This window comes from Falco rusticolus, chromosome 13 (genome assembly GCF_015220075.1).
Source record: "Falco rusticolus isolate bFalRus1 chromosome 13, bFalRus1.pri, whole genome shotgun sequence".
Taxonomy (NCBI): domain Eukaryota; kingdom Metazoa; phylum Chordata; class Aves; order Falconiformes; family Falconidae; genus Falco; species Falco rusticolus.
Window position 1 is genome coordinate 3024546 of NC_051199.1, and position 143263 is coordinate 3167808.

A 143263-nucleotide genomic window follows, 5' to 3' on the forward strand; every position below is an offset into this window, starting at 1 on the left:
CCCGTTATCTACTTTGACCCTCAGCAGGAGCCATGGTGTTTGGGGATCACCGTTCCACCCGGCTTCAGAATGCGGCCAGAGAAGCAGAGCCAAGAGCAAGTGTGGCAGCAGAGCGGTGCGGTGGGGCTTCACATCGCAGCCGAGCAGGAGGCGATTCATGCAAGTCCATCTTGGCACAGCACCCCCTGCACCTTACTCTGCTTATAAAACACTCCGAAGGCCAGTCAAAATCCGTTGCTATAGGATGTTGTTTTCCTTTCAGAAAAACGTTTTCAAGGTCTTCCCCTTGCATCCACACAGCACAGAATTACCTCCCAGAAGCTGTGGGTGGACGCTCACACAGATTGTGGCAAGCCATAGCAGGGAGCTACCTCCCCACTTTGGGGGCCAAGCAAAGAACCCATGCTAATGAGGACAGGTTGATCAGGGGGCAAATATGTGCTGCCCAACAACTTTGTTTTATTGAGCTTCGTTTTATTGAGCTTCCTTCATCCCTCATCTATCAAGCACGCTGCAGAGTCTCTATGGCAAAGGGGTTTAATTAAAAGAATACGGATTGTGAAGCTTTTCTGTTTTTAATGGGGAAGAAATGAGTGCTGCTCACACTGGACAGGTCGCGGGAGGTGGAGCATCCCCAATCCATGCGAGGAGGCACCAAGGAGAGGCGACTCCTGCAGCAAGTGAACACAGGAGGACTTGCAGCTGCAAGGCAGGCTCAGGGACAGTGGCTGCCCGCAGCACAGGTTAAGCACTGGCAAGATGATACACCAAGAGGAACACAGAAGCACACTTTTGTCTATTTTTTAAGCCACAGCAAAGGGTAGGGAGGGCTCTCCTGAATGTCAATGTCAGGGGAGCTTGCCTGCCAATACAACGGTTGGTTCTGACCTATTGACATTTCCACAGGCCTGAGATTCGGATGCAGGGGCTGTCGCTTTAAATTTGAATTGCCTGATTTTTCCATCACAACAGCCTGATGGTTTTTTGCTCGTGAAGAATAAATATTTACAAACTTTAACTCTAGCCAAAAAAAAGCATTCTGTTCCAGAATTTTCTTGGGTTTTTGTTCTGTTTTTAAATGGTTTTAGAAATCGTTGCTCAACACTTTAAATTCTTGTATTAAAACAAGCGACACAGTAAAAAGATATATGCATGAGGGGATGGACCACAGAAGCTCACTGTCCACCTTCAATGGTTTTCAGCAACACGTTGGAAAATGTCTGAGAGCATTTACAGGAAAGGCAATGGATAAGAGCACAGCAAGTCCAGACAAGGACAGGTCACCCATCTGCAGGAAACACGTGTTCTTGGTAAACTAATGGTGGTTCAACAACTTCATGCAAGCAAATGTGAGGTCGTAAACAAATTAAAAAGAAAAAAAAAAAAAGATTGAAGACAAATACCCACTCAATGAGACAGCACATCTCCTCCAGCCAGAGAAGCTGACTCCACACTACTTAGACATCTAGAGAGCTGCAAACAAAAACCAAGCCCAGGAAAAGGCAACCTGCTCACCATTTAACAAGTGTTTGTCATCCCGAAGTACTTGACAAGCCACACGTATGGAACATCATCTCCAAGTGCAATGCACTTCACTGGGATGTTGGGGAGGGTTTAGCGAGCCCCGTTTGGGGCAGTGAGCAAAGGTCAGGGTAGACACCTGACTAAACACAAGCTTCCAGCACTGAGATGAGGCTAACCACACTTCCCTCTGCTCGGTGGAGTATAAAGGGAGTTGTATTTCACATTGCTATTGTGCTGGCAAGAACATTGTGTCCAGTTTTTGCATTCACGCTTCCAAAAAAAAGTGTCAGAAGTGGAGAGTTCAGATAATAGCTACGATAATAATTTAGGGTGTGAAGAACCAGCCTTAAGGTGAGAACCTTAAGGAGTTCAGTCAATTTATTTTCCTAAGAAGGTTAAAAAGCAACTTGACTCAGGTCCATGCATTCCTGCACAAAACAATTTCTGATATTAGTGGCTCTTTAATGTTGCCAACTGCAATCCAACAGCTGGAGGATGGAGCTTGAAAGGTCCAAAACCAGACCTTAGATGAAAATTGTGGCCACATGGGTCCGTGAGATTTAGATGTCTTTCCAGAAAAGATGATCACACTCAATTACAAGTGGTTGTCCATCGACCAAAATCTGGGGGTCGCATCCTCCTGCCTGAGTTATGCTGAAGCCAAAGCAGCTCTCCCTGATTTCCCCAGAGCCCCATCCCTCACCCTTCGCAACTCCAGAGGTGATGGTGGAGACCATTTCAGACCCTACACAGGTTGCATAAAGCAGGGTGAGAAGGTCACCAGCCCACACAGCTGCAGGAGTCTCTGCTTTTTGGACGTTTGCTGCAGGAACACCTGCAGGCAAGCAAGGGCACGGGCATGGCTGAACCGCGGTGGGAAGCAAAGGGAAACCCAGCAGGGGAGATGATCTCCAGTGCATCTGCATTAGGGTCACTGCCAGAAGGGAGCAGCCAGCATGGGCAACCTGGCAGCTCCTGTGGACAGAGAGATGGAGAGACCAAGCTGGGAGCAATGAGATAAATACTGGAGATAGATGATGCATTGCATACCCCACACACAATATATAGCTGCTCGACTCTATTAGGTAGATGGATGGCAGGGAATTTAAGAAGAGAAATAGATTTTTTTTCACTAAGCTAATTAGCTAAAAAGGCTTGTCTGGAAACACGGGCCCCATTGTGTCTGAAGTCTGCTGACACACAGCTCAGAGCAACATTTTTCTTCCCTGTTATTACTCTGCCTCCCGGCACATCCCTCACAGGCACATAAAGGGGGATGGTGATCCCTGCAGCCAACCACTGGCACCCAAGCCACCCAACAAGACGCTCAAGTGACACAGTTAACACATCTGCATATGTGTGTGTATACATATATAGTGTGTATAGCAACTTGCATGTATGTGCAAGCATCTACATATATACAAGCATACATTACTTATAAATACATTAGATTCATGTATATATTAGTATATAAAAAAAAATTAAAAACCCTGAAAGAACAAAGTTTGCAATCAGAACCAGTTTGCTGCTTCACATTAACCTACTGCTTAATTTAAAAGCAAAACGGGGGGTACATGATGAAACAGAAAGGCTGTAGATTTGAAAGAAATAAAAGAAAAATATGCCTTGACCCAGCACAGTCACTTCTGGAATCCACTGCCCCAGGAAGTCACGGAGACACACACCAGTGGAACAGACATTTTAAAGGACTGGATAATTTTATGAGCATTAATAACATTTGCAGCTATGCAAGCTAATAAAATGTTACAAGGGTAATCAAACTTCATGCTTCAACGTGTAAGTTGATCACCTGTGAGCACTGGGAAGGAATTTCCTCTCTGGTGCTATTGCACTGAGCAAGTAGACAGCACTTTTTTTAAAAAGTGGGGGGGGTGCTTTTTAAAAAAAAACAAAAAAACCTAGAAAAAATCAGTGCCAGTGCTGCTGCCGCTATGTCTGTGATTTGGTTTTCTCCTTCTGCAGGAGCTGGCACCCACCAGAGACTAAGCTCACCACATCAATTAGGATTTTGCTGTCAACTTCCTAAGGTTTCCTGGTGCAGTTTTGGGACAACATATCTGACACTATCCAAAAATGATACCACTTTACTCTTGGAGGGTTGTTCCTATATGCTGGCAGCAGGCTTACCCCAAGCTGAACCTGTCATTCCAGGACCATGGATCCCACATTTACTCTTTACTGCATCCATACTACACAAGTTGCGTTGGCCAACAAAGCACTGGCTCTTCCATTAAAGTTGCTCTGAGCCTGTCTCTGAAGGTGGGCTCCAGGTAAACTTGGCAACTTTTGAGCCATCTTTACCAATTCAGAACTACCCAATATGTTATTTATAACATCTGAGAAGCAACCTCGGGATTGCCAGTGTCTGCTAGGCTCAGAAGTTAGTGCCCTCGTATTAATGAGCTGACAGAAAACGCTGCCATCTGCTGCCACAGGCTTTGCAAAAAAAAAACCCCAAAAAACAACACAACAAAACAAAAAAAAACCCATCCCCCCAAAAAAAAACCCCAGGCTTTGCTCCTGTGCCTACCCTTCTGTTCCAGGGAATCCAGATACAGTTCAGCCAGTGAGGGAGGAGGCTGAAAGGAGGATGGGATGTAGCAGAAGTGTCAAAATAATCCTTCCACTTAAAAATAACCAGCACAGGGGTTTACAGATAGAAGTCCAAAGGGCTGAAGAGGACTACTGTATGCTGTCAGGCACTTGGTGAGAAAACAACAAAAGGATGGTGATGCTAGCAATCAAGCAAGAGACCTGTTCCAGGAGCCTTGCATCTCCAAAACAAAAAGAGCTGGACTACACTGGCAAAATATCTGCGCCAGCCTCTTGACCAGCTTGCCATGGTCAGACCACAGCAGGTTCTGGTGTGCTCTACTGTGAAGTATGGTCCTTGGGAATGCAGGATTACAGCCCCCTACTGTACCCTCTCCACCCCTCCATCCATCCATTGTTGTTAAAAGCCACACATCACCATGGTAACAGAATATCAACCTGAATTGTTCACTAAATCTGAGCAGCCTATGCCCAGGCCTGGCTTCAATGCTTGTGTTCCACCTGCCCTTGTGGGCCCCTTTTCCTAGGTCTAAGAGCCAGGGGTCTTCCCTTTCCTTTGTTGGAAGAGGCAAAACACACTTCCCCAGGAGAGGAGGAAAAAACATCTCACTGGAATGAAGAGGTACATCACTTACCACTGGAATCTTTTTTATCCACAGATTCCTCATTTGAGCAGAAGGTATGTTCCAACGAGAACCATGAAGATCCACCAACCAGACTGGCCATGCACGAGTCTTGGCCCATATTTCCTCTCCTTCCTGTTTGTCCTGGTAGAACATCAGTTCAATAATCCTTTGGGAGAGAGGAGGCGAAGGATGCGAGGATTACCCGCGTCAGCCACCCTTTCATCCCCTAACAATCATTCTTACCCTGATGGTGACCTCCAGGCCACAGCAGCCATATATTTCTGAATACACAGCATCTGAGAGCTACAGTTGCTGCCCTTCAAAGACCCTTCCAAATTAAGCCCCCTCCTCAGCAACGGCAGTGGCTGGCCCAGAACACGATACACCCTGAGGAAGCTGTAACTTTCCCCATCACGACAGGAAGGCACTTTAAATCACAATTAGAAGAGCACTGTCATCAGAGACCGGAGCTGACACCGCGTGTGATGTCACGCGCATGAACCCCAGCACGGTGACAACAGCCATGGGCCCAGATAGATTTTAAAATTATAGGCAATAAAGTATGACATCATGATGACATCATGGAAGGGGAAATTTAATTCCCAGCTCAGAGGCTATCAGTTACTGTTCTATTCTAAAAGCTGTCATTATCTGCATGAGCAATGAGCAGAATCAATCATTTCCACGGGTCTTTATGGCCACCATAAATTTTGAACACTTATGTCTCAGCCACCTTCCCGTATACATACGAGCCCATCTGTCAGCTCCCGCAACGCTCCCTCAACATCCCGGCGCTACAAAACCCACAAGCACATTTCAGGCGTAGTCACGGCAAATAAAAGAAATTCACGGCCGGTATGAGATCACACACATTTGGCTTTGGGGTGTTCGCGTACCTGTCAGCTCTGCACGTGGTTTCCTTCGCCGCTGTGCTGACACAGATGGGTACACTGTAGACTAACCCTCTGACACGTGTGTGACCTTTAAAAGTCATTTTAAAATCTGTTTTGACAAGCACTCTAAGAGAGATGCTTCAAGAAGATCGCACACTGCAGGCTGCCCATCTCACCCCCTCTCTGCTGAGGCACATAGTGTATGTTAATCAAGTATTGTTTTCTCATACAGATAAAGCATGCAGCACAACAGGTTACATCAGAGGCAAACGTGAATGTGCTCTGCCAGTGAAGTTGAAGCAGGTGGAATATTTTGGGATGGTTTTATGAGCACAAGATACTAATTTGGCTACTCTCACAAATATGATCTGGCTTGTGTGGTCTTACAGACAGTTAACTCGGTCTTCATAAGACCTCCAGCAGTGATAATGATGGATTTTTCATAAGACTCTTGATAGCAGAGAGATGCCCCTTGTCTCTGCTTTTTTTTTTTTTTTTTTTCTCTTTTTTTGGTGTATTTTACCTGGTCCTGCAAAAAAATAAAGCAGTGACACAACCTGATAGCTATCTCATAGAGTATCAAAGTATATCAGAGACCTCTTGACCGTGTTATTTCCAGTCATAAGCCAGGAAACTTCCCTATCGCAACGAGCTGCCATTTCCAATTCCTTGACCACCGTAGCATTAGATGAGGCCAAGCAGTCTGTTCTTTACCAGCTACCTTGAAAATATGGAAACATCCTTCTGTTTGCTCCCATCGCTGCAAGATACAATTCCCCATACATACTAAAATAGCAGGACTGACTCATTTTTATCAATTGCAACTGCACTTGTCCTGCTAACTTCTTACAGAACTCATGCAGAAAACTCATCACATACAAAAACGATCACACTGTGTTATCAGTGTGATGGGGAAATGATTGCCAGCTGCTTGGGACCTTCTAGGTACCCTTGACTCATTCTCAAAATCCCTGGCCAGGATGCTTAATGGTGGTGCCTTTAAGGGAGTTCAGCTGATAGGCATCAAGCATGGTACCAAGTTTTGACACATTTTTAACTGTTTGTTGATGTACTGAATAACCTTGTTGATGCATAATCCCTAGGGGAAAAAAAAAAAAGAAAAAAAATCACAGCGATAGTTGGGCACAAAATATTCAACTTCTGCTAAGGGAAACCTCAGTAGCAGTATCGGCTGGATCACAACTCAGCACAGAGTTTGCCTCACTTTCAAGATATTTCATAAGATAGTCTTTACACAATCTGAATTCATTACTTCTGCAGAAAGATCAAGGATAACACTGAGTTTTGGAGATGAAAGAACTTTGCAAGTCACCTCTTTTCTCACAGGCAAGGGATAACCCAAAGAACAAAGCAACCTCATTTAAGAAGGGCTGTTGGACAAGTTGCTTTTGATGGAATTTGGGGGAGGCTGTTGATATTCAGGGAGGGCAAGGAGCTGCTAAAATTCCTCATGTAAGAGCCCGCTTCAATTCTCAGGTCTTGCAGTCACAAAAATCACTGTATCATTTCAGATCTGCACCTCTGATTACTTGTAGGCTTTCTGAAAGTGTGACTTCTCACTAATATCCAGCTTCAAGAAGGATTTTAAAAATCCAGTGAGTTTTTCTTAACCCAATTTCCATGGTCCTCATCGGTAGCACCCGATGGACAGATAATTTGAGGTGACTTATGAGACAGCGGCCTGCATGCAACGCTCACCACGCTCACCACGGCTAATACACTGTACAGCTGCACATACGCCAACCAAGAGGTATGAAAATATGCAAAAGATTGACTATATTACCTGAAAGTTGCTGTGTAGATGTAACTCACGAGTTAAACATCCAGAGCTTATGCGACCATAGGGCTAGCAATTACTGAATTCGTTACTGCTTCAGCTATCATGACAGGCATTGAAATAAATCTCATCTATATGACACACAGTCATCTAAAAAACACTTTTTTTTCTATTTAGAAATTCTTCTAGGATGTCAATGTGCTACACATGGCTCCGTTTTGAGACCTGTCCAGACTGGAGGTCAGGCAAGATATACAAGCCTTTCAGTCTGCCAACTTTCATACTTGTTAAGATCAAGTCTGAATTCTGAACATTTTCTATACGGTGCCTCCATGAATGAGATTAAGGAAGGCCTCTTGCTGTTAAATGTTGGCTGAGTGCATCCAGCACACGTGCTCGGTTGCTGCTGCAACCTTTTGAAGCAGGGCGAGCATCTCCCTGACCGCCACAGCAACCAAGCGAGCAGAATACGTGCAGGGAACGGGTAAGACAAATCAAATTTCCTTCCCTGGCTTCAGGGATTCAAAACCACTTCTCACATCACCCTAAAGGCTGGGTTCATCACTGCTGTGCTCCAAGTTTTGTATTTGCCTCCGTGGGTTAGGTTCGGGATCTTTCTTTGGAGCCTGAACCAGACCCAGATGTTTCTCCTCCCTCTTCAGGCATCCCCACCCACCCACTGGTACCCTGCATCCCCCTTCCTTTAACACACTGACCCAGTCACACCACACCAGAAGACAGGGTGGGCTGAGGAGTCTCTTAGTTGTTCTGGTCCGGGGATGCCAGCCCTCCCAGGTGCAAGGTCTGAGCAACAGGTGACTGATGTCAAAACCCACCAGCATCTCCCTCGAGAGGTCCTGCCTCCTAGTTCAGGGTAGTTGCATTCCTGGCCCTAAGGCAATGGCTTCACCTCATCACTCTCTCCTTAAATACTTAGGAAGGGGACATTATGGCAGATGCTGTAACTGGGACTCATCACATCTACCCACTGAGCAGTGAAGAAAACCACCTGTTATGTTCCTCTATTTAAGTATCACACTACTGCAAATTACAGCTCAATTAGTCTCTCCTGGAATCCATCACACATCTCCATAAGAACACAGGCCCAGCTACTGCGCTATCCAGGCAAGTTGAGGAAGTAAACAGAAAAGCCTAATTGGGAAAGGGGGGAGATGCTATTTCCTGATGTTAAAAATATCTGACACTTCCAGGAAATAATGGTATAAATAGAAAATGAAGCCATTCCTCCTCCAAAAATATTTCATAATTACATGTCATAAAAATAATTAGGTTATGGTGAATTAGTACAAATGTTTACAACAAAATTGCCATGCAAAACATTATGGGTAATAACATGCTAATTGCTGTAGAAGCAAAAGCTGATTATGTTTCAGCAATATTAAAAGTTGCCAACTCGGCGCTTCTATCCAAGCTTCAATATCTCTCGGCGGTATCTAGGGACACAAGGAGAACTGGTGACGAGCGAGGGAGGTGGCAGGTAGGCAGGCTCGTGCCCTGCTCTGCCAAACGCTTCCCTTGTTGAGCAGCAATTCCTAGAAAGCTCATGACGGATAACACATGGCACGAGCAGAGGATGCCTGCATCAGCCCTCGCTCCCTGGGTACGACTCAGGGAACGCGGAACGATGGGAGCACCCGGCGTAGGTTGCAGCACGGTCACCTCTCCATCTGCTGCGAGGAGATTACCCAGGCTGGGGGCTGCCCAAGCCGGTCAGAAGGAGCTGAGCTAGCTTCTGTGGCACCAGCTCTGATCCAGAGCAGCACAGTCATTCCTGCGGTTGTTAGCTTTGAGCCGGTTCCATGCAGACACCATCTGAGCATCTGCTCTGCTCCATGCCGACAGCTCTGCCCGAAGGCAGGCAGCCAGCCTGTGGCCAGCACGGCACCAGCGCCAGCTTCCTACAATCCCCTTAGCCCGGGCAACACCGTGCTGCAGGACAGTGCTGAGGCGGAGCTGACATGGCCCTGAGGTCCCTGCAGGGTGGATTACTCGGTCTCTACACCACCTTTTCCAGCCCGTCGCACTCCACTGCCCAACACATCCCAGCTCTCCCCGTTGCTTCAGGTGTGGGGCACGTGCCTCCTGCTCCAGCCAAGAGCTGCCACACCACCAGCCCAGAAGGCACCAGGTCCATGCCGCAGCATACGCCAGAGGATGGTCTTAGCCCCTGGCTGATGCCAGGACAACACACCCCTTGCTCTGTCCGCTCCTGTTTCTGCTGCCCAGCACTATGGGGCCCAGGAGGGTACCGTGTTCCTATTTTGAAGCAATCCTACAGCTGAGCATGAGCAGAGGAACGTGCACGGATCTGCACCGTGAGCAACGTTTCACACTGAAGTGCCCTCTGCTCGATGGAGCATGCTGGTCACTTACTCAGGTGCATGTCTGGAGTCTTTGGACATGACAACAAGCCTACAACCTGAAGCATTCTTCCTCCTACTTTTGGGAAGAGCAGGGATTGCCACAGGCTTGCTCCCAACAACCACCACATGCCAAGGCTGGGAGGTTGATGGCTCCTTCTCCCAGATGCTCTTGTGCTGGCCACACCACAGCAATGCCCTTGGTCACCACTGGGCAGCCAGAGGGTGGCCTCTGCCCATCAAGGGGTCAGGAGCTGCTTTTTCAGCCCACCATGCATTGCCTCCAAACTCCCACCCCACCGGGCTCCTGTGCTACAGGACCACAGGTCTCCAAGAGATGAGCTACATGTGCTAGCAGGCTGCGACAGGGGTTGCAGTAGCAGCAGCCACTGCCTGAAGATGTGGGATTTTGTACTTGCATAGATGTCCCCCTGAGAGGGGACCTCTCTGGAGCCCACATCTCCAACCTGCTGCTCAACTAACTCATGGGCCCGCTGCTTTTTGCAGTGGATTCCCTTGATCCAAAATGTCTCAGAAGAATTGGGCTCTACATATTTCTAGAGAATGGGCAGACATCTTTCACACATCCAAATAAATTTCTCTGGTTCCTTGTGGGCACGTTTGCTTGTCACCAGATGTGGCTAACTGCTATCTCAAAGGGAGCACTAGGTGAAGTTTGGACATACTAGTTGAAGGTGTGAATTTGAAGCGGATTACTTCAAAGTTAGCAGATCCCTACGGGGTGCTCTCATTCAGAATTGAAGTGACATTAATTGGGTTTACCAAACTCATTTCCAAAGCAAATTACGATAAACCGGATTACATTTGAATGGAGGCATTCACATAAAAATTTAACACAGTTTAACTAATCCTCTTTAAGAGCAAATTTGGCTTAAACCTTCTAAGTGCCCCATATTCCAGTTTCTCCTGAAGGGGAGGTGCTGAGTTTTACCTTTGAAAACTTCATCTTTGTCCCTTTCTTTTTATTTTTAAGGTTGGAAATAAGGGGCTTTCCAAAAGGCAGAAATTCCTCATCGCCCTTTTACCAGTGCCCAGAGCCAAGGCAATTCTCAGACCAGTACAGAGAGATGACCTGAGTAAATGGTGCCAAGAGCAGGTGAAGCCCATCTCTTTTAAGGGGCTGTGGAGCAGCCTGACACCTGCCCCAAATCCGGCACATCTCCGCAGACCTCAGCAATGCCCCTCGCATTGATGTCGCTAAAGCACCTCCTCATCCCAGCCTCCCAAGTTTGCAAATACTGAATGAAAGCAGCCGTGGAAATTAATTTTTTTTCTTTTTTTTTTTTTTTTGTTTCTTTTCTTTTTTTAAACAAAGCATCGTTTCAGATGTTAATTCTGACGCTGGCTAATGAGAGGCTTTGCTGTGAATAGACTCTGCAAGCGGCTCAAAGCCCGGCCTCTCCCTCCCGCTCAGCTTTTGGTGTTAAAAGTAGTGTTTCGTGGTGCTGGAGCACTACCATCTGCTGTGCCCCGTTCATTATGCACCAAGTCATACCGGGCAGCTCCCGGCAGAAAGCGAAGACGGAGGTAAACTAGTATTTGAAAACAAAGGAGGGCTCTCTCCATCCTAATTAGCGGCAGGTTGCAGAGTGCAGCAGCGGAAGGCGAAGGTCACTTCCCACAAGGCTCTGCTCAGGATGCCAAAACACCCACTTAATTCAAGCAGCTCAGCGGGCAGAGTCAGACCAGAGCAATTACGCTCCCTGGATTTCCCTAAGGAAGGTTTTAACAATGCAACTCTTAGAAAAAAGATGACTGCAGGAGCTCTTTATTCTGCCACCTTGGAGCAGGAGGAAGCGCAGTCTACCCTGCTACCGACTCCGGAATGGCTGTCTCTTTGTGCCCCAGCACTTGGAGGCAAGCTTGGAGGGGTTTGGTTGGGTATTTTTTTTTCCCTCCCTTAAGAAATGAATGAGAGCAAATTTTAACATTTAAAAAACAAAGACCAAAAAAACCCACAGACATGAAGTCCCTTTGTAGTAGGTCGAATTCCCCCTGAGCACTCCAGGTTTCCTTCCAGATGCTGCCAGTGAGAATTAACCTTTAAAGGAACCATCTAAGCATGAAATCTGGGAGCCTTCTTAGAAGCAGCAGCTCCTCTGCTGGGATACTCTGCTGGGCTCAGCCCAAGAATTCGGCTGCTCTGTTAAATGATGCACCACACCCCAGCCTCCTCACACAGACAGCATTTCCAAAAGGTCAAAGCATCGTTTTTAACCTCAGCTGATTCTTCCTCCTTGGACACACCCTGGGTGATGTTCATCCGCATCTGCCCTCCTGCTCGTACCTCTCACCGCTCCACGAGGCAGCAACTCTCCCTTCAAAAGGATCTGCACAGCCCTTGACGCCTTCTGCCAATGGCAGGAGCATTTTCCAGGGGTGCTGCATAGGATCCCCACTTCCCTCATCCCTTCCAAAGGCTCCAGAAAGGGGAATTTATGATAATTTTAGTGGGGAGGGATGACTGATGTATTTATTTATTTATTTATTTGTTTACTTTTACCCCGATAGACAGGAGATGCAGACACCATCTGGATCCCTCCTCAAAGACTTCAAATACAAAATGCTGTCCAGACCCTTCTCCAGTGGTCCAGCTAAGAGCAGGTGGTCACCACCACACGCTACAAGGGTCCACCCCAGCCTGTTCTCGGCTGGGAAGCTGCTTCAGACAGCAGCTGTGCAGGAGGCAGCGCAGCCATCGGTCTAACGCAGTTTCCTTTAAAGCGCTTGTAAAATACTTTTCAGAAGACAGCCTGCGGCTCGTTCCCTGGCCACACCACATGGTGTCCAGCAACCATCGCCCAGCGCCACCGAGTCCCACAGACCTGCCGCTTTCCGAGCCCGCGTCACAGCTGATGTGCTGCACAGAGCCACCCTCCACAGTCTGCCAAGGACCTGGGCAAAATCCTGCAGATGCGGTTCCCTCTGATTCCCTCTCCCAGCTACACCAGCAGTAACTAATGCTCAGCACTGGTGTTACAGGGGTTTCCAGCTGTTCACAAGCAGCCCATTAACGGGCCAGCAGTGCTTGAGAAGGCTCTAGTGTGAGCACCACAGCTCTGCCCGCTGTTCCCAGCAAACAGAACTGGCTGCATGTTTGCCCTGGCACAGAGCTGGGGACACCGCACCAATGGCATGTTGTATAGTCTCAGCTGCATGCCACTCCTGTTTGGTGACAGGCTGTAAAACCTTCATCTAGCGACATGGTTAGTGGTGGACTTGGAAGTCCTGGGTTAACGGTTGGACTCAATCTCCTAAACGATTGTAGGAGATTCTATCCTGGCACGCCTCTTGGCGTCAGATTGACTTTGCAGATCTGGGTGGCTGGAGCTGAAAAGCAGTTTTCTTCTTGCTCGGGAGGTGTTTGCCAGGTCCCTTCTGAGAGTGCTAAGAGGCAGTTTTAAGTGCAGGTTCAGCCAGGCCTGCCAGAAACAATGATGCTCTAGGGGGTGTGTGGCAGGGGGGAGGTTGCCACCAAGGACATACAGCTCTCCTCCAGGCTGGTAGCCCCATCATGCACACTACAACGCTGAAGCATCCCATTTGCTCTCAGTCACCCCTGCCCGCAGCGCTGGCCACTGCTCTGCTGATGGATCCCATCAAGACGTCAGCTGCTGCCTCTTTTTCTATTGCTCAGGTTTGCTCTGCAAACATTTACTGAGGGATAAAACCTACAGTCACGTGAAAGCAATACAGGGCATCGGCACCAGCGCCATACCACCCCAGCACCCAGGGTAAACACACCGTTACCTCCCAGGTCTCTGTCAGTCCCGGTGGCAGTTAGCTACAGTCAAGCAACCAACACTCACAACAACCAAAACTGCAGCAAGGGCACCCACGTGCTCAGCTGTTTGCTTTTTTTCTGCTTCAAACGTAAACTCACAAAAGCAGTAAGTACCTCACAACTAGCAATTCAACAAAGTTAGCTCTCTCCAGCCTTTTTTCTCCTGACACTCATTGCCTGCAGAGCCGGAGTGAAGAGCTGTTTACCTCTTCTCTTGTCCTCCTCCACATCTCCATAGCCTCTGTTCCGATGAAGTTTTGCTGCTCCCTTTTTCCGTGCGGAGTGATTCTTTGCCCATTTTGTTCCCGGTCCCACGTGTTGTTGGGAGACCATTCAAGAGACAAGAAGCTGCTCTGCTCACCAAACATCCTCTAAGCATTTGACGGGGCATCTGCTGAGCACAACAGCCAGTCCCAACACAACTCATGCTATCGTTTCCAAGAAGTACACCTCTCACACCTACCAGGCTTAAGGAGAGGGTGAAAATGGAGCAGTGCAGCCCAGCTCCCTCCCTTTGCATACTACCAGAGCCAGGGAAGGTCCCAGGAGAACTTCTTCCAAGGACAGAGGATGCTGGCAGGAGATGAGCATCAGCAAGAAGAAATGAGTGCCGGAGCATGGTGGCACGGCTGCGGCATGGAGCCAGTGCCACCGCTCCCAGGGATGCCTCCTGCTCCACAGGTGCCAAAAACAACCTGGGACTGCAACCTGCTCTCCCTATGGAAAACGCTCTGCCTGCCATCTCCAAGCCCACAGGTGGGAGGAGACCCTTGTCTTCAGTGCTCTGCTGACCAGCACAACTCTCCATCCTGACGGACCCTCAGGAACGCCCCTTCTCTGCCACCCACTCTCCCCCCTGCAGCAATTAAACCTTCACTGCCTTGGCCGGGCATGATAAATGGTGTTTATTGGGATCACTTTCCTGGATGCCAAACATAAAACAAAATGCCAATCGATACAGCTGCCTCACCCGATGGTTTTATTTCTCTTATTCCCCCACTCCTCCTTTTAGTTTTGCTGTGCACTGGAGCTTTTGGTGGGGCTTGCACTGTGGTGATAAACCAACAGATCCTCCTCAACCCACAGTCCATGGCCAACAACAAGAATTCACCTTCTCTCTCTCTCTTTTTCCTGTTTTCTTTTCCTTCTTTCTTTTTTTTTAAAAAAACAACAAAACAAAACAACAAAAAAACCCCCACAAACTCTCCCTCTATCAATATTCGATGAGGGTAATTTCAAAGACTTGTTTAGTATGATCTCCACATAAGGAGTCCTTCGAAGTGTTTATCACGTTTGAGGTATAATTACATTCAAATCCTGAGACACAGTTGCCAGGGTTACAGCTGCTGGTGGTTCCTCCAGCTTTTGTGTATCTGGGGTTTCTCACCGCCCCCTGTGCACACACGCACACCCCACGCTCTCTGCTCCTTTTTCTGCTGAGGTAGGAGAGGATGATGGGCAGGTGACAGAGCAGCATTGGCCGGGGCAAGTCACACTGAGCATCTCCCAGCCTGAAGGAGAAGTCAGCATCACCACGCGGGGCGGATGGAGTGCAGGATTTTGATGCTGCCCTGGGGGGTTCTGGGTGGAGGGAGAGCTGAGCACAGGGCTGAACGTTACTTACAAAAATATGGTAGTAAGAACCTCAGTGGCTGTAGGAGCTCCATGGATGGAGAGACAGCAATGTCTTTCCTTCATCCCTTGAATCCCAAGTCAAAAGGAAATCTAAAGAGTGAAGATTTGAATTGCCAGGGGCAGAGGGTTGCATAATCCCGAGGGAGAGGTCCAAGAGAGGCGGGCGCTGCTGCCAGGCCAGCCTGCAATCTGGCCTCCTTGTGCTGTCGGCCTTCCCCACCACGAGGGACAGGACGACCATGCAGCCCTGCCACGAGCTCCTCTGCTCTACCCAGGCCAGGAGAAGCCTCCCGAGAGGCACTTGATGCCCAAGGACACCAGCTCTGCAGGCACCAAGAGGACACAAACTCCACCTAAGACATTCTTGCAAGAATTCCTGGCATCAGCCCATATATGCTTAAAGCACATATAAACGTTACGGGCTGTCTGCTGGAGACCTGGGCTCGCGTCACTGGCCGTGCGGAAAGGGGAAGGGGCTGCCAGCTCAGGCTCCCTGCCATCAGCTTGGCAGAAGCCCAGCGACAGTGGGGTGGTGTGCCTGAAGCCATCTGCGACCACCGGAGCTGGGAGCAGCCCCAGCCCCACTCTTAGTCAGCGGCATGGACCTACTGAAGTGCCCCACGACCCTACAATACTGCAAGTTTCCAGCAAGCTGGGAAGAGAAATCAAAACCTGAGCATTTCCACTGCAACGCTCTGTCCCCTTCCTGCTGCACCAGCTACGCGGGGATCTATAGGTCAAGGGCCGTGCTCAACGAGGCATTAATAACTACCATCAGGGATGGGGCAACCCAAGGAGAAGCCGTTCCCCCCTCCTGCCCGAGCTCTGGTGCTGGACAGAGGCTGCCCAGCCACGTTATCTCCCTTCACTGGCCCCAAGACAGGCAGAAACTCAGCTCATACCTTGCATTTCCTGGACAGTGTCAGTAAATGCTATTTTACCCATACAGCAAGGAACTGGAATTGAATTGCCTTTGTTCTAGTTCCAATTTTAAATAATATGAACCTTTGTACAATAGGCAGTGTTATCACTAATCCCCATAGTTGAGCCTGAAATAAGCTTACAAACCACGCGGCAGTCACTGTGGGAAGAACAATTATTCTAACAAAGGATGGAGACGGGGGAAATAACCATGAGCTCCTTGGGTTATAGGGAGGGTGAACACAAACGCTGTCAATTCACAATAAATAAATAATAAAATTTAAAAAACAAAACCAAACAAAAAAAAATAATAATCCACCCAACAAAAAAACCAAACAACTGCAGTGTGAAGGACTGGTAAAATATTTACAAATATTTCAATAATAGAAAAAGCTACCTGCTACAGTCAATAGGTTGTAAAACAAATTCAGAGGGAAGCTATTGTTTACCCCTAAATCAGCTCTAATGCACTAGCAAATGCGATTATCAGCATTCTGTGGGGAACGGCAGCATCAGCATTCATTACAGGTGTGCTCAGTAAAGGCTCTTTTGGCCACAGGTTCATTTGTAATTATTAAAATGCATCTTGTTAGCCTGCACTGAGCATGCAGCAAGTTCCAAATGTCTGGGCACCAGCATGCAGTATTTGCTTTAGTTTATTATGTGTGTTTTATGTATTATTTTACTGTGTCAGTGCCACAGTGCAAATTAAAACCCTCATCTCAAACGCACCAAATGGAATATAGCTTAGCATTTTATGTTACCCGTGTACTTGGAGTTGGCACATTCTTTGTTCGTAGGGGAAAGATTTTACATCAAGGACAAGCAACCAGAAAGCTGGCAGCCATGGTGGCCATTCTCACTGCCAGGCGTGGGGAAGGGACTAACACAGTGCCTGGACGTACACCAAGGGGGAAAGCGGTAATATAGGAACAGGGAAGCCCTGTTACCTCCCTAAGGGCACAAACCAGACCACTGCGGGGCCACCCTGAGCAGCGGTGTTATTCCAGATGACAGCAAATACAGAGAACTGCTAGAAAACCAGGAAGGGAAAGAAACCACAAGAGAGTTTGCAGCATGCCTCATCTCACTTACCCAAGAGAAAAATGAGGGCAAAACCATGCGAGAAATCCTGGAGCCACTGTGCTTAGGCTGGAGCCTTTTGAGGAGAGGAGCTCTCACCTGGACACAGCTGCAAGGAAGGCTTGGGGCTGATGATTAAAGGGACCAGTGCAGAGGGATACTGGAGTCACTGGGATCTGAACACCTCACCCAAAATGCAGGTTACCATTCCTAAAGCAGAGGACCAGGAGGAGATGTGGTCCTAAGTATTTTCAGATATTGGGGAGGGCGGATGAAGACATTGGGGTGAAGGTCCAGAGCAGTGTAAAGAGCACGGCTTCATGGCCTCGCCTCAAAGCACGGTGGTACAAGGGACACCACTTACCAGAGGAAGGAAGCGGGAACGAGCTGACCACCGAGCATGTCTGAGCATTCAAATTACAAGCAGAGCTTGTAAGGAACAGGATCTGACATTTAATACCTCTGTTTGTAAAGTGCTTGACATTCACGATAACAGGAGTGGCACAGATAGGCAGCAAGGACTTCTGCCTTCCTGGGAAAGCACACGCGTTGCTAAAACAACCTGGCTTTCCCCCTTTGCTAGCTGGGTCCCCGGGAGATACGAGCGCCAGGAGCTGTGTGTCTTACACGAGCAGCTGTGGCCTCCCGGGGCCGGAGTGCCTTCAGACTCCAGGAAAAGTCACCTTATCCCCTGGTGCCTTGGCTTTCCTGCCCAGAAGATGGATTGTCTATTCTGCTTGCAGGCTCTGCAGGACACATACCACGCTTGTGGAGCCCACAGCCCAAAAGAGGCAGGTTTTGATCTTATCTGGGGCCCTGAGGAGCCATTATATGAAAAATAAAGTTCAACACTCGTTTCTCTCTTGGAAAGCTGTGCATTACAGCAGACTGGATGGAAATAACTTATTTTAAAAGGTGCCTTACCTGACAGCAGTTCAGAAATTGAAGTGGCAGAGGGGGAAGGAAGCAATTAGCAGTTAGCGTTGCCATCAAGCCTATGCTCGGCAGAAGTTACATCCCTGGAACCAGATTCAGTGCAGGACTCGGCTTGGAGCAATGTCGCTGCCACCACTGGTGTGGGCACCTTGGTCCCTAGCAAGGAATCCCAAAGTCCTGGCGGCCTGTCTGGTCCCCAAGGGGATCTCTGTTTGAAAGACAAGATGAACCCAGCGAGCAAAATAAACTCACAGTGGGAAGAAAGAAGATGGAGTAATAGCACAGACCATCTGTTAGGTTTAGTATCACTAGTGCTAACTCTCAGCTTCCCAACCCATCTGATCCCAAGTGTTCCTGCAGGGTTTTCACCCTGGACAGACACTGCCCTGCGAGCTGGCTCATCCTTCCCCATCCCCTTCCCCCAGTACAGCTCTCTGTGCCTCCAGGGGCTCTGCTGAGATGTGGCTGGTGAGCAGACAAGCCCCCAGGGTGGTCCCAGGCTTCACAGGGCAGGTCCTGGCAAAGCTGGGGTCACAAGAGTTCGTACTGGCACATAACAGTATCAGCACCACACGTGGATAGGAACTTACTGGTGCCACGGTGTAATGTACTGCCCAGCGAGGAGAAAGGATGCGATGGGGAGAAAGGCGGTGATGGGGAAGGCAGCAGAGCCCAAGGGCTCTGGAGCACACAGCAGAACCTTGCTGTCTAGCCCATCCATCCAGCCGTATCTTCTCTTAATTACATTAAAATAACACTCTCCCACCTCATTTTTTATTATTAGAAATGAACAGATTTAAAGCTTTTCCCCTCAAATTATGGTTCACCTGAGTAGATAATTAAGAGACTATAAAGGAGATACATTTTTATGTGTAATTACGCCTACTTCTGCTGCTGTATCGGGGCTTCAAAAATATTTGCAAAACAACTCAAAACTTTTATTTTGTCAGTGCAATAATTGCTGCTTGTCATGGCTATCGTATGGGTGTCTCTGCTCTAATGAGAGCAGCGTCTCGCAGGCAGCTTTGCTGAAAGAGGGAGGGCGGGTGCTGGAGCTATGAAGCATCACGGGTGCGCTGCTGGCGGAACAGCTGCGCACGGTGTGACACCAAGACAGCACAGCCGCGGGCTGGCCCGGAGCTCACCCGGAGCCAAGGCTCCGCCGGGTCCAGCTTCAGAAAGGAGAAGGATATTTGTTCGCATTTTATGGGGAGACAGGAGGCTGGAGTGGGGAGGATGCTCAGACTCTTCCCCTGAACAGTACAAGGTTTGCTCCCCATTCATCATGTTAGTGGGCACACACGGGGCTGGATCTCCTCCACACACTGCTGGATGCATCTGGTTTTGTTTGGCATACTGGAGGCTCAGTACAGAACCACAGACTGGTTTGAGTTGGAAGGGACCTTTAAAGGTCATCTAGTCCATCCCCCCTGCAATGAGCAGGGACATCTTCAACTGGACCAGGTTGCTCAGAGCCCCATCCAACCTGGCCTTGAATGTTTCTGGGGATGAAGCATCTACCACCCCTCTGGGCAACTTCTTCCAGTGTTTTACCACCTTCAGTGAAAATTTTCTTCCTTCTATGTAGTCTGAATCTTCCTTCTTTTAGTTTCAAACCGTTATCCCTTGTCCTATTGCTACAAGCCCTGCTAAAAGGCTCAGTAATACCAGTGTGGGACCCAGCTGCCACCTCCCTGGGCAGGCTCGTACCCCAGGCACATGGGGACGAGGGGCAAGTCACCCACCACATGCAGGAGGCTCCTGCAGAGGAGCCGAATCTGCCCCTGTGCGGGCTGGCAGCACCCACCGTGCATGCAGCAGCAGAGCTGCGCTCACACTGCTGGCGAGAACAGGCTGGAGATGGGTGTTTGCTGCTCCTTGAGAGGCTTCCTTGGGTTTGGGGGATGCAGCCACCTCTTCCAGCAAAGAAGGGTCTCAGTTGCTGACAACTCGGCCTGTGGTGACCCTGTGGAGGCCAGCAGCTCCCTGCCAGCACCCTGCAGGCTGACACCCCCGCAGCACAGCGTGCCTGGGCTCATTAGCTTGGGCTCGGAGGCGACCTTGCTGTCACTTGGGCTGATTAGCACAGCCCAGGGCTGCGTGAGCAGCTTCAGCGCTCCCAGCCCCGAGCTGGATCCTGGCTATCGCATGCATCGCACCTCGGTTAATAAATCCTCCCCAAGCTAAAAAACAGTGCTGACCTGACATCTCCTGCCCTGGTACGCACTGCTTCTCTCCACATCCCTGGTCAAGTCAGTTGGGGCTTACCAGGAGGGAAAATCTAAAAGAAAAGGGCCCAGCAGGCAGCCCTTGCACAAGGAAACAAGAGCTGAGCACAGCAGAAAGATGCTGACTCAGCACAGTGTGAGGCCACCTGAAGAGCAAGGGAACATGGATAGCTGGGGAAGGCAAGGAGCCCAAGGGCAGCAGGAGCACTGAAGGGCACAGCGCCCGGGAAAGAGGTCCCACAGAGCAACAGATAAGGCTTGTGGCCCCTGATGCAATTCAGAAAGCAGAGAAGAACAGGGAGCAGGCTAGGACGGGATGCTGCTGCACTCCAGGCAGCTCCCGGTGCACCCCAGGCGAGCCCTGGGCTGTGGTTACAGCTACAGACAAACCTGAGCTTCGTGCCTGTGCTGGGCACAGCAGGTCCGAGACAAACAACCTTTTGGGTTTCTCCCTGACTTGTCCTGGGGAAACAAAAAACTCCCACAGTGGTGGATGAAGCTACTGAAGTGGTTTTATGCTTCACCTGGTTACACTTGGGATAAGAACTTGCGTCCATGCGCTGCCCGGTGACCCTCACCCATCAACACAGGAGCTGCGTTAAGAACAGGCTCGGCCACCTCCCAGCAGAAGCCCCCGTTGGACACGAAGCTGGGGAGCCATTGCAGACCTGGTCGGCGTGCCACGTGCACCCTCTTCTGCAGCTTTAAGGCAGATGGGCTTCCGCGAGTGCACGGGCAGCAGTCTCGTGGTGGAGTCACCACACATGATATTGCACCTGTACGTTTGCAGAGCCAAGCAGTCAAATAAATGCTAAATACAGGAGGGAAGGTGGGTCTGCCGGGAGGAAGGTTCCGCTGGGATGAAGGCTGAGTGGGGACCACCAGGACGGGGGCCAGCTCTTGGGTGAGCATCATCCACCCTCCTGCTGGGACACCCGGCACCGGCTGAGTGCCCACAGCCGCTGCAGGCAGGGTGCCCTGAACACGCCTGGTGCCAAACACCACCAGCCCACGGCACAGTGGCGCTCCTGGCCTCCCAGGGTGCTTACTTGGCTTTGAAGTTCCCAGATCTGCGCTCAAACTCACTGTGCATAACGAAGATATAATACCCCATCTCCCTCATAAGGGCATCGGGAAATAAATTCATTAGTGTTTATAAAGAACTAAGAAACTCTGATTAGAGAGCCATGGAAAAAGCCCACAAGGGAAATGAATAATTCGGTGTACAGCACTGTGCTGGGAAGGCGCGCGGTAAATAATGCATGGGCTGCGCGTGGCGCCGGGAGATAAAAGGCTTGGGAGCAGCTCCAGCGCCGTGTGCCGAGTGCGGCAGAGGTCCAGGGAGGGCAAAACATCCTCTCAGCTGGGGAAATGGATGACCACCTCGTCATGCCTGGATGGGAGGGGTCTCAAGCCAGGCAGCACCAGTACTTTGGGGTTCTGGGGAGCCCAGCTTTGCGCTTTCCACGTTCCTTCAGCGCCGGCTGGCTGGGGAGTGGGCAGCAGCCTGTGCCACGCAGGGTGCAGCAGCACGACAGGCTCCTCGCTGAGCCGCTGGGCCCCTGCCTTTAGCCCGCCTGCCTGTGGTAACCAGAAATAAGGGCTGCCCGTGCTGCTCCTAGGCCAGCTGGGCTGAGGCTAACCCCTTCCCCAGCCCCACCTGCACTGCTGCTTTGCTGCCAGGCCGGGCGGAGGGGGGCTAGCAAGGCAGCACCAGCATCCCCAGAAGGTCTGCAGGGACAGTCCCCAAGGATGGGGTGACAGCAGAGAGATGATTTCCCACTCAGGTTAACGCCAGCACCCTGGTGCACCTCATAGCAGAAAGCACTGCACACTCTTCCAGAGCCAGGCGGGTGCGAGAGGTGCTGCCAAAGGGCTGGTCCTGCAGGGAAGCATCCTGCATCCTCTCCCTTGCTGAGGGTGGGGGCAGAGGAGCCCAGCTCGCAGCAGAGGAGCAGCTCAAAGCTGCCTTCCCTCCTGCCCAAATCACAGGAGGTGGACCCCTTTGCTCAGTTAGCTTGGTGAGAGCATGTTAATGGGGGCTTCATGCAAAATGCCCAGAGAAATCCACTGCGGAGGAGAGGTGTTGCAAGCCGAAGCTGTTGCTATCGATTTGCTCATCTCCTTGCTCGTCATGCCCAAGGGTGCCACATAGATGATGCTGTGGGCAATCCCTGCGCAGAGATGCGCAGATGTCCTCATGCCAGCGCGTGAGCAGAAACAATTGCATCAAGGAGTTGCCCAACCAGCTCTGGAACGGAGCTGGGGGTTTCAATTCCTGGCGCTGGCGCTGGCTTTTGGGTGGCCATGCAGTTTTAATCAAGGTGGTAACTGGAAACCAGCTAAAAGCAATTAAATGGAGTAAATCCTGCCCTGTCCTGAGCACCTTGGGGCACAGGGAGGATGTGAGCTGTGCATGTGTGTGGCTGTGCACGCACACACACGTCGGTGCATGTCACTTAGGTGTATGTGGTGTGACCTGATAAACAAGCAATTTGGCTGGCAACAGGAGGTGGCTTTCTCAAAAGCATCCCTGAAAACCTCTCCCACAGGGTCTGGAGGAGATTTCAACACAGCAGCAGCCTCAGCCCTGCTCCATCCGAGTCCTCCTGGCTCCATCCTCCAGGAAAAACCCAGCACTTTTAACAGGCGTGTGGCATCTCCAGTAATTCCAGCAGATGATGTCATTTAACACGGGTTGGCACATAACTTCATAATCGGACCATATTGCTCCAATTACAATTTAGCCTATAGTCCTCTTGGGCTTGTCTTTTATTTGTCTTTCATTGCCAAGCGCAGGATGGAGGGGAGGTGGGAGAGGACTGGGAACCTGTGTGCCTCAGACCTCCCCCTCCTTCACTGCCACGTCTCTGCGCAGCCGATACCTTCCTGGCCAGGGCTGTCCTCAGCCCAGAGCTCTCCCTTGTTTGCAGGGAGCAGCTTGCCCCTCAGCGATGGAGTAAGAGCAAGTGTCTTCCACCAGACCCCCCAGTTGAACCCCGCTGGGGGCAGCCCTCCCCATTGCACCCCACGGAGCATCGTGCCTCCCGTGTCGAGAGCAGTCCCGGCTCAGTTTTCTGCTTGCAGTGGTGTAAATCAGGAGTTACTCTACTGACGGTGATTGAGTTAGGCTGGCATCAAGCTGGTGTGTCAGAGTATCAGGTATATTGAAATTTCTGGGAGCTGCTGCAGAGTAATTGGAGCCAACATGCTGCTTCCATTTTTCAAACCTGAGAGCCATGAAGGAAAGATTTTTCATTTTAAGAGTTAGTCTCTGCTTCGGCTGTGACAGCCGCCTGTGTCTATATTCAAAGCTCAGGGAAAGTTTTTTTGGACTCTGTGGGGCCTGGGTAAAAGACATCTCATTCCAGCTGGGATGCAGGTGAAACTGGTGGCTGGGAAAAGGGACAGAGGGGCCAGAGCCCGCAGCTGTATGCACCGGTCCGAGGGAGGTGAGGGTCCGTCTGGCCGGCCCCAGGCCAGGATGCTGCCGGCCAGCACAGGACCAGCCCCAAGCCGGGCTCTGCTGAGCGGCTCCGGGCTCCGGCAGCGACCCCGCGCAGCTGCCGCCCTTCCGAGCCCATTAAAGCATCAAACTGTCAGCAGGGCTCCTCCAGACCCTATTAAAAGGCTATTCCCAGGCAAGCTGCTTTGGGAATGTTAAGCACAGGCTGTAAATGTCTTTAGGTTATTTAAGGGGAAAACCTCGGGGCGACCTGTCTAAGGGATACACTTCCCTGCGCCCCAAATCCCAGGGGGGTCAAGCAACATGAATGTTCATTTAAAGCACACCAGTAGCCCATTAAATCAAGTATCTACTCAACTTAATACACACAAACAATTTCAGCTCTGCCCTCCATCAGCCGCTGCCTGTTTGCATCTTGCATGTCCGAAGACCTGCCAGGAGGCTGGATTTTTATGGCAGAGGCACTTCTGGTTTCATTTGTCAAGATGGGCTTGGAAAAAAAAAAAAAAATAAAAATTCCCCAAAACATCCAAAACCCCAGTTACTCTGGAGTTGCCATTCTTCCCCTGCGTACAGCGTGAGGCAAAGCTCACTGTGCGTGTGAGCCCAGGGCAGCAGAGTCCTGCCTGCAGGGACCTGGAGCCGTCACTGCGAGCACGTGGAACTCACTTGCTCAAAACCCCCTAAAGTACCCCCCTCCCCCCAGCAATTAATGGCCCTGGAGACCAGCAAGAAGTCAGAGACCTCCCGACAGCAGGCGTGAGAAAGCCCCGCATCAGCAATACGGCTGATCTGAGATGACAGGGCAGCAGGGCGCGGGGGGACGTGCCAGCCCCAGCTGCGGTGGAACCAGCGGCCGCCTCCCTCCCTGTAAGATCACCCCAACAGCACGGGCCATGGGAAGCCCGCACCCCCATCTCCAAAGCCCTCTCAGCAGCAGCTCCGCTTTCTGAACCCCAGACACCTGGGGTCGTTGCGTATTTCTAGACCTATCCCTTTACAAAACGTTCCCGTTTTAGCCCTCGCCGCCAGCCGGACACTGCTCCCTGGGGTCACCCAGCGCCAGCGGGGTCAGCTGCCCTCAGGTGGCATCACCTGGATGGGCTGTGGGGTCCCCGCTGGATAAAATGCCCGAGTGTAGCTGATGCAAAAGGAAGAATCCATTGTCATGCCATCATTTACAGTAATCCTTCAGGCAACCAGGTTCAAGCTGAGCACGGCCTCTCAACGGACAGGCTCCAGCAAGACAGGGGAAGCCAGGAGCCGCCACGCTCCCCCAGTGCAGACGGCATTTTCATCCCAGTCAGTGCTTCCAGCGTGGCTTCTCTGAGCGATTGCACATGAGGGCTTTGAAACGTACTTCGTGGAAAAACCCGTGCCAAGAAAATTCCTTCTCCTGGCTTTCCGCAGCAAGCAAACTCTGATAGGGATCGCCGAGAATAAAGTCACTTCATTTACAAACCAGAGAGCCAAATCTGATAGACATCAAAATTCGAGGTAAGTCAAGGAGCGATGGAGCACTGCCAGTTCCCCAAATGAATATTCATGGCAAATATTCACCCAGCTCCAAGCTGAAGAGAAACCGGCAGCAGAAAGGCTACCCCTGGGAAGAGGAAGGAGAGGGATCGGGCTTATTTCATCATTTTTATTGAGTGCAATTTTCTCTTTAGTACAATATTCTCTGAAAGTTACTGTTACAAACTCTGACAATTTCAACACAATCAACAAATTGGTGGAAGGCTGGGGAGGGGTGGGGGGAGGAGGGCAAAAAAAATTACAAGGGTTGAAATCTTTTACAGACATCTCACTGGTTATGTACAGGACAGGGTACGGCTGGCTGGCCCAGGGCACGCCGCGGCTCGGGGGGGACAGGGCTGCCGGGGCACTGTGGACACCTCCCAGATCAGCATCATCTCATGGTGGCAGGGAGGTGGGGGGAGCGGTCCCTGGGGACCGGTGTCAATCCCCTCTCTGGTGCTGCTGCCCGGCTGCAATGCTGGACTCAACGCCCCTGCAAGGCAAGAGGGAGGGAAACAAAAAGCGGGTGAGAATAAACACGTCCTGTGCCGGGAGATGGTGCACCTCCCCAAAAACACAGGCTGCTCCTTCGCAGCTGGGACCCGCCACAACCCGGCCGGTGAGTTCTGCACCCAGCGAAACCCAAAGACTTCTCACGACAGATACAGCCTCTCTAAAAAAAAAAAAACCCAAACCAAAACTAAAAACCAACCCACAAAAAGCAGCGATTAATTAATATGCTGTCAGAAAAGTGATGATTTCACTGAAAGCTCTCAATTTTTCCTCAGGGGAAAAAAAAAAGAATGGAAGAGACGTGTTTCTTTGTGAAGCCGAGATGCTTCAGAGAGCAGAGGCTGAGACTTGACTTTGGGGGTGGGAGAGTTACCATGTCCCCCAGCAGTGAAGATGTTCCCCATGCCCCACCCTGCAATATGAGCATCCCCCCGGTCTAAAGCGAAAGCAAACTACCAGGCACCATGAAATCACTTTTTCCAATGTAAAACAAAAAAATAGCCATTTTTCGCTGCTGCTGGGGGGGAAGCCAGAAGCTCTCCGAACCAGAAGAGCAGCCCCAGGAGCGCCTCCTTCTCTCCCTGCAACCAAGAAGTGCCGCGCAGCAGCAAAATCCCATTATTTAGCCATTTCATAGAGGCAAAGATGCTTTTAATATACAATTGCACCTTGGAAACATAAAGGTGCCACATTAAATAACAAAGCAATTGACCGCTGTGTCCCTTTGCTGGGCCACCAATAACTGGGGCTCACTGGTGTTAATTATTGCTGGGCGTCTCTCTGCCTCTCCAAATACACCAATGCTTTCAAAAAACAACTCCAGCTGTGTCTGACATTTCAGTCCTATTAAAATTCATCATTCTCCTGAATGAAAATAGTTTTTTTAGCAAACCCAGGTAGTAATGAAACTTTTATTTAGTAATTTAGTGTTTGGCAGAAAAAGGGGCAGGGGAGAAAGAATAAGAGAAATTGAGATTATCTTAAAAACAAAAAAAAAAAAAAAAAAAGAAAAAAGAGCTTCAACTGGGGGAAAAGATATCACTGTGCATTTCTTATGCACTGGGGTCCATTTTCAGTGCCTCGCTTGGAGACTGGGTCTCACAGCTCCCATTAATGTTAATGGGAGCAGAACAGCTAAACGGCTGGAAAAAAAATCGACAACAGAAGTTCCAATAATGTTTTACAAAAGGCAGCAGATGCAGGGCACAGCAGACGACGCTGAACACGCTGCTGAGCCGGGCAGGTCCTCGGGGACCGGCGTAAATCAAGGTGGTTGCACCCAGGTCGGTGGGGTGACGGTGATTTATATCAGCTGCAGGTTTGGCCACATTAAAGCTGAAGCCGAGCGATGGCTCCGGCCGCGGGCGCTGCTCCCGGCTCTGCCACCGCCTTCCCCCGTGGCCTTTCCCAGCTCATTCAGCCACAGCCACCCAACCCGCCCGGCTGCAGCGGGGCCAGGAAGGGTTTGGGGGTTTGCAATGCCCTGGGGAGCCTGCGCCTTCCCTGGCAGGGTGGCTGGTGGGGCAGCTCTGCCACGGCGCCTGCAGCTCACCCCTTCGTCCTGGCAAAAATGATCTGGGAGCAGCTACCGATGATTTGGGCCGATCCCAAAGGATCGACTCCAAAGGACCTGAGGGACAGGTCATGAGCAGCTGGGGGAGGACAGGGAGGGGGCAGCACGGTCCAGCATCCCCCAGGTATGCAGCCACCGAATCACCCCCCACACTGCACACCCTCCTCCCCGTGCTTCAGCATGGGAGCCCCTGCAAAGCAGCGTGGCATGGAGGGCGTTGATCTCAGCCTGTAAGTGTTGGTGTCACACAAACAGCAATAAAAAGGCCACGTTCCTGAGATGAGAAGGCATCCCATAAGGGAAGGTGTTATCAGCACCAGCGCGGCCGTAGGGGAGCAAACGGTGTGGTTGGGGTGCAGGCAGCGTGCTGGCCTTGGGGCGCTCTCCCCTTCCACTCCCATGGGAATGGGGCAGCCTGGGCAGAACCGCAAATACCCGAAGCGATCAAAGGATGGATAGCACTGCAAACCCAGCTGCGTTCCCGAGCGCTGCCGTGGAAAAGGGGAGCAGCAGGTGGGAGCGGGAACGGGATGGAGGCACGCGCAGAGCTGCCCCCAGCTCTGGGAGCGCCCCAAAGCCATCCCCGTATCACCAAAGGCTCCTGCACGGCCTCCCCGTGCATGGCCCAGCCGCTGCCCTCACCCAGCCCTTCTGCAAAGGGGAGTCACACCTCACCACCGCTCCCCTGGGACAGCGGGGCAGGGGTCTCCCAGGGCCCCGTCCCCATCCACGCACCACCACGGTCGGGACACAGCGCTGCTGCCTGGGCACTAACCCCAGCCTGAAGGCGGGAGGCTGAGCCCCCGACTGCCAGCAGCCTCTGGCTGTGGACCTCCCCCCCCCCCCCCCCAAATATTTAGGCTGGGGAATCTGGAAGAAGTTCACCCAAAGTGTGGTGGGGAAAAATAAACAAACTGAAGTGGGCACATTTGGCAGCCACCTGTCCATGAAGCCCCCGCAAGGCCCCAGCCCACGTTTCTGACGCGAGGCTCACCTTGCTCCTTAGACAGCACTTGGCATGGTCTGCACCTCCCACCGTCAGCCCCGCTTGGTGCTAATTAGCATTGATAATTGCACTGATGGCAACCGTAATTTTCCTGCCCTCCCTCCCCTACCTTCACGCTAGGGTTCAATTGCCTAATGAGACCCCTGAGGATAATCATCAAGAGAGGAGCAGGTTCACCCGCACTGCAACGTCAGCTCCTGGGCACCATGTGGGGCTGGGAGAGCAGAGAAAGGAAAGCCACAGCTGGGGCTGGTGGACGGGGAAAGCTGCTGAGCCTTGTTTACTTGGGGACACAGAGAAAAGTTCACTCCAATTAATTTTTTTAAGTGGATAGGCATTAATCCCCTACACTTATCTAGAATTAACGCAGCCTTAAGTAGATTTTTGCCTAATCCACTTCCACATCTGCCCCAAAAGGGCACATCTGTTTTGGGAACAAACGGAGTTCAGCTAATCCACTTAAAATTCAGGCGGCTGGTTTGTTCAGATTAACCTCCCCCAGCACCTCCCCTCCAGAGATGGGCCAGGAGCCCTCAGCACCATCCTGCCTCTGCCACCAGCAGGGCCACCCCATCCACGGTCACCTCGCCCAGCAATGCAGCTGGCTTCCCCGCCGCTTGCTGTCTGTGTGTCAGGGTCTGCCGGGACCCGGTGACACCCCTCAACCAGCCGCTGCAGCAGGGGACGGGCAGCCAAGGGCTTCATGGCGTTTTAAATGCCAGCGGCCAGAGGAAGGAGAGCAGAAGTAGCGGAGAAGCTCAGACACTGATGGGGAGGGAGCGGGCAGCTCTGCCTAGGCTGGAGGGATGTTCACGATGCTGTTCCATGGAGGACAGCCAGAGAAAGTGGATGGATGGCCCTGGGACACCGTCCCCAGAGCAGCTCTGACAATCCAGAAAGGCCCAGATGAAGGGCACCATGGTCACCATAGGCAGATGTGCTCTCCTCCCCAGCACCGATCTACTTCTTTGACATGAGCCAAGAGATGAGATTTAATGCCTTGGATACTTACAGTCCCCAAAGGCAGTGCCTGGTTCCCACCTCACATCCCCTTCCACCATAAAAAGCAGACGAGGCCCTCTCCTGACCAGAGCAGCCATGCCCGCTCTCCTTTCCATGCCCAATCCTGGGATAGCAACACAGCCCATCAGGGTCCAACGACATGGACACGAGCCAGGGGACCTCCCTGAGACACAGATGCAGAACCAAAGCCCAAGGGCATAAAAATGGGAGAGCGCAACATGACAGCAGCTCTCACACCTCCCAGAGACAGGGTCTGGAGGAGGCTGAGCTCAGCTGGGACAGGCACAGCCATTCCCCCTGGGCAGGAGGGTTAGACTAGATGACCTTGACAGGTCCCTTCCAACCTAAACTAATCCTATGGAAAACATAAGCTAGAACAGGAGCAATGGAGAAACCACCGATGGGATGAAACAACTCGCTACGGGGGTCCCATCGGTGTGGACTTTGCTTCTCCTCTGTCATCGCTCAAGAAGTTTCTGGCTGTTCCAAAATTGAGAGGAGACTCACTGGGAAGTACCAGAGGTCTCCTTCAGGCTCTTTGAAAATAATCTGGAAGGCACCCAAGCTGTAATTAGATCAGCATTCACCCTGGCAGGATCTTTCATAGAAGAGGCACCAAAGGAGATGATGACACAGGCATTAAACAACCCCCTGCAGCTCCCCATGCAGAGGGGACGTTACGGGAGCAGGAGACACACAGCACCTGGATGAGTGCACAGGCGGGATGTGAAACCCCGGCCCCAACCACCCCCATTTCCATCTGCACTTTAACAAGGACAGGTGGCCTTGGAGCGATGTTAATGCTTCCGAGAGCTTGAAAATCTGCCACAGGGTCTGTAAATCCATTCCTCATCTAAGAAACTGATTGATCCTTTCTTTTTTTTTTTTTTGAAGTCAAATTCAATGTTTAGGTGCAATGATTTCCAAGTGAACAGAGAGTGGCTCAAATGTATCGGCAGCTTTTATGGATCAAAGGCAAAAGCCTTAATTCAGACCCTAACGAAAGCAAATGTATCTATCCCCATCACAAAACAAAGGTGGTGGTGATGCAAAAATAAACCTTCATAGGTGATGCCCAATGACCTACTCTGGGCCATGGGCCAGCTGTGATGCTCGCCTGGCTCCCACAAGGATGTCCTCGGATGGCAGGCAGGGATGCAGGCAGGGATGCAGGCAGGGATGCAACAGCTTTATCGACAAGACCTCTGCAAACCAGCCCCAAAACAACCCTTCCCTCGCTCCGAATCAAACAGCCCGGAGCAGCATCCTCCACACCAGCTCATCGGGAAGACGCCATCGCCCTGCAGAAGAGCAGAAAGCAGAAGAGGAGAGATCCCGCGGGGCTCGGGCTTGTGTGCAGGGAGTTCCTGGAGCAGAGGGAGGAGAAGGGAAGGGGGACGGGGGGTCGACAGCCCTGTTTTCTCCTAGGGGAAGGAGCACTACAAGCACCAAAAGCTGACAGGCTCAGAAATAATGGTCTGTCGGTCTTATTTAAAAACCAGCTGCCTGCTGTTTTCATCGCAAGCCCTGCTCTGACTTGCAGCAACATTTAAAATTAAATATACATAAGTGCTTTCAAAGAACTGTTAATTCGAAGGTCATTAAATGGCGTAAAATACACTCCTTTTTTTTTTCCTAGAAAGAGGCACATAATAATGCTATTAATACGTTCTGCTCTTCCACATTCAAAAGCTCCCTCTTGCCTTGGATGTGCGAGTGGCTGAGTTCACCTTCGCTTGCAGTGGCACAACATCTCATTTTAATTACTGCTATTGAGAAAGCTGCTGCTGCTGCCGCCTCCTCCATCGTGCATGGCACAGCCCGCCAGGGATGGGGCTGTATAAAAGACAGGGCAAAGCCCAGGGGGAAACAATACAGCTGAATTGCCAAGGGGGATTTTGGTGGGGGGATGAGGGGAGCAACACAGCAGGGCTGGCACCGGAGGACGGACGCAGGAGGGGGCAATGTGAGGCCAGCTGGCAACACCCAGTCCAGACGTGACCATCTCACCCATCGGTTCTCACACCAAGACCATGGCCCAAGCTTAGAGAAGGGTTTTTGTAGCAAAAATCCCTTTTTTGATGTAACGCTACATGCAAAAAAGACAAAGCTGACAGAGACACAAAAAAAAAAAACCTAAAAAGGACACAAAAGGGCTGAGGTTTTTGCAGTTGCCATAGAAACGTAGAGAAGCTGACAACTGCAAAACGCTTCCCTGAAAGGATGGGATCAGGGTGAGCGTGAGGTGGGCTCACTCAGAGGTGACCTGGGCGAGCGGCCACATCTCCGTGCAGTGCAGAGATGGGATGCAGCCAGAGGAGCAAGGAGTCACAGCCGTGTTTCCACTAGCAGAGGTGGCCAGGGGCCAGGATCCGTCCCGGTGGGGTCCCCCAGCAAAGGGCACCTCCCAGAACTAGTACATGGCAGATGAACCCACCAGAACCCTGTATGATGGATGAAACCCAGCCTGGAGGAAAGGTCTGTGGGGTGCGTTCACTTTGATCAGAAATGCCTATTTCTTCTTTTTATTTCTGTGCAAATCAAAACTTTGGGGGAGGGGGGGAGGGTGTTAAAGAAATTTTTGAGCTATCCCTTTCCCTTTGGGATTGAAGAAAGGAACTCCAACACCAACCACAGCACTGATCAGGTGTGAAACGGGAGCTTCCATTTTTAGACCACAGTTAGCGACTTCATTTTTCTTCTTTTTTTTCACTGGTTCTTTCCCACATTTGGCAGAGCCCCTCAGTGTTGGCAAAGCACCTAACGGATCCAAACCTGCATCACTCCTCAGTCCACAGAAACACAGCAGTAGCTGTAAGAGACAGCCTCCTGCCTCAGGTCCCACCGCTGCCTGCAGCTTCACACCCCGTCTCTGCACAGGGCAAAGCCAGAGCATCTCGACCACTTCTCCATGACATCACTAATGCAGGAGACTTCTTAAATGACCTGGACAGTGCAGTCACACAGCTATTGCCAAGGGCCCAGGAGTCTCCTGTTGATGCAGAGAAGCAAATATTGGCAGACAGCCTTGACTTAATCAGCACCTCTTCGATGGTGCCCTGCACCTCCTACTCCAGCAAAAGCCTCCTCCTTGGCATCTGAGAAAGGAAAAGAAGGGCCAGTCCAAAGACACACAACTCCGCTGTCATGGCCAGACAGGGATGACGCTGTCACTCCTGGACAGTAAAGTTTCCCAGGTTGTGAAACACCTTTTCCTTGAAAGAGCAAGCTCTAAAGAAGTAAAATGGTCTGTTAGAAGTGTTCTGAATTTTTTATGTTTGGGGTTTTTTTTTTTCCAGAAAAAGCAAAAATCAAACATTACTGTTTTGCACTTTCCCCTTTGTTTTCCATCAGATAGAAAACTGACAGCTTTTGGTGAAATCTTCCCTTTGGGATGAAATGCCTTTTACTGAAAGGCAGGAGAGGAGGTGGCCCTCCCTCAGGTATCATCTTGATGGGGACCTCCTTGGCCAGCTCATCACCCAGGGGAGCTGTTTGCACCACCTTCAGTCTCCTTGTTCAGCCCTGAGCACCATCAGCCTGCTGCTGGGCTCTCGCATGACCCTGGAGGGGATGTCTCCAGGTCCCTGAGCCACTGCTGGTGGACTCACCCTGCTGACCCAGCACAAGGCAGAGATACCACCTTTGCGGAGAGAACGGGTTAGAAGAAGTGGGATATGGAAATCACTTGCCACGCCACAGCACAGGAGGCATCAGATGTTGGCCAGCTGGGAAAAAGCATCAAGGTGGAAAGACCAACAGCCCTGGTATTGCCAATGGGCACTGGTGCGGCCACATGTCACCTCTTGAGGGGACTTGCCACCCTGACCTCCTGCTGATCTCCCTATGGGTGAGATTCGGGTGGTGCACGAAACTTCTCTGGGGCTGAGAGTGGTCTGGAAGGCATCACCTCCAAGGATGATGGCATCAGCATCTTCACCCAGCCCACGGAGCATGGGAGAGACTGCATGAGGCTAGACCCGACACAGCCCTCAACTCACACCGCAGCCCCGTTTTTCCTTGCCTTCCAGCCAAAAAGAAGAGTGGGCGAGTGCCGGGCTGAGTTAGCCATCATCAGGGTGTAACGAGGGTTTGGAAGGCATCCCACAAGTTTTAAGAGGTCAGGGTGAACCCTCCCATTCCCTGCGCTGTGCAAACACCGTGCCACTCCGCCTCTCCCTGCTCCATCGGCAGCAGTCCTGGGGCCCAGATGTGTTTCCTTCCCACACCGACGCCTGCAGCGCAACTGTCTCCCCAGCCAGAAACCTGCCTGCAGCCACCCTCCCATGCACATGGGAGCAGCGGCACTTCGTCCACAGCTGTGTGGCAGCATGAGCAAGCTGAGGGCCAGGGAAGTGATGAGCATCGTCCATCCCGGGAAACTGAACCAAGACGTAAAGGAGGACTCTGTATCTCCAAAAGCATCTGAGCACCTGGACAACATGGTTTATTCACTCATGGGTACCCAGTCTGCTGGGTTGGATGGGCAAGACTGAACACTTCATATTAAAGATTTTATGTTTAAAAAGGTGCCATCGCATCGTCCTTCCAGCCCCGGGTGCTGAGCAGAGAGGATGCTGAGCGGGGCTGCAGGACCAGCTGCCTCACAGGTGCTTGCGCGACCAGGCGACACGCAGCAGGGGAGTCATAAAGGTGGAGTTTTGATATTTAGCCTGTGTCGCTCTCATTCGTTTCTTTAAATGCCTTTAGCTTCCTTCTAATAAAAAAGAAATCATAAAAAAACCCACAAAGGATCCTTCACTGCCGGCGAATATCAATGTGGTGAGGCGGCATATTAGTATGCACGGCACCCACTCCATCTGCATGTTGTATTCGGTGTGACAACATCCTGGAATACAGATTTGGGCCATGAGTATCCCAAGAGGTATTAGCGATCGTCTATCAGACAGGATGAGGAGCAGTCCCTGCTGTTGTAAACAAGGGGTGTTTTTCTCTGCCTCTTTCTCTGGGGAAAGTTCAGTGATTTGAAACAAGCTCATTCCTGCATCTTGTTACTTCCTCTTCTCCAGCAGAGCAGTGGGTCATCTTCCTTAGACAACTCAAAGAAATAAAATTGGAGGTGTCAAGAACACCCCATCACCAGTCCTTCATCTACTGGTGGTGTCAACTGCCATCCTCCCAAAACAAGCACTGCTCCCCTGGGACACACGGGGGTCCCCCGAGCCAGAGAGCACCCCCAGGGCCCCAGCACGGGGGACAATGCTCACACCCAGAACATGAGGACAGGCACTGGTAGCAGGCAGAGGAAGGGCTTGTTCCTTTGTGTTCGGTGGCAGCAAACAAATCTGGTGAGGCATCTCTGTGGCATAGATGGACGTAGGGCAATCCGATGGTGCAGACGGATGTGGAGCAATCCCATGGTGTGGATGGATGTGGAGCATCCCCACGGCACAGCTGGACTTGGGGCATCCCTGGGGCATCCCCACGGTGGGGATGGATGTGTGAGGACGGAGAGTTTCTCGACACGTATGAGCCACCACACCACTAAATTACGGCAAGAACTGGCAGCCCTTGAGGCACGGCTGGGCAGCCCGCCCGCACCACCGCTCCCCCTGCCACATGGGTGCTGCCTGCTGCCAGCACGGTGCCTGCAAGAGCACGGTGATGGATCATTACAACTCACACACAATCATCTAAGTAAAAGCCTTATTAAGAGTTCATTCATTTGATAAACTCTCAGTGCGATCCACAGAGGGATGTTAGATTGCCCAGTCTTACAATATTCTGTGTAAACACTGACACGCGTCTAGTGATTTTAACTAGATCAATTTGCAAAGGAGACCAATGGTGAAACAAAAAACAAATAAACAAACAAACAAATTAAACAGGGAAACAATCACGGGGAGAGGCTTTAAGAAAGCGAGCAGAAAAATACCGAGAAGGACGGACGGATGGACAGAAAGGCACACGAGACAAATGGACCTACCTCTGAAGCCATGAAAACTAAGTCTGTAAATCAATATCAAAATCCTCAGGTCCACAAGATGGGGGGAAAAAAAGTTCTCCATAGCCATCTTCTGCGCATCGCCGAGGCTCTGGAGGCCTTAGCAGTCTGTTTCCCAGAGCATCTCTCCTCCTTCTCCAGCAGACACCAACCCAGTCACAACCAGGCGGCGGCTCCTCTGGTCCCATCCTGTCCCTGCCGCGCTGGCCGGCCCTTGGCATCCTCTCATCCCTGCTTGCAGGAGGCTGAGCACTTGCTATGCCGCCGGGTAATTCCCTGCTACCTCCCGCTCCTGGGGGCTGTGGGTACAATCCCACGCCCCCACCCCGGGCTGGGAACCGGCCGGCTGCTGGCCACAGGGTCAGCGGTGATCTTCGGTTATGGACAAGCAGTGAGTCCACGGTAGGTTGACAACGTACACACGCGCACGAGCGCACACACACACGGGAACACCTCTTTCTGTTTTCCAGGATGGATTATTATTTTTTTTTAATCCTTTTTTTTCCTTTTTGCAAAAAAAATGCAAGCAAAAGAGAAAAAAAACCCAAAAAAACCAAAACCAAACCAAGGTTTTCTATTGAAGGTACATCTCTTCTTCAATATGAAGACATTAACTGGACTGAGTCGGAACCCCCATGCAGTGGTCAGCGAAGTCCTTTGGTAGTTGCCGGAGTGGCACCCGGGTAGGATGGCAGGGAGCTGCGGAGACGTCTGAGGACACTTCCACCCGGTTCATGAGCAGAGAGGGGAGCGAGGTGAGCAGGGAGAGCCAGGGCAGGGAGGGAGGGTGAAAGAAGAAAAGGAAGGTGGTTTGTCCGGACGGGATGCTCCATCTCATGCCTCTCCCTTCCCCAACAGCCCCTTCCTCCTTCTCAGTTTTGACCACTGCTCAGTGGTGGTGGGATTGGAGTCTGGTCTCTAGGGTTTGGGTTTGCTTCCCCAACACACATTGGTTTGTCTTCATTGTTTTTTGTGTTGGGTTTTTTTGTTTGTTTTGTTTTTTAAATATATGATTTGTACATATTTATATGTATTTATACGCTGTTCCCCATGACATTGGTAAGTGTGCTTCTGTTGGTGAGGAACGGAAGTCACCAGTTAGAGATGAGTCCCAGGAACATCCTTCGTCTGCGGTCACAGTCCCCGGGCAGCGGCAGCACCTCTCCAAATGCTCCCTGCAGCGCCCGTCAGTTCCTCCCCTCCCACATCTGCCCCTCTGCTGCATGCCCTCCCCATCCCCTCCCCGTTGAACAAGGGATGTCATGCCATCGAGGTCGGAGATTGACTCATCTGTACTCGCATGGACTGGACGCTGTTCAGGATCTTCTTCTGGTGCCCGGCCAAAGTCACCCCTATTCTCAGGAGGTCTCTGGAAAGCAGACAGATGGAGGAGTATCAATGGGCAGCTGAGGGCTTTACATCTGTTTTGCTGTCTTGAAGCGAGATGAGGGATGTAAGCTCAGCTGCTCCACACCTTCCAGCAGAGGAACAGCCACAGAGCCCAAGCTCAGCCCTGTGAGCATCACTGGGGGCGAGCTGGGACCCCGATCAGCGAGACACCCACACGCTAACCCCTGGATGGCAAACGCAGCCACCTCCAGACTCAGTTGCTTCTGCTGACCAGTGTGATGGATGCTCACACCCTTCCTTTGTGCCTTGAACTGACCTTCCCACCTCCCTGCAACCCCAACCCGTCCCAGGCAGCACCCAGCTTTTGGGCAGCCCTGGCACGGCACCCAACTCACTCGGATGTCATCTGGGCAACCAGCTGCAGGGAGGTGAAGCCAGCGGTCAGGAAGCTGTCCCGGTACTGGCTCATCTTCACAGCGCTCAGCCAGTCATCTACTGAGGTAAAGGCAGTGAAGTCGGGGATGGAGCGGTCGAGGAGGGGCTGAGAAGGCCTGCAACAGGACACACCGCTGGGGACAAGCCTCGCCGGTGCCAAGGGGCTGCCACACGTGAGCCCAGCTGGTGCACTGACGCGCTCCCCCACCCACCCCTCCATGCCCCTGAGCTCCCCTCGGCACTGCCTTGCTCCCAGCACATGCCTGAGACATGGAAGGCCACAAGGAAGGCCCGTCCCATGGGAACACCGCTCTGCCAAGCAGCGCTTTGCAACCCCGCACATTGTAATCCAGCCGCGGGAGCCACAGGGACGGAGGCACTGGCAGAGCAGACACTGAGCCTGTACCGTCACACACCATAAAGAATCAATAGCAAAGAATTATTGCTGTTGCTTGACTGAAAACTACATGTTCTTTGTCTGACTGTCAGGCAGAGCAAAGACAGAACCCCACACCCCCCCCCCGGCACCTGGCAAATGATTTATGAATTCCTGTCCCTCCCCCGGCAGCACACGCTGCTCAGGGAGCCTTTCGCTGCGGCTTGGGATGCTGACACAAGAGCATCCTCCGCGTGCTGGGAGACTCACACAGCGGTGATGGTAGCCACAGTTTTGAGGCTCGCCGGATTGCGGATCATTTTATCGAGGGTGTTGACTATCTCGGTGAAGCGCGGTCGGGTGTTGCGGTCCTTCTGCCAGCAGTCCAGCATCAGCTGGTGCAGGGCGGCGGGACAGTCCATGGGCGGCGGGAGCCGGTAATCCTGCTCGATGGCATTGATGACCTGCAGAGCAGCAGGGGAGAAAGCAGCACGTGAGGACAAGGGACTCGGGGAGCTCGTGGAGGGAAAACCACAGCCACGGCAGGGGGTGAGCCCCCCCACTGCTCCTCTCTCCGAGCCGAGCTGCCTGTGTGGGCAGAGGTGCTGCAGGCAGCCCTGCCGCAGGCCGGGAAGGCAGCTGCCAGCCCATTTGATCATCAGCAAAGGGAGCAGGAGGAGATGCTCCCAGCTCTGTCGGAGCCGGGGCTCTCGGAGGTTAATCTCCACTCTGATGCTCTGCGCACTGCAGTTCCTCCCGGCGGAGAGCTGCCACTCATTATCTCGGCAGATCGCATCGGAGTACAGCAGTCCAACTACCAAAGCTCTTTCCCCGCTTGTAAACCCTCTGAACATTTTCAAAGGCCCTGCAGCTTGTTGAAGTCCAATTACCAGCCCACTGGCTTTTCTTCCCAATTTCCCTCCTTGCATCCTCTCACTCGCCAGCCTGATTCATCTCCAAAACGGAGCACTGCCGAGGCTCTGGGGAGGAGCAGACAGCCCTTCAGGCAGGGCTTTCTTTGGGGAACAGGCCCCCCCCACCGCCCCAGAGCTGTGTGGATGACCCCTAGTGCTTACGTCTTGGTTGGACATGTCCCAGTAGGGCCTCTCCCCAAACGACATCACCTCCCACATGACGATGCCATAGCTCCAGACGTCGCTGGCCGAGGTGAACTTGCGGTAGGCGATGGCCTCCGGCGCCGTCCATCTGACCGGGATCTTCCCCCCCTAGGGAAAATGGGAGAGCAGCTGAGAAACGGCTCCCTTGGCAGAGGAGCCTGGACACCCGCGACCCAGGGCTGGAGCCATCCCACACAGCACTGGTCCCTGGGGACCCCGCTGAGGAGTGGGCCGGCAGTACCCGATGGGAAGAGGAGGCAGGAGCCAAAACCACCTCCACAAACGTGTCTTGTACCTGCACAAAGGGCTTAGCTAAACAAAAGGGTTTACCCCACTCAGGTGGCACCTCCCCACTCTGGCCGCTCTGCAAGAGCCGGCACATGGGTGTCCTGTCCCCAGGTCCCTTCCCAGGGAGACATCAGGTGATAAGGACTATGTAGGACTGCCACTAGTGCTCATCTCAGGTAAGCAGCCACAGGTATCCCCATCCCTTGACCTTCAATGGAAACGAGGTCTAACCAAAGAGCATCCTCTAAGCATCACCTGGGCTTCCACAGCTGCTGGATGGTCCTTCCAGCTCCACTTTTGGAGTGGGATGCAAAAAGCAAAACACCTTTAAGCCCCAAAGGAGACTTGGAAAGCACTGGCATAGGAAAGTGCCTCTGGCAGAGAGCCTCACATTTCTCCCAGAAGCTCAGAATCAGGCTCAGCATCTCAAGCCATCCCATCAAGCCAGGGCAGGTCCCAGCTCCTGGCGAGACAGGAAGGGCTGGAGGCCATGCCAAGGGGGCAGGGATGCTGCAGAGAGGCAGCATGCACAGAGGGACTGCTCCTTGGGCAAGCACGCTGAAATAACAGCAAAAAAAGCCACGGGATGAAGGAAAACCACAGACATGCACGGTATTTACTTGGGGCAGAATTGCACTGTAAATCATTTAGCGCAATTGTTTTCCGTAGCCTTCCCAATGAAGCGTCAGATGCTCTTGAAGGATGAATGGCAAAAAACTTGATTTGAATAACTACAAATGAAGAAATTAACTGCTAGGTTGTTTTTCCTGCCTTTTCCCCAGAGCTAAAAACCTGCTGTGGGAGGCAGTGTGATGTAATCGCAGGCACAGCATCACTTCCCAGCTGCTGGGGAGATCTATTATGGCCTAAATTAAATAAAAACACAGATGAAATAATCTCTTTTATCTCTAAAGGTGGGAGAAAGGCTACTTCATGCCTCATCCCAGCAGCTACTGCTGGGGGTCTTTGAACAAAAAATAAATAATGGGTGTCTGCTCAAAGGCCAGTGCCTGCAGGACAGGGCTGGGCAGGGAGCAGGGCAGGTCTAGCGTGGGGGAAATGTCCCACAAGCTGGGGGGCAAGAGCAAGGGGCTGCAGCTGGGCCAAACCCCAAAGTCAGCCTTAAAGGCGTGTCCATGGGTTTTGCATTTTGGAGGCTGGAGACAGCCCCAGTGCCTGGGCACAGCTCAGCAGCCCAAGAAACTGCTTCTGCAGGAGTCAGTGCAGCCTTGTGCTTGCACCCAGCGCATGATCTTTTAATTAATCAATGCAATGAGGCCAACGGGTTGCTCATCGCCTTCTCCTCTGATCATCCTTAACACCACCAAGGGTCTTGCGAGCCCACTGGCATGAGGATGGCCACGGTGGGGAGCCAGGGGTCCCCTGGGGTGGCAGGGAGCGAGGGGAGAGCAGGCTGCCATTACCTATGAATGAGTTAATTAAGGACGAGAAGGGTGGCTGGGGAACAGCGGAGCTCCCATTAGGCTTGCCTCTTTAGTTAATGCCTGGAACAAGTTTCCAGCAGAGAAAGGCAGACCAGACCTAGAGCGCTGGGGGGAGTTAAAACACCATCGCTGTGCTGGCAGCAGATGCTGTGATCTCCCTGTCTCTCCAGGGACTCCTCTGTGCACCCGCCCTCCACGAAGGAGAGGGAAGAGGCTTATCTGGAAACCACCGAGGGAAGAAAGGTGCTTGAGGGAGGAGAGAGGCAGAAAACTCATAAAAGGGAGGAAGAGAAAGGAGTAAAAAAAGGACGATGGGTGGGAACCACAGCCAGAGTCTCTGGGCCATGAGCCTATGTGGTGGGAACCCTCCTGAGATGCTCCCACCCATGGTAGAAGCTCCGGGGCATACGTCCAGCGCCCTTCTCCCACATCTAGCTGGCAGCAGGGGATGCTGAGCAAGACAAAAACTTGTGAGAGGTACATACCAAGGAGCTGGTGTAGGTGGGGTCAGACGTATCGTCCTGCAAATAGCGTGAGAGGCCAAAGTCGGACACTTTGCACACCAGGTTGCTGTTGACCAGGATGTTCCTGGCAGCCAGATCTCGGTGCACGTAATTCATCTCTGCAAGGTACTTCATCCCAGCAGCAATTCCTCTGAGCATCCCCACCAGCTGGATCACTGTGAACTGCCCATCGTTTTGCTGTGATCAGAAAGAGCAGGCAACAGGGTGAGTGTTCAGAGCCCACCATGGCACCAGAGCCGCTTACCCCCAACCCTGGGAGGATGCTGGACCTCCCCAGAGGACTACCCAGCTGCCCTGCCCTGCCGGCTTAAAGCAGAGGTATGCCAGCACCAGAACACACGTGTTTCGGGGGCGTACAGCACACTGCAACCAGCTCCCAAGCTACAGAAACAGGCTTGGATGCCAACATCTCATTCCCAAATCCCACAGCCGAACAGCAGCCCACAGGGCCCCAGATCGTCTTACCCGCAGGAAAGAGTCCAAGGCCCCATTCTCCATGAACTCTGTGATGATCATGACCGGTCGGCTTTTGGTCACCACCCCTTCCAGCCGAATGATGTTGGGGTGGTCAAACTGCCCCATAATGCTGGCCTCGCTCAGGAAATCCCGGCGCTGCTTCTCGGAGTAGCCAGCTTTGAGCGTTTTGATGGCCACGTAGATCTCCCGCTTGCCAGGCAACTTCAGGCGCCCTTTATATACTTCTCCAAACTCCCCTGCAAGTGGAAAACCATCCGCTACCACCTCCTCCTCCACATGAAACATTGCAAAGAGTAATGGTACCCTGAGCGGCTTCATCTCCATCCGGCTAAGAAATGTCAGCCAGTTAACCCTCCAACAACGTTCTCCTCTACAAATCTACCTGCTTGTCCTCTTTAGAAGGGGCAAAGTCTGCTACTGATGCCATGTTTAGGCTTGCAACCTTCTCCAAGGTGACAGAGCCCAGCACCTACAGAAGCAGAGGCTGGGGCCGCTCTTGCAAACCCCCGCAAGAAGGATTTGCTGAGCAAAAGCATCAGCATTGAAGAACTAGCTCAAATAGAGGGTGCTGGCGTTCATGATCTCGGTTGCCTTTTTGCACATCCCTTATCTCGAAATGGAAAATAATTGGGCTGTTTTCATTGCTGCCCTCTGATTTAAAATACAGGGGAAAGCATCCTCTCGTTTTCAGCAGGAGAGGTTTCCCTTCACCAAGGCAAAATTTGCCTGTGGAGGGATTACATTTAAGCCACATTTGCAGCCACTTTGCCTTGATGAGCAGCAAAGGGCAGCTGATACATTGCTGAACTTGATCCCGACCGAACTAGCTCATTGCTTCTTTGCAGCTTCCCCCCGGCTTCTCACTTTCTCTTCTACCAGTATGACAGAGTTATTTAAAAATTGTAATAAAAGCAGCACAGATGACATACAGATACGTGCACGCGTGTGTATATATACATATGGATGGAAATATGGCACAGACTAGAGAGATCTGGCTTTTTCTTGTTACCTCATGGAAAAGCCAAGTAGGAAATCCCAAGGGGCCCCACAGTCACGCAGCAAACATTCATGGAGCCTTTCACACCTCAGAGGAACTCCGAGAGCAGAAACCAACCTTTGTCCACCCTAACCCATCACAAACCCAGGAAAGCCTGATGTCTCAAGGCTTCCTTGAGGGTTTCCCATGTGCACCTGCAGAAAACTGCTCCAGGTGGGTGTCTGGCCACGCAGGAGTGGCAGAGAGGCAGGGAGGGACGGGCAGCAGGGCACGGTGAGACCCACCTGCTCCAATGACTTCTTCAATCTTCACAAAGGATACATCGATCTCCTTGGCGAACTCTCGGACTGCCTCATTGGGGTCCTCGTAAGTGAAGGGGTCGATGTAGATCTTCATCCCTGGAGACCCTTGTTGCAGGAAATATGGGAGCAATGGCAAAAGGGAGGGAAACCAGGAACAGTTGTGCCATGGCCGAGAACTGGAGACCCCCATGTCCTGACACCCTCTGTGTGCCTGTTAAGATGGCTTCTATCGCTGTGCTCACCTGCACCACTTCCACAAACGCTTACCGTACTCTTTGATGCCCCTGCTCCACTCGACTCTACCCTGCATCCCCTCCTCTCCCTCTCTGCTCTCCACTCCTCCGCCGTTATCCTTCCTCTTCCTCCTCCCCGGCAATGGGGAGCAGTTACAGACCTAAACTACAATTAGCTGGCTTTACAGCGAGGGCTTTACGAGCCTCCATGCATTACTGAAGAAATATTTATTTACCCAAAAAGGCCTCTGATAGCTTTGTGGCGGCCACTAAATTGACAGAGTGCAGCAATTATAATCAGCAACCTGTATGGAGCCATAAAATATGGCTTGGCCGACCTCCATGACAAGTATGTCGTGCCTTGCACGGGGGCAACGTGTGGCAGCAGGATCCGGCCACGCTGCAGAGAGATGCAGCGTGTGGGCTCTTGCCCTTTTCAAATGGGGGGAAAAAACCAAAACGGGCGCCCGGATTCCCCAGATGGGGTTTGTGGACATTGTGTTTGGATGCCCTGGGGCTTGCAGAGCTGCCGGGTGGCATGGCCACAGAGCAGAGCGTGGCCACTGCCATCCCCGGGGCTCAGTGGGGCACTGGTGTTATGGCACAGTTCCCAGAGGGGACCCAGAAGGAGCTGTGGCTCCTCTGTGGGGGTGCAGCCTCCCATGCCATTTCTCACCCAAAAAGGGGGCCAGGAATGGCATAGCAGCCCCTCAAGGTCATCTCTAGAGACCAGGAAGGACACTACTGCCTGGTCCTCCTCCCCAGCTGCCCTTATGGTGATGAACAGCACTTGATCACACTGTTAAGGACCTCACCAAGGGCCACGATCCCATCACCCCGGTGCTTCCCAGAGCCCTCCGAGAGGCAACATGCAAACGCATGGACCGCAGCATCGCCTCTGCACGGTTCTGCGCTGGGAATACAAATCGGCTCCCAGCTGCTTTGCAATTTTGCCGGCAAGTAATTTGGGAGGAGGCATGAAAGCCTCGCAGGGGGGCACTGCCAGTGCAAAACAGCCACTGAGGGAGAACGGCTTGTGGGGCAGCTGGGACTCAGGAGGGACCAGGCAGGAGCATCTGCATCCCCCAAAGGGGTGCTGGGGGCAAAAGCTTTGCACCTTGGAGGCGGGCAGGGAAGGCTGCAATGAAGCCATCTGTGCATCTCCCAGTTCATAAATCCTTTTACGGCTCTGTCTCATACACTTTAACTGCCCCATAAATTTTTTTACAAGAGCAGCTGATGCTCCAGCCAGGATTACAAAGGGATTTACAGGATCGTAACCGAGACTGACTCACTGATCAAAATATTGAAGAAATAAAGAAGACAACAGTGCCAAAGTTTCCTGCCCACTGTCAACACAGGCTGTTTTTCAATCACCCTCTGATGTGCCCCAGGGTCTGCGTGCTGGCTCAGTAACCACCAGGTTCAGCTCCCTCCTAATCCTCATCCCACCCAAACCAAGCAGGATTAGGGCACCTAAACCCATTACCCATCTCGGCAAACCTCAGCCACTGGCTCACCACCTTCCTGGCAAAAGCTGGACAAAATGCTGGGTCCCGAAGTGCCACATCAAGGGCAAGCCATGCTGAGCCTACCTGCAGAGAGAGCTTTGCACTCTTCAAATCGCCCCGATACTCCTAGGAACTAGATTAGGCCACTTATCACTACCACAGACGATGGCAAATTTTTTATCACTCCTCTAAAGTCGAAGCGCTCTGCACTGCAACCCTGACTCCACAGTTAGATTCCTTCCAACACCGTTTTTCCTTGGGAATAAATATCATCAGCAGAGAGAAAAACCCTTGCCTGCCGAATTGCTGCTGCTTCAACGGGACGTTTCCCTGCTCCCCCGATCTCAAAGCTCCTGGTGAAGCAGTGGCAGAGATAAAACACGAGAAATTACAAGCTGAGAGACCCCAGCTCACCCCCAAGCCCACCTGGGGCAGTCCTTGTGGCAGCAGGCAGCCAGCGATCCCGGGGGGCTCTCGGGAGGGACAGCAGATCTGTGCCAGGGAGGCTGTAATTGCCATGCTGCTAAACGTGCGGGTCATTTGTTTCAGTGGATGCACTCATTACTCCATTAGTCGCTTGCCACAAATTTCCCACCTGTTTTGCTCAAACGTCTACAATAACCGAGCACCTGGAGGCTTGCTAACCTTGAAAGGGTTTTGCTGTGTCCCCCCAGGACCCCCAGCTTTCAGGCACCGATCCTCACCTCGCCCAGCTTTACAAACTACAGACAGACACACGCTCCACTGCTTTCCCACCTGGTTTGAGCACCCTGGGGGTTGGGGTGCTTGGGGCAAGCTAGGGATGCGCACAGGGTGAGTGTTTCAAAACAGAGGGAACACAAGAGGAGTCCACTTGAAGCCCAACAGGGGGTTAGCCATCAGGCATCAGATAAATCTTCTGCCAACCACGGTGCAGAAACGTAGAGAAAAAAGGGATGAAAAGCACAGGTCCATCATATTTAAGTAGCACTTGGTGATGTTTGGAAAACAGTTTATGGTTTGCTTGGAGGTTTACAGCCCCCCACAGCCCTGCCATCACATTGGAAGGGGTTGGTACGAAGCCAAGAAGGTCAAAAGAGATTCAGTGCACTGCTGCTTGCCTGGGCTCTCCTGGCTGCATCCAAACCCTCTCTGCTTTTCTCTGCCAGGCAGATCGCTCCATCTCCATCCTTCCCCTCTGCTCACCCATCCTTTCCTCCTCCTTCTCCAGCCATCCTTCACCCATCCTTGCATCCCACCACCATCCCTTTTCCCCAAGCAAGTGCTCAGGACCCAGGGGCGGTTTCTTCCCGCAAGGCAGCAAATTGCACCTGGGAGGCAACTCTAGGAGAGCATGAAAGGGATTTACGTCCCGTGGGGATGAGGCACAGAGCCTGCAGGCACTGGGTGACAACTCCTCAGCCCTTGAAGCTGCTGCTTTGCTGCTTTGTTACCATTTACAGCAATCACAATGGCTCACTGGCTGCTGGAGGGGCACCGGAGCAAGCATTATACACCGCTGACACCTCCAATTTATTCTGGTGCACAGCTCCACCAACCACAAAGATCTCTGAGGAAAAGGCCCTTCAAGCTCAGGCTCTCCTAGTTGTTTGCCAAGGGGATCAGCAGCCCAAAGCCAGTTAAACCTTCCCAGTCACTGGCCACATACCCTTCCCAGAGCAGGGTGCAGGGCATCAGCCACGCAGCCAGAACAGCAGCAATGCTGGCCACCAGCCCCCACTCCCCAGCCATGCTCCCAAAATCCAGAGTCCCTTTAGCAGTAAGAGCAACCCAGCACTGATCCTGGCCAGGGCAGAGCCTGTGGCAGGAGAACAGGAGCTCATCTTCCCTCTGAACACCGCTTCCCTCCTTCCCTTCCTCCCATGGGAGTCTTCACAGCATCCACTCCCCATCCCTTGTCCCCCTACATCCCCCGCTACCCCTTATATCCTCCGGTCACCCCAAATCCATCCTCATTCCCCAAATCCCCCCTGTTGTTCTTTTTTTCCCACCCACAATGCTGCACCACTGCAAAACCCCCCCCAACGCCCTGACACACACTTGTGGACATCTCTACTCCCACCCAATGGTCCTCTCCATCTGCCCCATGGGACTTTCATCACCCGATGTGCACATTTGAAGGTGGAGGAGTGGGGCACATGCCGGATGCAGGTTTAGGAGTGTCTCCCCTACCCGTTTTTCCCCCACTCACCTCGCCCGGTGCTGTAGTGCTGTAATTTATCGCTGTACACTGCCTCCTTGCTGTAGGCGCGCTTCCTGGAAGAAGAGGGGAGAAAACAGCCAGGCTTGAGGGACCAGTGGCTGGCAGAAGCCCCAAACCGCTCGCCTGCCAGCAACACACAGCAAATGATGGCAGCTCAGCGCTCCCTCCAGCTATGGGGGTCCCCCTCCTACCCCAAATCTGTCACAGTTACATCTCATGACCTCCCATCTTCCAGGGATAAAGCATCCCACGGGGACCCACCTGCTGCAGACAATAGAAATGGCCACCAACGAGACGATGAAGACCACCCCAGCCGCTGCAGACCCTGCAATCAAAGGCAGCTGCTCTCTCAGCTCCGACTTGTAGTCATCTGCAAGAGAAGAGGGACGGGATGAATTCTCCCTTGCACACTCATGGAGTAAGAGCAGCCTCCTGGGAAGGGGTCCTGTACCACCCCCTCTGATTCTGTGGCTGCTGCTCCCATGGGAGGGTGGTGGGACAAGGGGGACCCGGGTGGGAGCGTTGGTTGAGGCAGGCGATGAGCTGGCACGTGTTGCACAGGGAAGGATTGCCACACTCAGCTCAGGCAAACTTTGGGTTAAAAATACGGAGGAGAAGGTCCTGGGAATGAAGTCAAACCAATGTGTGCGGGCCCAGCTTCCCAAAGACATGAGGTTCATAACGTGGCTTTGTCCGTGCCTCTGGTGTTTCTCTTCCTGCAATAAATGTAAACCTGTTGGCCATTTTGACCAAATTTAACAGGGGGTCTCACAGACAAGTTCCTACAAGTTCCAGGAAAGGAGGAAAAGATCCCATTAATAACTAAGCCAGCTGGGGAAGGCTGCACCAGGAGTCCACCCATATTAAGACACCGGAGAGTCCACCATGCAGCATTTAACCTTGAGAGAGAGGCCCAGGAGAACCCAAGCCCCTTCACTGCAGGTCTGCTTGTAGTTTTTACATCTCAACAGACTGCAGGAGCCAAGTCCTTTTGCAATGCCAAGGCAACCACAGCATCCCTTCCACATCGAGCATCCCTCAAACCTCCTGCACCCCCTCGGCCAGCCCCTGTGCCCTTCAGCAGCTGGCTGCAGTGAAAGCCAAGGTGGCACAGGGAGGACTGGACATGCCTAGAGGAAATTCAAGAATGTCACCTGCAACCTCCATGTGTCTCCCCCCATTTCCCCCTTCCCCTGCCCTGCCCTGTTAGCAGTGTGGGTACCGGCGCAGGCAGTATCTGGCCGACCCCACCTCCTGGGGCTTTCTACAGCCCTCCAGAAACAATCCCCTCTTCCAACCATCCCCAGCAAGGTCTGCCAGGCTGTGTCAGAAGCTACAAGCAAGGGTTAAAACAAAATTTGCTCCAAAAAAAAAGCATTTAGCACCCTTTTATCTGTATTTTTCTACTCCGCGGTTAATTACCAGCAACTAGATTTATCTCTTGCATGCTGTTTAAATCCCGAGACATTCTCATCTAACAATCAATTATTATTTAATAATCTACACTATCCATTCTTATTAAATTTCAATTAATTGCTTATTTGAGGCAGGGTTTTTCTTCTCGCTTCTCTAATCTTGAGTATTTGAGGCACTGGGGGGGGATTATAACCATCTCCTTCCCTTCAGTCACCCTGCGTGGTTTTCCCCTTCCCACCCCAGCTGGCACTCAACATGAGTGCAAGCACAGCACAATGCAGTTTTAGGGAAGAAGAAGTTTTAGGAAAGACAGCCAGCAGGCCTGGGACCCATGGCTGTCACCTAAGCAGAACAGGGAACCACGCCAGCAGCGGCAGGGAAGGGGCTCTCTGCAGGGACTTCAGCCGCCCCAGGGGTAGAAGGACCACAAAAGGAGCCATGCTTCACTCACTGGCTTATGGATTAGTCCTGAAGCTGGGATAAATGTAAAACCCTCCCACGAGTTATCAGTCTCTGAAGGGATGTGGTGTTTGTGGGTGCAGGGAAGGGCTGGGGCCAGAAATGACAGCACAACCCTGGCAAGGAAGCCAGAAGAAGCCGTGAAGATCATGAGCTGGCCCCTTCCCTTGGACACGTCACTTCAGGGTGAAAAATCAGCTTTCAGGGATGGGTCTGACCCTTCCAGCTTTCCCTGATGGCCCAGATGCAGCTCTGAGCATCCCTGGAGAGCATCCCTGAAAGAGCATCCCGGAGCCCTTCCTCCACGGGTCTACAACCCTCCTCTCCTCCCCATCCAACAGCGCCAGGCTCGCAGCTGGTGGCCGGAGGGCTCTGCCACCACAGTCGGAGGCAGGAAAGACAAAACCACAGCTAAATAGCGGGGGAGAAAACAGAGCTAAGAGATTTAAAGCAGATTACTCCTCCAGCTGGCGATTAATAAGACACCGCTGTAAATCACCTGCCTTTTGCCATGCTGCCCGCTGGGAGAGAGGTTTGTGGAGACAAGTTTGTTTAATCCAATTAGAGCCCAAACTGTTGCTGCGAAGACAACCACTCCCTTCACCTCCCTGCCCCCCCCCTCCCGGACTCACCATCCGTCAGTGTCTGGAAGCACATCTTCCCGCTGTACTTGCCGTAGCCAGCCACGGTGCGGGCTCGCACCTGTACCACGTACACCATGCCGGGTCGCAGCCCCTCAATCCTGGCCGTGTTGGTCTGGCTGCGGGCCATGGAGGAGTTGTACTCGTTGTGGTCCTGTGGGTATGGCCAAGAGAGACAGTCAGCCGTGACGGGGACAGGGGACAGCAGGGGGGATGATGTGATGGCAGAGCACGTCTCCCAGGCAGCCCCCCCGGTCCCACCATAGCGAAGAGCATGGAGCAGCAGGGGGAAACAGTAAGAGCATCGAGAGCAAAAACACTCATGAGCAGCAAATTCCTCATCTTTGAACCACTGATGTCCCTGCACGTTTCAGAATCGTCATGCTGTTACAGAAACACTGTAACGCAACCCTACGAGACCCTGCTCAAGCAGGTTCAAGGGCAACTTGCCTCTGCTGAGAGCTCCAGCGCCTGTGGTCCCTGCTCTGCTGGCACAGGTCCTTGTGCTAAACCTTGGTGGAAACCTCATGCATCTCAAATCTCATTTTTTGCAATGTTCCCCAGTGATTTGCTGTGAAGGGGCTGCTGCTGAGATCATCTAATTATTCACATTTGGAGGAATTCATTAAAGCTGGCAAGACACAGGAGGGATGGAACAGCTTGGGCTCAGCACGGTTCACCAGAAGGGTCGAGAGCGTGTCCCCTACGGGGAAGGACAGCTGCCAGTGAAAGGACCCAACAGGGAGGCAGTGACCTGGGACAGGGACAACCCTGATAACCTTCGCCAGCTCTCACTGTCCCCCTCCTTTCCTCCTGATGCTGCCCTCATGGCTCATGGTCCTGGCTCACCCTAGCAGATACCAGAGCCAAGGCAGCAATGAGCACTGATGTGCTGGACGCCACAGGGGAGGAACTGGCACATCAGTCCCACCCTCCAGAGCCAGTCCCACCACCCAGACCCTTCCCAGCAGAGCCTGACTCAGAGCTCACCGATGTTTCCCCTCTCCCAGCAAGCTCAAGACCTGAGCAGCCTCCCCAGCAGTGCGGTACAAAGCTCCACGTACCCCGAGCCCACCCTCCGTCACAAGGTTTCCAACCGAGCTCACCGCTGCCGGCCTGGAGCCCACGGTGCTGCTGACGTCAGGCGTGCAGATGCGGCTCACCTTCTCGTAGTAACGGATCTCGTAGTCCAGGATGATGCCATTGGGCTGCTCAGGCTGAGGCCAGGAGAGCGTGATGCTCCTCATCGTGGCACTCACCTGGTGCATGATGGGGACGGTGGAGGGTGCTGCCGAGGAAGCAGGGAGGGAGGGAAAATTAATGGAGAGGGGCAGGACCAAGGGCCTTGGGGAGGGGGAGAATCCCCTGGGCACACAGAGCATCCTACATCTCCCATGCCTGAGGTTGTTCAACCCATGGGACAAGCTCACGCATTAGCAGTGGGAAGAGCAGCATCTCAGCAGCTTACATGGAACCAGAGCAGCAAGCCAGCAAGGGAATTCTGGTATTTAAACCTGCTTTTTTATTAAAAAAACTACTCTTTTTAATTAGGGGCTTAGAAATCCTCAGCGTTCCTTCTCCCTGGGATTGTTTGCTCCAAGGATGTCTTCCCACAGCGGGGCAGGGCAGCAAAGCTCTCCCCAGCGGAGACACACCAAGGCTCGATGGCGGTCTCCAGCTCTGCTTGCCATCTTTTGCTGTAACAGCCTCCCTGAGGGAGCCAGCACTCAGCACTGCAGGAGTCTGTGCCGCCGCTGCTGCAACCCCACATGCTGTCAGTAATAGAATGTAGGAGCAAAAATCTGCCCACCCTGAGGACAGTGACAGGAAACCAGAGCAGGGACACCCCACCCCAGCACAGGGACCCCAGGGTGCTGAAGCCTGTAGCACAGCTTTGGCTCAGCCCTGTCCCAGAGGAGCAGCTGGGTCCACGCTTAGGGGCTCTTGGGGGACGCTCAGCCTCGGTGCCCAAATGTGTTCCAGGAGTTTTATTTCCAAAGCCCAAACAGCTGCAGAACAACCTAAAACCATCCTTCAGCTCCTCACCCGCCTCGGGCCCATGGCACAAGGCTGCTCCAAAGGCAGCACCTCCATCCCTCCAGTCCCTGAGACCTCCCAGGCAGCAAACCACAGGGGTCCCAGGCATCTTGTCGCAGCATCCCCGGAGAAAGCAAGATGCTCGGCACTGGCCAAGAATGCAGGCAGCATCAGGTGTGAGCCCGGCTTGTCTGACCTGCTTCCCTCCCTGCCACGTGTTCCCAGTCAGTCCCGCCAGCTACGCCACACACCACGTTGCTCTGCAAAGCAGCCCACAGTATTTCGGTTCATGCACCAGACCAGAGCTAAGCCAGCAGGTTTCCCAAAATAGCTGCCAGGCACATCCTCGCCACTGCTGCTGCTCCCTGCCCCGCTCTCCACACACACTGGAGCAATCCCAGGGCTGCTCTGTGCCAGCCGGGGAGCCGAGCATCCCTGGAGCTGACCATCCAGGAGCCAAGCATCTCAGGGCCTGAGCATCACTGGAGCTGAGCATCCCTGGCAGCAGCGACACCAAGGACACCAAGCCACTAAATTAGCCAGGAGCCAATTTTCCAAAGGCTTTTTGCCCTCCAAGTTAGACCTGGGAGGGCCAGAGCCAGCCAACACAGCCCTGATCCTTCACTTAATCCTACCAAAAGCCTCCAAGAAAGGTACACAAGCTTCTCCAAAGCAGCACTGGCATGATCTGCTCACAGGGTCAGCTCCCTGGCCAGCACTCTCTGCCCTCCTCCTCACCATGCCCAGAGTACAGACAGCACTGGGCAGGAAAAATACATCCTCCATGTGGGTCTAGGGCAGAGCTCAGCTTGGTATGACCAGCTTGGGGCACAGGATCATGCCATGGAGGGAATATCTGGGGGCAGCCGGAGCACAGTTCCATGCGGCCACACTGGGAGATGTCAATAGTTCAGCACCACCTTTGTTTCCCCAGCATATGTAATCTCCCCCTTTTTTTTTTTAGTCTTTCCAAATCAGCTCCAAGAAGATGTTTGTGGGCTGAAATTAAACACTTGGCTTGATTGGTGTTTTATTAACTGCTGCGTTCCCCTCCCCATTAGCGTGGATAGTGGCACGCAGGCAACCTGGGGCTAAGAGCAGTCCGGCAGGCTGGACGCACTAACCAGCCCGGATCCTGCCCTGCATGGGGAAAGCAGTTGGAAAAACCCACTTCAAAGCCAAAGGGATTGTAGAGGGACAGCGCCAATCCTGCTCTTGACACACCTGACGCATTTCCATCAGGTTACCCCGCAGCCTGTCCTGTGGCACTGGGAGCCACGTTCGTATATTCAGCCTTTGCAAGACAAACAGGGAGTGTGGGGTACAGAGGGACAGCCACGGATGCGCAGGCTGTTCCCAGCTCCTGGGCAGCCCTGGGGTGGGAGATGAGCAAAGAAACCACCCTAAAAATCCCACTCTCAAAAAAAAAAGACCTGGAAGCAAGAGGCAGATTTGATTGCACATGGTTTAGGAGACAATGATGCCAGCCAGGCACCAAGCGTAGATTTGTATTCCCCAGAGGCAAGAGACTAAAATACGTACGCCAGGTTTCCCTGCCGCACCCTCCCAAGGGAGCGGGTTGGCGAAGGCTGCCTGTGTTACATGCTCAGCACAAAGCAGAAACTACCATCCCCTTCCTCCGTCCAAAGAGACGGTTTCCATCCCCTCTGCTCCCTATCCTCCACATTGCAGCCCAGGACCAGATCCTCCCTTTCATCTGCACATCCACCCTGCCAGCGTCCCAGCTTGGCCCAGAGCTGCTTCTTCAGCTCCTGATGCCTGATCGGGAAAAGGGAGGAAAAGGGACAGGGGAGCCTGAAAAAGGGGACAAGAGGAAAATGAAGGGAGAGGGATGTGCCAGAGGAGACGGAGACTGAGCTCAGCCCCGGGATGCTACGCCCTCCGTGCTGTAATGCAGCCAGGCTGCATTTCAAGGCTGGAGTCACCCCGTCTCCCTGCTCTCACCTGGGAAAAGGGGGGAAATGGCAATGCCATTTCATCTTCAAGCAATCTAGAGGGGGATAAAAAACAGATATTGGTTCTCACACCCTTTCCTCCCAAAACTCATCTCTCAATTCGCCTGGGGTGCAGCCACCCCTCCACCTCCTCAATCCCTCTCCCTCCCTCTTTTCACCAGGGCTGGGTGCGGGTCCCCCACAGCCACCACACACCACTCACACCCCAGGAGCTTTTGCCTTTGGACATGGAGCTTCCTTCCACACGGAGCTTGCAACTGGTAGGGTACAGCCAAACCACCCCATCAGTGCATCATCTCGGGACTCACCGGCTTGGTTGGTGGTGATGTTGACGGACACGTGCTGCTGCGGGAAGGGGCTCTTGTTGGAAACCCCATTGACAGCCTGGATCTCGAAGGTGTAGGGCGTGTGCGCCCACAGGTTGCTGATGAAGACCCGGGTCTCTGTCAGCCCCAGCTGCCTGGGGACAAAGTCCACGTTGTCGTCACAGCGGGAGCAAGCGCGTCGGTCCGACCGGCACTTCTTGCAGACGATGTTGTAGGTGACATCATCCCGACCCCCTGTCTCTCGTGGCGGATGCCACTCCAGGATGATGGACGTCTCGTTGACAATGGAGATGACATTGCGGGGACCAGAAGGGACACCTGTGGAAAGGGAGAGTGCTTGAGACAGGTCCTTGACCAAAACGTTACGCTCAGCCCCACTAGGGCTCAGTGGGAGCCTCAGGGGCTCCAGCACACAGACACCTCATGGCTCCATCATCTCCTGCCTCAGGAGGGATTTGGTCTCTATGGTTTTGCTCGATTCAGGGTCAGTCTCTCCTCATCAGCAATGCCAACCACCTGTGCCACCAGCCAGAGAGGGGTTTCACAGTTGGGGATGAGGACTCCCATGGCAGAAACTCAGTCTCCAAAAAAACCCCACCGTGGAGCACATGCAGATCCATCTGTGAAGGTGGACCCATTTTAACAATCAGGAGATGCCGAGATAGCTCTGGTGCACATGTGGAGAAGCACCTCAAACAGATTATCACAGCGAGAGAAACATCACTTAGTCAGCACCAGGGAGAAACGCAGGGGCAGTGGGTGAAAAGAGAGTATGGAAAGCAGTTATTAACAGTTCGATATCTCAAGTTGGGAACCCTGGCATTTAACAGCGTAGAGGAGAGATGGCACCGCTCACTGGTTTGCGAGCAGCTTGGATGTTGGACGAGAGATCAAACTTGCATTGATCAAATCCGCCGGGAGCCGTCGCAAATGCTTCGGAGGACAGGAATTGAATGCAGCACCAATTGCAAGTGCTGCCAGAACAGGGCCAGAGTCCATAGGGAGCAATTCAGGAGGAATCCAGGCAGGAGAGCATCATCGAGGCACAAACATATGTCTGCCCAGGTCTGGGGAAGGATTTGGGGTAAGCCAGGATGGCTCCACAGCCAAAACCGCAAATTCCAGCTGCTGGGTTATATTAAATAAGGAAAGTGATCAATTACTCATGCTGGCTGGGCTCGGTGCTGCACTTCCAAGGAAGAAAAAGGACTTTGCCATGATGCAGAGAGCAATAAAAATGATGGAGGACTTGACCCACAAGGAAAGGTTAAGAAAGCAAAGCACGCTCCACCTTGGGGAAAACCATCCCAGAGGAGCCCTCCATATGTGTGTTCTGGGAAGCATCATTAGGGGCTGCAGATAAATTAGCCCCGATAGTGGCCAGGGATGGGATGGGCAGAGGCGTCTTCATCAGCACAAGGCTGATGTGGCCAGTGGATAGAGAGGTCACCCTGCATGGATGACCTCCGGCTGACACTGTGCTCTGGCCACCGGTGACAGGCAGTCGTGGGGGACATGGGTGCCCACCCCTGCCCAGCTCCCTGCCTGTGCTGCCCTCTCCCCCTGCTCCATAACCACAGCCAGCCAGGCACTTTAGGAGCCTCTCTGAGCCATTGCTACGGGTACTGCAGATGAAAGAGTTTTGTTAAAATGTCTAGGAAAATGACAGACTTTGAATAAAAAAAAAATAAAAGAAAATAATTCTGTTCCTTTAATTCTTTTCCCCTTTAGCAGGTAAACGTGCCTGTCACGGAGCAGTCGCCAGCATGGCATCCTCACTGGAAAGGGCTTTTGTGGACTTGAGACACCACAGACATCCCACTGCAGGGCACCCCCAAAACCCCATTAGCACACAGTGGAGAGGTCAAAGGTGGGTTACAGGACGGGTGGTAGGGGACATGTGGCAGGAGCAGCGGGAAAAACGCCAGTTCCCCAGGGAAACCAGAGCAAAGGACTCACAAAAGCTGGGGGACAAGGATCAATAAATAGCAAGTCACCCCCAAAAAGCTGCAACCTGTCTCAGAGCCTTAACCCAATCCCCCTGTTCATACCTTAAGCAGGTAATATCTTTTCAAGCTTTTTTTCAAGAAAAAAGGGAGAAAACCATCTTTCTTCCCAAGCTTGGTGGCAAACCACTGTCTCCCCACATTCATCCCCCTTTAAGTGCAGCCTCTTCCCTCCTCTTCCAGGGATGCGGGGCAGAAACTGCACCCGCAGGCATAGCCCTGGGGAAGAGCTGTGGTCCAGAGCAGCGCCTGTAGCTCCAGGCTGTTATTTACGCCTCTGTCACAGAGAAACTTTGTCGGCGAACAGCTGGCACCTCAAATTAAAGCGTTGTAAAATTAAGTGACGCCGAGAAGAAATAAAAATCAGCAAATAGACTTTTTTATACTGTATTTCTAGAGCACAGCAATACTGTAAATCAGCTATATAACGAGACATAATAAAGACATATAGATTATCTGCAGTTGTGCTACCTGCTGACTACCTCTGATCTGACAGCTCAAGTGGTCCAGCAAAACAAGCAAATCCTTTCATCGTTTCCGACATGCATTTCGGGCACTCCCCAGCACCAAGTGTGCAGAGCATCCTTGTGCTAAAGCTCCCTGACGGGCTGATTCGAGGGCCTGCGGCATGTTTTGCAGGGGGAGCAGAGGCTGAGGCTTGCGTCCCCAGCAGGCTGAAGAGCACAGCAGGTCTTTCTTCTCTCTTGGGCTCTTTTCTCACCAAAAGACAGACTTGAGGCTGCTGCTGCCATCCCAGGCACTTTGGGCAGACAGCCGAGAGTGATGCATCGCGCACACAGCACCGTGCTGAATACTAATGCTTAACGCACCCTTTCCCCCTGTAAAAAAATACTCCATCTGCAAGACTATGAACAAGACAGCAACAGCAGATAACTTTAAATTCTAATCTATCCTGGGGACTATCTCCCTGCCATCACCACCGCTGCCAGGGTGAAGTATAAACTCAAACGACTGCTGGAGAGGTGGGTTGCGGGGGCTGTCCCATCACTCATCGGTTGGTGCGTGTCACAGCGGTGTCCCAGGAAAGCAGAGCAAAGGGTGATACAATATCACGTGCTTATGCCAGTATGGCAGTGAAAGGATTCACGTCTGTGTAAGAGGTGTTTCTGTAGCACGCGGAGGCGGTGCCGTGCCGCGCGGAGAGGGGTGGGTATTCAATAAGGGTACCCCAGCTCCCCGCACAGCTAAGCCCCTGCGGTGGAGGCTGCCCTCGGCTGGCTGCCAGATGCCCACCCAACTGCTCTCTCGCTCCCCTCTGCAGCAGGACAGGGGCAGAAAACAAGAAGAAAAAGCTCACGGATTGAGACTTTATCCCTGGCCGCTCCCCCAGCAGCAGAGCGGAGCGAGGCCCCACGGCCCGCCCCACCAACCCTGATCTGTTACTCACTGGTGCAGGCGGCTGCCGGTGGGTCGAAATCTGCCCGGTAGTAGCCGTTGCGGCACGTGCAGACTGGCGAGGCCTCGGCGGTGGAGCGGCTGTTGGAGGGGCACGGCACACAGACCCCTGCGCCCTGGCTGGCCTTGAACGTCCCCGCTGGACAGGCTGCAAGAGAAGGGAGGGGAAAGCGGTTGGGTGTGGAACCATCCCTGAGCAGAGGCAAAAGCAGGTCCTGTCCTTCAAATGGGGCAGAGAGAAAAAGAAAAGCACGAGAGCAAACACAAAAGCTTCACACTTGTGTCAGAGGTAAATGGGGTGGCACCTTCCTGTGATGTTAGGATGGCCATAATTTTCCACACTGACCATGAGTTATTTCTGAAGCCACCAGGAAAACACTGAAATCACACAGCAATGATACAGTAATTAGCCAGGCAGAGCAAGGGGCCAGCACTCGCACCCAGGCAGGGGGACAGCCGGGAGCTGCAGGACCCCCTTCCCTGGCAGCACCCATGGGGTCAGGGACACACAGAGGCAGGACAGTGTTCCCCTCCTGCTGATCCAAAAGATCTCTTTCCGCCACCCCAATGGCACGGCTCAGGTCTCACATTTCTTTTTTCACGCAAAATTTGAATAAGTGGAAAGTTGATGTGACAGCCATGACAGTGTCTTATGGGTCCATGCCATTAATCCCCCGCAGCCCAGGGCTGGGGCTAATAACATTCCCGGCCTTCGGCCTCAGAGTTCATTCAAGCAGGAAATGGCAACTAATTCATAAATGAGAAGATGCTCCAGTTACGGTTACGGCGAGGCTTTAATCAGCGACAGGCAGAGGTTTCATTAATCAACCATCTCATTGCTCTGCAGTTAGAGGGTGGAGTGACAAAGATGGGGTCCCTCATCCCTCCCCCACCTCACTGGTCCTACCAAGTAGGCACTGACGAATGGCTGCTCATCCAGCCCTGACATCTAACAAAACCCTCAGGTGACCCCTACGGAACCAAAGGCTGCAGAGGGGAACGTCTGTATTTTGGCACATGTATCCAAGGGACCAGACTTCACCCAGGCCCACCCCACGTCCTGGGGGAGACTGCTCCTGGCCTCAGACACAGGGTTGTCCCACCTCTGTTTGGCTGCCGGCTCTGCCCCCACGATGCTGTCACCTCCCAGGCATGGCTCTGCAGAGAAGCACCCTAAGTGTCTCATAAACACGGCGATGATTGAGATAATGGAAAGTGCCTCTTAGCCCCTGCCTGCTGCATCAGGATATGAGGCATCTCCTAGCAGCCATGAAGAGGAAATTAATAGGGGCAAGCAGGAGTAACCACTTTGATGCAATTTCCTTGGGAGATAGTGGACCATCTAATCTTTATTGGAGCCCTTTAACCTGTCATTCAAAACTCATGAAGGCCTCTTGCTCACACAGTCTTTCCAGATATTAAAAGATGACAAAAAAGGATAAATCAAAACAATATTTTACAATTTTATTATTCAGGGGATTCCCCACCCCCCTCGCCCCAGCCTGAGGCGTACAACTGGCTGCAATGAACCGTCTCTTTCCAACAGCACTAACAGCTGAGTGGGGACATGGCATCCCAGAGGGACCAGCCACCATCTCACGCTGCTCTTCCTCATCCCCACAACCCGAGGACTGCGCGTCCTCCACACCCTACCGCAGCCATCCCACACGTATGGCACCTTACAGAAGCACCTAGGGCCATAACCCACTACCTCATGCAGACAGGCAGCCATCCCACACGCGGGGTCACACCATGCATTGCAGGACACTGGGGGGGCACATGAGGGCTTGAGGGGGAACTTCAGGATGCCAGAGCAGAAGGCAGCCAGCCGCAGACCCTTCCCTGGGCCACGCACACAGCCCTACGCCCCCAACAGCGTGAGGAAGCAGGGTTACACCAGGCGCACGAGGCAGGAGACGCGACCACAAGTGGACACCAAGACTTAGAGGTGGATCTCCAATTCTGCCCCTCTCCCTTCCCACCAGCACGTCCCCGCAGTGTCCCAGCAGCACTGCGCTCCCGCCAGGAGGCCTTAGCATCCACCAGACACATAATGGGTGACCGGCAGGCTCTGCAGCTGGAGGGCACGTTCAGAAACGTGCCTGAAACATGCTGCGCTCTTCAGAGGTGCAGGATGGGGAGGGCAGTGGTACCAGGGAACAGCCACCTGAATTTTGATGGAAGGGGGCAGGAGAGGGAGGGAGGAAGACAAGAGGGTCATAGCACTATGAACACACCTTGGTTTAAAGAGTAGAGGCATGCTGGTGGGTCAGGTAAAGGGGTGTGTTAATACTTAACTACAATTAATCCAAGTGACGCATTGTCAAAATACCTGAACAAAGAACACTCTGCAACCCAGTGTCCTCAGGTTTCTTTTATCACACGTCACTTATCCATAAATTCCTGTAATCTGCAGGTATGTGGCTTTTAATTATTATTATTACCAATTAGCTTTTCTCTCCCGTAATTGCACTACACTTACCTAAGGTCTCCCACAGTTTCAGGGGAGGCTGATGCCTTCTCCTTCCACCCAAAGCCGCCACGGGCTGCAGCCTTCCACTCTTGCTGTTGCCTGTGTCTCCTGTCGTCCTGGGGGAGCTGAACCATGGACCTCACACTGAAGATGAAGCCAAAACCCCCAAGCCCCTGCAATGCCGCAGCGGGATTTAGAGACCTGCGCAGCATGGGATCCATAATCCTTCAGACGGTAAACGCACAGTCCGAGTGTAAGGCTCAGATAGAGGGCTCAAGGCCAGGAGGGAGCAATAAATCACCCCGCTAACGGCAAGCACAATGTTTGCCTTGATTTAAGGGCTGCTGCAAGGAAGTTTCCCAGAGCTGGCAAGGTCCGGATCCGCAATAGCACCTCAGCCAAGCGCGGGATGAGGCTCTCCCTGCGGAAACGGGCTCATTCTGCCGCTGCCCAGGCTGCGGCGCAAGCCACAGCTCCTCAGCCCACAGAAGAATTAATTGATTGTTGATTATGTGGGCTGGATAAGATTAATGATGTGCTTAACTACCCATTTCCTCACGTTTAAGCACATGGGGTGTGTTTGTAAACGATGAGGCATGAAGATCGGCTGTGCCACTCCACGGCTTCAGCGCTCAACCGCCCCGTAAGCCGATGCCACCCGCAGATCGGCCGTCCTGCCTGCACACCAGGGATGTCGCGCATCCCAGGCAGCCAGGGCCAGGAGTTTGCCAGCAGGACCCCTTTCCCAGGGCCGATGCAGGCATTTGGGGTAGGAGGGAGCATCGTTGGGGGGCTGCTTTAACGCAGGCTTCCTGAAGCAAGATGTCACCTCTGGGAGGTTTGAATGGGGGGGAAAGTAGAGAGAAGTTGCCCTCGTGCCCAGGGGGTGACGGCAGGGGTGGCAGCTGATTTACAGCACCCCACAGGGCTGGATGGAGCCAGAGGTGCCCCCCTTACCCCCTCAAAGGCTTGGGATGGGAATGCACCCACATCGCACATGGGGCAAAAAACCCAGTGAAGGCACCACAGACCTGCACCCCCAGCGCTGCCTCCCTCCTCACTCTGCAGCTTGCACAGGGCAGGATGAATTACTGAAGCAGTAGTGGCACGCAACAGCGCTGCGAGGCTTTTTGCTGCTGAAAACTCTCCTGTCTTAACAGCATGTATCCTGCATCCTTGTATTTCGTGTGCCAGTGGTTCCAGAAAGAGCTGGAGGTAAGCAGGATCTCTCTGCTCATCCACCCCTGCTCCTGCCCAAGGCAAACCATCATCAGCAGACCAGACGCTCTGCGGAACATGTGCAAGCATGGGGGAATGCAAGCGTTTCAATCTTCAAACTAAATCCTCTTGGTTAGCACCTGGAACTTCCACTTTTTAATTACTCTCTCAGGGAAGCTTTAGTCAAAAAAAAAAAAAAAAAGAGAGAGAGAGAGAAACAAGAAAGAAAGAAAGGAAAAGAAAAAGCAGACATCTCTATATTAACTTGTGCTAAAGCTCCCTGGGGACATTGAGTGGCATTTTTCCTTACCAGGTTTTAAAATAAGAGTTTCTGCAAAGAATTACAGGCTTCAGCTCACGATTCTGCAAGCCCACTTCTTTCCCCCGGCCCTCACTGGCACCCCGCCACAGCTCCCTTCACCCACAGCAAACCCAGTCTGTGTCATCTCATCGCTCCCATGCCCCTGACATCCCTGCTGGGGCAAAGCTAACCGCATTTGCCAGGTATTCCCCAAATCCTGCTTCTTCTGGGTTCCTTTTTGGGTCCAATGTCTTTGCAGGGCAAACCCAGTGTTTTTAAGCACAGCTGTGGTCACACCAGCACAGCGGGCAATGAAAAGATGGGTTAGAAGTAGCAGCACTGCAGAAGGTGATGCCCTCAGGCAAGCTGGAGGCACAGACAGGACTGCCACATGCAAAGGCACTAAAGAGCCTGGATGATCCAGCCTGGCTCCAAAAAGACACGTGGCTGGCACTACCAGCACCCCCCGGAGCTGGGCAGCAGGGAAGGTGCCCTGTTGGGTTTGAGAACACCTCAGGCCATGAACAAAGGAGCAACTACAGCTCATTGCACTTACAGCCCACTGGAAAAAGATTCAAGGCCATTTCCCCATTTTCTGCAAATGACAATTTTTCATTAAGAAAAAAAAACTGGCTCCTAAACCAAACACTTAAACACTTTCTGCATGAGGCTCACAATGTTTCGACGAAACCAAAAATCAAAAAAAAAAAAAAAAAAAAAAGAGATGCTCACTAAAAATGTTTCACAGACACCTTCAACACAAAATGTATTTATATTTAAGCACGCCCCAAAAAAAAGTAGTAAAAAAAAAAAGCCCCATTAATTTTTCAGTCTTCAAAGCGATTAGCCCCAGTTATGGGTATTTTAGCGGCCAGGCAGCTCTCCTCCACGTCCCGCTGCCTCCACATGCAGCCTGCGCACAGGCTAGGAAGCCCTCCTGGATGCTTTCAGCTGCAAGGCACCATCCAGGCAAATAAACACCCACGCAAAATTGTGTGCTATGAAAAAACAACATTTAGAGGACATCGTGATTACAGGGGCAGGCACTCCAGCAGGCGGCACGGCTTTCCCAGGCAGCTACTGCTTCGGCTCCGGCTCACCCTCCTGGGCTGGCAGCACCGAGTGGCTGGTGGCACCATGTCCCCTGGGGCCACACACCCCGGGCTGCAGAGCCCCAGTGTCACCACGGGCTGTAACACAACCGATGCTTTTGGGTTTCGCTGCCTTTGATGTGATGATGACACCAGGGATGCAAGCCGCAGTTTGGGGGAAAAACAGAAATCAGGCAAGCTGTCACCCACTACGCTGCCGCTCCCCAGCAGGGGCTGCCATCTCCCCATCTTCAAAGGGCAACAAGGGGGCTGCCTTCCCACCCTGCTTTCATCTCCCTCGTTTCCCTCCCTGCAAACATCCAGGCAGGGAGTGGGTGCCTGTTGCCAGAGGTTTAATTGCATCCCTATCTGATGCTGATGCTCTCCCATCATCCCTTCCCTCCTGCATCTCCGTTGGGGAGGGGGGTGGGGGGGGTGTTTTGTGGGGGGTTTTCCACCCATTTCTACTTTTTAATGATCTGATTCCCTTTTATATCAAGCCAAGTGCTTCTCCTGAGTGCCTCAGCCCTGGCACAGCCACAGCGAGCTCAGCAGGCAGTCAGCAATGCTGGCGGGTGTACTGCCGCACCATCCTGCACGAGGCATCAGCAAATTAATCTAGAGAGGTTTCTGTATTTGGAGCAATGCCACGCTCTAGCGAGGAGGGGCAGGAGGGTACCCATCGCACACATCCTGCCCTCCTGACTATGCCAAGAAGGAAGATGGGGATCAGACCCGGCCCTGAAACACCGTGTCAGCCGCCAAATTTCCTTTCCTACATCCAGTCCTTGGGACAGGGCAAGGAGTGCGACCCAGACAGAGAAACAGGGAAGTCCAAGCATCCCTGTCTCCAAAACATCCTCAGACAGATGGATGGATGCTTGCTCCTCCAGAGAGGGAGCTCAGCACGAGCCCCCAAGCAATGCCTGAAACTGCAGCATCTTGGGGACAGGACACCCCAGTGGAACCTTGTCCCAGGGATGGATAAAACCTTCACTATTTTTGCCACCAAAGACACAAATTCTCACCATTTCAAATCACCCAGAGCTGCTCCTACCTCAGGGCCAAGCGCTTGCCCAACCTAATTACAAACAGCACCCGCCTCGTTGCATTGCATTTCCAAATTTCAGTGCTGTATAGGCAGCAACTCATGAGATAAACATGAGCTTCCCAGCATCTAGGTTCACATCCTGCAGGCAATGGGCTGCATCCCTCCCTGACACGCGGAGGGAAGAGGCTCCGGCTCCTCATGGTGCAGCCAGTTAATTAAAGCAGCCCTTCACCTCTGGAGGAATGGGTTTAGATCTGCCTTGGGAGACATGTAAATTAAAGTCAGCAGCTTCTGAGCCCAGCCCACCATGGTGTATGTGGAGGAAACGTAAAATTCATTGTGTTTTTTTGTTTCTCAGGGTTGGGTTTTTTTTCTGCTCCTCTTTTCACAGATGAGAAATGAATCGAAGCAGGGCAGGATTTCAAAGGCACATGCAGGGTAGGTAGCTGTGCGAGGCTAATTAGAGGCAACAGGCTGTGGGTGCATCTGCGTTCACCTCTCCCAGAAATCCCATTCCTCATCAACCAAGGATTTGCTTCCCTGGCATGGGCCAAGATGCTCACAAACCGAGCCCCACGCACTCGGCTGCACACAATGCAGCCAATGCTCACCCAGGAGAAGTGTTTCTCCTCCAGAAAGGCAGGCTTGGGGAAACTAAGGGTCTCTGGATGCAGAAGAGCTTCAACACCAACTGTTTACCGTGACCCTAAACAATGAGCTTAAGCCTAGAGCAGGGCATGGAAGCAGCCGGTTTTGGCTCCCACATGCCCTGCAGCACCCATCTACCCAAGAGGTTCACACTTGCCCATTCAATCACCACTCTGGGCTTGACTTTCCCTCTTTTTCATGGTTGGGAAGATTTTGAAGGTCTAAAGACAAAATCTGTCCCCGATCCATTTGTTGGATGAGAAAGGGGAGAGCACGTATGCCCTGGGCAGACGGTGCCGCAGGGCTGCCAGCTCGCCACAGAGCAGGGAAACTTGCTTCACTCTCCAGAACAGTCAACGGGGGAAAAAATACCCAACACTTCTCAAGGTCACTTTTGCAAAACGCTTTTCTCCCACTTGGGTTTTGCTTCACTTTAGCTTCCACTTTGCATCAGGCTGAGGTGCCTGGTCTCACCCTGCCGCTCCCCCATGGCTAGCGGCTTCCCCTCCTCTCCATAAAAGAGCCGTTGAAATAACGATGCCTGACCTTCTGCTCCAGCACTTTTCCACATGAAATCAGGGTGAAACATGGCTGGCAGGCATGTGGTGCAGCTCGTGGAGACTCCCAAGCCCCATTTCCATTTGTCCCCAGCTCTTCCCCTTTGGGAATTAAAGCACTGCTATGAAGAACAGGAGGGAGGCATTGCAGGGAAGGATGAGGCTGGCACTGCCTCTCTGAGCACGCACTTTCATGATCAAACGCTAAATAATTTCATCAAATCCCAGACAATTCATCCACATATGCAGAGAGGTTTACAGCCGCATGGCCACGGCAGTGATTGGCACCAGATGCTCCTCACCATCCTAATGCTGCCTGAGCTTATTATTCTGAGTCAACAAATGAAGGGGGAATGAAGTTCTCGGCAATGATTTGAGGTTATTTAACCTCCTTATACTCTGCTTTAGACACATATTTAGCAGCTGCAGCCTGCCACCGGCTCTTCCCTCAGCTGAGGCCGTCAAACCTGCCAGCAGGACAGGGCTAGGTTTGCCATCACTGCCCCAAACCCTCGTGGGCAGCAGGGCCAGGAGCTATCTGACTAGTAGTTGCAAATTAAGTACCACCACGCAGTTCTCCCTGTGGGTGTGACATAAGGAAAGGGGAGACTGATTTACCAGTAAAGACAGTGGTGTCCAGACCCCTACTCCTGGGCTTCTCCGCCCCGACCAGCACCTAGATGAACATTTACATTTCTGCTGTACATTAAAACCAGAGCTAAGGGGTGGGGAGGATGCCAAGAAATCCACCCTATGCCAGCAATGAAAAACAATTTAAGGAGAGAAAGGGCGAGCAGGATGGGCATGATACTGGGGAGCCAGACAGCACCAGGAGCGGAGCAGCCAGGGGAAGCACTGGGGCTCCAGCGGCAGGGCAGGAAAGCCAAGGTCTGCCCAGGCAGAGGCTGCTCCCACCTGACCTCCAGCACCCCCAGCCCCGCCGTTTCACCCATCTTTAACAAACAGGGTGGTCTATGACAGCTGGGTGCCCTGTCTGTGGTTATCTGGGTTTCAGGAAACCCTCGCAACCTGGGGCACACTTGGTTTTAATGAGGGCGATAAACCTAAGGCTGAGCTTAAGGTGCTACGAAGGCATCGAAGCGATGCTCACGTGCCACCCTGGTGATGCTGATGTGCACCAGATCACACCGGTTCTGGTCAATCAGGCCAAGCACGAGCCAGAGAGAGGACCACCAGGACCAGTCCCAGGGAGCAGAAGCATCCCCAGCACTGCAACATCACCTGCAATGAACCTCCGGATGCATTAGGAGCAAACAACTGGGCAGAATCCAGATTGAGGCCAGGACTCATCTCCCAAAAACACAAGCCCCAGAAGATGCTCTACTCCCAGCACAGGCACCGGGCTTGATACAGGAATCACAGAGCGAGATTATTTCCCCTATGAACTGCAGCAATGTGAGACTCCACGAGTCGATGGACATGGACTGGAAGCTGTACAGAAGAGCCAATACTGTCATGTACCACTTAACTCAGCGCATCGCATTCACCCCTCAATGCCTGTGTGAGATATCGAGCCACCTAATGAGCAGGAAAGTGAGTTGCCATGAAAACTCATGGTGGATCTCAGAGAGTAGCTCTTCCCCCAGGTACAGAGGTGCTGGCTGCAGGCAGAAGCCCCCTAAAAATGATGCATCTTTGCTTTGCAACCAGAAGAGCCCAAATCTGGGGATTTGGGGAACTTGATGTAGCTCCAGCCCCATTTCTGACTGGGAAATCAGGGCAGCATTGTCCCTGGGCTCCCGAAAGCACAAACCACTCCTGGCTGGGAAGCAAACATCTCCTGTTCCTAACAGGAACTAATTAAGCACCTTTTCCTCCTTTGCCAGCTCACGCCACACAGTATCCCCTCAATCTAGAGAACATCAAGAGCTTATTAATTACATCTGAAGTAGTTCCTCATTAGTGTTGACAACCTGGGCTGGGGGATAGCTTCAGCCACGGGGCCAGGCTCGTGCTGCCAGCGCAGAGGGACACACAGACACATGGCTTCCCTTGTGTCTGTGCCACAGCACTGGAGGACATCACGCCTTGGGTTGCACTGGGGTGATGGCATGCCCCATCATGAAGTAGGACACCCCACCCCCACCCCATCCTGGCAGAGACGAGTCCTGGGGACTGCAGGTCTGCTAACTGCTTCAGGACAGTGCCCAGGGATGGACTTGGCATGGAGGGGTGGATTCGGCAGAGCGGGGTGGATTTGGCAAGGGGGGGTGGATTCGGCAAGGGGGGCGATGTCCCAACCAAAGTGCTCTCCCATATCCTTCATCCACCCCAAGAGCCCCATGCATGGAATTAATTAGAAAAGTAATTAAGAGAGCTCCCCTATGAATATTTATAGCAGAACGAGCCATAATTACTATTCCTCAGAGCAAAGGCGCCTTCCTACCCAGCCGCAGAGAGGAGAGGGGAACGCGGCACCAATGCGGGCACCAGAGGCACTGTCCTCTCCTGCCTTCACATCTGCTGGCCCACACATGGCCCTGGGAAACTGCCTCCACCATCCCACGCAGGCAGGAGCTAAGTGCTCCCTTTCCACCCCTGGGGGTGGCATTTTCAGCAGCAAGCCGTATTTCCTGCAGTCGGGTGCAATTTACTATTATTTCTACATACAAAATATCCACATAGATATTTTGAGCGGTTTCTCTCTCTTTTAATAACACCTCCTTTCCCCCCGTAGGCAGTTAAACGGTGGCCACTGCCATTGACTTGCCTTGCTCCTGCTGAGCTGCTCTTATCAGCCCTGATCTCCTGGAGCCAGAAAATGCCTAAAAAGCAATTTCTGAAAGTTTTACCTATCTCTCTTCCATTTATTTATTTTTTCCTGCCCATCTTCTCCCTCTCTGCTCTATTCTTAAGATTTTCCCTGCCCAAACAGTGCACTTCCAAGCACCTTTTCCCAGTAAGCTGCTGGCTGAGTCCCCACCTCACTGTCTTCATCCCAGTGCTTCCCGACTTTCCAACACCCGCAATATAACAGCATGGGAAAGCACAGGAGACCATGGAAATTTTTACTTTCCTTCCCAATTCCCCTCCCTCCACATACAGCAGAGTTAAAAACTCCTCCCAAACCCACTTCCAGCTGGCAGAAGAGCTGGTCTCAGGAGCATCCCAACCCCTAAGCAGCTGAGCCCAGCTGCCACCAGGCACCACAACAGCCAACAGGCTCACCACAAAAGAAATACCTTGAAAAAAATGCTTTCTCATGGCACTTGGCCTCCACTACCAGATAGAAATAGGAAGTGAGGAAAGATGAAAAAGCAAAAATCACAGATGGGCTCCTTGGGCAGCACATCGCTGCAGCGCCAGGGCAGAGGAGAAGGGGCTGCCAGGAAGACAAAGCAGTTGGATCTCCTTCCATGTCCCTCACCCTCTGAGGTTCTCCCACAGGATCATGCCCACCAATGGAAAATTTAGCCGGTGCTCAGTTTCCACCCTCTCCTCCCTGCACAACACCATATTGCAAAAGATGCTCAGTCCCAAGGGCAGAGTCCGGCCCGTGCGTCAAGAGCGAAGGGAGGAGGTGGAGATGATGTTCATCCCCCAGTGGACATGCTGGTGTTTTGGAGACCCTGCATGCCAGCCTAACCTCAGCAGCTGCTGGGGCTCAAGCAGCCCAAACCGACCGAGATCCCTGTCTGTGAGGAGTTCAAAGGCGAGTTCCAACCAGACAACACACTACAGTTACTCAGTGTGACTCGGCTCCAATGTAACTACCATCAGGTCACCGTTGGTTGCAAGCATTGCTGGACAGAGAGAGGAGCATCTCAAAGCAGTTTCCAGGGTGAAGCACAACAGTGGAAAGCTATGGAAGGTCATTCTCTGCAGCTCATCAACAAGAGAGACGGAACGGGAGCAGGTGGCATTCCAACAGCTCTATGTCCAAGGGGAAACCAGAAGCATGTGGTGTTCCTCAAGGGTACGTACTAGGATCACTACTATTCAATACTTTCATTAGTGACAGAGACACTGGGATTGAGTTCACCCTCAGCACGTTTGCAGATGACAGCAAGCTGACTGGAGAGTTGATTTGCTGGAGGGAAGGGATGCCATGCAGGGAGACCTTAACAGGCTTGAGGAGTGGGCCCATGCAAACCTCCTGAAGTTCAACACTGCCAAGTACAAGGTCCTGCACCTGGGTCAGTGCGACCTGCAGTATCAGTATGGACTGGGGGATGGATGGATTGAGAGCAGGACTGTGGAGAAGGACATGGCAGACTGGTAGACAACAAACTGGACATGAGCCAGCAGTGTGCACTCGCTGCCCAGAAAGCCAAACATTCACTGGGCTGCATCCCCAGCAGCGTGGCCAGCAGGTCAAGGGAGGGGGCTCTGTCCCTCTGCTCTGGTGGACCCCACCTGCAGCGCTGTGTCCAGCTCTGGGGTTCTCAGCATAGGAGACACGGACCTGTTTGAGCAGGTCCAGAGGAAGGCCATGAAAATGGTCAGGGGGCTGGAACCCCCCTCAGGCTGAGAGAGTTGGTGGTGTTCAGCCTGGCGAAGAGAAGGCTGTGGGCAGACCTTATTGTGGCCTTTCTGTATATAAAGGGGGACTGCAAGAAAGATGGAGAGAGACTTTTTACCAAGCCCTGTAGTGACAGTACAAGGGGAATGGTTTTAAACTGAAAGAGGATAGGTTTAGACTGGACCCAAGGAAGAACTTTTTTGATGAGGGTGGTGAGGCACCAGAACAGGCTGCCCAGAGAAGCTGTGGATGGCCCATCCCTGGAAGTGCTCAAAGCCAAGTTGTTCAGAGCTTTGAGCAACCTGACCTAGTGAAAGATGTCTCTGCCCACAGCAGGGGAGTTGGACAGGATGACCATGGTTTTCCCACACCAGCTCACCCCCATGCCACAGCCGGGAGGCACACAACTTGCTCAAAAGCTTCCAGCCAGGGCAAGAACCTTTTGCAAATGGCACGAACACACTGGCACTGTCCATGTTGGTGCCACCACTGGGGACAGGAAAGATGCCCCAAGCTGCAGGGTGAGACAACACCCACTAACCCCATCACTGAGCACAGCCAGCTTCTCCCTGCCAAAACCGCCACCTGTGTCCCACATTGGCGGTAGCAACAGGCAGGCAAAAATAAGTAGTCTCCTTCATCCTCAACATCTGTTACACATAAGTCAAAGCCACCCGAGATTGCAGGGATTTACTGTACGTAGGCAGCTCAAGAAGCTTTTCTTAGCTGCCAAACAAAATTTGCACCTTGGGCTCTCTAAGAATAAGTTGTTTTAAATAATAATACATGATGGAGAGCTCACGAGCAGATCGGATGTGGAGGCAGGAGGTCTGTGATAGCTCCATCTCTCACCCCATCTCCCTCATCCCAGCACAGCCATCCCACTGCGAGCACCAGCCCCACTTGCCCAGTATGCTGCTGCAACAGATGCCCATGGCAGAACCAGGAGATTTGGAGTTTTGCCAGATGACGGTCCCCAGCAGCACCCAGAGAACATTTTCACCATGCCCAGAACCATTTCAAGCTTTCAAACAGATTCCTTGCTTTGCAACAGAGCAAAACCCACAAGCATCAAAGTAATCACCGCTTCCAAGAAGGGCGACTGACTCCCTCTGCACCATGGAGGGGACACGCATGCCAGCATGCATCAACACAACCCACAGCTACGTCCAGGGCAGGTTTCTTGAGGAACTGATTTTAAGCACCTCAGTGACATCACACCTGGACGCAAATATGTACTGCAATATAGTTAAAAAGATTTAAAAATTGGATCAAAGTAAGTTGGTATCAAGTCTTACCTCACAGGCAATTTACCCTCTGGGCTGCAGACCCAGCAGAGAAAAGCTGGTTGAGCTAGGGTGGAAATTACTTTTTTTTTTTTTTTTTTGAGAAAATTACCTAATTACCTTTGTATATCGGTTCCCCCAGGATGCCTCTGCTTTTACGGAGGACTTTTAGACAGCAAAGCCCAGAAACCAGGCCTGAGGTCAGAGTCCTCCGCCTCTGGCATGGCACACAGCCCTGTGCCCCAGGCTTTGCAACTCTTGCCCAAAAAAGCATGGAGATGGCAAAGCTCTGCCATCAATGGCATCATCCTGGAGGGGCCCTGGGGAGGAAGAGATGAGACAAGACAAGGACAGCGTTAACCCAGGCATCGCTCTGTGCTCACGGGGATGCTGCTGCCAGGAGGTCAGTAATGACCACGTGGGATGCAGCCACACCAGCAGCACCAAGGTGGCCAGCTCCTACGCACAACCCTCTCCCCCCTGAAAGCCTTTTTCATACAATAAATACAGAAGCAGGTGAGCCCTGGGATTAACATGAAAACTAAGCAATGCAGTTCCACCCCATGCCGTTAATTAAATTTTCTCGGTTGCTGCTCGCTGGGTGAGGCTCCCCTGGGAGCCCGGAGTGGGGGAACATCAATTCCCTCCTCATGTGGGTTTGCACATCTTAATTCGAGGCACCCACAACTGCATATTTAGTCTGGTTTGATGCTCCGATAGACAAGGCGTGGATCATTTCTTAGCTGTGTCTGCTGCACCGGTTGAAGACGGATGGATTTTCCCAGGGCTCCTCAGCACTCCTCCGAAGCCTTGCTTAAGTGTGCAAGCAATGCTTTGATTTAATCACTGCACTCCTGCTCTCGACGCATCCTCTGAGATACAAGACACCAGGCGTGACAAATGACCACTCTTAACACACTCTGAGCTAACACCCACGGCACCGCTCCATTTGTCACCGTCTGGGTGCAGAACGACCCAGGTAGCAGACACGGGGGTTTGGAGAGGGTAGAAAAATTAAAACTTCAGTAATCTGCACTGATTAGTTTTATTTTTCCCTCACGCTGGTGGGCCCCATCCTTCCTCTGCACATACTGGCAGTACCCCAGGCAAGTCCAACCCATCCAAAACTCTTCTGAAGTCAAGGGAAAGCAGGGCAAGGTACAGCAGCGTGCCTCACTCCACCTAGTCCATGGCTTTTTCATACCTTGCATTTACAAGATGGGTCTTTCACTTATTAAAACATCAGCAGCAAAGGCTTGTTCCCCAAAGCAGAGGTTGCAGGAGACCTGCAAAGCCCATCTGCAAACCCAGGGCATGGCTCCCAAACAACGCCCTACACAGGGGAGTGCTGATGAGTTGTGGCTTGGGAGTAAAAAAAATCCCTTTTATTAATATTACTATCCAGCTGGGGAAAAAAAAATATCTAATTTTAAAATAATAGTAATGACAATTATTATTAGCCAGCTAGGGTAAAAAAACCTTCTTTTTTATTTTATTAATTATTATTATTAGCAAGCTGGAGGTAAAAAAACCCAATTTAAAAATAAATAAATAAATTATTATTGCTAGCCTGCTGGGAGAGATGCTGGCTCCCAAAGAGCTTGCTACAAGCTGTACAGTGCCACACAGTCCCGAACATGGGAGATCTCAATCCCTTGGCAAGCAAACTGCAGCAAAACGGCGCCAGCCAGAGTCTGTTCCCAAAAGAACTCTCTCATGACTACTTAAAAAAAAAAAAAAAAAAAAGTTATAGAAAGGCTTTAAAACTCCCCAGGCTGAGTCACCACTTTGCCAGGTGTTGGCCATTTGCAAACAAGGGTGGAAACAATGCGGGTGCCGGACGCGGGCCGGATCCTGCGCTTCCTCACGGCTCTCCCATTGTCCAAGAGAACAATCCCTGCTCTGGCTGAGTGCAAAGGGCCTTGGACACGATGGTGGCGGGGTGAGAGCCGGGTCTCCTGGGCTGGTGTGAGCGAGTGAGGTTATGAAAGCCGGGTGGGTTTTGCAGCCCCACCGCCACAGGGATGCTCATGGATCCGTGCCCATGGCAGCCCCTAGAAGCACACATGGAGCTCTGCACCCCGATATCCCCAAACAAGATCGGTTTCCCCAAGCACTTCAGCTACCACAGAAAGCTGCCTAGACACACCATTAACAAGCCAAACGTTTGGAAGCAGGTTTACACACCATTTGTAAACAGGCACATGAGGAGACCCTGGGGGGATGGCAGTGGGGAAATTAAGGGGGTTTTTTAGTTCCTCGTTGAAGACTGGAATCAACGTAACACTCAAAAGTTCTCATTATAGAGAGGGGAAATACATAAATGGCCCATGGTACAATTTAAGGAGGAAAAACAAGTGATATGCAGAAAAATAAAGCCCCACATCACAACTCAGGGGCTGTTCCCTAATCCTCCAAGGCCACGTGCAGCTACAGGTGGGCAAGGGCAGCCCAGCCCTGTGATGCTCACCTGGCCTCCACTCATGCCTTTGCTGGGGTATTTTCCAGGTTTCTCCTTCGTTTCTCTTTTGCAGTGGTCTGGATCGCAGGGATGACTGAGACCCTGCTCAGGATTTGGGGACTGAGCCAGAGAGCAGCGGCTGCAGTGCCTGCAGTGCCTGAGCCTCCTCGCCCGCAGCAGCCACCAGGACACACGGTCCTTCCCCATCCCTGCGCCAGGGGGAAAGAAAAGGGCCTGAATCCACCAGAGGACCATTTTGGCTAATAATGTCTAATTAAGACTTCCATTAAAAGCCATCACACTCATTAGAAAAAAAATGTAACATGGTTTTCCTGCACATTTTCCTTGCAAAATTATTACGGAGGTTAATGGATGTCCTTCATTAAGGCATAATTTAAGAAAAACCATACCTTTTTTTTTTTTTTTTTTTTTTTTTTTTTTGGAGGTGCAGTGATTCAAATGCTTCTCCTCGGCAGCGCGGCTGTGGTAAAACTGGGCTGCCTGTTCCACCCAGCGGTGGAAGCAGGGAGATCGCTGCCAGGAGAACGCAAAGCCCCCGCAACAAAGGGGAGCATCCCTCCATCCCCAGGCATCGCTGCCTGGATTTGGAAAGCGCTGGGATTGCTGCACTCCCAGCACAGCCTAGCCAGGGACAGCGGCTTGGGCTGACGCAGGATGGGAGAGGAGGCAGGAAACTTGATATTGGGGGGGAGGAATAAAAAGCAAACCCATTTTGAGCGGTCAGAGGCTTGTGGCTGGGCTAAATCCATAATAAAATACCCCACAGTCATCTCCACTGCCGTTAGGGGTGGAAGGTGCCCCAGTTGTGCAGACGCTCTCACTTCAGTCTAAAACCAGCTTGTTTGATGGTTACTGTCTCCCAGGCGCCCAAGCCTCAGGGGAGCAGAGGCGCAGGGGAGGAGGAGACCCGCTGCAGCCCCGCCATGTCGGCACACTGCCCAGCCACCCCTCCGTGAGATGCTAAACAGGAAAAAAGCTTGAAATCCTACTTCCAAACCCACAGAAGAACATTTTCCCTGCAAAGCCACCTAAAGCATCGTGAGCGTCAGCTGCAGCCACAGAAGGCTCCCTTGCATCCGAGCTGCCAGGCAGACATCCCACCAGTGCATCAACCGTGTGTCCACAGGTGCAGACAGAGACAAAAAGGTTTTGAAACAAACGAGTTGACCTTGTCCTGGTCCCCAGGAAAGAACCTGAGAAAACACTGATGGCTTTTAAGCCTTATTTAAGATTGCGGGTGGGGGTCTCGCAGGCACCCCAGCCCCTGATGTACCCACCCCACTCTGGGATGCTGCCAGCCCTGTCACATGCCTTGCCATGGGATGGGGCAAGATGCCATCGTGCCATTGCACCCTGCAGATGCCAGAGCACCCCTCCACCAGCTACCCTGGCCATCAGCCAGTACAATGCCCCCAGCCACCAAAGCAGGGGTGAGGAGAGGAATGCACTTCCCAAGCAAGCCAGGAAGCCGTGGCTCCACTAAACCACATCCACAGGCAGATGGAAGGAAAGATGGGCAGGGCAAGCACTTCGTTTTTCCCTCTTGGTTTTCACCTCCTGTTTTAGAGGAGAAAGTGTTCAAAAAGAGATCACAGTGGGCCAGGCAAGTTGGAACGAGACGCTGGAGAGGATGTGGTTAGGGAGCCGAGAGGCGGTGGGGTCGGCTGGAAGGGAGATGCTTCCCAGCCATGGGGAAGCGCACAGACCAGCAGCAGGGAAAAAGAAAACTAAAACCACCCTATAAGCAAAAAAGGGCCGTTCTGCAGCCCCTGTGATGTTTCGCATGAACACCTTGACCCAGGCACTAGGGCAGCACAGAGCTGCAGCACCCTGGGACAGGTGCATCCCAAGGCACAGGAGAGCAGGGTCCCCGCAACATGGCAAGGCAGCCCACAGCCTCCCTTGCTGGCATTTACCCATGGGACAAAACCAACATCACCTTCATCACCCCAGAAAACCTCTCCTGGGTGCCCCAACACACTCCAGGGGTATCAGGCTGGACAAGAGCACAGCAAAAAGGCAGGCAAAGGCACAGCCAGAAAGACCAGGAAGATCCAGTCCTCAGCACAAGACACAATTTGATTGGGAAAACCTGACGTTTCCCTTGTTTTAAATGTTAGCGAATTATTCTACTACTAATTATAAAATGTTTGTAATTATTATATTAAAAAAAGATTTTATAATTCCCATGCTCTACTATTGTTTCCAGTCTTCTGTGATGGATAAATGGAAGAAATCAATAATTACCACCAGGGCTGCTCAGCAGGAGCGGAGAATAACAGGGGGACCGGCATGGGGCTGCTCACTCCTTGACGTTCAACTGGTGGGACATGTCTCCCCCCTACCCCTTTCCCAAATCCAGCTCTCCAGGCACAAGGCAGGAGGGAAGGACAAACGGAGAAAGAAGACAAACTAAAGGGATGAAGAAAATCAGAATAAACCCACACACGGCTCTGGCAAAGGCTCGACACAGCCTGGCACATCAGTCTGCAGCCAAAGAAGGGCTGAGGGATCTGGATATCGATGGGGTAGGGGACCGGCTGCTGTGTGGAGAGCCAGGGATGCCTGGGAGCAAGGATGCTCGAGGAGAGGCCTCTGCTTCACAGGCATCACAGCCCAGCTTTGTTCTTATTTTCTGCATTGGTTTTTTGTGGGTTTTTTTCACTTTGCCACCCCTGCTAGCTCAGATTTCCAGCTGTTGCGAGCAAACAGGTTAGTTCATTATCCCAAGCTGTGGCAACTTGGAGGCTTTTGACCACTCACAACAGGAATTTGCCAGGAGGCAAAAACGGAAAAGCCCAGGGAGCAGCTGGACCACTCTCTTGCCCCTTCCCCCTGGGTTTACAAATACAAAGTAGAAATTCGGCACAAAGCTGATTTAGATCCAGACTTTTTACTTTGCCAGGTTCTCCATGCAACTGAGTTACCACCTGGTAGTAGGGAGGTCAGAGAGAAAATCAGCGTGATTCCAGCAGACAAAAATACAGTGCCCAATCCTCAAAGTCAAAAGGGATAAAAGCTGAGACACACACGACAGCCATCATTCTACTGAGGAGTTACCTTGCCTTCATTAGGTTTCAAACACCAGCAGAGAAAGGGTTTAATAATTTTCCTCAAGGAGAAGATGCAAAATCCACCCAGCATGCTCATCCAAGGTTTTGAACGATTTCCCTGGCCTCAGAGCAATCCCCGCTCCCACTTTTCCTCCCACCTCCTCCCCAGCACGATGATGCATTGCACCTTGACCACGCAAGAAAGCCATAAAGCAAGGCGGAGGGATGGGGCAAAGCAAGACAAATGGATTTAATATCAACCCGAATGGAGCGTGGGCTATCGCACTAAATGAATTATTCATTTTGGATTCAATAACAGCCTCCATTTAACATTGACCCACAGCTCTCATGGGCACAAGGTGCTGAAGAGGATGGGGGTAGGCAGCCCACTGGGGTTTTGGGTACGGCATGCCATCACCCAGCTGAGAGCAACACGGCTTCGCACCAGCCAGGATGCCTGTGCCAAACCCCAACCAGCCCGGAACAGAAACAAATAACGGAGCAGATCAATAAGGAAACTCTCCTCCCCTCCCACCCCCATCTCAGCGTTGTAGTGGCAACGACCCCCCATCACTCTGACCCTACAACACAACGATAATCTCCTCAGGACTCAAAATAGCCCCAATGAAGACTGCGCTCTGCCTGTGCATTTCGTGAGTGGCTAAGTGCCGATAAAAGCTGGTATTAATAAATCCCTCAGCGGCCTCAAGCTCTGCTGTCAGCACGAAACTGCTCCAGTCTAATAGCCCCTTGATAGGCACAGCCTCTATCCCAGGGGGTGGGAGGGATGAGAGAGGGCTGGGGGAGCTAAACAATTCAACCCTATTTTTTCCCCACTGCTAAGGAATTAAGCCCATTTTCTCAACCTTAAAATACCGAGGGATTTTTTTTTTTTCCTTGGTGACAATTCCCCCAGGCTTTTTAAGTGGCTCATCTCAGGTTGATGAAGGCTTTGAGCATATGTCAGGAGCTTGTGCCTCCCAGGAGCCAGGGTGCGATCCTGGCAGCATCCCTGCGAGGCAAACCCAGTGGGTGAATGAGGCAGGGGAATACAACCCCTTTGAGAACAAAAAGACAAATAGAAAACAAACAAATTATTAGTTCTAAACCTTGTGATGTGCACCTCCTGCCTGCTGACCTTCGGGAAGGGCTGCAGTGGGCTCAGTCTTCCCCCACCATCTCCACAGTCCATGGGGATCCAGGGAGGAGCTTGATGGCCAAAGGGTGCACAGGGGCTACCACAAAGCCAGAGTCCAACCAAAGAGCAGATTTTTACTCAAACACAGTTAATTTTCCAACAGTCCTAGTAAGCCCTGGTGCTGGTTTTGGTGAACTTCCAGGAGGGGCCGATGGGTTTATTGGGTTTCAGTTCCTCGCTAACATTGAGCAGGACCTTCAAATGCGCAGGTCCCACGTACAATCCCAGCCTTTTGGCCAGCCTCCTGACATGGGACCTGAGAAATACTCTCACAGGACTGGGAGAGGGGAGTTATCAGAGCTCTGCTCCAGAGACAGCATCATACCAGTGCCCAACAGCACCCACAGAATCATCAAAAAACCACGGTCCCATCATCACATACATGCTTGATGACATGTAACCACCTGCTTGGTCTGCACCCACTTTCAGGACCCCAAATGCTGCCGGTCAATCCATAAACATTTCTACCCGCGTAGACCTGCGACAATCCTGAATCTTCCCCTCAAGGAAGCCAAATGCAAAGTGTGCTCCCCGTGCAAAGGCAAAACGCTCTCCAGGAGCTCTGCACAGCCGACCCTCAGCCAGCACGAGGGGTTTCTCCTTCAGCACCAGCGCTGCCGAGGAGTGGGAGCACAGCTGAAGATGGGCACTGCGGCACAGAGAGCTCAGCAAATTCCCAGTGTACAGGGGTCTGCCAGGTGCAGCTTTGATGGCGTGAACACATCATGACCATTTGAGGTTTGCACAAGAAAAGGAAATGAAGAAAGCCATGAAGGGTCTAACACCCACCCTGGGCAGGTTTGTTCCCATGCCTCTCATGTCCTGCTGTCCTCAATCCTCTGTCCTGCCCCAAATTACGAGACTGGGAAGGTGGCAACACACTCCTCCCAGGGGGTTCGAAGCATTCAAGACCCCACGTGGCTCCACCAGCCTGGCCGGCAGCAGATAGGAAGATCAACACCAGCAAAAACAGTTTTACATTATCATTGTTTGCCTATATTTCTGGCAAAATGACATTATTTCCCAATTCTAGTCTTTAGCTAAAGTTAGTATTTCTTTTTCCATTATGAGAAAATGTCATTTTGCCATCAAACCATGTGTGCTTTCCGTTTGTTTATTCAATAGCAGAGAAACGCCTTGCCAGAAACGCTCCGGTTTGCAAAGATCCCTCCCTCCGACAGAGCACTTCAGCTCCTCAAAGGAACAGACCATCTCCTGGTGGGAACAAAACCACATTCAGGCTCAACCATGAAACTTAAAGGAATCCACCAGCAATGCTGCTGGATGTGAAAGCAAGGACTATGACGGCTTCCCAGTTGTTGGAGCCCTGGCACAGGAGGGCATTGCTGTCCCCACCCTGGCCAGGCAAAAATGTTGTTTTTCATGGCAAAAACTTACACACATTCCCAAGTTTAAAGCAAATGAACAAGCAAGCTGCTCCATAACTTGAATCCCAGCTTCGCCATTTTCATATATATGGAGTTACAGGAGGAGAAAGAACACCATGGTGCTATCCCAAGGAGCATCACAGCCAAGTCTGGTGCTACACGTGCTGCCACCTGCACCAAAAGAGGTCCAAGTCAGACCTCTTTCCATTGCCCCCTGCCAAAACCAGGCCTACAGCATTCTGACACCTGCCTTTGACCTTCTCCTTCTTCCCAACCCTTCCCTGACCTGGTAGCGCCCACCTTCTAGAAGCTATTCGGAAAGCATCAATGAAACAGGGTTTGCCCTCTCCTCTTCCCTCCTTCCAAGCAGCGCACAAAAGCAACACCTTAATTTGGGAGAGGAGAAGGAAAGGGCAGTGAGTAAAGCTAATAGAAAAAAAAAAAAAAAAGAATCTTCCAACAGGATTTGGGAAATATTCACCAGAACAGTGAAAGGAGATGAAAAGCAGCGAGCACTATTTCCATATTTATAATGCAGTGCTGCAGAAGACTCCAGCAGGCAGCAGCATGCTGGCGGCTTGGCTAGGGGAACCCAGAAAAACAAGAAAAAAATTCCAATTAATACTGAGAATCAGAGAGGCTTCGCTGCAGTCAGGCCCAACGGCAGCTTCCCGGCTCCCGCAACTTTGCTGGGGAAATAACGAGGCAGATGAAAGCGGCTCAGCTAGCAAGCGCCGGCCGGCGCAGCACTTTGAAGGCAGCAGATCACAGAGGCAGCTTCCAGCGGGCTTGTGGCAGCAGCTGCACTGGCACAGCATCCTCGCCATGTTGCTCGCCGAGTCTGGCCACTGACCGGAGCACACCAAGAAGCCACAGGCTGACCACTGCTCACAAATCCCCGCCTGATCCCCAGAGCAAAACCACTTCAGGGCAGGCAAATGGAGCAGAGCCAATTTCCCAACAGATGTTGCCCAAAACAGGTTGTTTGGGGACAAACACTTCAGTAAACAAAGCTTACAAAAAATAAAAAGTGAAAGTGCCTTGTTACCCAAAGCCAAGCTTACCTTTGCAAGCCACGTTGTTCTCCGGCTCGTAACCAGCCTTGCACGTACAGCGGCCGATGGGGACCATCCACTCCCCGTCCCCGTTGCAGTACAGTTTGATGGGCACATCCACCTCCTCAGCATTGGGGATGCAGGTGCCACGAGCAGTCACTAGAGAGGTGCTCTCCGCTCCTGTCATCGTCTCTGGGAAGATGGCAAAGTTCTGCACCACACTGGGACACTTTTTGAAGAAGACCCTGACAGACAGCAGAGACATACAAGCCCCGTAGTCCTGGAAAGCCAGGTAAAATCCATTGCGGGTCAGAGGCCCGAAACTTCTCACTTCTGTGTTCACCTTCATCAACCTGCCACCAAAGTCCACCTGCGAGAAGCTCTCGTCAGCAGCAATAGTGTCCACTTTGAGGTAGGGTGCCTCCGTCCAGAAGGCGGACTTCTTGGTGGCAATAACAGAGTCTGTCTCGTAGTAGTAGAGGTTGAAGGTCTCCTTGCAGGAGCCGGGGACGTTGGGGAGGCTGCTGCAGTCCCGCACAGTGAAGCGCATCTCGGTGTAGATGCGGTGAGCTCCACGCCGGTTGATGAATGTGGTGAGGAGCCAGTTGTTCTGGTTGGGCTCGAAGACGTTGCACACCTGGTACGTACGGATGGTGTTGAGGTTTTCGTCGTAGCCACTGACTTCTTCCCACTGCAGAAAGAAAAAGAAAAAAGTGATGAGGGGGAGGCAGAGGGACCTGCAGTGGCCCATGAGCTACAGAGGTACCACTCACCCTGCACAGGGCAGGGCAGGGCTGGAAGGAAAGTCCCAAAGCCCCAGATGGGACTAGGAATGTGGTCACAGACACACAATGTGATGCACGTGCAGAAACACCACGCAGGCTAGAACCAGAAGAAATCCTCATCCTCTTGCTCCTGCATGCCTCTCCCCATTGCTCCCAGCTGATGCTAAAAAAATCTTTCCACATCAGCAACTGCCTTCGCAGACGTAAAAATGGGAAGAAATATGGTCCAAGCACCCAGAGGTGGGAGGGAAAGCAGCAAGGAAGCTACAGCTTCATTAAAGCCCAAGCTAGCACGTGGGCTGGAGAGCAAGCCTGACCCCAGGCTCTCGGCACAATGGGACCATTTTCCCCCGGCAAAGAAAACTAACTAAATAAAACATAACCGCCGTGGAGAGAAAGAATATAGATTTGCAATTCGATTTATAGAAGGGCATTAATATAATCCAGGCTACAATTTCAATTAAGGGACAGCGGCAAACTGCGAATAGTCTATGATGGCATTAGAGTCCTACAGACAGATTTACAACCTCATAATCCATTCATTTTAACTAATCCATGTTTACAGTCTCCTCATAACAGCATTATTCATATGGCAATCTTTAAGCAGCACTCTGAATATCATGCATAATTTCCAGGAGCGATGCTATAGCAGCACTCACACATGTTTGTGCTTACGTGGGGGCGCAAAAGCAGACAAGTGATGCCAACCTGCCCCTTTGAGTCTTCCCAAACAGCTGATGCACCATGACCAACCCTGCAACCTTACAGATTTTGCCCTCTTCCATTTTCCATTAAACAACCACACTCCTTACCTGCTCCCCAAGCTTCCCCCTTGTAAACCAAAGCCCTGATATTAAAAAACACAAGGTTTTATTTGTTTTTCAAAGCAGGGTCCTCTACACACTGCCAAGAAGTGCAGCAGGACATTTGCTTCCAGGTCCACCTACTCAGCTCCACTAAGTTTAAACAAAGATCACAGCTCAAGGTTGCACGCTGTTGGCAATCAACGTTCACCAAACCGACGATAAGACCTCACACATCCAGCCAAGTGCTCTCCCTTTTCATCCTATGTCATGAAAGCACTGCAAAAACCTCTCTCTACCCTGAACAACATGTGTGCATTCAATGCCTTTGCATTACCAGACACCTTTTCACAAGACAAACCTGCAAGGTCCTCCGCGATCGAGGCAGGTGGCATTGTTTCCCATTCCCACCCAGGCTTTGCATTACAGCCTTGTCATCCAATTAACACCAGACAACAAGCTCTCTTCCACTGCTCACCCGCCAGCATGAACACCAGGCCCACTGCTCTGCTGTCTTTGCTGCAGGAATCCTCTTCTTCATCCTGCCCCTGCTCCTGCACCCTGGCTGGGGACCTGACCACTACCCTTTTATTCTCAGTGCCCATCAGGGAGCCGGCTCTTTCACCAGCTCCTTCCACTGAGCATCCCCTGCTTTGCTGCTTGTTTGGGGAGGGGGTGGAGGTGGCGTTGCAAATGGACCCTCAGAACTCAAGAGCCAAAACCTGCCAGTAGACCCTGCTGCACTTCAGGCACCCAGCACACAGGGCTGCCCATGGCTGGGAATGACATGAAACGCCACTTGGAAAACCCTCATGAGGGTTTGGGGACGGATCCTGATGCCCCCTTGTGCAACCCTCATGTTGAGCATTCCTGCAACTGGGCACTGAAGAGCAGCAGGTCCCCGTGGCTGGAAAGACCCGCAGCGCCAGCAGCTGCTGCCATCAATGCTGTAACAATGACAAATGCATCATTTTGAAGAGAACCCACTAAATATTCACAGGGAGCTGGGGATTAAGACAATGTTTTCTGTCTCCACCGAGATTTAAAGCACACCCATCAGGAAGAGCAGAAGAGCCCATGTCCCGTCACAGACAGCCCCCAGGGACCACAGCCGCTGCTGCCCGGCTGGCACCAGTGCCCCAGCATTAACACCAGCGGCACCCCCTGAGCCCCAGGGCACATCTGTGAAGTAGGGTGAAGTCACTCTTGGAGCTCAGCACACCATGGGGGGACACCACCACCCAAAGGAACCCAAAGCCTGCATGAAGCCCATGCTGATGGCAACCCCAGGGTCAGGAAAGAGAGCTCATCAAACCCCTGTACCAACAGCCCAAGAGAGATGAGAGAAGCCTAGGAGAAGGAGCCGACACCCCAGCAATGGACAGAAGCATCCTTCTGTCTCCTCCCTCCTAGCCCAAGGAGCAGGAAGGTCCCATTTACAGATGGCTGCTGCTCTTCTTCCTCTCGTTTCTTTGCTTCTCCCTCTGGTCCTCTTCTTTGGTTGTTCCTGTAATGCTACGGCTCGTTGCTAAGCCCCAAAGCAAGGCTGCCAGTACACTCTCAGGTCTTGGATGAAGGAAGGCAGAGAGTAAGCTTTTGGTTTCTTACCCCATCTTTCAGCAGTTGGCTGAAAAAGAAATAGCACAGCCCCAGGTTGGCTGCTTTTGGGAATCAAAGACTAAAAACAAGACCATAACAACGACATCTGGGGTCTTTGTTGACTCCAGCTCAAGCAGAAATCGCGTGTATCTCAGTGCCTTTATGCCGGGCTGTCTGGACAGGTCATGGTCTGCAAACCCTCCCCGACATCTGCACTCTGGACAAGCCTCACCCAGATACTGGCCATTACCCCCAGACATGCCAGGAAGTGGCACAAATCTGCCCTCAAATATTTGTTGTGAGCTACTAAATGAGATAAACCCTAAAACCGTGCTGTAACCAGGCAGCTCGTAAAGACTACTACATGCCTGGAGCGAGAGGGAGACATTGCTTATTTTCAGCTGGCATCCAACCTACTCCAAAACCTGCTTCAGCTGGGACATGATACCTCCAGGTTCACTCCAGGAGTCCAAATACACCTTAAGATGCTCAGTGTCTGCCCACCAAAGCACCTGATGTTACAAAGAAAAGCCCAGTCCACCAGCAAGGGGATATCACAGAAGTCACGCTCTCCAACATACGCTACAGACTGACCCTATGAGCCAGGGAGGTCCCAGTTGACTGGAGGTCAGCAAATGTGATGTCCACCTACAAGAAGGGTCAGAAGGAGGACCCGGGACACTACGGGCCTGCCAGCCTGCCCTGGGTGCCGGGGAAGGTGCCGGAGCAGACGGTGCTGAGCGCCATCACCCAGCACGTGCAGGACAGCCGGGGGGTCAGGCCCGGCCAGCGCGGGGTTATGGCAGGCAGGGCCTGCCTGGCTGCCCTGATCTCCTTGTGGGACAAGGTGACCCCCCTGACGGGTGAGGGGCAGGCTGCGGGTGGTGGCTGCCCGGGCTGGAGCGAAGCCTTTGGCACCGTCCCCACAGCATCTCCTGCAGCCACCGGCTGCTCCCGGCCGGGCCGGGGGGGCTCTGCGCGGGGTCAGGAGCTGGGGGGCGGCCGGGCCAGGGAGCGGTGGGGCATGGAGTCACATCCCGCTGGCGCCGGGCACACGGGGGGTTCCCCAGGGCTCAGCGCCGGGGCCCGTCCTGCTGCGTGTCTGCACCGCCGGGCTGGGCGAGGGGAGCGAGTGCCCCCTCAGTCAGGGCAGGGGGCACCCAGCTGGGGGGGGGGGCTGAGCTGCTGGGGGGCAGGGGGCTCTGCGGGGGGGCTGGGCAGGCCGGGCTGAGGGGCCGAGGCCAGCGAGTGAGGGTCGGCAGGGCTCAGCGCCGGGCCCTGCCCGTGGGGCACAGCAGCCCCCGGCAGCGCTACAGGCTGGGGCAGGGGGCTGGGAAGGGCCCGGCGGGACAGGGCCTGGGGGGGCTGGCTGGGCCGGCTGGGCGGGAGCCCCCCGTGTGCCCAGGTGGCCAAGGCGGCCAGCAGCGGCCTGGCTCGTGTCCCAGGCCGTGTGGCCAGCAGGGCCGGGGCAGTGCCCGTCCCCCTGCGCTCGGCACCGGTGCGGCCGCCCCTGACTCCTGGGCTCAGGGTTGGGCCCCTCAGGGCCAGAGGGACATGGAGGGGCTGGAGCGTGTCCGGAGACGGGAACGGGGCTGGGGAAGGGTCCAAAGCACAAGTGCTGTGAGGGGCGGCTGAGGGAGCTGGGGGGGGTCAGCCTGGGGAGGGGGAGGCTCAGGGGGCCCGTATGGCTCCCTACGGCTGCCTGAAGGGAGGCTGTAGTGCGGTGGGGTCAGGCCCTTCTCACAAGTAACAGGCAACAGGACAAGAAGAAATGGCCTCAGGTTGTGCCAGTGGAAGGTTTAGATTGGATATTAGGAAAAAATTCTTCCCTGAAAGGGCTGTCCAGCACTGGAACAGGCTGCCCGGGGAGGCGGTGGAGCCACCATTCCTGGAGGTATTTAAAAGACATGCAGATGAGGCACTCAGGGACGTAGTTAGAGGTGGGCTTGGCAGTGCTGGGTTAACAGTTGGACTCTGATCTCAAAAGTCTTTTCCAACCTAAACGAGTCTATGATTTTAAATAGAAGTCCTGGTATTTTAAAATACTTTGTGGAAGATCTAATACACACTCCTGTAAAGGAGAAGACTCACCAGTAACTCTCAGTGCCCAGATGCAGGGATACAGAGCAGGATGCAGGGATGTGGGATGGGGAGAGGCTTCACTCTGCTGCTCCACAGAGGGTGAGACCGCCGTGCCTTATGATGCAGGCTCCCTGCCTGCCTTGTGCTTTCAGCAATAGCAGCTGCAGGCAGCTATTTATATCCCATCTCCATCACCTGCACGCTGTCCCCCTCCATTTTGCCAGCAATTTACCCAGGCCCAGATTTTTTCCAAAACAATTCAGTGCCAAAGCCCCACGTTTCAAGGGCCTCTGACATGCCTGCAGAGGATTTCGTACCCACAGCATGTGTGGTTCAGCTTTGGTGAAGGTGTGCAACCTCGTTTCTTCTTGAAGACCTGCCCAAGCCAGTCACACCCTAACAAAGATGCAGGCTGGCATGCTTTCCCCTTTGGTGCCAAAGGCCCGGGGGACGGACCCTACTGCTGTACCCATGCCTGCCCAACCGGCTGCCTGTCCCACTGTGATTCCCATTCATCAGCTCACATCCCCTCCTACCACTGCTCCTCTCCCCCTGCAGCTCCATCTCTCACTTTCTCTGCCAGGAGAATGTGAGTCAGGTTATTTTATGCTTCCATTCCTCAAAGGCTCGTATTATATAAAAAAGATGTTTTAAGTGCCTCAGGGTGTTTTGTTCCTCATTACTTCATAAAAGTGACATTAATAGCCAGGGAAGAGCACTGCCGAGTGCAATTACGGATGATGTTCCAGGTATGAAAGCTGTTTTGAGCCTGCTAATGTTTCCTAATTACAAGCCTTTTGGCACAGGGAGAGGTAAGGTGCAACGAGGGGATGGAGAGCAGTGATAGGGCCAGACCCTTCACCTGGGAGGAGGACAGGCAGGGAAGAAGAGCACACAGAGATGGAGAAAAGCTCCACCTCCACCAAGACTCCAGGACTAGTTCAGGGAAGGGATGTTCAGCCCTGGATCAGCCGCACAGCTCAGCACAACGATGCCTTGGCCACCTCATGCCAGCCCAATGAGGCACCGCTGCTCCCACTGTCACTTCCCCGGCTCCCCACCAGCATTTTAAGATAAATAGCGCAAACACCACAAGATCACAGAAGGACCAGCTGGACAAGTGGCACTTACCCCCGAAGGAGGGTTGGCGGTCCAGCCCAGCTCGGCCGTCGCCGTCCGCGTATCCATCAAAGTTTCTGAGGAAACACAAGGAAAGAAAATAAAAAGTTGTTACTCCCAAAGTTTTTTATTATGTTATGAGCACAGAGCCAAAGAAGAATGTTCAGATGCTTTCACGGAGCGTTCATCTGACCCTTGGAGCTGCTCATAAATAAAGCAGCAGGTGCCCTACTACACTGAGTGAGCTAAGGGCAGTTTCACTCCAGAGCAAACAGTGTAGGACGACACTCTTCACAAAGAGTCGCAGCCTGAAGCCAGCCCACACTGCCATCTCTGACCTTCCCAAGCCTAGAAAAGGAAAACAGCATTATCAACTAAAAAAAAAATAAAATTTAAAATTAAGAAAGATACTGCATTTCATGCAGTCATTACACACACACACAAACCCTTGCCTAAACCTGAGCAGGGAGTTTGCATTAACTTCCTGGAAGTCGCAAGAGGCTGGTGAAGTCGCCCGCTGTGGGCAAAGCCCCAAGTGCCTCTATACAGGCTTTCAGCAGGTCACATCAACTCACTCGAGCTACTTGCTTCACTCTGCAACACCAGACGTCCCCTTTTATGCAGTACATCTGTCTGCTGCCCTGATTCCTTGTTCCACACAGCTATTATTTGTCAGAATGATTTCAAATATGTGAATAAAAATCACATTGTTGGTGCAGTATTCCTCTGCTGGAGGTCCTTCAATGGAGAATTTGGTGGGAAATATTTAAAAGCTGTAATACAGCTGACATTTCCCTATTTTTATTCTTTAAAATAAAAAAAAACCAACCAAAAACAAACAACAAAACACAACAAGAATAATAGTGAGAGCAACAATATATAGAAGCAGATGGGGAAAATCCTCCAGGTTTTATTTATTTGTTTGCAGCAAGCAGACATACAGATTAATTTCCTCAGTTCCTGTGTCTCGACCAAATGGGAGGAGAAGATGTGCTGGTTGGCATAGCTGAGCATCCCCCACCCCTCCCCTTTTCTTCATAGTCCCAGGTACTCACAACAGCTTTGCAGCACCCGGAAAATGGGTGCAACCAGAGAAATAAAGGTCAGGAAATAAAAATCAGCCCAGGAATATGAACTGCTGTTGGACTGCTGCTTTTAATCTCTCCATGCCTGCTCCAGCAATCACAAGCGGGAAACGAGACTCCTATTCATCTTCCCACCCCTCCCTCTGCCAGCTACTGTGGGATGGGAAGCCGGAGAAGCGTGACCGGGAACTCCCCACCCTGCCACCAGTGATAAACGCTCCCTCTCCCAAAATCCCCACCAGAGCTGCCAACTTGGCCTGGCTCCCAGAGGTCAGTGGCCACTGATGCAGAGAGAGCAAGGCAACCCCCACCCCCCCACCCCCAAGACGGAGCAGAAAGGTGCTTAGGAGCCTGCAAAGCTTCTGCGCCCCTAACCAGTGCTGGGATGCTGCCGCGGCACTGCTGAAGGAGCCCCAAAGCCCACAGCCTGCTGCTTTGCACGGTGCCTTGCATGCTGCCAGCCTGTTCCTCACAGTGCCCTCAGAGGAGGCGTTTCACCCCCAGTCTGTGCAGGGAACAGAAAAGCGTGGTGGTCTTCACACTATCACAGCATGCCACTTCATACAGTTTCAGTGCCTTTCTGTCTGCAGAAGCCAGCTAAAAATGATGCATCCCAGCTGAAGCTCCCGTTTCGGGCTGGGGGCTCGTGCTCCAGACCTCCAGCAAGTTTCTGCTGCCATCACCCTCTGCCCTCCCACCACCACCAAACCCTTCTTCCCTTGCCTCGTTAAGTGGTCATTAATCCTTGCCGTGGCCCTTCAAATAAGCAGGCAGACATACCCATGCATAAATGGATGTGAAGATGGAAGCAAAAGCCATGCAAACATCTTCCAGTCCTCCCCCCTGGCGGGGCTACGCTGGGAGCGATGCTCCAAGAGCCCTTAAAACGCTTGGTGTTTTTCCCCACAGCAAACAGGGTGTCCTTGGGCCATGCAGGGGAAACTGAGGCAACAGAGTCCAGGGTGATACAAGGAGCATGGCTGGGCTGGAACTCAGACCCAGCTCACCCACTCTCTGCAGTAAATAAGGACACGCTCAGTTACAGGAAAAGCCTTTCTTGCAGGGGTTTGTTTAGAAAGGGTTTTCACTCCATCTCCCTTCCTGCGCCACACACTTACAGCTTCCTTCCCCAGGCGTTGTACTTTTCAGTGGGGCGATGACAGAGGAAAGTACTTTTGATAAACTACAGCCACGGTGTAGGACTGTAGCACGTGAGGACCAGCTCTGCTCCAAGGCAACACCCACCAGGATCCCTTCCAGCAGCTCCCTTCCAAAAATCTCACCCTTTCCCTCCTGCTCTGTTCCTCCCCAAAGGCTCCATATTTTGGAAAGCAGGCAGGATGGCACAACAGCAATGTCAGCATGGCACACAGCAGCTCCTGAAGCAGGAGGCTTGAAAATAACTAAAGAGAGAAAGAAATTAATAAATTGAAAAGAACCACAGAGCAGCTTTCACTTTGGAGGTTTCAGGAGTTTTAAGGGGCCTGTGTGGCCTGTGGCCAGGGTGGTCACGCTCGCGAAGTTTCCACCGCAGATGCAGAACTTGCACTTCAACAGCTCCACGTTTCTACAGCAATTTGCAAAGCAAAGGAAAAAGAGGGCGAAGAGCCACCACTGAAAGCCTGACCCTCTACAGACCATCTCCTGCTTACATCCAGCCCTGACTCCCAAGGACACTGCCACATACAAGAAGATCCATAAGGTGGCAAAATAGTTTGGTTGGCTTTGTTGGGCTTTGTTTTGTTTGTTGCTTCTTCTTCTTTTTTAATAAAACAATATGGTTAAATCCACCCTTTCAGCTTAAAAATTCCTGCTGAGCTCACCCAAACCTCATGACTGCAGAGGCACTGGCACCAGAAGGACTTGGCTTGAGCAACTTCCCATTGACCTCCACTGTTTCCTCTTGGATGAAACCCTGGATTTTACTTCATTTTCTAGGATGTACGACTGATGCTGTGACCCCAGGGGAACCCCACAGGGGCATTTGTGGCCAGGCTGCTCGGGGCTAAGGCTGCTGAGCACCCTCCTTCAGCAGCGAGGGGCGATTTGCAGATGCTGGTGCTTCTTGTTCCAAGTCCTCACAGAGAAAAGGGGGAACAAGATGGGGCTTCTAGCACTCACATCTCCATCTCTGAGCTGTGAATTATCACCAGCAGTGAGGGGACACAGGGTTCACACACCCCCCACGACCATCCATCACTTGAGAGTGGGCAAAAGAGGGAGAGGCAGCAAACCCCCTTTGCTCTGCCTGCTAACGAGGGGATTACGGCAGATCAGCACCTGAGCATCACTGATCAGTGGAAAAGCCAAGCTGCACGGACACCTCGCATTTCTCCACCTCTTCCCTGCCTTGTCATGCTGCAAAGACCAGTCCTCACTATTTGGCACTGGGTATTAATTAACCCCGCCCCCGCAGGGGTACATCATCTCACCATGCCTCCTACATGTAGCACGGCATCGTTAGCTACGTCAGGTGAATCACATGCTGCCTGTCCACCTGCACCGGCCAGTCCCCGCACCTCCACCGCACCAGCTGGTGGGCTCAGTGCCCAACAGGCAAAAGCAGGCAAGACACTGCCCTCGCCTCGCCTGCCGAAGGTACCGCTCCTCCAGCGGCTCCTCCCACACCCAACCACCTGCGTGTGGGCACAGCGGATGCCCAGGGGATGCTCTGCCTGGGAGGGAGCTCAGCACACTTGCTTGGAGAAGCCTGCGGGAGCTGAGCCTCTGCCGAAGGCGGCTGACCAGGCTGTAATGGCTGAAGCCCTCATACGGGAGAAGACGAGCTCTGCTACTGAGAGCTGAGCTCTCTTAGAGTAAAGAATCTTCAGCTGTATACAGTAGATTTTCTTTAATGGACACATTACTTTAAACTAAGCCTTCGCCATCTGTTCCAGTCCCTAATTATCAATACAAAAACAAACGTCTACTCACAATTACACTCGTAACGAGTAAAGATGCCAGCAATTAGAATGCACCAGCATCCTTGCCACCGAGCAGCGCATCCATCTGTGATGGCACTCGTGCAATCCAGGCAGGGAGGACTCGCTGCTGTCACAGGCTCCCCGCACCCTCCCGGGCAAACTGGGTGAGAGATGTGGCCAGAGCCGATGCCTGTGGTGGGATCGGCTGCACCTCGGAGGTGCAAGGGGTGGGCTGGCATCACTCAAGCGGCAGGGAGAAGTTATCTGGGGCGAGGGTAGCCAGGCACGGAACAGGGCAGCGCAGCATCCGCTGCAGGAGCTTTCAAGTCACGGCAGCTGATGCCATCTTGCCAACCACCCTTCCCTGAGAGGATTTAAGCCTCCTCCAGAAAAACCTTTCTGAACTACCCAAACCAAAGCGGGACTTAGTTCCCAAAATCCTCAGCCTGAAACCCGTAACTCAGACCTCCCCAGCGTGGAAGGTGCAAGTTCTCCCTGGCAGGGAGCGGGGTCTGGCTAAGGGCAGAGTGACACAGAGGCAAGGCAGCCAGCCCAACCGGATCACCTTTCCATGCTGTCACCTGGAAAAAAAGAAATAAGAGAGATAACAAGAACAAATTTTTTGCTCGGGAGGCAACAAAGAAACTCCTCCAAGTGCTGCATTCCTCAGTAGATGCCTCGGGGACACGGTCCCTCTCCCAAAGCAAGCAGCAGCAGCTCTCACTCCTGCACAAGAGATAATGGCAGGAACCAGCCTAAGGCACTTGAAAGCAAGTGCCTGGGCATATGCAAAGAGACACAGGCATGTCTAAGACAACCAAGAGGAAAGAGACAGAAATTAAGCAAAATAAGGAGAGAGAAGGCTTGATAACAACAGATGGGTAGAGGGAGATTTGGAAAGGATGCCAGCTGCTGGAAATAAGCCCCCCAAGGTGCGTGGGGAGCGCAAAGGTGTGTGTCAATAGCTGAACCTTTGGAAGGAGAGGGGAGATAGGAGGGCAGCTGGCGAGCAAGGGGCAGGGCGTGCGTGGCTGTGTGGGACTCTGGTCCAGAGGGACAGAGCATGCTCTGCAGGGGGATCTTCAGAGACTCATCCAGACGTGCCCTCGCAGAGCGCAAAGCAAGCGCCGATGGGGTCAGCGCAGGGTCCAGCCCCAGGGCACGTCCTCTGGGCAGTCCCAGCCCCATAGCAAGACCTTCTGAAGGGGAACAAAAGCAAGACTTCTTTCCCTAAGCAAAGCACCATATTTTCCCCTCTATTTCACGCTCATAAATGCCAACTTGCTTTCTACTCCCTCCTTCTCTCCTGAGAGCTTCAACAAAATCAGCCCAAGGCAAACGCACAGCTTGGGAAGCTTCTGTCCAAGTTTGGTGACATTACCAGAGAAAGGGAACTATAGAGAAACAGAGCCAAGACGCTTTATTACAAAGACTAGTGCTAAATAACATTAGCTGCTACACTGCCGCAAGCTCTGCCCTCCCGCGGTTGTTGTGACTTCAAGCTGAAGCCAGACTGCATCATGGCTTTCATCACCATGACCTATCTGCTCGTGGTTTGCATCACATCTCTCGATGTCAATGTAAAGGAATCCTACAGGTGCTGGGGGAATCCTTTGAATTTAAATCTTGCTCTTCCCCATAGATGAAGGGATTCCAGCAACACACCAGAAGGTTGCCTGAGTAATTACAGGTTGCTCTCCATGACCATGCTTCTGACTACCACATCCCACAGACACGGTCCAGGTCCGCCTGTGCAAGGTTTCAGTACATCCCGAACTTCAGGCTAAGCTAGGAAAAAGCAGGAACACAAGATCCATGCGGCTCTGCCACAGAAACCCAATGGGTGAGCTGCTGGGCACACATCCCACCCAAAAAGTCTCTTCTGCAGGACCTTCCCCTGCTTCTGGTTCCTACTGGTAATCGGGAGGGAGCGCCGCTGCATGCCCTTTGTGCCACGAAGGAGCCGGTGGCTGCACAGCCTGAGCACCGTGACATCTCCCAGATGGTTTAATTACTGCGCCGGAGAGGCGGGCAGGGTAAGAGCAGGATCAGCCTCTCCCCTCTCCCTGAATAGTTTCCTGAGGGCACCAGCTTCTGAAAGAGCCGCTTACAGTATCTATACACTTTCAATCAAAAATATTACAGCAACAACTAATTACGTCCCATCATTCCCATGGCTCTCTGCCTTTAATGGTGCATTTTGCTGCTACAGAATGATGGTGAAACTGCTCTGGAAGTGCATAACGAGCTCTCCCCATCAATCTCCCGCGGGTTCATTATGAAGGATTACCTGCCAAATAACAAACCCAGTTGAGAAGGGAGAGGATGCACTAAACAACAACACAAGTCAACACGAAACATTTCCTGCCTGTATTTTAAAAGAAAATGCCAATGGTTTGGGGTCCGTATGAACGTCTCAGGGGAGAGGAGCAGCTGTGCCTGCTCTGCAAAGACATGTCAGCCATGACACCATCACCCACGGCCACCAGCCGGCATGAGAAGATTTGCAGTGGCAAAAAAAATAAAATAATAACCCACTTTCAGTTAGAAAGGGAAAGAATTTATATATATATATCAGCCAAGGACAAGCATGCTGTGTCAGTTTGTGACGGGATACATTAAGCTGCGGCCACACAGCACAGCCCCAGACGTCCTCCGGGATCTCCTGTCAATGGCATGGATTTCAGCATGCAATGAAGATGCATCGCAGCAGGGCAGGCGATAACTTAATGAAGCTCAGATTTGGGGGTGTTTGCTCAGCAACTATATAACAACTTTATCAATAAACCGCTGCCTGCTGCGACTGCAGGATGAAATGCTCTAATTACAAGCAGCAAACAGTATCCGTATCAGGATATAGTAAACTGAAATATGCTGGTTGATGTGCCTGAAAGCGCCCAATAAAATACCTGCTTAAATTTTTGCAAGTGTATGTGCACACAGACATGTGCGCTGCAAACCCTGCATATGAGGCAAAAGAAAAGCACAGCCAAAAATTGTAAGCCTCACACCTAAAGACAGGTTAAAAAAGTTCAGAAGGTGATGTCAAGTTTGTAAAGTCCCATTTACCAACACTCACTCCTCCCTGCGGAAGAGACCCAGCCCCAGCATCTCCCCTTGGTTTTCATGCTCAGAGGGATCTTGACCCAGCACGGTACGTGGTGTTGGATGAGCTCAGCCAGAGTCATACAATTCATTTATCATAATCCTACCAAAGAGAGATACAGTAAATCAAAGAGACAACCTTCCTGCAAATAAATTACAGGGGAAGGGAGAAGGGGAGAGGAATAGAGAGGAAAAGAGAGAGAACTGCAGTGGGAGAGATAAGAGAGGGAAGGAAATGACAGAGAATTACCAAAAAAAGCTTGCATCACAGGGAAAAAAACAACAAAGGGGACCAAATCAAATATAAAGATAAAAGAGAGACGATATGGCTTTCAATACCTATTGTTTTCCAAACTGTAAACCTATTTTAGAAAATTCGCGAACAAGTTTTAATCCACGGAGCTCAAACCAGACATCAGAGACAATGGGAAAATCTCAGGATGCCACATTACAGGTCACCCTATATTTTGCACATTTAAGGAGCTCATTTGCTCCCATAGCGACAAAGCCAGTTGCTGATAACATACTTTTTTGAAATTGCACACAGGCCAAAGATAAACCAAATCCACACAGTCTATACACACATTGATCACATACGCTATAGACATAGATCACAGTCCCTATTTAAGTATTTACTGATGGGCGTAGGTGCATTTGGCAACTCCAAGTCAAGCAGCACCAAGGGCTGCAAAAGCACTTTTGTGAATGCTCTGGCCCACCAAGACAGACCCAGCCACCCCAAGAGCCCAGCTCCTCCACCACACCACCACCCAAGGCGTGATCCAGGGCTGTAAGATGACAAGGCTATCTTTCAGGACAACGTTTTCCACAACAATGTCACTGTGCATTTAAATCCTCATCTTTGCTTTCGCGAGGCTGGGTTGCCAGCCAACATCTCTGAACGCTGCAGCCTGCCCCAAAAATCACCATAGGTCAAGACTGGAAGTTACTCATTTCATCCTCCAGAAGATGTGGAAGAGGAACTCAGCTGCCCTGGGATAGGCAGAGGCTTTCCCAGAAACCCTGACCTCTGAAATTCTTGTGAGGCTGCCCAGGAGCGGTAGCACCCTCCAGCTTGAGGTCCAGCTACGCAGTGTGAGGTCTGGCTTGCATGAAGGATTGCTTAGGTTGGGGAAGGGCAATCACCCACTCTTCACCATCCACGCTGCCACCACCCAGGAGCACACACCAAAGCAGGTGAAGACTGAAGGTCAGGTGCCAGAGGACACTCTATCCCTTGCCACACAGTCAGGTGGCTTCAGCACGAGCTGGGCACAGCAGCCGCACATCACTGGACTTCTTGGGTGGAGACCAGCTGGCTCGGACAACCATCTCACCAGCCAAGGGAGATCCAGTACCCCAACCCATCATACATCCCAGGGGGAGCACAGCGCCTTCAGTGATGGCAAGGATAAAGCAAACATCAGGTAGCGATGTCAACAGCTTCATATTTTCTGCTGCTTTTCTGTAGCTCACTTTGCGTTCAACAGCCGTGTACCAGCATCAGCTGCACATGGTGTGCTCCAGCAAGGCTGAATGGAAGCAAGTGAGCTCTCCAAGGGAAGGGCATTCTGCCAGCAGGTCTCCTCTTGGGAAGAGGGAGCTTGATCTTTATCACGCTACGAGAAAGTAAGGAACCCCAAAAAGAAGAGGGGGGGTGGGGATGGGGGGTGTGGGTGGGAGTAAGAAAGAGCAGTGTTCTGAGATTTCACACCCATGGGCCACTGAAGCCTAACGAGTTCAGTGGAACCAGGCTCCTTATCGACCGAGACTCCCTTGGAAATGATAGCCTTTAAATACAAAATTAGTTGACTGAGAAGACAAAGCAGCCATAAACATCAACAGCATCTGCAATTGCACGTGCTAGGATCAATTAAAAGGACACGTAGCCTTCATGCCTGGATACACCAGACGCTCACCTGTGGGACCGCGGGGGGTTCTCCCCAGCAGCGTGCTCATATGGGTCTAAGGGCTGCACCGTGCTTGGCTGCAAAGCCGACTTTCAAGGCCACCGGCACAGAGGCAACGCTGGAATAAGTACATTAGGTTTGGCTGAACTAATGCACCAGACCCGTCCCCCCTTTCCCTGATGCTCTCCTTCCCCGCTGGATTTATTTTGCCTTGCTCCGGGATAACACCGCCTGTGAGGAAAGCTCTAAAAATCAAAACATTTATCCTGCATTTCCCTACACGCCATCACTTCTTTAGAGATTCAGGATGAGTCATTGTCTTGGACCACATTCTCCAGAAAAGCTTCGTGCTCGCTACAAAAACATGCATCTCATAGAGCCCTAGATCTAAAATGCCAGCCGTGCTGTCAAAGAGCCCTCACAACGAGAGATGCACCTGGCATCGTCCAGCTCCTGTTTACTAGATCTTATTTTAAAATGTCAAAGGGATTCTGCATGAGCTACGAACATGACAGACTGCTCAGATGGTGAGGAAGCACCATCAGGGGACTCAAGCTCAGCGAGCGGCATCCCTTCACCCATGCGCACCTCCTCGCAATGCAGCCAAGTGCTCGGAATTTCCCCCAAACACCAAAATTTGTGAGAAAAGCCTCCCTTTTCACCCCAGCAAAACCCCTGGATGCCAAGAGTCAAAGCCAGACTGTTCAGTCGAGGCAGAAACCAAATCGCCCCACCAAAATTAGAGGTTTGCAAAGAAAAATCCCGCTCTGGACAAGCGAGTGTGGAGTTGTGGGATGAGCCTGCCAGCACGGCCCCAACACAGAACAACGACAGCCAGACTGATCCTGTATTTTTTAATGCAGCATCTGACATGTAGTAAAGATTTCAGGGAGGCCAGCCAGTAATTTTCCAGTTTAAATAAGAAACAAACAAAAGCAACAACATTGCTGGTCCAAGGACACATCCCGAAGATCCCCCGCTCACACGCTGGGGGTCTTGGCAGGGAGTGGAGGGAAAGCAGGGGAGTGAGAGTAGGAATGCACAGGGATGCTCTGGCTGCCACCGGAGGTGACGAGCTCAGCCCTGGCCACAGCAGCACAGCCATCGAGGGGAGGAGGTGGAAATATTGAACCTCAAACGGAAGAAACTGCAGAAGCTTGTCGGCAAGCACCTCCCTGCGCCACCTCCCCTCCCAGTGCCGGCCGCCGCGCCGAGCATCGTCTCTCCAGTTTTTGCACCATATGGAGTCAGCTCGCGAGTGCAAATGAGGCAAAGAGCGTGAGAGGCAAAGGGAAATAAATCTGTGCTGACACAGGAGCACACAGGGCTGCCGGCAGCATGGGGAAGCCTCTGTCAGGACGCGGACAGGACGGGGGAAGGCTCTGCCTCCATCCCCTGGGGACGCCTTGACAGAGCGCCCTGTCGGGGGGGGACAGGCAACAGGGCAAAGGGGGGGACAGGTCCATCACAAAGGGCAGAGAAGCCCTTGAGCAGACCCCACTGGGTTTTTTGCTCTGGCTTCACATCCAAACGCTGCTTCCCAAAACACCCTGCAAACCCAGCCCTTGGGACTCCCAGCTTTGCCTGGGACTTACCTAATTTTTTAATTTTTTTTCTTCTCCAATTCCAGATTTGATCAAAACACCCAATGGCCAGGATCTGTAACTATCCTGCACCCCCTCCTGAAAACATTACTATCAATCTGAGCCATCTTTAGCTACACACACAGATGACAGCTGGTCCGTTGAGTAAATAACAAAATGTGTTTGCCAAGATTTCTAAGCGCCCATTCACACAAGGTGCCGTACCAGCTCAGACGGGCCAGCGGGGCTCTGTTAAACCCTCGCTCGAATACGCTGATAGCTATCAGCGACTGCAATCGCCCCTTTGGAAGATGCTCTTCATCAAGAAGGTGCACAGCAGGGACTTCAGGACCCCTCTTCATGAGCTCTTGGTGCATCACCTAAGCTGTGCCAGAAGCAGCGGGCAAACTGCTGCCTGCCTCCCCCAGCTCCTGCCTGCGCGGAGGCAGCACCGGGTCCTACACTCCCCACACACACACACACACACATCCCTCCAAGCCAGGACCCCTGGATCCTGTAAGAAGAGAGGAAAAACAAGCACTCCTCTAGATCAACCTTAAATCTCAAGACTTTGCTTGGGACCCAGCTTATGCCAAGCTTTTCCCGCAGGCTGCGGCGGCCGGCTGAGCTGCGGAGCGGCCACTGCTCCCACCAGCCCTGGGAGGCGAGGAAGGGGAGGAAGAGGAGGATGCTGGCAGGAGGTGCTGCTTGGCAGCTGGCCCGCCCAGCACACCCCTGCCTCCAGCCCCGGCACCTGCACGGGTGCAAGCTGGGAAAAGGCTCTAGTACGAGGACAGCCATCTGCACGCTGGGAGCCGCGCCAAGGCAAGGTTCGAGGGATTATTTTTCTCCCCCTTGTTCACCAGGACAGTCTCCTTCCCGAATGCATGGGTAGAGCTGATTTAACACATGGGTGACACCTCGTCAAAAACTTTCAACATGGGGTTGTAGGCAGGCAAGCAAGAGAAATCCACCAGAGCCACCCCGGCAGCCTGCAAGCCCGGTCACCAGCCAGACCCCGAGGAGGTGCCTGTGATCCTCCATGGGCAAGGGATGGTCCCGGTGTGACCAGCACAGCTCCATTTCACGCAGTGCCAGCTCTGCTCATTTTTAAAGCAGTGCCAGCTGATGATAAAGTTTCCCCTAAGCTCATCTCCATACCCACCTCTTCTCCTGATGACACTGACCCATCCTCCCTGATTGTGGTTTCCGTACTGAAATAAATCACTTTAAGTGCACGTTGTGCTCTGCGTCTCATTACTGTTCATCATCTTCTGTGCAACGGAGCTGTCACATTGTCACAAATTCTGTCACCTGGGTGACACGGGAGTGACTTGGGAGGGCAGGCAAGTGGGGAGAAAGTGCCTGCAGCTTGACGGGGCACCAGGAGGTCCCCACCCCTCTTCTCCTCAGCTTTCAGATGGTGGGCTCACACCTATAGCCCCACACACCCCTTATGGCACAAAAGCTCAGAACAAGAGCAAGAAGGAGCAACACATGTGCAAGGCAGGATCATTGCACACAAGGACCCAGAAGATGGAAGGATGGCAGGAGTGATGGCAGATGTACCTTGATGGCCATGACGGTCCTTCTTCAGCAGGGTATGTCCCTGCAGGGAAACCTCCCCCAGAAGAGGTGGCAGAAACTCCCTCCCCTCCCCAAATTTAAAGCAGAAACACCTAAAGGAGGGAAGGAGGAAGAGCTAGCCACAGGGGCTGTAAGATGCTCACCAAGCCTTCTGCAGCATGGATCCCAGGCAGTTCAACTCCTCATCACAGAAGGGTGCTTCCAACTCCACCAGGTTACTCCAGATTAATCCAGAACAGAAGGTCATGGTCATGCTGCACACAGTAAATTAATAGCTCCGTGCCAAAACCCTGCAAGGACCAATCAGGCGACAGCAATGCAAAGGCATCGTTTCCCTGTCACATCACTTTTGAAAGCCAAACACTCAAGAGAGCGAGAAAGGGAGCAATTAAGGCTGCCGCTAATCTTGTAGTGTCCACAAAGATGGGTCTATTGTTTTTTTATCGAGGAGGGAGTGTAAGCACCACCAGCTTCCAGATGGCCAAGCAGCCCTGCCAGGGGCTGGGACCTGCCTGGTATGAAAGGCCAACCCCGCCAGCAAGGAAGGAGCTGCTCACCCACTGCCACAAGCTGACGCCTGCATCCCTGCCCGTCGGCACGGCTCCCCGGGAAAAGGAGCTGTTTGCTGACATGATGCTTGGGAGGGTGCAAAGGTTCAGGTTTCCTACCTACATACACCCTTGAGCATGACCATGGAGAAGACACGCCGGTCTCATGCCTTCTCTAAGGTCAACACTCACACTTGTCTCTCTCCATCTCCCCCATCCCATCACAGCTTCATAGGAACCCCCCACACCCCCCCTCGCTGTCCCAGTGAGCGTGGCAGGGCGGGGAGACTCCTGGAGATGCAGGAGGAGAAGACCCTCAGAGATGCAGGTGCACCAGGACATCAGTTGCTGCCAGGAAGGGCACCCCAGAGTGGTCCCAGAGGCTTCGCTTGGCTCTCCCAGTATCCCACCCCACTCCAAAGGCCCAAGCAGGTTGCTGCCGCCCCCACGCCCCACCATTGCCCAGGGCACTTGCACACATGTTCGCACACACCGGCACAGAGCAGGAGGCAAAGCCACGGTGCAGAAATAACACAGGCACACAAACAAAAGAGCACAAGCCATTAATCTGGGTGAACCGGAGGAAATGAAATCATTATGTCTGCAGCTACAACATCCCGAAGAACAAATTTCCTGCCTGGATAATAAATGGATTCTTTTGTTTCACGTTGGCCCCAACCACGTGACTATCTTGGCCTATTCCTCATCCAAAACAACTTGCTGTATAAATACCCAGACGGGCTCGAATTTCAGCTGCTAAAAATATGTTTTAATTATAATAATATATAATAATAATAACAAAAAAAATATCTAACTCTGCAGGCTCCCCTTGCCTCCTAAACAACCTCTGAAGGCTCTCCAGCATGCAGGCAGGCAAACAAAAAGTCTCAAAGTTGCCAATTACAGCTGAACAGCACAAATGAAATCCTTGAAAGAAAGACTGAGGCACCCAAAAGGCAGCCTTGGGTTAACACCCGCAGTAAGTAACCCCTGCCAGACAGAGAAACGATGGGTGCATGAGCATTTTAAGCACAGACAGCCCAAAAGTACCTTATAAATATCCCCCAGCAGCAGGGTGGGGACCTAAGCCACGTGGCACACCAATGACAGCTTCTGATCTCCAAACCTTGGGGCTCTGCAGGTGGTCTTATGAGCCAGGTTTTCTTCTGGCGGCTTTCCAGTGCCTCACTAGGGTTTGGGATTTATTCATTAGATGAATGGGGAATGAAAGTTCTGGCCTCCCCTGGCTCAGCGAGGCTATCTGTTGGCTGTAGGAACGGCTCTGGGAGTCTTGAGGGATGCTGACCTCTAGGAGAGCTGCACAAATTACTGGTTTCAACTGTCCCTTTAATCTGCAACTCCACCAGATCACTCTCTTAAAACCATTTTTTAATCTAGCTACATATTTTGTTTCTGATTTCAGGTCCTTTTTGCTAGCCTTCCCAGCTTTACAAACACATAGCAAATGCTGCAACGAGTTTCAAAACAAGACACGGTTTTGAATCCAAACATCAAAGCCCCTCAGTCCAAAAAGTCTAAATTGTTTGGATGTTAGAGAGACCTCCATGAACGGAAACAAGCTCAAAAATTCCTTCCAAGCTAGTGGGCAGCTGGAGGCAGAAGATTCAACCAAGCCCACCACGCTCAACCATAGCTCTTACCAATGCAGGGCTGTACTTGTTCTCCATCACCCCGAGCATCCCCCAGCACCCAATGGCAAAACTCCTTCTCTTCAACTTCAAACATAACCAGAGGGAACCCTGATTTTGAAAGCCAGCTTGGTGCATCGCGCCAGAAAAACTTGAATTTCATTTTCCTTTGTGGGTCATCTTTAATTTCAATTATATTTTGGATGCTGGGGAAAGTGTCCAAGCATAGCTGCTGCCTGCTGTTTCTTCAAGGAAGGGAAAAAAAAAAAAAAAAGTCCTTGGAAACTAAATATTTATACACCCACATACGCTAATCCCAGCAGATCCAAGGGTGGGAAGCCTATTTAAAAAAAACATCCCTAATTACTTTCCCATTTTAAAGGGAATAATTTGGCAATTAGTTAGAATGCTTTACTTAAGTAATCACATATTTTTTGAAGAGGAATAATCTGCTGGAGTGTGCACAGACAGGACAGGGGTCTGACAAACCGTTTTTATACGCCTCCCTCATGTACAGCTGCTGGCAGCCGAGTGGCACGCAGGAGCCGGAGGCATGGCCAGGAGGTCATTAGAAGCCACCCTTGGGAAGCCACCCCGGCATGGGGACAAAGCCAGCTCAGGCAGCGGAATCTCACCAGCCCCTGGACTGCACCGCAAGGAAACCTCCTTGCTGGGAAAGTGGCAAGAGAGCCCCAGACACCTCGAAAGGCCATCGGTCACCTCGCAACAACACCCCAGCAAGCACCCACATCCCTCCCAGCAGCACCACGAGTGGGGAAGCACAGCGGCTTATTACTGCAACACCCTGATTTACTGGGAGCATCTTTCAGTCCCTTTCTGCTGATGTATTGACAAAATGAACTCTTTTATCAGATAGTAAGGTGGTTTCTGCTGGGAAAAAATCTAAATAATCCAGATGAGGGGATGTGTGGAAGGATTTCCAAGGTCCCCCCTGCCACAGCAAAGCCAAAGGCAGTAATTTGCTAATTAGCAACAGCCGTTGTATTGCTCAAGGAAAGGGCTGAAGTCTTCCGGATAGGTGAAAGTTTGATTATAAGACACGCATGGCAGATCATTTAGAAAGATAAAACCACGTTCACTCTGCCGCAGCCAGCTATTAAAAGTGGAGAATGTTATTTCAGGTAATAAAGAGCAAGACCTGAGGACTAGCCTGGGAATTCAAATTTACTACTTGTATCAAATTCATATGCTGTAAAACTTCACCTAGTTTATAAGTTTCTTGCCAACTTCATAAAACATGTTTTATTATTATTGTTTTCTGACTCTCCTGCCTTAATAAAATTCCTCTCCTAGCCTGTGTGGGTGTTGCATTATAAACATTTGCACTTTGATTCATTCAAGACTGAAGAAAGCTTTCAAGGTAACCTATTAGGAATACTTTAAATGTTCCAAAGACATCCCAGTTTCCCCTGAATGTCGCAAAGCTTTAAAGAAATAAAGAAGTGCCTTGCTGCAAACCACCTCCAAAAATCTGCTGGACTGATGCTCAAGAGATCACATTTGGGAGCGACCAAGTTGCATGCCAGCCTGGCAGGGTCCGTGTCTGGCACGGGGTGGGAAAACACAGGGGTTATCAGGGCACAGGGTAAGGCAGGCACCCATCCATCGCCCCCCACGCCCCCTCGGCAGCGAGCCGTGGGGATGCTGTGAGTGGGTCCCACTGGCTGGAGGCAGCTGGACCATCTTGTCACATGTTATTAAGGACCAGAATGTGCAAAAGTAGGGGTTTCCCCATCCCTGGTCACCCCTGGCGAGCAAAGCCCAGCACTGGCACACAAAGGCAGAGCCAGAGGGTGCTCTAAGCGGCATCCTTCTCAAAGCAGCCCATTTTCTCCAGCCTCGGCCAAAGCCCATTGAAGTTAATGAGCGTCTTTTTATAGCTTTCGGCAGGCTTTCAAGCAAGCCTTTCAGCGCAGCAGACTCCCGCGTGTGCGCAGTGGTGCCAGCCATTTCAGTAATAACCTACGCATGGCACAAGGAGGGATAATAAAAGATGATTTTTAGAAAGACACCGAACACAGTTAGCTACTGACCTTACAAGTTCCCACCAGCCCGCATCCACCTCCCCTCCTCTGCAAGGTTGGTTTCAGCATCTGTGGGTCGTGGGGGGCATCACCAGCTGATGGCCAGAGCTCGGGAGGGCCCTATCCAGGCTGGGTCCAAGCATTGGCACCTTTAAATCCTGCACAGCTGATGCTTTTCTCCATTTCACTGAGCAAGAGTAAGGTTACCTGGTGTGATGCATGTGGCTCAAGGAGGCGCATGCCCCTCCCCAGGAATCACAGCATAGAGCTGATCCTCCTTTATTTTATTAAACCATAAATTACCGCTTTACAGCTTCATATCTGGTCCAAATAATATCATTATATCTGACCCCACAGTGCCTCTATCAAGAGCCTGATGGGCTCAAAGGACCTAGACCCCCACCAGCAATTTCATTTCAAGGGGCAAAGCACAGACAGCAAATGCCACGCATCTCCAGGTGGTTCATCCACTTGCATGAAAGCTTCTGGACAGCTTCAGCCAAGCCCCAGGGGCTGGGCAGCAGCGCTGTGCACCTCAGGCTCACTTGCAGCCAGGTCATGCCCATCATTTCCAGCACTCGCTAAAGGACACAGGGACCCAACGTGACTGCTTTAAAAAGAACCACAGCAGAAGCACAGGGATGGAACGGCCACACGGCGAGGGCACCTCTGCGCTGCTGTGTACTGTGGGCAAAGCCCACCGATGGGGCGACATCGCGGGGGCGCCACGCCAGGTGAAGGTCCTGAACTAGTCAAAAACATTGTAAGAAGTACTGCTGGCAAGACACCGGTGATCTTGAAAAGCCAAATTTTGCTCCTTACCAACACATTGGTTTCAAAATAAAAGCAGAGCTGATGCCTCCCAGAGCAATCAGAGCATCCCGCTCCTGCTCTGTCCCTAGTGCCCATCCCATTTCTTGGCCACTTGGAAAGATGAAGCGACAGGTGTTGGGTGAAAAAAAAAAGAAAAAAATAAAGCGTCCAGCTAAGGCCAGCCCACAGTTATTTCTCCAGGCCACCCCAGGCTGTCCTCTGCCAGCCGGAGGGCAGGGGGCTGCCCAGCAGGAGTGGAGCACAGCCCCATCACCAGCCTCTTCTCCTCCTGCCCCCCAGGGACAGTATTTCCTTTCCAGCTCTTCTGCTGGGTTCCTGGTTTTCCCGGGAAGATGTAATTCACACCCCTTCGCCTCTTCTGCGGTGATTTAATGTCTTTTGAGCAAAAAGCAATTATCCTCATATCAACAGGACCCTAGTGAGGATGATAATGAGTCAGCTCCGACCCCGCGGCTAAGGAAGTGACTGAAGCGAGCGGAGGCCTCTAGTAATCAAAGGCCCATCCCTGGACTCTGATTGAAAAAAAAAAAAATCTTCCATAAAACTTCAATCGTTGCTGTTCCTTGCTTCACCCCTCCACCCACGGCGTAGGTTTTAACACCAGGAGAAAGGGGACCAACACCAGCCCCTGGTCACCTCCCTTTACCACCTGGATGTATTTCAGGTGTTGCTTGCTGCCTCACCCGCAGCAGGGAGCGGGCACGGGGGGATCGATCTGGGCTTAAAAGCAGACACCACAGTCCCATTTTCCCAGGTTTTGGGCTCAAGGAGAAGCACAACCTCCATCCGGAGTCGAAGGCAGAAGGTGACCTGCTCTACCCTGGGGGATTGGCATGCAAGGCTGGGCACGGGGGGGGGGGGGGGGGGCGGGGAAGCAACCCCATGCTCTGCCCTGCAAATGGAAAGAAAATAGGAAAAGGGAGGCAAAAACATGGGTGTGCAACAGGTCTTGGGCTTTGCAGGAGCGGAGAGGCTTCCCAGGAGATGGCAGAGCCAGGAGCAGAGAGCATCCAGCGCTGCCAAACACCAGGGCAGCGGGCTGAGCTGCCCTACCCCTCAAAAAAATAAAATATGTAGCCAGGCAAAGACACCAAAAAGCAGCCATGCCGAAAGCAGTCCAAGGAAGATGCTGGTTGGGTCTGCATAAACCAAACTGTGGTGCCTGTTGCTGCTGGGATGTGGCGCACAGGGTACCGGCACATCGGAGAGTAAGGCATAATGCCAGGAGGACTTTTTGGGAGAAAATATCATGAAACAATCCTTTAAAGTCATGACGAAGCCCTGACCTGGGATGGGAGGAAACAGCTGAAAAGCAAGAATTCCACAGCTTCTTACCTATTCCCAGCCACCACTTTTACTTGCTGCATAACAAATCGAAGCTTATTAAGCTTTAAACACCAGTAACACTGACTGGATGCTTCCCCAGATATCAAACATTTTTCTTACTACACTAACAAGCACATACTTGAGGCTTTACTAATCCCTAACTAGTTGGCATGGCTATTTCCAAAGGCAAAAAAAAACCCAAAAAACCCACATACCAAGATAAACTTAATACTGTATATTCTCCACCATCTGCAAAGACATCGAAAGGACTCCACATGCTTATTAAAGGGAATGACTTAGAAGAGAAAACAAGCAAATTAACACTCATTAACTAAAACCACTCCTAACCCTCTTCTCTGCCAGGTGACCTCTTGCCATCACCAAGATGCCATCACCCAAAAGCAGATGGCACAGAGGGACCAGCCGTGGGGATGCTCTGGGGGCTGCAGGGACCGACTGCTCTTGGGCTCTTCCCCTTCCCATGGGAGCATCCCACCCGCCAGGTTTAGGTTGGAAGAAGCAAGGCCAAAGGAAAGTCATCTTCCTCGGCCGGGCTCGGCACAGAGCCCCTTCCCTTTTGAACTGTTGCCTCTGTGATTTTTCACCGCAGGGCTCCCAGCAGGAACTTATTAATGCCAGACTAAAGCATGTATGCTTTAATAGTAATTAGGTCACCCTGGGTTGTGGGCTTAGCAGGCAAAACTATAATTATTTAGAAACATCAAGTTTAAATGCCAAAGTGTCTTAATGGAGCTGAGCTAATTAACCAATTTCAACGGAGTAACTGATTAGCTTAAAAAAAAAAAAAAAGAAAAATCAATGATCATAGACAACAACATTTTCTTTTAACAGGTTGTTTTCTTGCAGCAATTCTCAATTGCACAAAAGGAGACCAACAACCCCCGCTAACCAAATATTATTGTAATTAAATATTCAACAGAAAGCCTCTTCAATTATTCAAAAGACTGGTAACACTTGTTTATAATTGGGGTGGTGGGAGAGGCTTCCAGAAGCAGGGATTTTGCACATCACCAGGCTCCGGTCACAGATGCAAACCCACGCAGCCAGACAGGTTGTGGCATCAGTACACGGTGCCACCTCCGGCACAGCTCCAACCACCGCTCCCATCCCTCCTGCAGAAACCAAACTCAGGGGAGACGTACGTTTCCCAGCCCAGACTTGATAAAACGGACCATATGGTCCACATGATTTCTGGATTCTTGTTATCTGACCAAAAATTAGGGGACTAATGGCCAGTTTCCAGGTTTCACACCATTTTCTGATAGTAGCGTTACTCCCCCAACAGAGAACCAGGAGGAAAAACAGACCCCAGTGTATCATTATAATTCACTAAGCGGCATTACCATAGGAAATTACAAATTAGCTTTTCAGCAAAGGATAGGGGGATGTCTAGATTAGCTATAGAGAAACTACAGAACCTTTCAGTCCATTTATCAAAGCTCTCATAGCTCCAACTTCCAGGGAAATGAAACAATAATAAATATTGAGCAGGGAAAGTTAATCTCTGCCGAACGCGCTTTAATAATTCAAAAGTTATAAGAAATAAATAAATAAAGCACAGAACCTTTAGCTCCTGCAAACAGACATCCCACTTTTCTCACCATTTCTCATAATGTGACTTCTGGAAAACCGATGGTGACCAAAACCAGAAAATTCCCCCAAAATCAGCTGTGGCTGGGAGTGACCACATTTACAGGGCAGGAGGGAGCCTTGTATCTCCCATGTCTGCCACTTATCTGGAAAGCCACAGAGCTGATCTGGGCAAGAGTTTGCTCTTGTTGTCCCCAAGGAAAGGGCTGTGTTGCGTCTACCTGCTAGTGCACAGTCTACAGCAGCCTGGCACCTGCCCCCTCCCCTGCACACTCCCAAGCAGCCTCCCAAGCTGCTCCCTTTTGGAAACAGTGTATTTGCAGCCCCTAAAAGCTGGACTGTGAAATTACCAGCTCAGTGCCTCACGGCCACCCACGGTTCCAGCTGTTCCAGCTCTCTCCTGATCCCGCTGTGAAATCACTCCATCCTTTTCTGCACACTTCTGCTCCCATACCAACCTCCGCCGAGAGGAGAAGCAGGGAGGGATGCCAGGGGCTCAGCCAGCAGAAGCACCCTGCGTTCCCAGGTGGCCCACAATCATCTGAATGCCTTCTGGAGTCACGTCTGTTTGCCATCCCTACCATGCAGCACCACTTCACAAGGTGCCCTCAGTCACCAGTGGACTCAAACTCCTACCATGTGGGGTATCTGCACCACTTCCATCACACCGGCTCCAGCACCCTCCGTAAGCGACACACACTCCTGCTTCCCAACATACAACCCAGGCTATGCCTTTCCAAATTGCTACCCAGCAAATACCCAAGCTTAACATTTGCCTTGTGCAAGTATTCATGCGTGCAACACTTGATAGCTCAAATGCTTGCAGAAAGAGAACAAGGTCAAATTGAAATGCACTTTCAAATACTAATGAATATTTGGGGAAAACATTCCCTTCCCCAACCCCAACTATTTACCCAGCCTCACAATGCTGTTAAATGACTGCTTATACCGACCCTGTGAACAGAGTGCTGCAGCACCCTTCAGGCAGTGTCATCAAGTTTGGGGCTCCTTCATGAAGCCACTTCCATGCCAGGGTATGATGAGCTCGTACCTACAGCTGGGAGAGGTAAAAAAAAGCCTCCTCAAGCTGGCTGGACCTCAGCGAGAGCAGCACAGCACACACCACAGGCGTTACAGCAGCAGCGCTCCACGAGCCTCAGCCTTGCTCCGAGCATCTCTTCCATCAGCCTCACCCCACAGCATTCCTGCTGCACTGGGGACCAGTGTCTCCAAGACTTTGCTGACCCATTGCCCAAGGCACCATTTTCCCCCTTTTCACCAAACCTGAGTATTTCTTCAGATTACAGAACCCATCTCTGCTAGAAACATCTATTTCTCACCCCCACGGCCTGGATCGAGAGCCAGACAAATGCATTCAGGCTACTCCATTATGCAATATAAATATTTTCTTCTTATTTTTAAGGCCAGCGGAAGGTTTTTACTCTGTCCCGCTGTGTCAGGAGCTGCACCCAGGATGGGTGAGAGGCCACCTTGCAAATCGCCCTGGCAGCTCTCGCCACAGCAGACATGGCCACTAAACCCCCGGGGAGCACAGGGCGGTAACCCCATTTCCATACAGAGGTGGTGAGCAGAAAGAACAGAAAAAGAAACGCATTTATCACAGACCCCACCTTCCTCATGAGTGGAAATACCAGCCGTTAGTCACAAAGAGGCAACACAGGCATCTGGGGTCTCAGGCCCCTTTTCCATGACTTGACAAAATGCTTTGCCTTCAGGCCGACAAGATCTGGGCTCGCTCATCAAGCCGAGAATAAGGTTTCTTCCCTTAGGGTTTGGGGTTTTATCCCCAGATTACTTGTGCTTTTTTTTTTGCACAAACTAAGGGACAGCTAGTTACTAGCACTTGTAAATTCTCTCTTGAAGGCTTATTTCTAGCTTCTCCTTGAAAACTGCTCTGCTGCGGGTGAAGCAGCTGGGCCAAAGGTGGAAGCCCGCGTGGTGATGGCAGTGGCAGCGATGGGAAGGGCGGTGCGGCGTCCGCCGGCTCTCAGCCTGCTCGGTGCCGGCACCGCTCCGGCGCCTGGCGGAAGCGGAGGAAGCCCAAAGGATGACTGCAACAGATGTGTGCATCCCGAGCCAAAACGGGAGGAGACAGGGCACCCGAGGTGGGTGGCACACACGGAGCAGGAGCCAGGGACATCGCTCTCGAACCAAACCCCTTTCCCTGGTCCTCTCCCAGGCTGCGGTTCCAAAAGCCACGCAGGCAGGAGAGCAGATAAGCACGGGAAGCAAAACTAAGCTGGATCCGCCAGCCCTGAGCAGGGCTTTCCACCTCCCTCCTCACACTTTGCTTGTTGTGATGCTGCAAGCAGCAATACAGGAGACAGAAAAAAACCTGCTTTTTAAAAGAGCAGGCGCAAGGAAGGGAGATGACAGATAGGTAAGCAGGTAGGCAGATTAAGCAGCGTACGTGGAGAGGCTGCACCACAACGGACAACAGCCCCATCTGACCCACCGACACCTCAAACCCTGACAGCTCCCCAGTTAAAACATGTAACATCGGCTCAGTACCACCCTCTCTGTATGCTAAACGTGATTATATTTGGTTCAGCTAACACAAGAAAGAGCACGCGAGCGGCTCCTGAGTGATTGCAAGGTGTGGGAGAGACAGTATTTGTTCCTGTCATCTTCTCATGTCTCTCTTCCTCTTCACAAGCCACACACACACAAAAAAAAAAAAAAAAGCAGAAAAAAAAAGGGCAGAAAAAAAAAAAGCAGGAAAAAAAAAAAGGCAGAAAAAAAAAAGCAGTAAAAAAAAAAAGCATAAGCTTCCAGGTATCCAGCAGAAAATGGTCAGCTAAGCCACGGGATTTGGTAAAAATCAAGTAACCATAAGGAAACTCAGGTAAGCGACTATCTCCAGGTTCACGTACCACAGGCAATGGTACACGGGGTTTTATAACCTGCATTATAAAATATTTTTTATTTTATAAAAAATAGCAGGGTTTTACAGAGGGGAAGAGAGATATGCTTGCAGGCAGCCCCTGCCCTGACCCCAGCTGTATCCTCCTCCCCTTCCAGCCAGATCCAGACCCCCAGACATCTCCCCCCTGCCATCCCGGAAAAAAGACTTTTTGTCTCAAAGGCTTCTTCGGGATGCAGGGAGCCTTCCCCCTCCCAGCCGCAGCCGGCCGTGCTCAGCTGTGGCTTTGCCTGGTTGCCAGAGAGGGCGGCTGGCAAAACCCATCTGCGGCCGCCCAGGGGAAGCCAGACCCCAGTGCAGGTCAGGCTCTGGGAGACGCTTCGGCCCAGTTAGCCAAACCCACGTTTCAATCTAGCAATTTCAGCCTCCGCACAGACAGGATCTGTAACATTCAAATAAGCTCCATAAAAAGGTGTTTTCTTTACACAACCACGCCAGGAAACTGTCGCCTTAACTCCAAATCAGATTCAATTGCTCTGCCTCAGAAATTCCCCGTCCAAGATTTTCCCTTAAATCCAAGATCTCTCCCAGAATACTACTCTACTACCCAAGTCATTTCCTCGGCAGAGTAGAAATAACATGGCTCTTCAACAGGTTGAGTCCCGGGCAGGGATGCTGGCTCTGCCAGCCCTGCACAAGCTCCTGGGGCAGCTCGGGACAAGCTGGGGAAGACCCCGTGTGACACAGGGACACAAGACCCAGGAGTGCTCTCAGACAGGGACCAAGCCAGGTCTCCCAGCCACCCCCCATTCCAGCAGTGCCTCAAGCCGCTGACGCTGCAAACACTGGCTCCCGAAACGCTGCTAACAGGTCTGGTGCTTTCACGTGTGGCTTTGTGACCGAGCAAACACACGCCTGCTTGCATCACGCTTAGCAAAGCATTCGCATTTCCACCCCGAGTTATTTCTATGGAGATGCAATGAGGTAGGAAACCCGAGAAATAAGAAAAGCCAACACCTGGGTCAGCCAAAAGCAGATGCCGCAGCAAGAGGGCCTGCCTGCCGCGATCCAGCCGGCATGCTCGCGAGCGGAGGGCACTGCGGCCAGCACCGCTCCCATCCCGCTGGATACCACCGCAGCAGCGCTCCGGCTCCAGAACCAGCTCCGTGCTGCCCGGAGCTGAGCTGCCGGGCTCTGGCACCTTCCAGTTCAGCCGCATCTATGCCCACATCAGCTAAATCCCCCCTCCCCCAAGGAAGGGCCAAGCCCCACGGCAGCTCGGTTCGCCCACGAGCCCCCACGCATCATCTCCCCACACCCACACGTTTCTTCTGCCAACAAGTGAGGGGCTGCACCACGTCCCCTGCTCGCAGCCACCGCTCAAGCACCGGGCAACCGCTGCCACAAGCCCGTTTGCCCGTGTTGTACCAGGGAAAAAGAAGAGGCAGTGGCAAAATTAAAGGGGAAAAAAAAAATAATACAAGCGATACTTCTGCAAGCCGTGCCGGCCGGAGCACATCGATGCACCAGCATGAGCGTGGGATGAGCTGGTGGTCCTGCCAGGCAGGATGCCCCGAGGCTGGCTGGTACCTGCGGGCACGTCCCGGGGCACAGCTAGTCCCACAACCCGTCGGGTGACGGGAAAAGCCTTGAGCCCAGCGGGACGCACCCGGCCGAGGGGATGGATGGCCACGCGTCCATCCCGCCGCTCCGCCAGCGGGCCAGGCGCCCCCGCACCCGGCTGTCCCAGGGAAGGGGACCCTCAGCCCGCACCTCCCAGTGCGCCCGTCCGCTTCCACAAGGCTCTCCCCAGCCCCCACCGCCGTCGCGAGGCACAGGAGCGGGACGGTGCCAAGACGCAGCTTCCGCACGGCCACGGCCCCTGCGGGTGTCCCCCGCCGCCACCCCGGGGAAGGGACCCAAAGAGACCCTGGGGTGTCCCCCGCCGCCACCCCGGAAAGGAGCCCTACGGGGAAGGGATCCAGAACAGGCCCTGGGGGTGTCCCTCACTGCCACCCCGGCAGGGCTCTGCGGGGAGGGGACCCAGGGAGACCCTGGGGGTGTCCCCCGCCGCCACCGCGGGCAGGGCTCTGCCGCGGAGGGGACCCACCGGAGCCGTCCATCCCACCCAGATCCCGGCGGGTTTCCCAGAGCCGACGCCGGGAGCTGGAACCACACGGCCCCTCCCGAGCCACCCCCCCCCCGGCCCGGAGCGAGCCCCGGGCTGCCAGCACCGCCTGCGGGCCGGCTCCCCGCGCTGCGGGAGCGGGGCTGGCTCCGCCGGCCGGTACAGAGGGCAGCCCCGCGCCCCCCGCCGCGCCGGCAGCCAGCCCCGAGCCGCTGCGCAGCCGCCCCCGCGGTGCTGCCCGGCGGGGGAGCCGGTGTCGCCGGGCCGGTCGCGGCGGGAGGAACTAGCAGACCGCGCGTGCCGCGGAGGACGCGGGGACTCGCCGTTCTGCACACACACCCCCGTCCCGCCTCACCTTCCACGGCGGCCGCGGCGGCGGCCAGGCAGAGCAGCACCACCAGATCCGCAGCCATCGCCTCCCCGGGCCCCGCGCGTCGCTGCTCCGCAGGCGTCAGCCGCTACCGGCGGGCGGCCGTGAGCGGGCATGGGGGTACGTCCGCGGGCCGGGACGGGGCAGGGCGGGCCGGGCCGGGGCCGCGGGACGGGACCGCGCCGCCTCCCCGCGCCGCCCGGGTCACATCGCCGCCGCGAGTGGCGCGTGCGGCCACGCCGCCGCCGGCCCCCGCCGCCGCCCGGCCCCGCCCCCGCCGCCGCCCCGCCAATCCCCGCGGCGCGCCACGCCCCCGCCCCGCCCCCGCCCGCCGCGCGCTGCCGTCCGAAGGGGGACGGCGCCCCCTGGCGGCCAGCCGCCGGCCCCCGCACCGCTCCCCTCAGCGGGACCCCCCGACGGGGCGGCCCCTCGGCCCGCCGCGCCGCCACCCCGGGCGGGGGCCGGCTGGCTCAGCCCGCCGCGGGCCCGCTCCCTGCCTGCGCCCCCTGACGGCGGCCGGAGCCAGCGGGCGGCCCCACGCCGAGGCGGGCCCCCCGGCCCCCCGCAACATGGCCGCTCCCCCCTCTGGCTCGGGAGGCGGCGGCCACCGACCGACGCGGGGCCCCCTCAGCCTCTTGCTCTCCGCCGGCACCGTCTGCTGGGCGCCGCGCCGGGGCCGAGAGCCGCTGGGTGCCCTCCCTGGCCTGGGGGACACCGGCCGCGTCCCCCCCGCGGCACCCCCACCGCCGCCAGCCCGAAGCCCCTGTCCCTGAGGCCACCCGGGGCGCCGGCCTGGCCTAGTGCCCAGCACCGTGGGGCCTCACCCGTGCGGCGGCGGCGAGGTGCGCCCACGGCCCCGAGCCAGGCCCTGCGGGAGGGGGCTCACCCCGTCCCCGCTGCCCCCGCCGGGCCAGCCAGCCCTGCTTGCCCGCGCAGGGCTCAGCAGCCCCCTCGCCCCAGCCACCTCACCGCTCGAGGCCGACCCTAGCCCTCCCTCCCACCCAGTTCGTGCATCCCCGTGGAAGAGAGGGGGAAAGCGAGGGCAAGGGGGGCAGCAAGGGGTGGGAGAGGGGGGGAAAGCGAGGGCAAGGGGGGCAGCAAGGGCTCCTCCGGGTCACGGTCACCCGCCTGCAGCCAGGCCGCGGCAGGGCCGGGAGCCCTGCAGAGATACCAGGGCTGGAAAACCATCAGCTGTTCAGCGAAAGACTGCGCAAAAAATGTTCAGAGGTGCCACGGGAACAAGAGTTTTCTTTTGCGGTTGTGCAAAATATATTTCAAGCTGCTCCTATTCAGCTGAGCAAATAACAGAAAAAATTGCCAAGAACCTTCTGGCTAAGTTTTAAGGAAATTTGCTTTCATCTTGACAACCCTTCTTCATTTCCTTCCCATGAATATCTCAGCAATCCAGTTTACTCACTCAGAGGATCACAGAAAGAAAACTGTGAAGTAAATGTCAGTATTATTTGCATCTTTATCCAGTCTGCCACAAAAGCAACACCATGTTATTTATCTGATCTAGCACAACTCAGTAACAGCTCAAGTATAGAATATTCATGATGTGCAAAGCAAAAAAATGTTAATCGTTTGAAAATACAAGAGGCAAAGAGCTGAGACTGTGAGTTATCCAGAGAACTGCCTCAGTTGTTTGGTGGCTTTTTTTCCCCAAATAATTGCTATCAACTGAAAAAACTTGCATTCAGAAACTAACGTTTGACCAAAAAAAGCCTGCCGTTTTTGTATGGGGAAAAAAAAATAATACATCAATATTCTTCTGATTTCTTTTCAGCTGGCCAAAGAGTTGGATGCGCTGGGTAAAAGCCAGCTGTGTTTGTTCAAAAAGCTTTCTATTCTGTCAGCCTTGCTCCAAGTCTCTGAACAGCAATGCTTTGCTTCTCCTGAAGGAAAAGACTTAGAAAAAAACTCTTCGCCATGCTGCTGTCTGGAGAGCGGGCATGGGAAAGCGGCAGCGACGTGTCACAGGGCCACTCTTTCTTGTCCACCTGATGGGATTGTGGTCACCAGCTGCCCCAGAGCAGTCACAGAGACCATGCCCACCAGCATCCCCTTGGAGGACACACCAAGGACATTAAAGCCAGCTGTTTTTTTGGCATGCTTTGCTCCATTTCCCGCTCTGAGCCAGCCATGGGTAGGAGGCTTCTCCTACAGTGCCCACTCTGGGACCAGAAGGCCACCAACAAGGTCCCATCTTGCTTGCTTCTCTCCAGGACCCCGTGTCCCAGAGCTGCCTTCAGCCCCGGCAAAGCACCCTGCAGAAGGCAAAACTACCCCTCCGGGCCACAAGTGACCTCCAGTTCTGCGCACCAGGCACCTGTGCAGCACCTTTTGCAGGTCAAAGACCTGCTAAGAGCACAAACAGCCTCCAGGAAGGCTTTCAGCAGCCCCATGCCCGGTGTGCATGGCCAGTCCCTCTGCTCCCGCAGCATGTAGCCAGCAGTGCATCGAGATGGCTGCCAGAATTAGCTCTGTCTTAATTAACAGCTTTGCCTTTGTTCTCTGACGATGCTTCAGGCAATGCCAAACCCTTTCTGGAGGATGAAGATCTGGGATCCCAGTGAAAGGAAACATCAAGGGTTATGATATACTGCGGCACAGATCTCCTCGTCAAAAACCCTTTGGAACCACTTTCAGGACCAAAGATGTCACAGCCTGCAACTGTCCCCTTCTCCCAGACCGCACTGCACTGGCTGTGAAGGACCAGCTGAAGCACAAAGATGAATCCCAGCCGCCCATCCCTGTGCATGTGGTGGTGGCACCCATTCTGCAAGGGGGGCTCTGGAGGGGTCACGCCGAATCCTTTCAGCTGCAAAGCAGCAAGCCCAAGCCCCGGGAGCCTGACCTGCGACATTGGGTGCATCACCCAGAGGGTGACCAAGGCTCCTGTCCCGCACCAGAGCTACTGCCCAGCTCAGACTGGGAGGCTCGGCTGGGGAGGTGCCCTTGGTGGCAGGAGGTCCCCAGCAAGCCGCTCGCTAACGTAGGAGCAGCTCAGAGCAGGCATAAAGGTCAAACAAGCCTTCCCCTGCATCAGCCCCACGGAGCAGAGGAGCTGGCAGAGGACACAGGAGCCTCCCCTAGCCAGAATAAGCACAGGCACTAAAGCAGCCATGACGCTCCCAGTTCATTTTCCAAGCTGAGGCCAGGCCTGTGGGGAGGGCAGGAAGATTTCTGCACCGCGCAGAAGCCATCCTCAGCAGCGCTCTCACATCCCTAATCCTGCCAAGACAGCGGCAGGCTGCTCCCAGCAGCTCGCCTGTGCATTAATTGCAGAGAAAAAGCATACACCTACAGCATCCTCCCAGGAGTCAGAGCCTGAGGAGCTGATAAATCCTCTCCCTGATAAGAAAAGCAGATTCCTTCAATTTTCCAGCATTTCAGACTTGTCTAGTGTGCCGCAACATGCGAGCTGGGTGAGACAGGTAAGCACGGGCAATGCTGGCAAGCAGCATCCAGCCCCTGCAGTACTGCCTATGCGGTTGAACACCCTCCTGTGAGTCCAAATAAATGTAATATGATGTAATAACATTAATTAGCACCAGTAAACACTCTGTGTATTCAGGGCACAACTCAGTCACTTGGCATAGCGCAGTCCAAACTGCTTACTGTACTCCCAGCAGAAATAAGCTCAGGGAGACTTCTGGACTTAAAATGCCATAGGGAAACTAAAGGGAGGGAGGGAGGGAAGTTATTCTCTTGAGGCATTCACAGAAAATTCAGGTATCTTATCAGAGCAGAAGTAGAAGCTGTAGGAAGGATGACTCCTTTGTCATGTGAACAATTTGAGGACTAAATTGAAGCGAGACGTGAAGAAAAAGTAGGTGAGATGAAGGTTAATTTGGCAACCGGAGTGAGAACAGAGGGAGCTAGGGTATGGAAGAGTCTATTAATTCCCTGGGCAAAAGAGACGCAGTCAGAGCCAGGACTCGGAGTAACTCCCTGCACAGTAGCAAAAGATAAATGGTGAGTTCTTCTTGTGGAATATTCTGTTTATTAAGTACAGGAATAGGAGACAGTCAAGTGCCAAGTGCCTCGAGCCTCTCAGCGCCCGAGAACATATTAATCACTACACATGATTGAACAAAAGATGAGAGTGGTATTAAGACAGGCTCTGGTGTGACACCATATAATGCAATGGACCTGCAGCTTTCTCCACCCCACACTGCCACCACCTAGGGAGGCAGGGAAGGTGCCTGCTCCTCTAGCCATGGATAGGCAGGACGACCTTTGCAGGACAAGCTAAAGACCAGCAAGTTCTCCTCTTAGGAGCAAAAAAATTCACTTTGATTTTGTAGATGCTGCCATTTCCTCTTCCTGCGTTTTCCCTTCGATTTTTTTTTTCAGGATGGTTGCAAGTCCCAGTAGACGTGCCTGCTGCAGGACAACACAAGCGCAGATCAGGCATGGTACATGCTCTGTGTTTTTCCTTTCTTCCAGTCTCTCCAGGTGGAAGGATCTATTTGCTCCCTTTGAAGACAGAGGATTAACAACAGCAAATGCAAAAGAGAAAAACAAAAACTCCTTTGTCTGAGGATGGATGACTTCTTTTTATCTGTTTCTAATCTGGCTTCAACTTTCATTTCTTTAGGACAAAAAAAAGTCTGAAGATTAAATTTTATGCCAAGGCAAGCTATAATAAGTGACAGAAACACTCCGTCTCAGGGTCTCTGCTGGCTCTGTGAAGTCAGAACATTCATGGTGAAGAAAGCAAAATATAGACAGACAAATACTTTCAATGGAGATTTAAAATAAAAACTCCTCTCATGTTCTGAATGCAAGAGCTACAGAAAAATATCTCTCTCCTCCAAGGAAATTTCATTATCTTGAAGCAAAATGCAATTTATCTTTGGAAGCTTAAAAAAAAAAAAAAAAACAGGGAGGGGAACCTGCCACAAGAGTTTTGCTTTATCACAGCATTTGGCTTGTTGCAGTCTGAGCTGTGTTCCTACTTCTGTAAAAAAAGATGTGAAGTTTTTAAGGTGAAAGCCTATCCAAAGAAATAAAAAGGAGGCAGAATGGTCCAGCCCACCCCATATCTACAACTTCAGCGTACCAGTCAGATGTTTTTCTACTGAAATCACCCATTAGAGTATGAAAAGCTGGCTGCCAGTGGCTGGTTTGGATTGGGTTCCCATCTCATGCACAGGAAAGTTCCCATTTTTTTCCTACTACATCATGATGAATTTCCAATTGTCATCTTGATCAATGGCCCCATGAACACTATCATAAGGGTAATATGAATTTTTTTTCCCTTTCCTATCACTCACAGGGTAATTACACAGATGACTGCACTCAAGGGCAAGAGCATGTGTCCCGCACCCTTGCACAGAGCACAACACACGAGCATGCACGTGGCACTTGGTACTGCTGGCTTCACCAGCGCAAAACAACACAAGTTTTTCCCCAGGGAAAGAGAACAAGAACAGGAATATTCAAACCTACAACCCCACGTGCCAGACACAAGTGAACGTCAAAGATGGGTGGGTGCGAAGGCCAGAAGGACCTGCTGCACCCCCCTAACCTAACTGCATAGACATTAAACCTCACCCAGCAAGTGAGGGCTTTTGGCTTGATCATTTGACTCCTTGCAAAAGAAACCTGCATCTCAGTGAACTCTTTACAAGATTACTCCTTTGTATGTCCCAGGTACACATTCAAGCTTCCCCAGCAGCACCCATGGGCCCCTTTGATCAGGTATGATGGGCACCACAGGGTCAGCTGACAACATTCAGGCTGCCCTTCCCTGAGCCCCTCCGGGGGGACCAGCTGCCAAGACCACGAGATGCTTCATCCTGGCTCCTGTCACACACAACCTCCTGCTTGGGCAGCTGGGGTCTACACCACCATAACCCTGCTAGTGACCTGCACATCCCTAGCTCTGCTTCATGCCAGCGGCAAGGAGGGGAGGAAGACTGTCTTGTTACTCTGACAGGGATGTTGTAACCGCACAGTTCTCAGCTCCCATCCCCCCATACCACAACTCATGGTACCCAGGTGCTTAAGAATTGCACATGAATGTGGCTGTGTAAAGGCAAGTAGCTGGGAGAGGAACGCAGCCAGTCTTCGTCAGGTTTGATTGGCAAGAGACATCAAGAACCCTGCAAGAGGGAATTTGATGAAGTTTTGCATTTCAAACAGGGCAGGCAGGCAGAGGTTTACCCAGAGTAAAGAGGGAAGCAGTGAGGCTGCCATTTCATCGGTTAACATCTGGCAGCTGCAAAGCTCAGAGATAATTCTGCCTCCGTCCTCCAGAGAGTTCGGATCTGGGAGGGATGCCAGAGACGCGGCAACTGGGAGGGGATGAAATTCCTTCACAGAATCCAAAACAGGCAGTCAAACGTCATGATATTCTTCCTCCCTTTAAATAAGTGACTCTTTGATGCTGATTGAGCCTGTGGAAAATTTCTTTCGTCTTAAGGGGGAGGAGAGCAGAGAGGGAGATACAGGTGGGGGAAGGGGAAACAGACAATGGCCTTTTTGACCAAAATCACAGCTTTTTGATGAAAACCGGCGAAGACTTTTGATCAAAGTCTGCACTGAAAGCTTTTAACAGTTACCTATATTTCCATTTTTAAAAAGCCAACAAGGAAACCAAATCATTTCCATTTATAAGCACCGGGGTTTGGTTACAGAAAACCAATAAAAAGATCTGGTTTTGAATAAAAAGAAAGCTAAGCCTGCTCTGATCTTTCAGCCAAAACTTGAAACTCATTCAAGGCTAATTCTGAAAATGAATGAGCATGTGCTGTAACAGCTTGTGTAAGACCATCACTTGCGACCAGATTATTTCATTGTGAGCAGAAGGGTAATCTCCACCTGAGTAGCATCCTATGACCCTGCCTCGCTGCCAGCTTTGCACTCGAGAGGACCACAGCCCAGCCTGGGAAGGTGACGGTCTTCACCAGGAAGGGGTAATAGACCACTGAGGCAGTTTTTTGAGCTAGAGAAAACTGTCCTAATGAAGTTTGGACACGTATGCTGCCTCTCTGCAGGTGTTTCTCCCATCTATATCACCAGGTTCATCCAGAACCCTTTCCAGTTGGCACATCCCTGGCTCAAGGGCACAAGCCCTGGGAAGAGGCAGCTCAGCAGCCCCATCCCACAGAGCGTGGCATTTGCAGCAGTTCTCAAGCAAAGCTCTGCGCCTCAGCACAGGTTACTGAGAAGGTTTGTCCCCACTCCTACAGTCCCAGCAGACCCGAGATCCCCAAGCCAGCCGTGGGTGGGCCCGTGCAGGGATCCCTCAGGCTGCAGAAGGGGCTCCTTGCTGGTACAAATTAAGATGAGACCCCCTGAGGAGCACCCCGAGCAAGGAGAGCTGCTCAGGGCTTCACCCTGGCCAGCTGTCCCCCTCCCCCCCAGCTGGGCATCAACAGGCAGCAGTGTCAGGCTGAGAGCAGACACCCCATTTTGCTGCTGCCTGGGCTCTACCCTGGGCTGGGGGCCAGCACCCCGAGTCCCCTCAGGCCATGCAGGTGACAGGTTTTCTCCCACCAACCTCTGGAGGTCAGCAACAGGCAGCACTGGGGATCTGCATTAGCAGCTGCCACTGGGGGGTGGCAAGCCAAAAAAGCCACAAAACAAATCCACCGCCCCAGGAAAGCAATGCCACGCGGGGAAGGACCCAGCGGTCTGGGCACAAGATGCTCCCTCCATACCACAGGTGACCCCAAATAGCTGCAGGAGCCAGGCACACATCCCCCCTGCACTGCTCTCCTTCCCCGCAGGCATGCAGGAGTGCAGGACCTTTCTCATTAATGGGAAATTATTAATTTCTAAAGCTTGCTTTGCCCATTTCAAAGCTACAGGTCTTGTGCCAATTTGTCCGCAAGTGAGCCCCATTTCTGGGAACAAGAATGAATCCGCATTTCACTTCACCAGCCTCCAATGTCATTTTCTTGTTTCATATCTGAAGGACACTACAGCAAACCCTTTACAGCTAAATCATTACTGAATTTACAGAGGTTAGGAGTAGCTGGTAATGTAAAAAAAAAAAAAAGAAATCTCTTGGTAAATTTATTACATAGAATCTGACATCGTCCTGCATAAATCTCAGTGTTCCTGGTAAATACAAGTTTCCAGTAAATGAAAGACACCAACAAGAGCGTAGGCAAGTAAACTGGAGGGGAAGCTGGTTATGGAGAGGAAGCAGAGCAGAGACCACATCCAGACCTGTAAGAAACCCCCAGCAAAACCCACTGCGCAGAGGAAACATCTCCAGGATCTCCCAGCTCTGCCAAGGTCTCCCAGGGACACGTTTCCTTGGGCATCAGCAGGAAAGCCACTGGCCAGAATCCCTCAGAGCCACAGCTCTGCTGTGTGCCAGAAACTAAATACTGACCAAAAAGGACTCCTCCTCCCGACCATGGGGCTGTGGCAGGGGTGAGGCCCCCTGGCTGGGCTACAACCCACTCTCTGCTAACTGGAAACATAGTTTTCTGCCCTCCGGGAAAGAGTTTTCATTGCTAGTTTTCATCCAGCTTTCTAGGAACACAAAAGTCTTACTTTTAGGTGAGGATCATTAATCTCATTATTTTTAGATGACATTTCTAGGTGTGTTCTCAAAGCTCCAGGCTCATGGGAGAAGCACAAACAAGAGGACAGGTCCATCATGCACTGATACAAGATCACTCCCAAAACAACTGGAAGCAGATGAAGGGTAACAAGTCTGGGACTGGGGGGGTCAAAGAGGAGAAATGGAGGACATCTGCCAGAGGACAATCAACTGCTCCTTCCTCTCCCCATCGAGGGAGGGGTATGACATCCCTGAAGCTCGCTGATGGTCGGCATGGGCTGTGGGACATTTGGTCCAGCACCACTGACACACAGGGTCCTCTTTGTGAGCAAGCAGCTGCCTTCCATGGCCAAAACAGTCCCGTACTGCAGCCCCCCAGCCAGCTCAGTCACAGGGTTATGGATGCTTCCATCAAGCCACCACACCGGTGGGAGGAATTAACAGCTCCTGCTTTGCTAGAGGGGAAAATAAGCACTTCACCCATCCACAGCCTCTGCCACGGTGTCAGGAGCTAGCCCCAGCAGCAGGCCTGCCTTGCCCACCCTCAGCACCATCCCTCTCTGAAGCACCCAGCACAGGACCCCAGCCTCTGCAGCAGCACACCAGCTCTGCCCCTGCCTGCTGGGAAGGGACAAGAAAAGCCTAACATGGTAGCCAAGGGAAGAGGGCAGGCACAACGGGTTTTCTCATGACACCATCACTGTGATGTGATCGGAACCATTAAGGCAAATAAATGGTCCTGCTGTTCCCTTCAGGTGTTTTCCACGCAGCAAAAACCCTGTGTTACACAACGGTGTGATGTTTCCAGCCACCCAGAGTTCCCAAACCAAGGGCAGCTTCCTCAAACACTCACCCACTGCGGGTGCTTTGCTCCTGCACGCAGCCCTCATTGCATCGCTAGAGCTGCTTTCAACACTGAGCACTACAGCAGCGAGCCAGAACCTCCTGCACTGCACCTGGCTCCTTAGTTATCCTGTGACCACATCTCAGCTGCAACTCATTTCTTCCTAACAGGGCTCCTCTGGGATGTAGCTCACAGGCAGCGGGCACAGCCTCTCTGTATCAACCCACCTTCAGCTGTTCTTCACCAGGTGACAGTTCGCAGAGACTGCTAGCTGTGGAGGAGCTCCTGGGCTGTCCAAGCTGAGGAAGATGCTTCAAAAGCAGCAGGAAGGGAGATTGGGCTGGGTTGGTTGGTCGTGGCATGCTCCCAAACCAAACTGGTCCACACTGTGAATGTGGCCAGGCAGCCACAGGGCTTCCACCAGCACCTTCATTGCTCCCATCCGTCAGCATCTCCTTAAAACCCAGCAACTTGCACTCATCCATAGCAGCGCTCCCACTTTCTTTCTGGGAGCTTCAAGCACCTCCTGATGACATGGTGCTGCGCCCCCTTCCTCTCCCTGCCCTTTCATTTCTCTCATCAAAGTTTCTTTTCATCTCACGCCTCCTTGCTTCGGGGGTTATTGTTCACATCCCAGCAGCCCACAGAGCCATGCTGCTGCGCTGGGAAGTGCTCTGCACCCAGCGCGGGGGTGGGGAGCAGGCGCCAACATGGTGCCCTCCCAGGGGGGAGCAAACGCCAGCAGCAGGGCAGCTCAGAGCCCCCCTCAGCCTCATGAGCTCCCTGCAAAACCCACAGAGTTACAACAGAGTTATGTGGGCTGAGGTGCATGTCTACATCTATCAGACAAGCACGTACATAGAAAAAGGTAGGCACATAGTAAAGTGTGTTTTAGCAAGGCTGCAAACACGGTGTTTAATCTGTGGGAGTCTACACCCCCATAAAGAGGCTCAGGTCATGCCAGCACAGCGAAGAGCAGTGATCCTAAATGCTAAAGGAAGAAATAAGGACAAAGATTCCCCAGGCTGGACAGGCAGACACAGCCGGAGGCGCAAAGGTTATCTCCAGATTACAGGTGTGATGCTCCCACCGTCAGGGTGTGGAGACAGTACAACATGAGAACAAGACCTAGGAGAGGGAGAAGAGATAACAGCTTGAGCGAAGCAACTTTGGCAACAGCAAAATCATCCCTTCGTTTCAGATTAGCCGATTTTTGTGTCTGTTAGACTCTTTTCCAAAGGTCAGAACATCTGTGCATGTTCATGTGTGTGTGTGCCTGTTTGAAGCAAAACGCTGACCCCTTTTGAGGCTCTTCAGTGTTACGTTTAGTTCATTCCCTTCATCTCTCTCTAGACAATCTGGAAACATCTTTAAAATCACTCACACTGAAAACCAAACTGTTCCCTGAAACAACTTTTTTTTTTTTTTTTTTTTTTAACTGTTTCATTGGTCCTCATGTGCAAGGGTATCACCAGAAGCCCCCAGACGAACAGCAGCCTTCCTTCCTCCGTCCTCGGCTGCCTTCTCAAGGTGAGGCAAGGCTTTCAGCACACACGCTGTTTTCTGCAGAGTCAAGTCTGCTGAGGGCTGACCCAAAGCCACCAGCAAAGCCCTGCTGTCCCATCCCAAGGGCAGTCCTCACCGCAGGCCACCCCCACGGGGAAAACAGGTGAACGCAAGATGTGTTGGCTTGGAAGTGCAAGAGGGGAGATGCTGTGCAGAGGTGTTTCTCTTTTCAGCTAGACGTAAGTGTGCCCTGCACTCAGCTAGCTCATAGCATGCCTACTTGCAGAGCGTGCCCAGGCCCCGCTGGCCGTGTAAAACACAGGCTCTGCCCTGCCTTTGCTTCTCCAGCCCACGTGGCTGGCAGCCAAAGGTGCAGCACACAGGCTAGACTGAACTGGGGGTGCTGGGATGAAAATACACTTTCTTCCCCATTTGCACGGAATGTTGATATTTTGTCAGAATCCAAGCCCCCACAGCTGGTTGAGATTCATCCATTAATCACTGTTTAAAAAGAAAAAACCCTTTGCTGCCCCTTGCCACCAGCGAGCCAGGCCAACACGTGCCAGAGCACAGGGACAGGCACGAGCTGCTGCCTTGGCGCCAGGCAGCACCTTAGGACTGATGCTTTCCAGCCCTAACTGTGCTTACAGTTTTACAAACTTCATAAATGCATGTATAAAATAATCTACTCATTTCTCTGGAAAAAAACCCAACCACAAACAACCAACAAGCTGGGAACCACAGTACAACAGACAACCTTAGTTGTGAGCTGTTGATTTTTATATGATATATTGTATCTGAATATGACGATGCAATGAGTGGAACATACCAATTTGGCTAATTGGTGAGGGCCTGAGAGCATGTATGTGCTGCCGATCTGGTTGCCTTAAAATGTATGTATATTTACAGTGCCAGCTTGTTTGCATTTCTGATGATCTGAAACGCTGAGAAGGTAATCAGCTCCTCTAGTGCGCGCAATCAGCTCTGCAGCGTTCTCTGCTCTGTTGTGGGTGAAGCTGCTAAGACTGTAATTTTAAAGCCGACAAACGCCATTAAACTGTTAAATGGAGCCGGGGAAAGCTGCTGCTGAGACCACGCACTGTAGCAGATGCTCCCTTGAGCTGGGAGGACACCCAGGCACTGCGGGGAGATGGAGGCAGTGAGAAGCGATGCCAGGACCCAGGACTGACTGACAGTCAGGACAGGGCTACACTTACTACTTTGAGGCTGTTTTCAATTTAACCCTGAGCGTTGGCTCAACTTTTTTCACTGTATGTTAGCATTCCCATTCCCCCACCTAAAATCCACTTGAGTAATCAACTGTAAAGCTAATGACTTGGGCCCCAAATCAGCAAAGTACTTGAGCACATGCTGAAGTCCCATCGAAAGAAATTAGACCTAAGCAGATGCTTTGCTCCAAGGGGAGGGGGGTTACGTAAAAAGTAGCAAGAAGGCAGTTCAAAATACATGTAGTATTCTATGAAAGCAAACCATACTCACTCAAGTAGCCTCCGAGCACCCTGCTCAGCATTTGCTGAGGCATGGGAAACCTAAAGCTTCAGACTTGACTTTAATTTGTTGGCAGCCAAACCTGAATAGGCTTCAGAGGACACTCCTGGGACTTGCAGGCTGCTCCCAGGTCCTACACACCGCACGCCCACGCTGCGAGAGCACCTCCTGGGGTGCCCTGAGACAGCAGCTGGGATGGGGATGAAGGGCACAGCATTCACCGTCACCCCAGGCAGGACCAGCATAGCCAGCATCTCTGTATGGTGCCGCACTGGGATCCCCCAGCGAGCTGCAGGCAGGCTCTGACCAGCACCTCTCCCTGCAATAAGATACACCACCGCTGAGCAACAGGCAGGCAGAGTTACAGCCCGGGGACCCTGAAATGAGCCCCCTCCTCGCCAGCAGCACTCTCCTGGATTTTCTGAGGACAAGTGTCCGGGCAGGACTGAGTCTGCACATTCCCCCAGCCATTCGATGGCTGTGCTCCTGCCCCGACAATCCCCTTTAAGCCTGCTCGCCAGCAGGTTCACAGAAATCCAGTGTCTTGGCCCCCCCAGCCACCTCCCAGTCACGCTCCGGAGTGACGGGAAAAGCAAAGATCAAGTTTCCCTGTGCACCGGAGAACAGGAATAGCATTCGCTCCTGCCAAGGACAACACCTCGCTCTGGCAGGTTGCACAGGTAACCACCCAGTGCGGTTGAAATCTAGCTATAACTTGCCTTAAATATGGGATTTTACAGCCCCACATGGTGTTAATGCATATGTATCGATATGCATATGTATCGATAACCAACTTGATCAAAGGAGACAGTTTCCCTGGAAGTTTTCCAGCACCTGGATATCTTTATTATGGTGAATTACTTAGGTCAAAGCTTTAACTTGTGTAAACTGGCACAGCTCTGCTGAAATCAATACCCCTACGCCAGCTTCTGCTATTTGATGAGGTGGCCCAGGATCTCCGTATTGGTTTTACTGTCTTCTGCCATCATCTGCCCAGTTCCCATTTCAGGGCCTCTTGCTGAAGCTTGTCTTCATAAAGAACCTCAACCAGCAGGGATGGCTTCAGGCTAAACCAAAGCATAAACAGGGCTCAGAGGGAGCGGGAAGGAGAGCAGATGTGCTGAAGCAGGCGGTGCTTTGCTGGAGCCACTCGGTGCTGAGCCTCGTGCCCAGCCCTCTGCTAGCCACCAAGTGAAATCCTGAGCATCCCCCAGCTCTCAGGAGCCAGTTCAGCTCAGGATAACGGGGAGGCTTTTAGAAGCGATAATGAGGACTGAGCGACTCGTGCGGGTTGAGCAGAGGCAGTGCCTGGCTGTAGCAGGACACGGCTGAGAGCATGTGCAAGGGCAGCTCCCGTGCTGCAGCACACCGAGGGGGCTTCTGCCCTGCACCATTGCAGCGGCTGCCTGGGCTGTACTCTCTCCTCCACAGATTAAAAAGCAAACTGCAACCCCATCCATGCATCTAATCCATCCATAACTGCTCTAAGAGAACCAAGAGGCTGAACATTTAGTTAACGATTTTTAAAAGATACTCTATTCTCTTATTTTTCAGCTTATTTTAGTTTTGTTTGTGGAGTCCTGCGGAGAGAGTGAATGCTGCAAGGAAAAGAGCAGACCAGAACGGCTTGACTTGTAACTGAGAAGTTCAGTCACATTCACCGTCTCAGGGAGGGTTTGCTTTCTTTCGGTCTCCCAGCACTTTGGAGATTACTCCTTGGTCTCCTGGAGATCCCCGAGTCTGACACTTCCCCTTAATCCCTTCTAAAAAGGTGTCCAGCCCAGGGACCAAGCACAGGGCCAGCCTCAGACATGGTGAACCAAGAGGCGTTCCTGCTCTCCCACATGCAAGCAGGGTGAAAAGACATCTGCAAAAAACAGGAAAAAAACCCACTTTATTTCAACAGCCTCCTACAGAAAGTCAGAAGCAAAGTCGTAACAGACATTTTTTACAGAGGCAACTGCAGCCAGTGGGGTAAAAGAGAAGGACACGCTCGGCCTCCGCAGTGGGACTGAACCAGTTTACGTGCTAATCCCAGTGTGAGCAACCAGAGCTGGCACCAGCCGGAGCCAGTTGTCTGACTTCAGCATTTGGCAACGAGGGACGGATGAACAAAAATATGTAGTGCAGGAGCTGGCTGCCTGGAGCCACGGGTTGTTCTCTGTCAGCAAATGAAGCCAGACAGAAAAATAAATACAGAGAACACCTTGAATTTGGAAAGCGATTCCTGCATCGCTGCAGGGCTCAGCAAGACCCCTGCCTTTGCTTTTTGGTGCCTGCAGCACATTTCATGGTGTGGCCAAGGGCAAGGAGAAAGCTCCCACCCCTTCCCCAGCTCACACATGTCCATGCAACGCTTCCAAGCTCAGGGATATTTCAGCATTTCTTATTTCTGAGAAAAAAAAAACCAAAACCAAAACCCAAAAAACACACAACATAATCCTGAGGCCAGAGCAGAGGAGGAATGAGGGCAAAGAAGAGATTTTGGCAGGAGCACAAGGGAGAATGATGCTGCGAAGGGGTTATATTCTAGGGGACGGTAGCCTGATGCTCCCATGGGACAGCCACGCCGTCCTTGCTGACAGCCCAGGACCCAAGCATCCATCCTCGCAGATGCTTTTGGAAACGCCACCTGTACATGTGCAACATCACAACACAACATGCCACTGTGACAGGGCTGGCACCCGGCTGGGCACCGAGGCAGCGTGGGGAGGGAGAAAGGGATGCGAGGCAGCGTGCAGATCTAAATAAGGCCATAGAGGTAAGGACAGGACCATTTTAAACAGTTAAAGTTTCATTTTAATGGATACCACAAGGGGAAAACATTCCCAATGGCAAAGGGCGAAGCATATACTTTCTTTTTCTGGATGACAGGTTTTGCAACCAGCCTCTCCGAGGAAATGAAGCACGTCTGCATCCAGGCCCCCACTCCCTATCCCACAATTTTAGCACTTGTTAGTTAATTTTAGCCAAGTTGGAGGTGGGGGATGTCTCAGGGGACTTCTGCTCCTACGCCTTCTAGGAAGTAGAGACAGCCAAGTCATGGACAGTCCTGCTAACAAACCCTATGCGGGAGATGCTGCTACCCCAGGACCCAAAGTCCACTCGTGCCCTCTGGGTAGTAGCTGCTCGGCACTTGTCCTTTACACCCATATCTATTTCAGGCTCAAGTAAAAATCAAGTAGAAATGGCTAAATACTAATCCTGCTGCTCCTTCCAGTGTTTCTGCCAGCAAAGCCTCTCCCCGTTCCCCCCCGGAGGAGAGCCAGGCTCCAGGGAGCGCTGAGCCCAGGCACCCCACTCCCACTCCACACAGCACAGCATGCTCTTGTCTTTGGTCAATATTTCAGTCTGCAGATCAAACATCTCAATTTCCAACCAGCTTCTCTACAGCACGTAACTAGCTAGGCAGTATTTTCTTCCCAGTCCAACTTCCCCATTTTTTGGAGAAATGTGGTACTACTCAAACACATAATACCTTTTTGGAAAAAAAAAAGAAAAAAAAAAGAATTAAAAGTATTTCCACCGTTACAGCTAAATGGCCAAACCCCAGCCGAGCCCACTGAGTGCACTTCTGATTTCTATTTCAAACCCATTAAGCTTGTCCAGCTTGAACAGCATAGATCTACAAGCACCTAGCAGGGGTGTACCCCACCTTCCCCCAAAAAAATCATCAGCGTTACCATTTCTGAGACTGTATCAGACAACTACCTGCTGGAAATCATCAAGGCAGAAGCTGGTGGTGCCCTGGCGCAACAGATGCCTCATCCAGCCTATTTTTACGAGTCTGTGTTTTGCATTGGGGTAAACTCACTGCCACTTAAGCAGATTGGCTCAAGGACAGCTAATTAAATAAGGCTAAACAAATCAGTCGTTGGAAATAACAGCTCTAGTGAGCCTCACATCTTGCCGTCCTTGTGAAGTGATTGTGAGCCAGTCCATTTTCTCATTCATTCACTAGGGAAAACATAATAAATCACTATCCACACCATGACTTGACCCCCAACCTTCCTAAGTGTTTGCGGGCAAACTATGGCGCTGGGTGCATCCACTCCAAAAGCAGCAGTAGCTTTTCTCTTTCTGAGAGGACCTAGTTCAAAGGATGGGAGGGTTTTCTGACTCCTCCTGAGGCTGGCAGGAGTGTGGTGTCACCCACATACTCCAGCACCCCACATTACTGGAAGGAGGAAGGTGCATCTACCCCAGTGGAGGGATGCTGGGTGAAACCCCTGCGTATCACTAGGCAGAATGACAGCAGTGATTGCTTTTTCCTGGTCTGTTCTGAACCTCACTTGGATTTGGGGCTGAAGGGGCAGCAGCTTGGCCCAGCTCCTGTTGCAGTCCCACTGGCTCCCCCATGGCCTGGTGGAATTAATAATTAAACACGGGCCAGGTGAGGAGCAGTAGGGCTAGAAGGCAGCTGAAATTTTTCCTTTTTAAAAGACCAGCGGGGCAGGAGCTGGAAGCTAAATGGCAACTGATCTCACTTCTACAGAACAGCATTTCAAAGTAAATTTTTAGGGCTGAGCCGGTCATTGCCATTTACGTTTCCCATGGTTGACGGCAGGCTCCAACTGCCCCAGAGACAGGGCAAAGACCACAGCTCACCCAGCAAACACCGAGAGCACAAACTACCCCACCAGCAGTATATTCACAAGTGGAAGAGACCCTTCCCAGACAGCCGGACGGAGCGGCTGCCCTGCCACCGTACCTCTTGGAAGCCTTCCACTAACGCCAGCTCCGAGCCTTTTGACCGCTCCCTCCACCATGACGGCAGATTTGCTCCAGCCTAAGTTAGGCAGCCCCGGGGCTGGCTACCGGCATGTGTGCCAACACGTCTGCAAGCACCGGGCTGGGCTGGCATGCCCATGGACCACAGAGCCCTCCCCAGCACCAACCACCCTGGTGGCTAAACCCATCCTTCTGGCTTCGGACACTGCCACAAGGTGACAGCGGGTGTGCTGCCACCCAAGCCAAAGGGTCCCCAGCCATTTACTCAGGCACGCAGGCTGCTCTCACCTCTCTGTGTCTGGACACCAAGGGGAACCTCAGCTAGGAACCGCCGTGTTTTAAACTGGATGGATGCGGGCCCAAGCGCTGCCCTTCGTACTTTTAACAGCCCAGCACCTCTCCGGGTGTCTGTGCACAAAGACAGGCAATGTCATCTTCCCGCGGCTCTCTTAACTGCTTATCGATCCCAAAGAGTCTCCAAATGGATTTTTCTGGCTAGCTATCATCCTCCATAGCCTGGGAGATCCCCTCTATATTATAAAGTAGACATCTCAGTTATAGCTTTATTTACTGCGAAAGAGCAATTAAGCCGTCCCCATTCGATTTATGGCCGGCACAGATAACTCCTCTTAACACAAGCCAAGGCCAGTTTAACTTTTGGATGCTTACCTCTTGCCAGGTGCAAAAAAAAAGCTTCGTTTGTGCATTTTTTACGTCTCTAGCCCAAATTCAAACCTCATCTGTGATCAGTCTGGGAAATTAGTCCTTAGAAGTGTGTTTAATAAGTTTCCACTGTGCTCATGGCAGTCATGAAGTCAGAGCTCAGCTCAGCTTTTGTTTTCTGGGCACCACATCCTGAAGCTGGTATTTGGGATGCTTATGCTGTCAGTACCCAAAGGGCTTTAAAAGTACAGTTCCATATTCAGGGCAGCATGGCAGAGCCACCAGGCTATAAGGTACATCAGGAGAAAAGCATGCCCAGCCAAACCCGTGGTGCTGCTCCACTTTACGGATGAGAAAGACACTCTCCTGAGGGCAGGGCTGCCCGGACAACCAGCTGGTGACGAGGGCACCCAGCCGAATGCCCAGCCAGCCTTGACAGAGGGGCTGGAAGCCAGGGCATCCCTCCCAGCCCCTTTCTGACATGCTCTGGGGGTACGCCGTGACAGTCAGCATCCCAGCACACAAAACCTCTTGCGGGTATGAGCCTTAGCTGCTGTTCCAACAGTTTTCAATGGATAATGTTCATACTTTACAGCTTTACGGAAAATCACCTAGATTGATACAGACCTGCACTTTATTAATTTTTCCAACAACCAGCAGTGAATTAATCCAGTTGGAGACTTATCTAACTTCTCAATAATGCCCAGATTTTCTACATTATCAGATTCATTTCTCATTACCCATTAGGGCAAGCAGCGTTTCGGTAGCCAGGTGGATCACCTCGGCATTGCTGCATAATGCTCCTTCCAGACAGCTGAGCTGCCGAGAGCCCGCTGAGAATATACCCGACTGAGGGATGTCCTCTCTGGGTGACAGTCTGTGGTATTTGAAAAAAACCTCTTTTTAACTAACTCTATGTCTTGGCAAGACAGATCATTAAGACTGGAGAGAGCAGGGGGAAGCACTACCATTTCTGACTCAAGGAGCTACTACACGGCTCCAGTCTTTAGAACGCATTGTAAAGTGGTTGCCTTTGCTCTCAGACCTAGCTTGTTAGATCAGAAAGAGGCTTAATTTCACATTTGTCCAGCTGAGCTCTTCTGCATTTGGTCCAGCAGCACGTGCTGACATGCCCAACATACTGAGATGCAACCTGCCTTCATCTGCAGCATTGCCCACACCACCTGGGAGCTGTAGATGTGGGATCTAAAGGGCTGTGGTACCCAGCCAGCTTTCCCCTCCTGCTGATTAATTGGACACCCAATTTCTGTTCTAGGCCTCATTTGTTCCCTAGCATGAGACATTTCCCTGGCTGATGGCCTGGAGACCATTTCTGATGACCCCACAAGAACGATGCCAGCACCCACTCAGCTACTTGTATGCTGACCACGACCAGGCAGTGATCAGAGCCACGCTGCAAACCAGGGGGAGCCGTAAACGTCTCAAGATGCTGCTTTTTCTTAATCATACCCTTGAAGAGTTTCTAAACAATACAGAAATGAATAAAAATATCAACAATGATAGCCTGGCTATTTTTGAGCTAATCCTTGCAAACAGAGATGAGCTAGCCTCTGCACGCCAACCCTGCTAAAGTGATGTTGCTTCCAGTCTCTGTTGTCTGATTGAAGTGAGATTAATTTGTTTTTTAATCCTATCAGTGTTCCTGGAGGAGCAGTTCTGGGGTGTTTACATGGAGCACCCTGGTGATAACCCGAGAGTGCTTTAAAGGCAGCCACAGCCTACATTGGTAAACACTTCCTCCCTGCATAACTGCAGGTGCCACCACCCAGCAAACCTGCTTTCCCTTTTGCTTTTCATTCCTGCATCTTCCAGGGCCAGTTGGGAAGGAGCAGGTAACCGGCCCCAGCTTGTTTCCCTGATGCCTCTCTGTGCTCTACAGCACCTGCACGCATCGGCATTTCCCAATGCACTCACACGTGCTTTCAGCAAAAAGCCCAAACCATCTCAGCCAGTGCGTTTGTACCACACCCAGCCAGGTAAAAGGGCCTTCTCCTCTGCGAGCTCGAGTAAATGGTACTGCCACTGTGACTCAGGCTCGCGGGTACAAAGACCAGCCCCGGCGAGAGTACATACTTCATCTCATTTCCTCCTTTTGCCGTAACTCACCCTATTTACTCTAAGGAAAGCAAAGCTGCAACCTGTTTCACGGAGTCCCAGAAGCCCGGAGGTCTTGCTCGCCTCTTCGCCTGCATGGGAAACATCAGAAGCTTCTGCATCTCCTGGGCAAGGAGGTAATAACAAACCCAGCAGGCTCCTCGTGTGAGGGACCGGTGCCGTTAGCAGCCACCGGGTTTTAGAAAATATTGCAGGATATACAGGCTCCCCAGAAGGGAGAGATGGGAGCATTGGGATGGGAGGTATGCTGGTGGAGGCTGGGAGCACTGGGACAACCACCACAATCCCCAAGTGGTACAGCAGATTTACATGCTTATTTGGCTGTTTGGTCTCACACATTATGAAAACAAGAGGGGAAAAAAGTAAAGACCCGTGCCCCTTATATTTTTTCCCCTTCTAGCACTTTGGACAACATCTGAATGTTAATGTAGCAACTTCCAGGGAGGACAGCAGCCTTGTTTTATTGTACGGTGACATATTAATTTAGGAGGGGAAAAAAAAAACCAAACCACATTCAGCATCTGAAATATAGTATTATTTCCTGCAGCATTAATTGGTGACATCAGTACCGTGTAATTTGTTACTGGTGGCATATTTCTGTATGGCTTCATTTCCTTAAAAGCATGGGAATTAATTAGGTGTTTGTGGTGGTAAGGGACTGGCAGGCACCAAGCATAATGTGGGCAATCACCGAGAGGCTTCCCGGCTGCACGTATGCCTTCAAGGTTAGTAAAACACTGGTGTAAATACCACAGCTCCCCTGACTTATGGGGATTAATTTACTCTGAGACAGATGTGTTTACACCAGCTGAGCACCTGCCCCTCTATATTTAAGAGCAGAACAAGAATTCACCTCATCTAATTAATTAATATATGGCAACATTTAATCATCTGTATTTGTTTCTAAGTAACTGAGTTACTGAGGATGCCTTTTCCCAGCTAACTGATATCCTCAGTAATTTCTGCTGAAAAGGCAGTTAATCAGGCAGCATCCAGCCCTGTGATGTCACTGGCCCTGTGATGTCATCAGCCCCATGAATCACAGCCCTTCTCTTGATGCTGTAATTGTATTTCACCTCCTTTTCTTTTACACACTGAGCAATTCTGGGTGGGAGAACACCCGTCTGTCATAAGAGCAAGCAGCCCCGGTGAAGAGCTGCTGAGGGGACAATTTGCTGCTGGGGCTTTGTGCCCCCAGCTGTGTGGAAGCATCACGAGCAGTTGCAGGGGAGAAGCATCACCTCCACATTCAGGGCCAGGGTGGTGGAGCAGCCAGAGGCACGGCCCACGTTGCCCGCTGCGTGACTGGCTGGTGCATGCTGGGACCATCCTCAGGCAGGGCAGAGATGGGAGAGGGCTCAAGGAAGGACCAGAGATTCATGGCAGGGGACACCCACGCCTGCCCCCGGAGCCTGTTCCAGCCCCATGGTGCTGCATGGTGGACAGCCACAGCACAGCATCAGCATCCTCCCCGTGCGGGATGCCCCAAGCGCACCGGCGGCTGGAGAGCTGTGGCTTTCGGAGCAGGGGGTTGAGCTGTATCACTGCTATGAGGTTGATGAGGCCAGGGAGGGAGGGTAAGATGCTCCACATGAAGCTTCATGCTTCGCAAGTCAAAGAACAGCGCACAGCTGTAAACAAAATAAGAACTGCAAAAAACTGCAATAATACAACGATGGAGCATGCTTGCACCTACACGTACGCACATATGCACACGTGTCTGTATGAAACCACTTAAAGGCAGCAAGCTCCCACTGGCACAGAGGTGCTGCACCGCCGGCGGCTGCCTGCCCTGGCTCCCTGGCGGAGGGCCAGGAGGCCCTGGTTACGGGCACGGCCAGCACGGCCACCGCTCCGGCACCTGTGCCTGGCGCCTCTCCGCCTGGCTGCCTCTTGGGTTCCCCCACATCGCGCCAGCACTGCAGCAGAATTAATGCTGCCGGTTTGTTAGTCTCATTTGAAAAATACGCCTGGGAAAACCAAAAAATTACGTTTCTATGAGCCAAAATCCTGCAGAATTACTGTATCTTGGGCCTTTATTGTAAAGCACAGTCAATACTTCTTGATGGGGTCAGAATTAAAACAGACAATGGCTCTGATATCACCAGCACAATGAGTTACAACTTTTCTTGATGGCCCTGTAACCATCTTTCATGGCTTTAAGCAACACAATATGTGATATAACCAGGGCAGGAGTTTTGCTGGAAGCTCGTGAGCCTCTGCAGCATGTGAGCGCTGCTGGGGTCTGATAGCCCAGGGCACAATTTGAGCACCAACAATTTCCACTCCTTTCTGACTTCTTGCTGGCAATACACAGCCAGAAAAGCTTATAAATCAACATAGAGCGTGTCCAGAGATCCTCTGACCTGCCACTCAAATGGGTTACCCTAAGAAAACCTTCCCATGTTTTACAGTGGTTCAGAATTTACTCTAAGAGGATATATTTTATACATATGTGTTATGTATTTATATGAACTTAACCTTTTAAGAGCTGCCCTGTGCACTTGTTGAGCATTACATATAAACCGAATATGCAATTTTCAAACAACAGCTTCAGGATGGCATGTAGGTAAAATTCAGTGCTGGGGAAAGGAGAAAAGAGGCAGGCTTAGAAAATCAAGGACTAATGAGAAATGTTCCTCTAACCTCAGCTCTGCAGCAGGTTCACAAGAGGCTTCACCCCCAGACCTCGGTCCTTGCTCTCCAAGACACAGGCAGGAGCTCAGATGACCTTTTTAAGGTGTGCTGAGATCCTTGAGGACAAAAAACAGAGGTGCAATGGTGACTTTAGCTGCCAAAATCCTAAAAATAAAAACTGAACGATTTTTAGGCTGGTCAGCAAACAGCAGAAATGTTACAGGAATTAAGAAAAAAAAAAATTCCCCAGTTTCATACTTCCTCATGGGCCTTCTATAGAAGACCTTTCCTATAGGTAACTTAATAAGTCTGTCATCAAACCTCCACTAAAGCAGATCAGAAACAACCTGAGTCTTCAAGTCATAGTTGATGACTGGTGGTAGTGAATTTCCCAACGCAGGGCTTGCAGTATTAACATTTAAAAAATCGTGAGACCCTCAAATATCCTGACACTAAGTCTCATGACCTTTAAGTCAACTAGATTCAGGTTTCTTTTTCTCTGACTCTCTTTGTGCTTTTGGGATGGAAATTTAATACCTTGTTAGGTTTAGGGAACATTGCAGGGAGCCACCATCACCCATTTCTTCCCACATTTACATTTCTGGTCCCCTAAATTCAGTTATCGTAAGTGCGAAAGTTCTTTCCAGTGTTGATGCAGCCTGATAATCCTTGGTATTAAGCAAATTCATGAAAGGTTGTAAAGCTCAGCTGAAATTAATCTCCCTTTGAAGCTCAGTCTGACCCAAACCAGCAACAAGCAGGTTCTGAAGTTTGTCCAAGTTAACTGACAAAAGAAAATCTCTTTCCACTGAGCTAGGAGTGGCCTTAAGCATTTTACAAGTTACAAGGAAAGGAGTGGACTAAGAGTCAAAGACAGAATATTAGAAAATTCCCTAATACCGAGGTCCCAAAGCACAGCCCCGTGCCACACCATGTCCCTGGGTGCACAATACCCAAGCAGTCGTTATTCATTCCTTTCACCACGTTTCTGCCTTTGATAACATATTCCCCTGAAAAATCAAAACCAAGTTCAGAGAAAGCCTTGCATTGGAGTGCATTAATTTTGTTGGCTGAAATCAAAATGTAGAGTCAGGTGTTTGACGGCTGCTCTGTAGCACTGAGTGAAAGCCCTTTCCTGCCTTTCTTCTGCACTGCCAAGGTGTGTGTTCTAGATAAAAGTCCCATTCCTGACCAAGGCGCTCGCTGCTGCTCCCATAACCAAGAGGACAGGGTCTGCTCCTGCTCTCCCCCATCTTTCTCACCATCACAATGTCCCTCACAGCTCCTGGCCCTTGGCTTTACCTGCTGCCATGAGCAGGCAGGGACCCCCGGCATTCCCTTCTCCGGATTGCAAACAGGCACAGAAAACCATGAAATCCTGCTGCCCACATTCAGCAGCCCCAGGTTTCCGCCTCGCCGGCTGCTGCTCCGCAAGCCTCTGGGCTGCTCCGCAGCGCACCAAGGCTGGATGGAGCCGAAGGCGTTGGGACGCTGGAAGGCAGCTCAGCACGGCCCGGCACAGCTTAGCAACACCCAACCATCTCAGCCAGCGCACTCTATTTGTACATACAGATAAATATACATAAGGCAGAGCTGAAAAGACAGAGTCAGCTCCTCTCTGAAGTCCTTCAGCTCCTGTTACTGCCAGATCCCCAGCGCTCTGCGGCACGCACGCTCTTTATAGCAGCCATCAGCCTGGCACAGTGCGGAGCAGATGGTCATAACGACTTGGCCCCAGGCCGCTGTCACCCCCGGCTCCTTGCCTCACATGATGTTCACCGTGCCACCTGGGCCTCCCGCGCACCTGCGGGGCTGCGCAGGACACCGCACAGCCAGGGGCAAAGCCAGAGCAGTTGCTGGCATCGCAGGGGTTAACACTGAATGGTCCCAGAAATCACCGGCTAGTGATGCCCTGTAATGTCCATCTGCCACGGATGATACTGCTCCTGCTTGAGCACGAGCAACAGGCTTGGGGTGGCTGTGGGCAGAAGGCAGCAGGGAGATGCCCCGAGCAGCGCTGAATGGCAGAGGGATGGCAGGACCCCAGGCAAACCTCAGAAGTCTTGTTACCACCCAGTAATTACCTGCTCTTGCTGGTGGTTGCTGGTGCAGCTTCGTGCTGCTGCCGCGGCTGCCCAGAGGTCCCAGGAGGCACCTGCTGCCACTGTTGGTCCCTAAGGGCACAAAGGGCAGAAAACAGCAAAGCGGGGCGCATGGCCAGGGCTGCAGGAGGAGCAGGCAGAGAGGGAGCGATAGCAGGGGCAGAAAGCACGTCCTGCACCTGACTAGCATCCCTTGAAGGGGTCAGGAGCTAGCGGGGAGCCTGGGCACAGCCACAAGCCATCGTCCCCGTGGGGCTGGGGACACAGGCTGGGGACCCAGGTCTTGCAGCCTGGCTGCAGGGAGCCTTAGGCAGGAGAGAAGCCATGTGCAGAGATCAGCTGTGTGCATCGCTCGGGTGTTTCCCCCACAAACTGGAGGTTTTGCACTGTCACCAGCAAACTGGGGGGAGTTTTTTGCCAAGAGCAATAGCCAATCTGGGCAGTTGCATGAGAGCCCCCGTGGTACCGGCACAACAGGGCCTTGGCGATGCGTTGGTTGGGGAGACACCACAGCATTCATACAGGCATGGACACGTGAGAGCCCTCAGCTCTCCTGTGCTCCACCATGGTCGGGCTGCGCACGTCCATAAAGAGGAGAGGCAACAGCAGCGCTCCAACTTCCTGGCACTCGGGGAATCTTCCTGGATCACGTTACGTTCATGTGTCCTTAGCTCATCCCTGTACAGTCGAAAAACACTGTAAGGGGAGCCAGTTAATTGAGACAGCTGGTCTGGCGAAGCAAAACCCAGGGAAACGGTTCCTTCCCTCTATGCTTAATTGGAGACCTGCTGCTTTAACCAAACCAGCCCGTTTGCACAGCCCTGCTTTCTGGAGATGCTCCCCGCCTTGCATCCCCCTGCGGGTCAGCATCGGAGGGGCCGTGCTGCCCACCAAAGCTGCTGCCCACCAAAGCTGCACGGTGCTCCCAGGCTGCTCTACAGCACGGCCCGAGGAGCGGGTGGTTCCCCACCATTTTGGTTCATTGAATTAACCAGAATCAGGGAAGGAATTAACGGCGACAGCCGGATGCTCCCACCAGGCTGGCATGGAAGTGGCAGGGTGGGGATGGTGGGGAAGCAGTGTTATTGCAACGACATTCAGCATTTACTCTGCCCGTGATCATGTCAGGACCTGTGCTGCATGAAAGGCTCCTGGGCTGTGGCGGGGGATGTTCCTAGGCACTGCCACGATACAAATAAATAATGATAATAATACTCGGGGGGGGGGTCGGTCATCTGACCCAGCACCGATGGAAAGAGCAAAGAGCTGGCTGCCCGTGTTCGCCGCCAGCGATCTGAATCTGCTGACATTTGGCTGCTGAGCAGGAGACGCTGACAGTTGTTTTGCAGGGGAGCGGCCATAGGCAGCTCGACTCGACGGCGGGCCCACCGGTGACCGGGTGTGCTGCCACGGCAAACCGGGGGGTGCTGGCACCGGCACCCACACGACTCTGGGCTTTGCTGGTGCAAACCACTCACAAGCAGGCAAGCTCCAAACACCAAGCGCACCGTGGCCAGCCCTCACACGCAGCACCTTCTTTATGGATGCTCACTTAAGGAACACTTCCAGAGCAATGGAGCTGCTATGTCTCTTCAGTGAAGTGTTTTCCCTTACAGCATGGGGACTGATCCTCAGCTCCTCAGCTCTGCAGGGGCGGTCACAGGAGTCTGGGTCTTCTTTTGCATGAATAACCCTAAAGCAGACAGGGACACAAATCAGGAGAGCAAGGCATGGTGCCAAACGCAGCCCCGAGCCGCGGGGCAGGGAGAAGGCAGAAGATGCTGCCCCACGCGCGTCACCAGTGGCTCCCCTTTGAGATAAATGGTGTGAAAGAAGCACAACACAGATGCAACAGAGAACTACTCACTTCCAGGGGGGCAGCTCAGTTGCTGCGAACTGACAGTCATGTTATCCTTGCAGGCTCTGCCGGAGCTGTGGAAGCGAAGATGAAGACAAAGCTGACGACCTCAGTAAGTCAGCTGTGGGACCTGCTCTAGCAGCACATTAGGTGGTGGCGCTGGTATTAAAAATACAAGCTGAAGTATAGCACATTGGGGTTCATGGAAGACACTGCCTTACCTCTTCTGCTTTTCCACTTTCTGGGCATCTTGAGAAAGATAAAATAGCTTTCTGCTCTTACCAGCCAGGAGGGATACAATCCAAGTGATGTTGTATCAGGATGTGACACACAAACTCGCAGTGGTGACACTAATTTCCAGGGAACTAATAAATAGCATGAATGATTAAAAAAAGGATTTGATTTGAAAATGGTGCTATGATACCACAAAGCTTTGCTACTTGTGTTCCAGTACAGTGTTGACAGTGTTACAGCTCGCTTATGAATTTGATCTTCTTTCACCTCTCTAGGAGTATGTTGATATTTTATATGACATAATGAAATATTTCTGGAAAGGAAAAAAAATAAATAAATGCTACCCTTGCTAGCAATGCAGCAACTGATACTCCTTCCCACCCAGTTTGCCTACACCAAACATAAGCACATCTACTTTTGCCTTTAATCTTCATATGTGTGCTGGGCTGGATTAACAGGGAAGGGAGGGCGGCTGGTAGTCACCAGCTCATCTTCAAAAGAACCAAATTACAGGCTGCGCTGAGCACAGTGGCTGTTTCAGCACTATGGTAATGTGGGACTTCTCTGGGCAATCTGAAGGAGCTGGCAGGAGAGAGAAGGCAAAGCGGAGCATCATTCCTGGGGTAACAGTCCGTGCACACTTTTCCACCCCTGCCTGAAGCTCAGGCTTAGCAGGAGCCCGCAGGAATTGAGTCCATCGCATTTCCAGTAGGGAAGCTGAGTGAACAGCACTGTCCTTGCAACTGTCTCAATGACACGAATAATGTGCCGCAGAGCTAAGGGGGACAAATGGTAAATCTCCAGCTAAGAACAATGATAATGAAAGTACAGAAGTGAAAATTCATTACTTGAGCCTGCTTGGGAGCTATCCTGAGGGACCCCCCTTAGGCTTCTTGGGTTGTTTTAACCCTTTGGCTCTGGCTGCAATACTCAGGCCCACGTGCTGTGCCACTGACTGCGCTCCCCTCCTCTTTTTTTTCCCATTTCTTTATCAAAACAATTTTTTCCTTCCCCAAACAAAGCATTGTGCATCTCACCAGACCCACAGCGTCATGCCGTTCAGCACTCAGCTTCCTGAAACTATGCAAGCAGAACGAAAAGCTTAATGTGATTTTTGGTCAGCTGCTCGAGGAAGGAGTCTAATAACAATTTTTGCAATTTCCAACAGCTCACGTGGAGGTGGGAGCAGCGACTGGACAAGACAGACAGCCCAGCTCCACAGGTGAGCTCATTCCCTCCCAAGTAGAGAAGCCTTTCCCAACTACTTTTTGGTCTCCTGGAGCAGAAGGGATCTATTTCAGCTGCTGATATTGCCTAGGATGCCCCGGCATCCTGCCAGGTCTCTGAAAAGTTAGAGATGCCCATCAGGCATCTCCATGGCAACCCCAGGATGCTCATTCCAGCCGGGCACAGTGTCTGTGTTGGAGCAGCAGGCTGTCAGGTTCATCTTCTGCATTTTGGAAGGGCGACGGGAACCAAGAGGTGTCTGGTTCCCCCCGAGGCACTACCAGGCGGCTGGGGAAGCAGCACGCCAGATGCCTGGGGGCTTCAACCTGGGGAACCCACGAACCAGTTCCTCCAAGCTGGTAGCAAAATACCTGGCACAGTGTGCAGGTTGGGCCAGCGTGAAAACGATTTGGTGTTTTGGCTTTGTCCCACAGCCGGGGTGAGCAGCAGCAAGCGCAGGCAGCCTGCACTTGGCAGGTGTCGCGTGCTACAGCAAAACTGCCCCTGTCCCCGGCAAGCAGCCCAGCTACCCCCACAGGGGCAGGCAGGGAAGAGGACACCACTACAGGCTCTGATGTTGGCATTTTGGGTGGGAATGGCAGTGGCACAGGCAGCCTGAGAGAAGGTGCGGCCCTCAAGGAGGCAGGAGCTGCAATAAAGGAGGATGCCGTCAGCGCCTGCTTGACAGAGCAAACCCACACGTTTGCCCCTTGGCCATGAATAGCATCAGCACCCACAGTGTGATGCAAGGAAGGGGCAGCTCCAGGCAGCACATACCTTCTGGTTCTTGGGCAAAAAAATATGAGTTTACATGTGGAAGAAATAGTTCTGCCTCCCTATGGACACACTCCCCCCGCCAGCCAGCTCCGTGTGTTGTGAGGGACATAGCAGACCTCCTTCGTGTCACCCCCGGCCCTCAGAACACGCGGAGCCAGCAGCACTCCTGGTCCAGGGACCCCTATATAGCAAAACCAGGTCTGACTCACCCTGAATTAGGTTTATCCATCTCCTATTAGCATTGTCACACCCCATTCCATCCTGACAAGCACCAGATTCTTCATTTGACGGCACCTGAAACCACATTTTGGTAGATGTCATTCCGAGAGGTACCCACTGAAACTCCAGGGTTATTCCTCCGAACAGAGGTCTCACAGCAAATTCAAACTGTTCAGCCCTTCCCCCTGACACTGGTATGTCCCACCAGCAACAAATACGCAAAGACCATCTCAAAGACAAGAGATATTTTCCTCAATAGCTTCTCTAAGTCATCAATGTACTTGCTTCTGTTGTCGTCGTGGTGCTGTCAGCTCATCCAATAGCTCAGGCATCTGCGACCACCGTGTACAGCCTCCAGCTTCTTCCACAGCATCCTTGGGTTAAGAAGAAATAACGCCAGTGAGAACTGTTTCCTGAGCTTGTTCCCAGATGACAGTTCAGGTCCTTTAACTCTAGCTCCAGGTAAACACAACTGGGGAGCAGGCCCACCTGCAGCCAAAGCTCCCAAGGAACAACCACCCCGCTCTTACAGTGTCTCAGGAAGGAAGGTTTGGGGGTTCAGTCCCCCCAGGGTCCTTGTCACTTCCGAAGGGTTGATTACTAGCACATCTGCTTTCCCTCAAACACCACTACTCATACTGAGCTGCACGTATTTTTTCCAAGCTTGCTTTCCATTTGCATTTGTCATTGTATTAGAAAATACCAGGTTGACTGGGCAGAGGAGATAACTCATTCGTCTACTGGGTCAACCAGAAGAAGAGCTTTGCTCATCACTGCAGCACAGGGATGTTGATAAAATGCAAAAGACGACGCTTGGTCTAGCAAAGTACCTTCTGCATCTCCCAGGAAGAGACATGCTGCTTATTTAATTAGAAGGGGCAAGGCTCCCTCCTGAATAAACCAGAAATAGCCTTCCAGGGGAAAAAATAAACCTTCCCGGGTATTCTGGAGGACTCAGAAAGAACAGCTATACAATCTGCTGGAGTCGCAGAGTATGAGACCCAGAATTTCAGAGCAGGGGTATGTTGAAAAAGCCAGTCTGCTCAAGGGGCTGAGAGATGAGACCCCAACCCCCTTCGCATGTAATACTGGTGTAAGTAGGCACAGCAGGTTTTCTGCCCGCCCCCCTCGTTTCTTCACCTGTGTCTCTTAAAACATTTGTAACTATACTACCCATCTCAGATGCATTGCACATCATACGTTAGCTGAGCCTGTCTGAGGGCAATTTTATGGTAAGTGGTTAACGATAAAGCACGTCGCCCCGGGGCATGGCTAATGCATCATTCAGGTTACCGGGACACCTTAACAAACGATCCCTAAACCCTCTGCAGGGTATCCAAAGGCTAGCGCAGCCCGTCCCTGGAAAAGCTGAACGAGCCACTTTGAGAGCTGGTCTGGCAGCGGTTGGGAGAAGACAAAACCTCTTCCAGTGACCAGCAGAAGCCAGGAGAGCTCACTGGCCCCCCAGCAAGGTCTGGGGCAGGGGGTCCATTGCACCTGCCCTCACTGCCTTCAAAGGACAAGCTATTTGAAGATTATAAAAGGATTAATGCTTTAATGACCGCATGCAGCCCGGCCAGAACTGCTCTCCTCATCTAGAAAGGCCAGCGACAGAACGCAAGCCAAGCAGTGTGCTGAAGGTCAGCAGGTCCGTGCTCGGACGGCCAGGGCAGCACGGCTCCCCAGCCCTGGCAGCTTTTGATGGCAGATGCCCTGCCCGCAGCCCCGCTCCCTCCTGCAGCAGCCCTGCGCTGGGGCAGGGGCAGCCCAGCCTTCGGCCACCGGCGCTGCGGGCGGCGCGGCACCCAGCTGCCACCACGCCAGGGAAGGAGCACCCTGCCACAGCCACCCAGAGCAGCCGAGGGCACAAGAGCACTCCGGCAGGTCCCTGCCACAGGGCATCAGTGTTGGGATTTTTCTTTTTTAAAAGTCTTAGAAAAACATCTGCTGAATCTTCAGTTGCTGGAAGCTTGCTCTTCAAGGAACAGAGAGCAGCAATCATCACGGCAATGTTGTTTTTCACTGAAAAAAGGGAAAGTAGCAGAAATCTGCAGAAATATTTGCAGTTCCCTCTCTGAGCGGACATGTGACACTCTCATTCCCTAAGCCACAGCTCCGCATTCATCACACAGCTACTTCCAGCACCTCTGTGCGGGCAGCCAGGGCATGGGTGTCCACACGCTCCCCAGCAGAGCAAGCACTGCACTGTGTCGCTAGCCAAGGGCCAGCCAGGCTTGGCTTTGATGGACCAGCAACCCCAGGCGAGATGCATTACCTCCCACCAGAGGCTCTCCCACCCGGGGACAGCTACTTCCCCAAGGCAGGTAGACTACGGCTTCAAAGCATCGCCCCCACCCTGCCTCTTCCTGGGGGTTGTGGCATTCAGATTAGTTCTGTGTAGAGGAATGAAGCCGGGTTAATTAGCATTGACAATATACAGCTGTGGGCTGGCTTCAGGGGCGGTGGGGCAGCTGATGTAGATAAGGTGCAGCTGTGGCTGGTTCTGTTAAGAGGTTGGGCAGCCAAGGAAGAGGGAGGAGGAAGAAGCAGAGAGAAGAGAGAGAACGCACGCCTGGGATGAGGAGAAGGCAGCAGAGGGACTGGCACGAAGAGTATGTTGGTATGAGATGGTAAAAGCCCTTGTTGCAGCTGGTAGTTTGGGGAGTGCTGCGACAGTTCTGCACCAACCTTCATTGTCTCCCTGCAACCTAAATACGTCCTTGACCTCTTCTCACAGCACTATCCCAGCCATCAATTAGCTTCCCAGTTGTGTGGATACCAGGAAACTGAATACACGGGTTTATAGTTCAGTGGAAAGTTCTGCTGCCGTCTTAAATCATAAAGCACAGCTGCTGACGCAGCAGAAGCTGCAAAATGAACAGAGCATCTGAGCAATCTGCGGTTTGGAAGCCGCTGGGAGGAGAATAAGTGCAGCGTCTTGCAGCTCTGTTTGAGGGAGGAAGAAAGGACAGGCAGGCCGAAAGAGCAGATTAAAACTCATCCGAGTGCAATTGTAGTGTGTTAT

At 52.2% G+C, this 143263-nt stretch overlaps 1 protein-coding gene across 1 annotated transcript; it reads right to left on the bottom strand.

The window, feature by feature from the left end:
* Positions 1-25501: 25501 nt before the first annotated feature.
* EPHB1 (EPH receptor B1) lies at positions 25502-111457 on the bottom strand. The gene is made up of 17 exons (XM_037407055.1): positions 111251-111457; positions 85689-85753; positions 79298-79979; positions 56997-57152; positions 53565-53900; positions 50350-50531; positions 49235-49397; positions 46989-47097; positions 46716-46780; positions 42763-42885; positions 41470-41717; positions 40966-41181; positions 38706-38855; positions 37900-38093; positions 37214-37369; positions 35451-36837; positions 25502-25881 (listed from the first exon to the last, which is right to left on the bottom strand). The coding sequence occupies exons 1-16, from the start codon at positions 111306-111308 to the stop codon at positions 36729-36731; spliced, it is 3012 nt and encodes a 1003-aa protein (XP_037262952.1). The 5' UTR covers positions 111309-111457; the 3' UTR covers positions 25502-25881; positions 35451-36728.
* Positions 111458-143263: the final 31806 nt, after the last annotated feature.

Coding starts and splice junctions, on each gene's coding strand:
- EPHB1 (XM_037407055.1), bottom strand. CDS start 111,308: ATGGCTGCGGATCTGGTGGTGCTGCTCTGCCTGGCCGCCGCCGCGGCC. Junction 46,781..46,988: donor ATTTCTATTGTCTGCAGCAG/GTGGGTCCCCGT, acceptor CTCTTCTTCCAG/GAAGCGCGCCTACAGCAAGG. Junction 41,718..42,762: donor TGAAGAAGTCATTGGAGCAG/GTGGGTCTCACC, acceptor TTCCACTTGCAG/GGGAGTTTGGAGAAGTATAT.